Raw genomic sequence first — 144179 nt, 5'->3', positions numbered from 1 at the left:
CTATTACTATCAAGAAAATTGAAACTGTAATCAAAAGTTTCCCAAAAACAAAAGCCCAGGTCCAGATGGATTCACTAGCGAACTTTTCAAAACATTTAGAGAGGACCTATTGCCAGTTATTCTCAAGCTTTTCCAGGAAATTGAAGAAACAGGAACTCACCCAGACAGTTTCTATGAGGCACATATCACTCTCATGCCAAAAAAACCCACAGAAACCACCAAAAAAGAAAACTACAGGCCAATATTCTTATGAACACGGATGAGAAGATTCTCAACAAAATATTACCAAATAGAATCCAACAACTCATAAAAAAGATCGTACATCACGACCAAGTGGGATTTATCCCGGGGATGCAAGGATGGTTTAATATTGACAAGTCAATCAACAAAATCCATCATATCAATGAAAGATATGATCATATCAATAGATGCAGAAAAAGCATTTGACAAGATTCAGTGCCCATTTATGATGAAAACTCTCACTGAAATGGGAATTGAAGGAACTTTCCTCAATATAGTCAAAGCCATCTACCACAAGCCTATGGCAAGCATTATCCTCAATGGGGAAAAATTAAGAGCCTTCTCTCTAAGATCAGGGACAAAACAAGGATGCCTACTCTCACCACTTCTATTCAATATAGTACTGGAAGTACTTGCCATAGCAGTTAGGCAAGAAAAGATATTAAGGGCATCAGATAGGAAAGGAAGAAATCAAGCTCTCACTATTTGTAGATGATATAATATATTCAGAGAACCCTAAAACCTCTACCAAGAAAACCTAGAGACAATAGACTTGCACAGTAAGGTGGCAGGCAAGTATATAAGTATAAATAAATAAATATATTTATTTTATATTTGGTATAAAATAACCAAAAATTCCATGGTTTTCCTATATGCAAATAATGAGAAAGAGGTAAGTGACATGAAAAAGGCAACCGCGTTCACAATCATGCCTCAGAAAATCAAGTACCTAAAAATCAGCTTAACTAAAGAGGTAAAGGACCTGTACAAGGAAAACTACAAAACACTACTTCAAGAAATAAAAGAGGACACGAGGATATGGAAACATATCCTCTGCTCATGGATTAAGAGAATTAACATTGTCAAAATGGCAATACTCCCCAAAGCATTATACAGATTCAATGTGATCCCTATAAGTATACCCATGACATTCTTCAAAGAAATGGATCAAACACTCCTGAAATTAATATAGAACAACAAAACCCCAAAGATAGCTAAAGCAATTCTTGGGGAAAAAAAGATGGGAGGCATCACTTTCCCCAACTTCAAACTCTACTACAAAGCAGTAATAATAAAAAAAGCATGGTATTAGAACAAAGGCAGAGCCGCAAACCAATGGTACCTGGTTGAATATCTTTATTATTAGATGAATATATGCTCATCTAATCTTTGATAAGGGAGCAAGAAATGGGAAGTGGGGCAAGGAAAGCCTCTTTAACAAATGGTAGTGGCAAAACTGGACAGCTACATGCAAGAAAATGGACTCAGACCTTATGCCACGCACAAAAGTCAGATAAAAATGGATTAAAGACCTCAACATCAGACCAGAATTCATAGGGTCACTGTCACTGTCACTGTTATCCCATTGCTCATCTATTTGTTCGAGCGGGCATCAGTAACATCTCATTGACAGACTTATTGTTACTGTTTTTGTCATATCCAGTACGCATGGGTAGCTTGCCAGGCTCTGCCGTGAGGGCTCCATACTCTCGGTAACTTGACAGGCTCTCCGAGAGGGGTGGAGGAATCGAACGTGGGTCAGCCGCGTTCCATAGATACATTAAAGAAAAGGTCAGCAAAACCCTCCACGACATTGAAGCTAAAGGGATCTTCAAGGACGAAACGACACTGACCAAGCAAGTAGAAACAGAGATAAACAAATGGGACTATCTTAAACTAAGAAACTTCTGTACCTCAAAAGAAACAGTGAGTAGAATACAAAGACAGATTACAGAATGGGAAAGAATATTCACTCAATATCCATCTGATAAGGTATTGATATCAAGGATATATAAGGCATAGGTTGAACTCTACAATAAGAAGACATCCAATCCCATCAGAAAAATGGGGCAATGAAATGGACAGAAACTTTCTCAAAGAAATTCTAATGGCCAAAAGGCACATGAAAAAGTGCTCTTCATTGCTAATCATCAGGAAGATGCAGATCAAAACAACAATGAGATATCATCTCACACCACAGAGACTGGCCCACATCCAAAAGAACAAAGGCAACTGGTGTTGGCATAGATGTGGGAGAAGGGGACTCTCTTTCACTGCTGGTGGGAATGCCAACTGGTTCAGCCCTTTTGGAAATCAGTATAGACATTTCTCAGAAAATTAGAAATTGAGCTCCCATTTGACCCAGTAATACCGCTTCTGGGAATATAGCCTGGAGATGCAAAAAAGTATAGTAGAAATTACATCTGCACTTGTATGTTTATTACAGCATTGTTTACAATAGTCAGAATCTGGATAAAACCCAACTGCCCAAGAACAGATGACTGGTTAAAGAAATTTGGTACATTTACACAATGGAATACTATGTAGCTATTAGAAAAGATGAAGTTATGAAATTTGCATATAAGTGTATCGACATGGAGAGTATCATGCTAAGTGAAATGAGTCAAAAAGAGAGGGACAGACATAGAGGGACTGTACTCACTTGTGGAGTATAAAATAACATCACATGAGGCTAACACCCAAGGACAGTAGATACAAGGGCCGGGGGATTGCCCCATAGCTGGAAGACTGCTTCATGAGTGGAGGGGAGAAGGCAGATGGAATAGAGAAGAGATCACTAAGAAAATTATGGCAAGAGTAACCAGTTGCGATGGGAGATGCATGCCTAAAGTAGATAATAGACCAAACATGATGACCTCTCCATGTCTGTGTTGCAAGATATAATGCCCAAAAGAAGAGAGAGAATATGGGGAATATTATCTGCCATAGAGGCAGGGGGAGGGTGGGAAAAAGGGAGTATACCCAGGATATTGGTGGTGGGGAATGTGCACTGGTGGAGGGATGGGTGTTTGATCATTGTGAGATTGTAACTCAAATATGAAAGCTTGCAACTATCTCACGGTGATTCAATAAAATTTTTAAAAAATAGAAAGAAAGAAAGAAAGAAAGAAAGAAAGAAAGAAAGAAAGAAAGAAAGAAAGAAAGAAAGAAAGAAAGAAAGAAAGAAAGAAAGAAAGAAAGAAAGAAAGAAAAAAGTTTATGTCTGTAACTGTACCTCAGTGATTCATTAAAAAATAAGTAGCATTGTAGTAGCATTGTCATCCAGTTTTTTATCGACTTCCTCGAGTGGGAACCAGTAATGTGTCTATTGTGAGACTTGTTGTTACTGTTTTTAACATATCAAATATGCCACAGGTAATTTGCCAGGCTCTCCCGTGCAGGCAGGATACTCTCAGTAGCTTGCCAGGCTCTCTGAGAGGGGCGGAGGAATCAAACCTGAGTCGGCTGTATGCAAGGCAAATGCCCTACCCGCTGTGCTATTGCTCCATTTCGGTTAAAAAATAAAAATAAATAAATTTTTAAAAAATTTTAAAATAACTTGAATAAATTTGGGGGGTCACAAATTAATTTGATCACATGGAATTATAATTTATGTATCCTTGTTATTTAGAGAAAAAAGCAAAATTACAGCATATACTATGATTTGGACTGGAACAATAGCACAGTGGGTAGGGTGTTTGCCTTGCATGCAGGCGACCTGAGTTCGATTCTTCTGTCCCTCTCAGAAAGCCTGGCAAGCTACCAAGAGTATCCTGCCACATGGCAGAGCCTGGCAAGCTACCCGTGGCATATTCAATATGCCAAAAACAGTAACTATAAGACTCACAATGGAAACGTTACTGGTGCCCACTGGAGCAAATCGATGAACAACGGAACAACAGTGCTACAGTTCAGTGGTACTATGATTTGAACCTTATATGGACAATAATTAAGGATTCACAGCTATAATTATGGTTAATAGGGCCTGGTTTCTAGAAAATGTGTTGAACACATACTGGAGAATGAAAGCAACAATATAGGTGTACATACTCACCAAGCACAGCAGGATGACAGAAAAGGACACCACTGTGTGTAATAGGACAAGACGACATGGCTTCAGAGCAGACAGAACACCAGCTGGTAGGAATGAGTCACTCAATTCCTGAATGGTCAATACTGGCCTTGGAGGGATGTGGGCTATTGTTTGAGAATGATACAGAAAAGCAAAAGGAACTGAAATCCAACATGCCATTTCGTCGGTAAAGAAGCATACAGCACCCGATCCAGACTAGGTCAGACCCAAACACCTGAAGAATCTGTCACCAGTACTCGTCAATAAACTGGCTCAGCTCTTCACACACTACTTGTCTGAATGCCAGGTTCTATCCCAATGGAAAACCAGCAGAACCATCCTATTGTACAAGAAGGGAGACATCCACGACATCGGCAACTATTGCGCGATCTGCCTGTTGTCCATTTTCTACAGGTTATTCACTCAAGTCATCCTGAATAGGATTAGCAGAACACTAGATGAAGGACAACCATGCAAGCAAGCCAAGTTTTGAAAAGTGTTCAGCACAATCAACCATATCCACATGGTGACCAAGCTCATTAAGTTTTCTCAAGAGTCCAAGATGCTGCTGTCTAACGTTCATTGATTTAAAGAAGGCCTTGATTCTGTTGAAACTGAAGTGGTCATCAAAGCCCTAGCCAAACTGGACATTCAAACTCAGTACATCACGATCCTCCATGAGCTGTTTTACGGATTCACCACCAGGATCTCACCATTCTATAAGGAAGCGATCGTTGACGTAGAGAGGGGTTCAGCAGGGCAATACCATTTCACCAAAACTCTTCAGTGCCATCCTCAAAAAGTCATGCGATGACTGGAATGGGAAGGAATGAGAGTGCAGATAGACAGTCGGCAACTACACCACCTCCACTTTGCTGATGACATCGTTCTAATAACACCAAACATTTGCCAAGCAGCTCAAATGCTGGTCGACTTTGACCGTAAGTGTGAAAAGGTCAGACTGCAGCTGAATTTCGTGAAGACAATGTTGATCAGAAACAAACTAGTTCCTGACATTCCATTTGCTCTCAATGAAATGAATATCTCTGAATGCAGCAGTTAAGTGTACCTAGGTTGAGAACTCAACATGACGAATGACCTGGCACCTGAGCTGCGTGGAGGAAGAGAGTGGCATGGAACACCTTCAAGAGTGTCAAAGAAGTTGATAAGAGGATAAAAAACCTCTGGCTCCAGGTACATCTTTTCGACTCCACCATTCTTTCTGCACTAACATATGCCTCAGAGACCTCTGCCCTGCGAAAACAGGGTAAGAACGCTATTCAGGTCTCCCAAAGAGGAATCCAAAGAACTATGCTTGGAATATCATGTTTCACTCAAGTGAGAGAAGGAATCTGGAGTTTCGACCTCCGTTGACAATGGAGGTGTGGTACTCTTGGAGTATGGGTAGGGTGAGTCCTATGAAGTGTCTTGCAGCCTCACATGCAGCCATGCAGTCCAGGAATAGGTAAACTTGTGTGTGAGGCTCAGCCCAAGCATGTGGAGAGTGACCATGAGCATGGCACCAGTTGAGTTCTGGAGATTTTCGGCTGCTGAGGTTGGGTCCCTTGGAGCAGGAAGGGCTCTCACCCACTCCCCTCTGGGGTGCCCTGAATGAAACAGCCTGGCACAGGTTCTGGTGGCATGGTTATGGTGAGCATCATGTTATGCTCCCTTCCGGGAGAGAAGGACATGCAATCTCTCAAAGGTTTTTTGTTTGTTTGTTTAAAAGTGCATTTATTTTAAAGAAGTGGGACCATGACATTATAACTTATACATATGTGTACATTCCAAGCTTTCAGTTCTGTCTAATCTCATATCAAATATTCTGTTTGAAAGTGAGATTACTCAAAAAAACTCAGTGAATTTGACTGAGGTAATTGCCTTGCAAAGGATTTTGCTGCCTCATAGCTCAATGTTTCTAGATTTTTAGTCTAACTCAAGTCCAGCATGTTCCAAAGGACAAAGTACAAAAAAGTGGTCTATGGGAAAGAATAAATGCAGCAAAAATATTGCATCATTTGTGCAATATATGTTACTAAGAATCTGGGAAATATCTGTCTGTGAAATGGCTTCTTATTATGTGAAATTCAACTTCCAGTTGGAAAGTCAAGTTGAATAGAGTGCAATTTATTGATACAGATCACTAAAGAGAGATTTTAGATTCAATGTGCTATCTCAAAAGGCTGATAGTGACTTGGTTAGGTAGTTAGTCACTTGGTTAGTCACTTGAGAAATCTGACCTAAAAGGTGGTACACAGAAAAAAATAGCTGAGATGTGAAAAATTTCATTAGCATATTGTTGAAGAAGGAAAGTAATAGATGCTATAATGGACTACAGAGTTCTTTAGTGTCTTTAAAACTTATATAATCAGACAGCCTATAAAAGCCTTCATCTATATAACCTAAAAAGATTCGGGTTAACCTGTGTCATAACAGAGAATCAGGGCCACTTACTTCATTCTTCTCATGGAAAGTTTTCTGTCTCAGAAATACTCAAGTGAAGAGTAGATCAGGTTTTTTTTAAGAAAGAACCCTGATGTAAAACAAAATCATACACTTAAGACTATTTTCCTAGTTTCCAATGAAGACATCTGCAGTCATTTACAATATTGGGTTGCATTAGGGAAAGGGAAATCACCTAAATTTGAAGAAATTGCTAGACAATGACTATGAAGTGACACTAATTCCTAGATACCCAAAATACTACAACATCAATTGTAGGTATTATTGGTACCAAAAATCAAAGAAGGACTGGAGAAATAACACTGAGAATAAGATACTTGCCTTACATCTAGGTGACCCAGGTTTAATCCCTGGCACTACACGTAGACCAGATTCTCAAAACCAGGTGTTATTCTTTCATTCAAGACTCAAAATGAAAATCCTAGATTGACTATTCTAGTTCTGATAGTTGCTAAACATCTAGTTGCTAAGACTCTATTTCTAAATTGTGTCACATTCTTAGATTACAGTAAACATGAATGGAAGCATGGGAGATTTTCAATGCAATAAATTACTAAAAACCATCAGTAATTGTTTTAAGATTTCTTCTATGTTAACGAAACTTATTGGAGCTTAGTGGTATGAGGTATAAGATATATTCCTTCCAAGTTAAAAGATAATTTTCCTAATCTGGTCCTTCCTTCCATTAAGTAAGAGATATGGTTTCCAGGTAACATTTTTTGAACTTGAGGCAGTATAAACCTCATTTAGGAACTCACATTTCCAGTAGAACTCTAAAGGCCACCAATTTTAAGTGGAGTTTAAAATGGAGAAGGCTTTGCAGCAGGTCAAATTGTGAGGACCATATGACTCTGGAAACTGACAGTATTTGAAGTCTCTATAGCAGACACAAATGATAAATGGAAAATTTGGCAAGCCTATACAGTAATTGTGCCTCAGAGTTTTGGGTTAAGGATAAAAGCAACGGGTACTCTGCCATTAACTATTATCTTGTGAGGAACAGTCTTTGACTTGTCCTTGTAGATATTAGACATTTGACTATATGCCACAAACTTGTAGGTGATAATGCCCCATAAAATTTGGCATCCATAGGAGCAAGCCATTACAAATCAAAGTAGCACCTTTGGTATAAAATTTGAACATAGCCTAAGGACACAAGGAAGTCATATTGCATAGTCAATATTACAGATTAACCATGCAATAACATTGCATTGTCAATGTTACAGATGCTCACCCTGGCTCATATTTCTGGCTTTTCTTTCTGTGTGAATCTATGACCTCTAGTTCCTTTCTGAAGAATCTGAAAGGATCCTTCCTTGCCTCTTTCACATTCTGATAGCACCAGGTTGACCTTGATTTTGGTAAAATAACTCTGATCTTGACCTCCACTGTCACTTATTCTCTTCCTTCTGTGTGTATAGTTTCACAGGGGTTTCTCCTCTGTGTCTGTGGGTCCAAATTTCCCTATTCTCAGTGCCAAGTCTAATGACTCGTGTTCATTTGATGACAGCTGAGATCTTATTTCTAATCAACTCACAAAAACAGGGAAGAGGAGTTAAAGGCTTCAATATATGTTTCTGGGGGACAAAATTTTACACAAACGGAGTGATTCGCATTCTATTTGATTAAATTTATTAAAGAGATGGATTTAAACCGGCCCTGCCTCCTGCCTAGATGGGACCCCGAGCGGTCACCCATGTACAGCTCCTCCGCTCCTGAACAGCCAGGATCCCAGTTCCACAGAAATCAATTTCGGAATGCAGCGGCTGCTGGCTGAAATACCTCTGGACTTAATACCAGAATTCCAAATCTGGGCGGCCGATTTTGCGACTAGCAACATCATATACTCTTTGTTACCAACAGTGGAAAACATGCAATCTAATGATGCCATTCCAACAGGTCTGACTGTTGGGGAAAAAACTCCAAATAATGATAGTAAGTTTCCTGTTGAAAATTAAATGTAATCAAAGTAAGGAAAGAGTAAAGTGAAAATCATCTGCCACACAGGCAGAGGGGGATTGGGAGGGGGGTATGCTGGGGTTATTGGTGGTGGAACATGTGCACTGGTGAAGGGATGGGTGTTTGAGCATAGTATGACTGAGACTCGATCCTAAAAGCCCTGTAACTGTTCTCATGGTGACTCAATTAAAAAATAATAAAAAATAATAATTTTTTAAAAAAAGAGATGGATTTAAATAGCACTCAAATTACAACAGAATAACAAAAATTATTGCTAAGACTGCTAATAGCTAAGTCCCTTCAGGAATGAAGGTTTGGGTTGCTCCACAAGGGGGGAACTATAACCAATTATAACAAAATATGGACTGAAGACATCTCTAAATAAAAATGAAAGAACATAGCTACAGCAAAAATTTGAACAAATGAATAATGATACCTAGAGTAGAATTGTACCTACAGTAGAATGAGAAACTAAGTTTCTCAGAAGTTCTGAATTGGCATTGACCAAAAAACACACATTGTGTAAGATCTGGAAGGAAAGTAAAGGTTGAAGTCATATGTTCTATGCTCCTGTAGTTGGTACACGGTATGCAGTGCTGACTGAAAGTGCACATTCTGTCACTCATCTGTCTCGCCCTAAAGAGCACAGCAATTCCAACTCCTGCTAGACATCTACCTCAGCTTTTCCAATTCCTAGACCACTAATTAGAACAATCATTGTGAATTTGTTTCCCATGCCTGTCATCACTCGTCTTCAAAGGTTGTGACTTAGAGGTGATGAGAAGTTAAAGCTAACTCTAGTCCATTCTCATGGTTTACGGGTCATCTCTCCCTATTTCAGCTTATTCTTGCTTTTCTAGTCCATCTTTTCTTCCCAGCTACTTGTCTGTTCCAGCACTACACAAAGGAGCAACCAGTCACTTTCTAAAAATGTATTGTTATTTACAAAGCTGTTGGTAAAAGAGTTTCAGGAGTTCAATGTTCCAACCCAAGCCAGTGTCAGCATCCTCCACCAATGACCCAAAGTTTCTTTCCTCTCCCTTCGCTAACTCCTTAAATAAATTATTTTATTTGCTTACCATAACTTATAATTTATTGATTATTATAATTGCAGTGGTATTGATTTTTTAATTAGTTCCTACAACCATGGGATTTCAAATCCCTTTAATAAATAGCGGCTCATATGTCCTGGTAGTTCACTCATGTATTGAACATGAGTCAATACAATGCTCTCCCAGACCATGATGTGGCAACCTTAAGAGACACTTGCAGACTTGTCTTAACTATGTGTACTATTACTAGAATCTGTCAATTGTGTTAATGCCAACAAGATATCAAGGTTATTTAGTATCTGCAAATTAGAAATAGTAATAGCATATTAACTCCCAAAGCTCAATATATGAATTCTTAGCTCTGCAGATATCTTCTTCTAAATATACCATCTATCTAAAAATCAAGTTCACTAAGTACTAATTACATTGTTTCCCCACATTTCATGACTAACAGATAATCAAAGTTATTTATCAGTACAAGAAAGCCAACATTCCTCTTCTGCACTGATATCATTCCAGCCAGAGGCAAAGGAACTTGACGTGTAAGTCAGGTCTCCAAAGGAAGGAATGGTGTCACATTTTTAAATTTTCCTTGAGAAAACTGCAGGGATAGTTTTACACAGGAACCCCACGGGTTCTCCTCAGTGAGGTGATGTCACCCACACATACCCCCACAAGAACCAGGGATACAAGGAAAAGTGGAAGGAAATACAGGTTGGGAGAAGATGGAGTTGCTTCACGGGATCAGGGGATATTCTTGCACAATTCTTCTTGAATCTCATTCTGGAAAGAGCTCTTCCTTTATAAAATTACCCCAAAAAAATAACAATTGCACACAACTCAACAAAGATGGCCTGGAGCACTTCCAGCCAAAGTGATACTTGGACAGATCTTACTATTCAATTCAGTTAGTTATGCAAGAAGAGATTGAGCAATATTACAGGAAACCCAAAGGAGACCATCATAAGCCTTGTTTTTGCCAAGGTTTTATAAAGGGAAATTAATAAAATAATAATGACAAAGATGATGATAACAATAAGACTTGGGTGAGTCAGAAGACCTATGCTCATTATCTCCTCATTCATTAAGTATGTGATCCTGAGTAAAAGGCATCACCATTCTTGGCTCACTTCACTTCTGTTCTTGAATAAAGGAACCTGAACCTTAGGATCTCCTTGGCATAGAAGACAATTGTCCACCAAATTGTCTTTCATTCCTTCACCCTGCCCCAAAGCAGAATTTTTACTGAAAAGTAAAGCAGAATTTTTTTTAATGAAATAAAATAATTTATTGTTATTGGAATAAAATAAAGCACTTATATACAATAAAGCATTTTGGGTAAGCAAAGTAAATTTTAACATTAAATACAATACTTTCAAGTCCCCCAAATGCACTTGAAAGTTTTTTTTTTAATTCTTTTATTTATTCACCATGTGGAAAGTTACAAAGCTTTCAGGTTAAAGTCTCAGTTATACAATGCTCAAACTCCCATCCCTTCACCAGTGCACATATTCCACCACCAAGAATCACGATATATCTCCCCCCTTTCCCCCACCTCCCCAGCCCCCCACCCCGCATTTGTAACTGGTAAATTTCACTTTACTTTCATTACATTCAATATTTCAACAGAAAAATTCACTATTATTGATTGGAGTTTCTCCCCCCTAAAGTCGATCTGCTGAAAAGAAAGCATTTGGTAATTTGTTTTCCATTGCTGAGAATGAAGAGATATGAGGTCAGGAGGCTGCACTAGCAGCAGCATAGTTTTGGATTTCTGTATTTTAGTTACTAAAATACTAAAGCAGAATTTTTACTGAAAAAAAATTTTACTGAAAAGATGAAGCTCAGTCAGAGACTATTTCACAAACTTATTTGTGATTACTGCTCACCAGTATAAATAGAATTCATTGAATTACTTCATACTAAATGAATGGAAAGAAACAGACGTGAATTTTCCATACCCTCATCTGTAACCTTGTTGGATGTTGACAATCAAGGAAATCTTGGGAGCCAGCATTAGTCCATGTCCCCAAATGCTAGGGGACCAGACCAAATAAATAGGCTTCTATATGAAGAAGAAATAACTTTATTATGGCCAACTTGTGACATTATAAAGTTTCTCTGTGAAAGCAGATAGAATGAATTGATACAGACTGAAAGTTATAAACTTACAATCAACTAAAATTTTAGATATTTTTTTTATTTTAAGGACTGGAGCAATAGCACAGCGGGTACGGTGTTTGCCTTGCATGCGGCTGACCCAGGTTCGATTCCTCTGTCCCTCTCGAAGAGCTGGGCAAGCTACCGAGAGTATCCCACCTGCACAGCAGAGCCTGGCAAGATACCTGTGGGGTATTCGATATGCCAAAAACAGAAACAACAAGTCTCATGATGGAGATGTTACCGGTGCCTGCTCGAGCAAATTGATGAACAATGGGATTACAGTGCTACAGTGCTTACTTTATAAGGCATACTTAATTTGACCTGAAGAATGGCAATCTTGTGAAATAGGTCAGGTAGTATTTCTTCTATTTTGCATAAAAAAACCAAGATCCAGAATCTTAAAATCATTCCCCTATTACTGACAAACATTCAAACAAGAATATAGGTGCCGGGCACTATATTTGGATTTAAGATCAAGAAGTTAAGTAGTGCAGAGGGAAATATACCACCCTACCCATCGGGTAATGCTCAACACTGGCTCTGTGGTTTTAAAGGAATTTTAAGAATACATTTTTTTCAGGATTAAAGTGAGGATGATAAGTAATCTGACTTTAGCTAAGCTTTAAATATAAAATATATACATGTTCTTCATATGGATAGACTTTATATGGGCACGACCCATGGTCATTCTGTAGCAGTAGATCACACTGAGAAGTTTGAAGTTTCTATCACCTTATTCTTACTACCTGAAGACTCCTTGTATTAAGACCATTACATTATCCCTATTTTATTTTTACTTTTTAAAATTTTAGAGTAATTCAGTTTTACTTGAATTCATATACATTTTCATACATAAAAATTCAACAAATTTTTATATTTACAATTTAGAGTTATATTACTTTATACATTATTTTCACATTTTTATTTTACTTTATTTTTTTGACATTCTAAATTACAAAGTTGTTCATAATAGAGTTGTTTTAGGCATACAATGTTCTAACAAACGTCTTAAATTATATGCCACTAAATTGTCCCTATTTTAAAAATTATGGGATTTATAAATTTTAAATAACCTGTATTAGATGAACAATTTTAGCCTGTATATCTCAGAAAGCAAACAAGGAAGAAAGGAAATGAGGATAGCCAATGATCATCACAAAGTTAGTGATCACTAAATGCAAATGCTGCTTATGCCCTTGGACTATTCTGAAAGAAACTTCATAAAGTGTGATTCATAAACATTGATTTTTGTCATAAAGGTCCATATGCATGACTTCTGAGTGGGGCCCCAAGAAAGTTGCAGGGTCAAAGCTTGAGAAGCCCACTGCAAACATGAGGAGAGGCTTGTCAAATTAATACTCAATGGATGCCATATACAATAGTGTCTAGAACATGATGAAATAAATATTGGGGAATCCCATAAAGCTTTATGAGTGCTACCTGGATATAAGTACAAATATAGGAAGTCCTGGGACAAATAGGATTTCACTCATTGTATGGAGTTTTACATACTTCCCAAGTGGAAATGAGATTCCACAGAGTCATACACATGTGCTATTGTTGATAATTAAGACCTGCATATGAGGAATGGTTTCTCCAAGTCAAAGTATGAATTTCCATGAACACAACCTTCTGCTTAAGACTGCAAGTTTGTGAAAACTCCCAGTGTGGAATCAGTGTGATATTTCTCTGAGCCACTTCCAGTTGAATGACTGGTGATATTAATGGTACATACAATAGTATACAATCCTTGATCACCAAGGAAGAGGGAATTTGTCCACCCAGTCCCACCAACCCAACCCATGACCTTTGAAGGTTTTATGTTAGGCATATGCCTCCAACTTGGTAAAATAAAAATTGCTGGAGTGGGGTTGGGGAGTAGAAATATTGCCCTTAGCCCTTTGAATAAAAATATGGTAATTTTTTCCTTTAAAAATAAAAGAGAGAGAAAGATGTGAGAAAGAGACCTAAGAATACACAAGAAAAATTATAAGTTATTACAGGAAAAGAGTGTTCTTTGATTTAAAAAGTAATAATTTTCCCACGTTAGAGAAAAAATATAAAAGCAAATTATGCTGTTAGAGGTAAAAATATACTAAGAATTTTGACAATAAAATTATCATACAGTCTTTGTTCTCATTACCAAGATAATTGCTAACATTTTTGTGTACTCTTTCCTATGCTTTTCTATGTTGATAAAAAATATAAACTTTATTTTTAAACAAAAATTAATCATGCAGTAAAATTCTTTACTATCATTTTGTCTTAATATTTTATATGCTGTTGCTATTTAATACTCTTTTAAAATATCATATTTAAAGCTGAATATTTTTGGCATTTAGATTATTTGTAATTTATACTATTACAAAAGCAAATGCATAAAATCAGACAAAAGTCTTGTGTATCCTTATACTAACATCTTTCATCAAATTTATACTTGTCTTTAAGATATACTTAAAAGTGGAATAACTGGAAAAAACTACAAAAATATTTTAAGAAGTCTTATTATCAAATTGTCAAGTTATTTCCAGAAATATACCAATTTATAATCATATTAGAAATGTATCAGTATAATTGAAAACAGAGTGAAAAAATAAGATAGCACTTATTCATGTTATTCAGATTAATATGAAATGTTATCTCTCCCTATTCTGTGAGTTAAATATGTTCATGCATTTTCTTTTAGATAATTAAGATATATAAAATCAAATCATATTAGAACTAGAAAAGCTGTTAGTGTTCTTCATTTTATAGATAACAATACAATGCATTAACAGACATCAGGACTTCCCTTATATCAATGATATGAGGGTTTATCCATATACCCAAAATACAGATTCAACAGAACTGAAAACATAAGACCTAAGATGCAATCACTGACAAACACTTTGTAATGTGCCCGTCAAGTTGACGAGGTGGAGTGGGGGGTTGGGCTGGGGAGGGAGTCTGGGAACACTGGTGGAGGGGAGTTGACACTGGTGGAGGGATTGGTGTTGAATTATTTTACACCTAAAATGCAACTGCCAGTATCTTTGTAAATCATGGTTCTTTAATAAAATCTTAAAATAAAAAATAAATACTAATATTAGAAGCTAAAGTAACAAAGAAACCATAACACACAGTCAGAAGATGGTAAGGTGCAGTTTTTTTAAATTTCTTACTAAAGTATAATTGTCACACAACAAAATTAATGGATATAAGCTATTCAGTTGATAAATTTATACAACTTTACATATTGTAGCCACAATCCAAAGAAACAGAATAGTTCCACTTCAGGACCAGAGAGTTAATACAACTGTCAGGGTGCTTGCCTTGTATTGTGGCTGATTCTGATTTGTTCTGGTACCACATCTGGTCCCCAAACCCACCAGGTGTGATCCCTGAGCAAGAAGCCAGAAGTAAGCCCTGAGCACAGCTAGATATGGCCCCCGAACCAAAAAGAAACAACAATAAAACCAAACATAATAGTTCCACTATCATCCTCAACCACCATCTCTACCAGGACACTCAGTCTATTTCATTGGTCTGTGGACCTGTCTGTATTTCAATACCATGCTGTTTTAATACTACCTCTTTGTATGAAGTTGGGGGAGGTTATTATTTCCATCTTTTTTCCTAATGATTACTTTAGCTATTCATGAAGGCTTATTGTTCCACATGAATTTCAGGAGTGCTTGATTTATTTCCTTGAAAACTGTCATGGGTTATAAAAAATTACAAAGGCGGCGCTCGAGGGAGGGAGAGACGATATGTGTCGTGTTGTGTTCTGTTCGCAGGCACTCAGGGAAGTTCTCTGGCATGCACTGCTTGTGTTCGGTGCTCCTGACCTGCTGTATAAGGACCGGATTGGGATGGCTCCTCCTTGTGCTCTGCTTCTGTGTGTGCCGCTGTGCTCTCTTATGTCTGTCTCTCTAACTCTGTCTCTGTCATCTCTCCTCTGGTCTCTTCTGACCTCTCTCTGTCTGCTTCTGTGTCTTCTCTCTTGCTTTTGTGTCTTCTCTCTCTCCTGCTGCCTCTGTCTGTGGCCTGTTGCCTCTTCTTCTGTCTCTGCTGTCTCCTTCGCTTCTGTGTCTTCCCGTGTGTTCTCTCCTGTTTCTTCTTTCTCTGCCCTGCTTCTGTGTCTTCTCTGTTCTTCTCCTGTGTCCCATTGTGTGTCTTCTCTCCTGTATGTTACAGTCTTAGTTTTTATAGCAATTACATAGGGCGGAAACACAAAGGTGGGTTGAAATTAACAAATCAACAAAGAAGGGTAAAACCATTTCTCCAGGAGATTAACAAAATCTCATCTAAGGAGATTACTAGGAGATCCGTTCAAGGGTGGGGTCCAAACAAGGGTGTATTGGGATGTGTCCCTTTCTTCCTTCCTCAGCTTAAATAGTTATAGTAAATTTACTTCTAATATTTCTAGCAATGTCATTCTGTATGAGCACAGTAAGAGATATATCAGACTTAAAGTTTGATTCTTCCTGAGGACATTCACTATATATTTCAAACCACAGTCCTCAGGCCAGGTTAGTCTTCCTAACCCCAGCAGGGTTCTAGTCTCGTCTTACTTTTGGATCATGACAGCATTTCTCAACTTACAGTTGAGTATTGTGGCTCTTTGGCCTGGCCCATTTCGATGCCAGGGTAGCTCACAGCTTGCCCTGGGTCCATTCCATCCCTCATCGGGATGCTGCTTTTGGGGTACTAGGAACTAAGGGCAACTGAGTGGAGAAATCAGATGCCCAGGAGTAAATATTATTGGAGTCAATCAGCTCCCAAGTTACAAAGCATATTATTAACTGTCTTCCTGTGTCCATACAGAAAGGACATTACTTTAAGGTAAACTAAGTTCCCTGTGGCAAGGCTAAAAGGACAAACCCCATGTTTTCTTACAATGGGTATTCTTAGAGGGACTGCATTGAATAAAGCTTTTGGGAGTATTACCATTTTGACAATGTTAATTCTCCCATTTATGAGCAGAAGATGTGTTTCCATTTCCTCGTGTCCTCTTTTATTTCTTAAGGTAGCATTTTGCAGTTTTCTTTGTACAGGTCCTTTACCTCCTTAGTTAAGGTGATTCTGAGGTACTTGATTTTCTATGCTCTTAAATATATTTAAAATGTATTTAAAACAGCAAGAACAACAAAACACAGACAACCCTTTCAAAAACCAGGGAGAAAAGATGAACAGACACTTCCTCAAAGAAGACATGCAGATGGCCATAGGTGTATGAAAAGGTGATCTTTATTACTGCTAATCAGGGAAATGCAAATCAAAACAACTTCACTGCTCTTTTTGACTGGCATACACCAAAAAGATCATAAATTCACTGGTGTGAATATGAGGAAAAGGAAACCTTCAGTCACTATTGTTGGGAAGGTCATTTGTCTCTGTGGAAAAGAGTATTGGAGAACTTTCTGACAGTTAACAGCTGACCAGTGATTCCACTTCTTTTCATTTATCCCAAAAACATTAAATAGAGAGAGCATTTGTAGGATTGGAGCAATAGCATAGGGGGTTGGATACTTTCTTTGCATATAACGGACTAGGGTTCAGTCCCCAACACAACATTTGGTTCCCAGAGTCTCACCAGAAGCCCCACCAGGCATGATTCCTAAATGCAGAGTGGGGAGTAGCACTAAGCATCACCAATGTGGTCCAAATTCTTTTTAAAAGCATTTGCAATCTGGTGTTCATTGCAGTGATTTTCACAATAGCCAAGATCTGGAAACAACCCAAAAGCCCAAGAAGAGATGAGTAGATAAAGAGACTGTGCACAATGGATTACTATTTAGTAATAAGAAAAGTTGGTATCTTGCAGTTTGTTGCTATGTGGATGTAACTAGAGGAAATCAAGATGAGTGAAATGAGTCAAATGGAGAATTAAAAGTATCTAATAACCTCACTCATATGTGGAGTATCACAAAATATAACAAGGGAATGAAAAACAAAGACAATGTCCCCCATATAAAAGTGAATTTTTAGGAAGAGAGCCACAAGCTGCAAAGATTCCTCCAGACCCCATGCCAAGATGATTCTCGTCTGGGGCACCCTGGAGTGGGTGAGTCCTACCACCCACCCCAGCAGAGCCTCGGCAGCCAAAAACTTCCAGAACCCAATCACTACCATGCTCAAGGCTGATCTCCACAGGATCAGAAGGAGCCTCATTCATGAGAATGAATCTGCTGAAAAACTAAGGTAGCAGGTTTTGTGACCAAAATCTACAGGCTCTCATAGAGTTGGGAATGGGTGACCTTCTCCCATCTCCCTGTTCTTCCAGGAGCCTGGCAGCCATGCCCACTAGTGCCACAGAAGCTTATTAACAGCCATGATCCAGAGACTCACAACAAATCTCAGAAGACAGCTACAAGCTGCAGAGATGCCTCCTGACCCCAAAGTTAAAATTTAACTTCAGCTATATCACCATATTTCAAATTTTAAAATTCCTGGAGTGACATCTCTACACCACTTTTGAACCAGGAGTAGCACACACATTTACCACATTTAATGGAGTGTAAAGTAGAAGGCAATCAATATCATCCCAATTAAGTGTGTGTGTGTGTGTGTGTGTGTATATATATTAGCATATATATATATTAGCATACAAAGGCTCAACCTGCAACAACATGTTAGTAATCTATTATACAAAGATTTAATGGCTCAGGGGTGAGATACAACAACCTTCACACACTTTCCTCTAAGGAAACTTTTTTTGGGAAAATTTTAAGCAGATTATTCATAACAAGCAAAACACAATAAATTATTTAGGACCTGCTTTGGGGGCAGGTTTGGGTGTGGTGGGAAAATTCCAAATAATGATGATGGGAAGTTGTAATGGTGGTGGGATTGGTGTTGCAATATTGAATATAATAAATTATTGTGAACAACAACAGTACTAAAATAAATAAAACATTGCAAAAATATTTTAAAAAGTGAATTTTTGAAGCTACCAGGGAGAAAAAGGGAGACCTAGAGAGGGTTGTAGAAGATGTTGAAACCCTGGTAGTGGAGTGGTATAGAAACACGAAATGCTTAGAACATTTTTATTAAAAGCAGTAAATCACAGTATCACTGTATCACTGTCATCCCATTGATCATTGATTTGTTCGAGCGGGCCTAGTAACGCCTCCATTCATCCTAGCCCTGAGATTTTCACAGCCTCTCTTTACTCATCCTTCCCAATGGTGCCACATTAGAGGCTCTTCAGGGTCAGAGGAATTAGACCCATCATTGTTACTGTATTTGGCAAATGAATACACCACAGGGAGCTTGCCAGGCTCTCCTCCGTGTGAGCAGTAAACTCTTGGTAGCTTGCCAGGTTCTCCAAGAGGGAGAAGTAGGCTATCGATGTCAAACCAAGCTTCCAGGAGCTTGGTTTTACAGTCTCTGGATGTTGGCCATTGATGAGCTTACACAGCAGTTTGTGGGTGTGACTGCCTAGCTACTAGAAAATGGGGAATCTGGGTGGAAGAGGTTCAGTCCCAATCCAAGCAGCCTTGGAGATCTCAGCCTCAGGTCCCGCACACCTGGGCTCCTCTGCCAGTTCCTTCATGTGTGAGGCTCATCTGAACGTGTGGAAAGTGGCCTTGAGCATGGCTGTGGCTGGGTTCTGGAGTTCTTTAACTCTTCAGATCGTATAAAAATCACAGTACCTAAATAAAATATTTAAAATAATATCTGGAGCTGGAGCAATAGCACAGCAGGTAGGGTATTTGCCTTGCATGCGGCCGACCCGGGTTCAATTTCCAGCATCCCATATGGTCCCCTGAGCATCACCAGGAGTAATTCCTGAGTGCAGAGCCAGGAGTAACCCCTGTGCATTGCTAGGTGTGACCCAAAAAGCAAAAAAATAATAACAAATAAAATAATATCTACATGTATACATATATTATATATGTGTATTAATTGACAATGATTAAAAACCAAATTTAGGTTGGAGATCACTTCATCTGGGAACAGAATTTATGTGAGCAAATGCCTTCAGTCATTTAAAGTTGGAAATTACTGAAAGTTTTTGGGTGGCAAGAGGCTTCATCAGACATAATTTAGTGGGTGAGATTTACAAACACATGGAAGAAAATTTATTTACTCAATAGTTCTTAATTACTAGAAACTGCTTATAAGCATTTGGGATATATCAAAGACCAGACAAAAATTCATATTTTTACTTGCATTCTTGTTTCTTTCTAAATATGAACAGAAGAGTTGTTTCACAGAGGTCTGGGTGACAGGTAACGAAGAGTAGGGCTTATGGGGAGAGAGTGGAAGGAGGACTGTGTAGTGAGGAACCTTGTGGTAGGATGCACACACTGGCCACACATTCCAGGTTTAGTAGAAGGGAGAGCAGCACTACACCAATTATGAAAATGGAGTTTCACATCTGGAGACGAAGAATGAGGTGTTCCTGATAATAACTTATAATACTGAACAAGACAGAATTAAGTTCTGTATAGACCCAGTGAAGAGCAGAGCCATGTTCTGCAAATATAGATGATGTACTTCTGCAACACACCCCTGCAAGGAGCTCACAAATTAGTTGTGATGACTATTCATTCAGGAGTCTGTCCAGCAAATTTTCTGAAGAGTGTGCCAAAATTGGCACTAGGTAGCTTTTTATTCCATCAACCTAGCAGGAGGATGATTTACAGCTGTCAACAGTTGCAGTCTGTGGGGTCTAGAAGACATCCAGTCTCTGGACTGAAATCAGTGGGAGTGAACGCATTTGCCTCTCACCAACTCAAGTGCCGGCATTTCTTCCTTAAACACTGTTAATTCTCAAGATCTTGATTCCCTCTCCAGCTCAATCCTTAGAAGCAGCAGGCCATAGTCATAATTCTCCAAACTCAAAACACCCACTCAGGGGAGATAAATTTCAGGTTCTAGGAGGACTCTGGTTCTGGGAAGGGTTGAAGGATGCACATCAGGAAAGCAAGGCTAACTGCTCTATTGGGAAACCAGTCTGGAGAAGGGAAAGAGTCTACCAGTGAGCAAGAAACTTGAGTTTAAGTCTCCGCTCTGCCCCAAATGATTTGGGTGACACTGTGCAAACATTTAGTCTCTAAAACATTTAACCTCCTCACTGGTTTGAAGACATGATTAAAGTTCTTGAGATCACTCCAGCTACAGAACTCTTGTTAGCTATCCTGAACTTACTAAGAGCCACAGACTGACTTAGAACCACAGAAATCTACTGCATTCCAGTTCTGAAAGCTGATATACTAAGGCAAGAATGTTAGCAGCAGGTCAGTTCCTCTTAAGGGCTGTGAGAGAGACTCAGCTCCGGTCTTCACATTCTCTTGGGATTCTCCCTGTGTAGATGTCTATCTTTTCTTAGGTGATTCTTTCTGTCGGCCACTTTCATATCAGATTAGAAGCCACCTTGCTCCAGAGTGACCTCTTCTTTTTTTTTTTTCTTTTCAGGTCATACCTTGCGCTGTACAGGGGTTACTCCTGGTTCTGCACTCAGGAATTACTCCTTGCAGTGCTCGGGGGACCATATGGGACGCTGGGAATCGAAACCAGGTCAGCCATGTGCAAGGCAAATGCCCTACCCTCGGGTCTATTGCTCCAGCCCTGAGTGACCTAAACTAAGAATATCATCAATAATCCCACTGCTAAATAAGGTCACATTAAGTACTGAGGATTTATGAGTTCAAATTAAGCTTTCAGAGAAATATTCAATCCCTGGCAACTGTCATGAGTCTCAAAAATGACCACACATTTATTATTCCAACAGAAAAAATATTGATAATGAAACTATTAACAGCTACGACAGAAGAAAGAGGTAATTGAGACAAATCCTAGTCAACTGGCACACCTGATCCCCAAAAGGACTTGTAAGATGAGGGATCTGATAGAGTAGAAAACAGGACTGTTTGGATTCTGTTTCTTCACTTTCTAAATTATTCTGTGATCAATATGAAAACCACATCTTCTTTCAAAATGAGAAATATCAGAGCAAGAGCAGAAAAGGAAGTTATGCTAGATCATGGTAAGGGTTGGAGAGACTGATGCTGTTTGCACATTAAAATTCTTTTGAGAGAAAGTCACCCCATCTTCAAGTAGAAATGCTTTATTGAGATTCAAATACAGCTTAGACAGACCCATGCCTATCTGTAGGGTGTTTGTGAAACGATGGGTTGCATGAAACACATACTGTCCCCACCCCCACATGCCCCTCATAAGTTTTCAATATATCCCAGTGACATGGGTTCCTATTTCAATTGTGTGGTGAATACTGGGCTCCTTCAAGGAAGAGTGATAAGCAAAGTAGAGATGTCTTACCTAGGGCAATAGGCACAAAGGTCAGTTTTTGTAAAATAGTCTTTAAAAAAGATTGGGAGGAACCATTTTCCTCCAATTTTAAATTTTGTGTAAGATTTATATGACCTTTTCCTTCAATGTCATAGAATTTTCACAGGGACTAGATTATTCTGAGTGGGATGTTTTTAATTACTAATGCCATTATTTATTTAATTTAGACCTACTGAGTTTTTTTTTATTAATAGAATTATTTTCCACTGTTATATTTTTCTCTGATACTAACTCTTAGTTATACCAATTAATTTAGAGTTTGGTCTGTGATTTGTAATATGTATCTTTATCATTATCTACTGTGCCACATGTAAAAATATTATAATTTTTGGGTCTTTAAGATGATCATATATTTTTGTACATGGTCATTTTTATACATTTCACTTTTCCATATACTGTAAATTTCACAGTGCATCATATTAGTTGCTTTGGTAAATAATTTTTAAAAGACATTTAAAAGTGAAAGAAAACACCTATTGTATTTTATGATACCTTTACTGTTTCTAACACACTGTTCCTTTGTAAATATCCAAGTTTCTATCTGGTTTTATTGTTCTTTTGTCTAAAAAACTTCCTTTATCGGGGCTGGAGCAATAGCACAGCGGGCAGGGTGTTTGCCTTGCACGAGGCTGACGCGGGTTTGATCCCCAGCATCCCATATGGTCCCCTGAGCACCGCCAGGAGAAATTCCTGAGTGCAAAGCCAGGAGGTGACCCCTGTGCATTGCCAGGTGTGACCCAAAAAGCAAAAAAAAAACAAAACAAAAAAAACAAAAAACAAAAAAACTTCCTTTATCATTTCTGGAAATTCAGATTTCCTGGATTCATATTCCTTCATCTTTTGCTTATCTAAAACACCATTATTTTTCTTTCTTTTGGAAGGTATTTCCATTGTGTATAGAATTTTGAGTTGACATAGAGCCCTTCTGCATGCTCTTTGGCTGGAAAACTTCCTACCTTGTTTTTTTTTTTCACAAGAAGTAAAACTCAACTTTCCTTTCTATAGATAATGTGTCTTTTTTTCCTCTGTTGCTTTTTGAAGATTTATGGTTTTTCATATATTCTCAGCAATTTGATAATGATATGTCTTGCTGTGCTTTTCTTTGAATTCTTTCTACTTGTGATTTTCTGAGATATTTTTAGATATAAGCATATCTAGTTTTCACAAATTTAAAACATCTCAGTTATTATTTCTTCAAATATTTATCTGTCCCCTTTCTGGGATTTAAGTTGCATGGATGTTAAGTGGTATTCATTGTCTAACATGCTGCCTAGATTGCTTATATCACTTTCTTCAAGTCTACCATTTTTTTCTTCTGTATTCTAGTACAGTGACTTTTTCATTTCATGTACAATGGTCTTAGTTCCAGAACATATACTTGGTTACTTTGAATGTCTTCAATTTCCTTCATCTTCATTTGCATTTTCCTTTAAAGCTCTAAGTATATCGGGCAAATTTACAATAAACAATTTTATTTAAATAAAAAAATTTGAAGACAATTCTGTATTTATAGAAAACTCACAATAATAGTATACAAAAATTCTTACATATGTAGTCCCCAGTTTTTTCTAATATTAAAATTTTATTTAATTATGGCACATTTGTCAAAGCTAAGAGATTTACATTGTTGAACTAAACTCCAGACTTTATTGGATTTCACCAGTTTCCCACTAATGTCATTTTTATTCCAGAATCCAATCCAGAATACCACATTGCATTCAGTCATCATCTCTGTGGTCTCTGCTAGACTATGACTATTTTTCATTTTTCCTTACTTTCTTGATCCTTGAAAGCTTTGAAAACTGCTTCTCAGATATTTTTTAAAGGATACTTTTATTATTTTTTTATATCTACAGAAGTTAATGGATGTTTTAAAAGCAAAGAGGTGTAGTGCCCTGTTGTAATACATTTAGATATCAATGATGTTAACATAACACTCTTTGATAAAGGTAATGTATGCCAACTATCTCACCATAAAATTGCTATATTATCCATTGTATTCTCTATTCTTTTGAAGTGAGTTTCTAAGTTTAATCTTACATATGAGCGTAAAAGAAGAGAAAATCAAAATGATCTTTTTCTATTTCCATCATGTCTATTTTTTCTGAGTTTTTTCTTTTGAGTAAATTATTTTATTGGGTATAAGCTACAATTTCCTGCTTCTTCAAAAATTTGGCAATTTGTGAATATTATGCTTTTAAATTTTGGATTTTCTAGTATTCCTGAAAGAATGTAGAACTATACTCTGAAAGTCGAGTATTCTGTTGCAGAAAAAAGTCTTTTGGGACTTTAAAAACATATTTTCCACATAAGCCTAGAAAAGTCATTATTCTAGATTAAGTCTACTTGTAATATCTGTTCTTCCTGGTATTAAATAAGGTTTCTCTATACTCTCAGTAGAACAAAATTATTCCTAATGCTGTGTGAGCTCTGGAAATACTCTGACCCACAACTTCTCAGTAATGACATTTTCCTTAGAAGTTATGCTTGTTCCAGGCCCTTGCTATCATGTATTAAGATAAAAATTTAAGTGTACCAATATGAAATCTTCAAGGAGGTGTAAAAAGCATTATTAAAATGTATATGCAACCACAGACTCTCTGAACCACGGGATTACTCTGAAGCCAAAGTAATCCTAAATGGAAAAAAGACAAACATCATGTTCTTTGACTTTAAACTATAATACAAATCAATAGCAATAAAATGCCTATGTTACAAAATGAGAGTAATTAAAATAGTTTGATATTGAAATAAAAGTAAAAACACAACTAATGAAATGGATTTGAGAGTCCAGAAACCAGTCCTTATGGGCCAGAATGACAATGCAGGAGTTGCACATGACCATCCAGTTTGATCTTAGCTCTACATATGTTTCCCAAGAACCTTGACTACCTCCCAAAGTGATGACTGAGCACAGAGCCAGTAATAAACACTGACCATCACCAGGTGTGGCACCAATTCCTTCATGCCCTGCGCTCCAAGGAGGAAAATAAACCAATCATGACATTTATGCATAGTTCATTCATTGCAAGATCCATGAGCATAAAATGTATAAAGAAGTCTCTTCAACAACTGATTCTGGAAAAACTAGACTGTCACATGTAAAACTAATTGAATTGAAACACTATCTCATAACACCATGCATAGAAATTAACTCAAAATGAATTAAAGACTTGTATGCTAGATATGAAACAAAAAATTACATTGAAGTAACCATGGGAAAATATTCTTTGAAATTATTTTCCTTAGTATCTTTAGGACACCAAAAACAAGAAAAACAGTAAAAGTAGGAAAATTGGATTACACTAAGCTAAAAAATATCTGTACACTACTGTTAAATTGGACAAGAGAAAAAATTTCCACATCATAATATGATAAAGGGTTAATACCCAAAATGCATTGTCACTGAAAAATTCAACATCAAAACAAAACAATCCCATCAAAAATGGGAAAGAGCTGAACAGACACTTCACCAACAGACAGATGGCCAAGAGTTCTATGGTAAAAATGCTTATTATCACTTATTACCAGAAAAATATAAATAAAAATGACAATGAGATGATATCACCCATGATAATGGCATTTATCATAAAGACTAGAAGCAACAAGTGCTCATGAGGATATGGAGAAAAGGGAACTCACACATGCTGCTGATAGAAAAGTAAATTCCAACTCCAATGGAAAGCATAAGAAATATTTCTGAAAAAGTAAAAATTCGAAATAGAACTACCATATGACCCAGTAATTCCATGACAAGGTATCTAACTGAAGAAAATGAATTTAAGTGCAATAAGTCTAAAAAGAAAGACAAATAACAGATGATCTCAATCACAGGTGATCTATATCATATAAAGAAGCAAAATAAGGGACTAGACAATGCTCGGTACCAGTAACTTCTTAGTTTCTGATTATAGAGATAAATTTCCTGCAGGTGAAGTAAGTGAGTACAAGAGGCCTGATGGACAGTGGTGGAGGAATACCAACGCTTCAGTGGAACATAGTATGATTCCAATATAGGCCTAAAACGTACAAACATTGAACTCTGATTAAACCAACATCTTTTCTAATTAATTTTAGCATGGAGGAGGAGGGTCAGTGAACATGCTTTTTTAAAAATTTATTTATTTATTTATTTATTTATTTACACATTTATGTATTTTAGCTTTTCAGGTCACACTCAGTGATGGATGATCAGGGGTTACTCCCGGCTCTGCACTCAGGAATTACTCCTGACAGTGCTCAGGGGACCATATGGGATGCTGGGGATTGAACCAGGGTTGGCCACATGAAAGGCAAGGGCCGCCGCCAAGATGTGATCCCGGGGACTGCACGTGTGTGCGGCCTCTCTGCAGCTGCACAAGCGTGACTCCAGATGCCAGCTAAAGTTTTCGGCATGGGCAGCTCCTTGCAGAATGTCTCCATACTGAGAACTAAGCCGCGGTCCCATGCCTGCCCAGGAGGGGAAAGGTATTTCTCTCTCTTGCCTCTTCCTTGCCGGGGGTGAAGGGCATGGTGACCGCCATATTATGACGACCACAGATGGAGGTTACAAGCTTGCAATGATCCAATGCCTGGAAGAAATCTCCCTGGACTTAGTTGCTAAAGTACAGAAATCCAAAACCGCGTGGCCGCTACCGCCGACACGCGACCTCATATCTCTTCACAACAGGTCTGACTCTAATGGGGTGCTCCTAACAATAATAGTGAGGTTTGTGCTGAAATATTGAATGTAACCAAAGTAAATAGAAAGTAAAGTGAAATTTATCAGTTACTAGGTGGGGGGGTGCGAGGGGCGGGATGGGAGGTGTACTGTGGTACTTTTTTATTTTGGTGGCGGGATATGGGCACTGGTGAAGGGATGGTTGTTTCAGCATTGTATAACTGAGACTTACGCCTGAAATCATTGTAATTTTCCACATGGTGATTCAATAAAAAAATAAAAATTAAAAAATAAAAAGAAAGGCAAGGGCCCTCCCTGCTGTACTATTACTCTGGTGCCAAGCATGCATTTCTTGGAAGAGAATTCGTGACTTTATAAGTAAACATAGCATTGGGGCCTTAGAGATATTACAGTGGGGGAGAGCATAACCAGGTGTGGCCCATAAAACAAAAACACAAAACAAAACAAAAAATTAACACACTGAAGCAAAGAGAACATAATAGGAGAAATAATCCACACAACTGAGTTGGGAGGGGTTGATAGGGAGGATCTGGGTGTCCACTGGGCAGGATGGTAAGTACAATATGATGGATGTGGTGTTGGAATTGTGTGCACAAGAAACCATTAATAGTATTGAAAACCACTGAATCTCAATTTTTAAAAAGTAATTTTAGCAAGCCACAGCAGTAGTATAGCAGGTAAGGCATTTACCTTGTGCATGGCTGACCCAAGTTTGAGCCACAACACCCCATAAGGTTCCCCAAGCACTACCATCAGTGACCTCTAAGCACAGAACCAGGGTTTAGCCCTGCTGAGCACTTACTGGGTGTGGCAATAAAATTCAAAATAAAAAAACTTAATAAATAAAAGAAAAGTCATTGTAGCTTTTCCATTCCTCTCTTCACCTCAAATAAAGTGGGTCTATAGCACAGCAGAGGTCAGTAAGGTAGAGAAGTTCCTACCTGAGCACCAAAAACTTCCCCTGGATTTGGAAGGTCCCAGGTCAGAGTCTGACTTTCAGCAGGAGACCTCTGAGGAGAGCCCACGGGTTGCTGACTGGAGAAGCAGCATGAGGAGAAGACTGTACTCAGAGTAGCCTGCAGGGACAGAGAGGGTCACATGCACCAGAAGCAGAAGTGGGGTCTAAGCTAATGGGACCAGCAGACTGAAAGACAACTCTAGGTTCTACCTCCAGGAGCTGGATGAGGGAAGTTGCTGCTAGAGAATGAGCACTGTGTGGAGGGGAATAGAGTTCCCAGTAACTCATGAAGGTTCACTTGGGAGAAAGATCCTAGCTTTGGACACCAGCCACATTAGAGGAAATCTCCTCTGAACTAGTTGGTCAAAGATGAGGAGTCGCCCAGTTTGGATACACTACCTCCACCATGAATTTCCTGCCAGCCAGAAGAGCCAGCAGAGGTGAGGCAGGACCAAGAAGGGGGTGAGGGGGATGTCACAGTCCTTTCCCCACTATAGATGTGAGGTTGAAGAGAGAGTAGGAATAATTTCACTTGAATAGAAACTTAAAATGTTTAGATTAATCTGGACTATGACATACATGACAGAGTCCCTGAGTCCCTGCTCCGGAGTCCCAGGATGGAACTAGTAAGTCATAGAACCTTGGTGAGCTTCTGGGATGGGGAGTCAGTGGTGTGCATAAGAGAGGAGATAGGAAGAGAATACAATTTTATTACTTTAGACCAGTCTGGTTCATCTATTTAACAAGTTTCAGATATTAAATGCATGAAAATAACTGACAGTAAAGGATACAGAAGTCCAGAGGGTTGTGGATAAGATCAGGCCTCTTCTGGCCCTGCCTCAGAGACCAGGCATGACACACCCTCAGCAGGACTCAGGTCCAATTCCACATCATGACCCAGGGGCGACTAGGGAAGTGAGCAGGCAAAACATCAGCCAGCCTTTACTCTCAGACATCTAACACCTGCATCTGATCTCACTCAGAGGAGTCCGGCAGCCATGCAGGCTGTTGTGCTATCTGTGCATTGAGAAAGAGAAAACAGACAAGAGTCCAGTGAGATGCCTCAGCATCGGGAAGCTTGAGGACATCTCACCAAGGGAAAATGAATCCTGTTTGGAGAAGAATTGAAGGGTTAGCAGGGTTGTTGCTACTCTAACTGTCAGAAAAGACTTCCCTTGCTCTTGTGCCTTCGTTCTAGTCTCTCCTGCTTCCTTGAAGCAAATACTAATTAGATCTACCTCTGAATCCTCGAATGTCATGTGCCCCTTGGCCCTGCTCCATGTTGTAATTCTCACTATGTCCATAATATTCCTGCTGCTGGGATGTCATCTTCCTTCCTTGCCATTCTACCCATTCTCTTAGGCCCAACTTTAGTGTCGACTGATTCTCTTTGCTACTCTGAAGTCTCTGAAAATATACCTCTCCCCACAAGTTTCACTTTCTAACCTGCACTGTGACTGTTTTTGCCCATGCCTTGCCTTCCCTGTGGAACTGTAAGATAGTTGGGGAAAGATGATTTCTGCTTCATCTTTGCAGCATTCCTAATAGCTACCACAGAAATTATTCAGTATGGTTAGCTCTTATCAATGGTTGAAAACAACAGAAACTCTCCGTCAGTTGGATAAAGTGGGCTGGGCAGAAATAAAGAGCCATTTGTCCATTCTTCCTGCCCCAAGTGCCAAGAAGGTCCAGTCACTGATGGACCCCAGCCATGAAATCCCAAAAGTATGAGGAAAGATGGTTGGTTGCTAAGTGGACCCTTTTGAAGGGCTTGGTGCCTCTCTAAGCTCTTTGGAAAATGAGGACACCAGCTGTCCACTGTTTCTGTAAAGCAGGATGCTTTCTTTTATCTCTCTCAGTTCTCTTGCTGCCCAGCAGGGAGTCAAAGCCCAGTGCCAGTTGTCCCAAAATGGGGAAGCAGATTTGACAGATGGAAGATAGGTTAGTGCTGTGTGAAGGGAAATCACTTTTGTTTAGACCCCCAGGTGCGTGGCAGGCACAAGGCTTGATTACAGGGTGATGAGCTGTGGAAGGAATGTATGGCCCTGCTGGAAAATAACCATGAGTTGTTTTTGTTCCTGTGTCTAAGGATGCACCAGGATGAATGGCAGCATTCAGGCACAACGTGCCACATTTCATACCTCCAGGAACCAAAGCAAAGTTTCTCCTGGCCCTCAAAGAGGTAGAATTCCTGCAATTCCACTGTGATGTCTCTGCCATAAATCAGGTATGGCCCCCAGTTCACAGGCAGTCTGAGCAAGATGACTAAGAAAAATGAAGAGAGGAGACTTCTCTGGCTTTGTCCCTGTATCTTCTCCAACAAGGGCCAGACTGGAAGAGGATCCCTTAAAGGTCCTAAGGAATCACATCTTAAATCAAGAGTCCCTGTGTAAAAATTTCAGGTGGCTATGAAAAAGAGTTGAGAAAGAGCAGGGGAAGGATAAGAAAAAAAGATAGCGATGTGGGGTGGGTAAAGATAGGGCTAGGGAGAGAAAATTGAAGATTTTCTTGCTTTAAATAATTTTTTTCTTTTTTTAAAATTTTTTTTTATTGAGTCACCATGAAAAAAGTTACAAAGCTTTCAGGTTTAAGTCTCAGTCATACAATGATCAAACCCCCATACCTTCACCAGTGCACATGTTCCACCACCAAGAACCCCAGTATACTTCCCATCCTACCCCCTCCACCTGTGTGGCTAATGATATTCACTTTATTCTCTCTAATACTTTGAATACATTCAATATTTCAACAGAAAACTCACTATTATTATTTGGAATTTTCCCCCAACAATCAAACCTGCTGAAAAGGCATCATTTGATAATTTGCTTTCCATTGATGAGAATGAAGAATATATGAGCTCGGGTGGCCATGACAGCATCCACGTGATTTTGGATTTCTGATATTTCTGATATTCTGATATTTTAGTAATTAAGTCTAGAGAGATTTCTGCCAGAAGTCACGTCACTGCAAGCTTGTACCTCTGGTTAGTGGTCTCTATAAGATGGCGGTCTCCATATGGCCACCACCACCACTGCCACAGAAAGAAAAGGCCAAGAGAGAAAAACCTTTCCCCTCCCAGGGTGGCATGGGGTTGTAGCTCAGTTCACAGTCTAGATGCATTTCTGTAAGAAGCCTCTGGGTGCCAAAAGTGGTTAGTAAGCCTCCGGGATCATAGTCTTCTAGGAGCAGATGAGTCGTTTCATGTGTGGCCGCTCCGGATCTTGTCTAGGCGGACTTGCTTTAAATCTTTTAAATAATACATTTGGGGGAAGAGAGATAGCACAGTAGGTAGGGTACTTGCCTTACATATGGTCAACCTAGGTTTGATCTCCAGCACCCCATCTGGTCCCCCAAGCTCACAGTTATTCCTAAGCAGAGAGTCAAGAGGAAGTACTAAGAACTGCTAGGTGTGGCCCAAAAAAACAAATATTTTGTATATGTCTGTATAATATATACAAATATATTACATATATATTTGACTTTTCCAATTCCACGTGAAAGTAAGCGTATGCAGTACTTTTATGTGAGTTATTTCACTAGCTAACATACTCAAGGTCATTATTCATGCTGGGTTGTTGGAGGACTGATAGGACTTGCAAGGAGCAATAAGTCTATTAATTTCAGAAGTCAAGGAAAAAGAAAAAAAATATTTGTCTATCATCTTAACCATTTCTAAGTGTTTTGCAACCAGTCTCAGAACTCTTCGGCTTACAAGTGAAACTCTGTACCATTGAACAATCCTCTATTCCCCTGCCTATGGCCCCTAGAAATCATTCTTCATTCTGTCTCTGTGCACTTAACTACTACAGTGCCTCATATGAGTAGAATGGTATGGTATTTGTCTTTTTGTGTGACTGGATTATTTCAATTCACATTGCCAATCATTAGGACAATGCAAATAAAAAAAAATACAAGGACACACCGTAACCTCGATTCCTCAAGATTAATCTATGTGATTGCCTATGTCAAAATGCCCTTCTTTTTTAAAGTTAAATACCATGCCATTGTTTATATTCTATTTTGTTTAGCCCTTCACTTACTTTCAGGTTATTGTGAAAATGCCACTATGAATCTGGGTATACAAATCTCTCTTGTATGTAAGGCAAATAAATTATTTAACCCCTGTATTTTTTCACTTTCCCCACTCTTATAAGATTTGCCTTAAAATTCTTTTCACCATATTCCCAGAAGATAAATAGCTAGATTATATGATCCCTTTATTTTCAATCTTTACCTATTCTTTCCCACAACAGCAATATGTTGCACATTCCCAAAAGAAATTCATGAAGATACTAATTTTTCAACTTTATCATCAATACTCTTTACTGTCTATATTTTTATGACCATTATCATGGAGATAAGATACTATCTCCTTGTGCTTTGGCTTGGATTTCTCTAAGGGTTAGTTATATTGAGTGTCTTTTCATGTGCTTATTAAGCATTTCTATAACTTCTTTAAAAATTATCTATTCAAGTTATTTGTATATTTTAAAATCAGCTTGTCTGGTTTTAGTTGCTCAGATCCTTCCTGTATTATGGATACTAATCTTTTATCATACACATGATTTTTATATTTTCCCATTCCATATGCCACCTTTTCGCTCATTCATTATATTCTTTGATCACAGAAGTGTTAACTTATTTTGACGTAGTACAATTTATTTATTTTTATTCTACAGTCTATAAGGATTAGTTATGTTAACATCAAATTACCACTCTTTCTCTGCATGAAATTTAGTGAGAAAAAAAAAGATAAATTTCTACTCTGATGAATGTGATGTGTATGCCCCGGAGGGAGTGGGTGTTTATTAGGTTAGTAGCTAACTCTTCTTTCTGTTACTTTCTGTGTCATATTTGGAACATGAGGTTAGGGAAATTCTTTTCTTATGGGCCTGTGTTAAATTTAGGGCTTTAGTTTTTTACTTGTTTTATTGTTTCTGGTTGGGTTTAGTTTTGATGCTGGCAGTGGGATTTTTCCTGCCTTCTGAGAGTATGACCTATCAAACACTACAGAAAGGAATCTTGAAAAAATAACTTCACATCAAGAATTCAAAATGAACCACATATTTAGAAGAGAATGTCCCAGGCTTTCTGGTCATTTCAGATCTCCAGTTCTTGCACCAGGAGATATTATCGTGAAAAATTAATAAATGGGAAAGTGGGCCAATTCAGGCATTTAAGTATTCTGAAGGATAAAAAGATAAAAATCTTTTATAAGAAAGTACTGTGTTCAGGGTTCTCACTTTATGCTTCACAAGCCTTGATTTTGATTGTCAGTTGCTGGCTTTTCTGCCAAAGAAATATCAGAAAACCAGATTTTTCTAAATTTTGTTGGTATGCCAGCATCTGATGGACACCATCTGTGAAGCCACACCAACCTTTAACACATTAAAATATACCGCCATGGGGGCTGGTGAGATAGTACAGAGGTTAAGGCACATACCTTGCATGCAGCCAACCCCGGGTTTTTTTTTGTTTTTTTTTGTTTTTTGTTTTTTGTTTTTCACTTTTTGGGTCACATCCGTCGATGTACAGGGGTTACTTTTGGCTTTGCACTCAGGAATTACTGCTGGTGGTTCTCGGGGGACCATATGGGATGCTGAGAATTGAACCTGGTTCGGTTGGCCGCATGCAAGGCAAATGCCCTGCCCACTGTACTATCACCCTAGACCCCAGTCATCTGCAGGTTGATCTCAGGTTCTAAATGGCCCCTGGTTCGGCCCTGGAAGCACCTGAGCACTGACAAAATTGATGGAGAAGCCCCAGAAGGTGGTCCTAGGTATCCTGAACAAACAGGAGACTTCAACTAAACCAAGTACATTCTGGTTGAAATGAACTTGGGCATCCTTGCAAAGCAAGCACTCCAGCCCTTTGAGCCATCTCCTTAGCCCTATATCTTTATTTTTTAACCACCCAATCAATACAAGATACTTAAATACAAGTCATGTTCTAAGTATAGTACTTAGGATAAGAGAAGTGCGAAAAGGTTAACATAGACCTAGTATTATATGTGTATAATATATCTTATGTATAAATATAATAGGCATGTATTATATTTGTATTTATAATATAATTAGTATATAATACAATTGTGCAGTGAGTGGTTTGGTGTTTTTGTTTTGGTTTGGGTGCTACATCCAGAAATTCTCAGTGATTACTTCTGACCCTGTACCCGAGAAGCACTCCCCTCTCGACAGTGCTCTGGGAACCATAAGCAGTGCTGTAGATAAAATCAGGACTCGGCTGCATGCAATGTATATGCCTTAACCCCTGTACAATTTCTCCAACCCCTAAAGTATGTTTTATGGTAGTATTATGGTACTCCAAAACTAGCTGAATGATGAAACGACATTATGGAAAGAACAATCAATATGAAACAGATGAGGACCACATAATGTAACACTACATTATGAGTATGAGGTCAAAAGGGATGAGTGAAGAGAGGAAATCCCAGTGACTTGGTAATGGAGCCATGTTACACTCAAATAAACATTCTCCCACTTCCAACGCCTATGCGCTCGGACACAGATAAACACATACATCTTACACATACACATTCTGGAAGCAGATGTGCTTCTCACACACAGATTAAGGAACAAACTTTTTTACAGTGCCTAAATGGAAAGAAATGAGAAATAGACAAAATTCCAAGGCTTCCTAAAGAAGTTAGTGGTCCAATAAGTCACTTACAGGAGCTGCAGAGATAGTACAGTGGGGAGTGCATATGTCTTGCATGCAGCTGCCCTAGATTAGATCCCCAGCATCCCCTGGCCCTGTGAGCATTGTCATCAGTGATCCCTGAGTAATTTCTGAGTAATTTCTGAGTCAGGAGTAATTTCTGAGCATCTCCATGTAAAACCAAACAAACAAACAAAAGAAGGCACATCATCTGAAAATGATGAATTTAAAATGTCATCATTTGGGGACAGAGAGTACAACAGGTAAGGTGCCTGCCTTGCACACAGCTCCTTGGGTTTAGTTACCAGCACTTTGAGTACTTCCAAGAGTGATATCTAAACACAGCCAGAAGTAAGCTCTGAGCACCATGGTGTGTAACCCAAAAACAAGAAGCAAAGAAATAAAATGTCCTCATGGCCCACTGCAAACAGTTTTTACACACACACACACACACACACACACACACACACATTTAGCTCCCATTGGGTTTTTAAAGGAGGACATTAGTGTCTGTAGGGAGTTCGTCACTGCAATTCCAGGTGAAGAGAAGAAGAAAGTATGTACTCTCCTTAGACTTGCATTTCCGCCTGTAAAAGAATGTTGTTCTTTCTTTCAATGTACTCTGGCTGGTTTTCAGCACAGGTCAAGTTCAAGTGCTTTATGCTGCCAGGACAGGGACTGAGTCTTGAGGAAATCCAGGTGGTTCTGATTAGATACACAAACAGGGGGCTTCTCCAATAGAGCACTCAATCGATCCTGAGGTCTACGTTCTTGTTCTCTCAGTCCAAGTTTCATTCCTGATAGAATGTAACTTCCCAGTTCAAAGACAAAAATCTTTCTTCTTCCGACCTACTCTCCCCACAAAAACTTGAGATAAAAAAAGAGGGGGCTGCCTCGGAGTAGGGATTCCAGAGGTTTGTTTGGATATCACCTATTCTTTGTAATTCAACATTTTCATGAGTTAAGTGCACATGAGTAAGAACCCTAGTAGGGTCTCATTTCCTCTGGAATACTTGGGAGCAAGTGGGACTGACAGGAGGGGGCATAAAAGGCATTCGGAACTTCTCCTAATCTTAAATCAGGAGGTAATCCAGGCCCTCCTCAAATAGCCTTTGTCCCAAATCCTGGCCCAGCTGCCAGGAACTCCTGCTACTTATATCCTAGCTGAGACTCCTGGCCCCAAATTTGGGGGTGCCAGTTCATGCCACCTAATTGGCCTGATTGATGACCTGTGGGCGGGGAGACCCATACCCAAGTATCTGATGCCTATGATACAAAAGCAGGTTGGATCTCCCTGGGAAGGGAAAATAAGAAGCAAAAGATTAGAACAGTGAAAGGATCTCACATGGAAATTTCAGTAGGAAACAAGCAATTACAAGTGAACAAACATTCCAATGCCACTCACAATCATCCCAACACATAACAGAGATCACAAAAAATGATAGCAACAAATTTAGATCAGGGCAGCTTGCCCTTTGTGAAAAGAGGCCCCTGGGGCTGGGCTGCGACTCCCCAAGGACACGCTTGGGACTCTGCGTGCACACGCATCTGTGTGTGCTCTTGAAACACATGCGTTTCATTTGACTTGATTTAGGAGTTGGATCTCTTCCCCTGCAGTTGAAACCACTTTCCTGAACAAACACATTTCCACCCACCAGGCCTGGAGGAAATTGTGAGTCAGAAGCAAGGAGAGACTTTTCTCTGGACCTGCTATAGGTTCCATCTGAGAATCACTGGAAAACATTCAGATTGGGAGAGAATGGGGTCTGCGTGGCTCTATGCTCTCCAGTGCAGGGCTGAGTGGGGGGTACACAGTGAAGCAGGCCTGGGATGGAAATAGTTTGCCAGATACCACATTGGCCCAGACTCACCTGCTACTCTTTTCCTTCACCCAGATCCACACACAGCTAGTCCCTAAGGATTCAGGGAGCTCCCGCCTTCCACCATGTTGAGTGGGAATGTATATATATATATATATATATATATATAGTCTCAGAATCCTGGAATATCTACTCTGGCCCAGCTTCATCTCCATAGTGCAATGCCTTCATCACCCATCTCCTGCCTCAGCATCAAAAATAACCACCAGTCCTGGCATTGCAGTAAGGAGGAATCAGAAAGCAAAGAGACAGCTTGAAATAATTATAGGAGAATAGTTTACTTGTGGTGGTTGATAAATCAGGGGCAGCAAGAAGAAGACTTACTGCTCTATTGGTTGCAGCTTATACACTGGTCCTTATTTTTTTTCTCTAGCCAACAATGAGCTACCACTGCCTCCTCTCCATCCTTTGTAGGGGCCTTGGGGCCTGGCAAGCTCTGATTTGCCAGGCAGGAGGGATGTACACTTCTGGAAGTCACTGAGAAACCTGCCTCATTAACAGCTAAAGTTCAATTTCCAGTGGCCTCAGCTGCCAGAGGGTGTTCTGAGCCCAGAGAAATCCATTTAATTCTGTACAATCCACTCTGGTCATTTCTGGGACACATTGTGAAATGGGAAATGGGTTTGGGCAGGCAATCCTTTTATTCCCTCAGGATATATTCTAGGCAAAAGGTAAAGTGACTCAGATTGGCATATGGTCTTTTGAGAATTAGATAACAAAGAAGGAAACTGAGGTTCTTAAGCCACCTATCAGCCCTCCCCACCCACCCCCAGGAACAAATACTAGTGGACATAAGTGGATTATTGAAAAGTTTAGCATAATTGGGATTGTGTGCAAAGTATTTTAGCAAGGTGCCTTTTCCTAATATTCTATTTTAAAAGGAACTCAAATGTGTAGTTCTGGGCTTGCTTGCTTTATTTAAGTCTCCAAGCTCAAGATTCTGCAGATAAGTCCTGGCCCCAGATGACACCTAGCTCTTTAACCCTAACACAATTTTAGGGCCAGGAATCAGCCAGTCCACTGGAAAGGTAACTGACGTTTTCCTGGCATTCACTTTGGCTGACTGCCCCCCAGGAGAGCTCATCACAAATCCCAGGACCATGAGAATTCCAACTCCTTCCCCCGAACCCCCAGCCCCCAATGCTGGTGCTCAGGTGATGGGAAGGTCATCCTAATTAAAACCACGTTGGGGGGGAGGGTTCAACTGTGGAAAATTGCTGGATCCTTTATCCTTCCTCCCACCTCCTCTTTTTCTCCTTAAACACACACATGCAACTTTCACTCCCTTTATTTAAGCAAACAACTCTCTGTATGATTAAGTACAGCCCCTTCTTATCTAAATAGTCCACAGATGTAGAAAGACACAGTGCTTTCTGCCCCTCTGTGGGCTTGTTCTGGTACCCATCTTTTCCAAACTTAAAAAAGGCATCTTCCTTGGCCTTTGTTGACAGAAATTCCTCGTGCCTATTGCTCTAGTAAATCAGTTCTGCTTGGCAGACTGTCCTCAATTTATCAAGGTAGGATTCCCAAAAAATATTGCAATGCCCCTGTTTTCCTGGCGTCTCACATAACCTGAGTTTGAAACTGCCCACATGTGAGCAAATTAAACATGAAAGATGCAAATTCTGTGTCAAATTCTGATCGCACTTTAGCTATCCAGGTGAATGCCACCAGTTTGTTAATTTTAATGATCCGACTAGTTCCAGGCCTGGATGTGTTGGGGGAATTAGATAAAGGGCGATGGTTTGTATTGCTCAGTCTGTTGCTGCAGGAAACAGCTCTCTGGGTTTCCTGGAGTTAGTGGAGTCTGAAGCAAAGAGGAATCAACCCTAAGGTCTAACACAAAATGAAACTGAGTAAGTGGATTGAGAGTCCCAGCTTTGGGCTTATGACTATAACTTTCCCTTGGTTTCCACTACAAAGTGGCTGATATTTTGAGTGCTTAAGAGAGGGGCTCTATCCAGGGCTACCAAAGATGGCAGAGTTAAAATACGAATTCCTTGAGCTCTAGCAGCCCTACTCACATGCCCTTTGTAGCCAAGACCCATCAGGGAGCCCATCGGAAAGGAAACCTCAGCCCCACACAGCCCCAGGACAGAAGCCACGCCTCCATCTCTGTAGCCCACCTCTCTTCAGGGATTCTGTGCTTGGTTTCTCTCACCCAGTGTAGAGCACATGAAGGGACCAGTCTAGCTAAGTTTCCCCACCATTTCCTCAAAATGGATCCAGAAAGGTCGGAAATTTACTTTGACTTCTGACAAAAAGAAATCTGTACCTTCAATTCAAAGTTTCCTAAATTCATTCAACCTATCACTCCCTTTTCTGGGAAAAAAAATTCCCCAAGAAATTGAGATTCTTTAAGCAAAGAACTAGAAAACACCCCTTAGTTATATGTAAGTTTCTAGAGCTTCCCATTAGGTCATTCAAGTACTGCCCACAGGAAGTACTAGTCCAGCACTAGTCCTGCGCTGTCCACTTCAGTTAACATTGATACAATCCAACTCTAAGGATAGGTGATAAAATCTTAACTTTTTAGCCTGTCAGTATCCTGAAGGGCAGCTGACTAGTTCACAGTTGAGGGGAGATGGCTAACCCATGGTTTCTGTCTTCCTACACCTAGAGATTCAAATCCAGCTCTACTCTAGAACCCGAGAAACTAAACGTTGACTACTTGTTCTTGCAAAAGTCAGCAATTTAAGGGGTTTTCACTTTGCACAGCTTTCTAGTGAGACACTGACCAGGGGGATGAGAGGCAGGGTTACTCTCATCTCCCTTTCTCCTACCCACACATTTACTATTGTCGCAGCCCTTCTGGGAGGTGTGAGCTATTCTTATTTGGTATTAGTTAACAGGGACCAGTTGAAGACATGATAGGATGAGGCTTTACACTTTTTGCTTTACAGCTGAAACTCTCCTCTCCAAGGAACAAATTTTAATTTGTAAAATTGTCTGTGCATTATTATACCAGCATTGCTTAGATAAAAGGGTCAAGCAGTCCTGATTTTAGGGCCCCCAAGACTCCAGCAGTTAAAGCTGAGATGCATCTGTGTACTATTATCTTTTTTTGTTGTTGATTCTTGGATTATTTTTAAAAGAATTAAAATAAATAGGAAATTCTGGAATATGATGGTGGGACTTCAGTGGGAAAACAGTGAATTCTACACCAAACTTAAAAGAGGTTTACCTTCATTTTAACCACCACAGGGAAAAAAAGGAAACGCCAATACTTTCTTTAGCTGAGTAGAAAATTGCTGTTCACCCATCAAGTGTTGAGGGGGAAATGTATAAAACACAATTTTATAATGCAGTGTTCACAAGTACTCAGACTATGCCTTTGAAATGACGTTTCTGTGCTCAGAATGTGGATTTGGGGTATTTGTTCATTTTGGGATAAAGTTTCCATTTGTCTGTGGCGTCTCATGCTGCCCCAGCAGCACAGGGGGCCATCAGGGCTATACCCAGTGGTGCTTAGGCGGCCATATGGTATCAGAGATCAAATCTCAGGTCCCACACATGCCAAACATGAGCTTTAGTTCTTATGGTATCTCTTCAGCCTTGCTTGAGGTTTGATAATCAGGGAAAAACTATAGGCCTGAGCAATTAGTACAGAGGGTAGCACTTGACCCCCTGAGAGTGCATAGTCAGGAGTAAGCCATAAGCACTGCTGGGTGTAGCCCCAAACCAACAACAAAAAAGTCACCATAATTTCTAAGTTAACTAACAGTCATACTGAAAATTTCTACTCAAGAAGCATACAGCTAATATCAAACATGGAATTCAGCAAGTACTGTACTCTGAGTGGGCTGTTCTCACAGGTCACACACAACTGGGTCTAAATAGTCCTAGATTGTAGTTTCAGCAACACCGGTGACCTGGAAGCCCCGATTCACTGGAATAGCCTCGCCTCTCTACATCTTAGCTTCTTCATTTTTAAATTAAAGAGCTGGACATGGTCTTCTTGTGTGGGTCTAAGGCTCCAGATGCCAAAGAATTTTCAAATTTAGCTGGTAATTTTATTGAATTGACCAGAGGGGAAAGAGCATCTGAAACCAAAATCATGGAAAAGAAACTCAGGCAGAGACGAGAGCTACATTCTTGTAGAGCAAGTATGTAACCTTCTCTCTGATCTGAAGTGCACACAGCCAGGAGAAACCCTTCTGGAAGCATTCATGGAACAGATGGCAATGTGGGATGAAGCAAAGGGAGCCTGAGGTGCCTCCCAGGCACTTCCAGTCCACTGGAGCTGGTACCAGGAAACATCACTGTATAAACTCAAGGCAGGGCAGGGAGGGCATGGGTCATACATGTATAGTGTAAGGGGGTGAGTGATGTATCATTGGGAGAAAAAAGTCACAACTCACATTATCATTGATTAATTGAGTCATTTTAGTCAAGTGAATATTGATACATGGCAGGAAAAGCATGAAATAAAATGAACACATACAGGAATTACTATTAACATAAGTGATAACATCAAAACATCTGGTAAAATGCAGTTAAAAAAACAACACAAATGAAATGGAATGTAAAACATTTTCACAGTATTCAAAGCTTTTGTAAAAGATTTAGACTCTAAAAGAGGAGCTACATGAAGGAGCTAGAGGAAAGGGGACTTTCATTCAGATCCTGTGTATCTGCTGGTGATAGGTCAAAAGGGTCAATATGTTAGTCCATGGTAGTAGCCTAAGGAGCACTTCTAAAACAGATCATCTGAGTCCACCATATCAATGCAGTTACAAGCAACTAGACTATGTGCAGTCTGATGAGAAAAAAAAGATTTGAGATTTGGGCAATGGGGTTTCCATAATTACAGATCAAAATAAAAACTGGTACTCAGACTGGATTCTGCTTTAGGAGGTCCTGACTTCTAAATTAACAGAAACCACAAGTCAAGTATTACACTAGAAGACTCTAAAAATAAATGTTCTTGAACTCCTCACCTTACTTTCTATCTTCTAAGATAACTACTAATACACTTCAAATATTTAGCTGAGTTCTATCTCATAGGATTCTACCCAGGAGAATTATTTAAAAATCTTTGCATTAGCCATAATTGTCCAATCACAAAAAAAGAGTTTTTTTTTATAAACCAGTCACCAATGAGTGCTCATTGTTTTTTTTAAACATCATTTGCTGAGGAAAACAAAGATTTGTAATAATGTACCTGTGGGCTGCTGCTCCCTTGTGCCATGAAATCGCTAATGTGTAGAGACTAGATGGTGTGTGTCTCATCAATATACTTATCTCATCATTGTGTGATAGTCCAAATCCAAGGAGTTTGTACTTGGGATAAAGCCTGTAGCTGCAATTCACATTTGCAATTTCTTTTTAACTCTTTCTGAAAATGTCACTTCCCAAGAATTCCCATTTAGAGTTGCATAGCATGGTCACTATTTTTCCACATTCTTGCTACATTAACTGCCAATACTGAACAAATCCCCCTCCCTTGAGGTCTCTATTTAAACAGGGGGCCTTCTTGCATGACACACTGCCAAAACAAGCAGACACATACAGCACTGCACTCCAGTTAATCAACCAAAACTAAGACCAAATCCATGAACTCAGGAAATTGCCCTGAATTTCAACTGACAATAGGAAAGTAGAATCTTTCTAATTAACAATATACATACATAGTTTTAAAAAATCATTCACAATTATAAGCAAATCACTTAAGTTCCCCAATACTTTATGACTGAAGATCAGAGAGAAAATTAGTGTTAAAATGATGGAATTACTAATTGTAAGAGATGAATTGTACAGGACAAGCCCTCTGCAGGGAATGAAGGTGGCAGCTGATTTTATGACTGGAACCTTCAGATGTTAACAGATGCTTTGATTTTTGTGCATTAAGCCAGAGTTACGAAACAGGTGACATATCCAGCCTCACCTCAGCTTCCAGAGAACTAAGAATCAGCCTGAAGGGGATGCGATTAACATTGATTATTTTATATTTCCATACACTGAACAAAAAGAGTAAAGTTACTTTAGTGTATGGGTTAGTAAACAACATTTATTAAACATCAGGTCTTAGACAAACAGCACTTTAGGAAAAACTTTGGAGATGATTTTGCCTTTAAAACTCTCCCTTGGATAGGAAAACTTGTTTTTCACCTTCCAAATTTCTTTGATCTATTGATAGTCAAGTTTAAGGAATTTATTTCTCTACAGGAAAGACAAGAATGGAAGCACTGTGAGTTTCCGATGGTGATGCTTTGGGTTCAGAGCAACCCAGAACCCCTCAGGAAGTGGGACTGTGTGTCTATACTACCAGGCTATACCACACCCCGGCAAATGCCACTCAAGGGTGTGCACTGTTCAGAATCAACAACTGTAACCAAGAGAACCCTTCAGAAGATCAATGCAGACATTTGTTTTTTGGCTTTTTAAGGAAAGTAGGTTTCTTGTACTTTTTCAAAACATGTACATGAAAAGAGCAGATGAAATTAGAACAATCTCTTTAGCCAATTACTACTTAACCTGACAAGCAACTTGCTATCCTGTTCTTATTTTCCTTTTTTAACAATTTTTTATGGAAGCCACTGAACACTGTCTTTTTGTTCTGAAAACCATTATCTCTTGCATGCCCTGGGGTTTTCTTTTCCTCACAGGGCAACAGGAATGTGCCACCATACACATGTCAAGGTGAAATCATGCACGGAAGCAGACACCAGTTGTGCTCCTGTGCCCTCAAGGCCTGGCTGAATCACACTGAGGACACCTGCATGCAAGTGATGAGCAGGCCTGAGCTTTCTCAGCTTCCACCATGATGCTTGTGCTCCTGCCCTGACCTACCACTTTCAGAAACGATGCTGTGTTCTAAGTGTGGTGGGCATCTGTTTCCATCTAAAGATGAGTGGATGAGTGGAAGTTACATACTCTGGCACTGAAGTGACATGTCCTACTAATAGTTTGAGTTTTCTATTTCAAAGGCATAGAGCCACAATTTGTAATGACAAAGAAAGTTGCAGAATTGACTCTGCTGCTGTCCCTCACTTTTGGATCAACCTCGGTTTTTACTGGCAAAAAAGATGGACATAGTGCCTGTGTCTCATACTAAAATGGTGTTTGCTCTCAGCATTGTGCTGATCCACATTATCTTAATGGGTTCCTAATCTAACTGCTTTCCTTACCTGGGCATGCGGCTTTAAATATCAGCTACACTGGTATATGGAGCATGGCTGTGGAGGGAACGGAGAGGGATGCTGCAGGAATAAAGCCAATGGACCACTGTGCTACACCAGAGGGAGGACAGTGAGTGGGACCCTCCCTGGTTCTGGGTGGTCTGCTCAGCCCCACCCTTCACCCGGTCCATGGCTCCCTCCCCACCCTACCCCTGAGAATCACTTAAAGACTGACTGAAAAGTGGGGCATTCATGATTTTTCATCTTCTTCATGAAGTTTTTGAATTCCTTGTTTTTTTTATCCCACTTGTGGATTGCTGTCAGCAAGTACTGATTCTTCACCTTTCGGCCCATGATGAGGAAGTGATGGCTGAGGTTGTCCAGCTGGTGGCAGGGGCAGTCTGCCCCATTCTTTAAGTACAGGACAAGCTTCTTCAGCTCCTTCTTCTTTATGGGTCCCAGCTTCAGGGGCTTCTTCTTCTTCGGGACAATCTTTTTGTCACCGTTTTCTTTTTTCACTTCTTTGATTTTCATTCTCAGTGCTAGAGTGGGTAAGGGCAGAATGGGAGAAGGAGAGAAGGGGGAGAGAAAGCATTTTAGAACATATCTTTAATCTAAAACAATAACCCAAATGGATGGCTTCAGAGATGGTTAAAATGAAAGACAAATAGCAGGTTGAAGAGGGAGACTGCAGATAAGAACCAAGGTCTAGGTTGATCTTTATGCACTGATAGCACCCCCCTAATTTGTGGTATTCAGTGATAGTTCAAGAGTTGTCATAGGAAACCATGAGATCCTTAAATTAACTTTCAAAATCTAATTGTATATATATTTCTTTTTACAATTCACTGACACAATATACAGTGAGTTAAGAGAAGGGGCTCCAATATGCTCCATGTACTCCAGTATTATAGCACATTTAAAAAGAGGGAGGGAGGGAGGAAGGAAGGAAGAAAGGAAGGAAGAAAGGAAGGAAGGAAGGAAGGAAGGAAGGAAGGAAGGAAGGAAGGAAGGAAGGGAGGGAGGGAGGGAGGGAGGGAGGGAGGGAGGGAGGGAGGAAGGGAGGGAGGGAGGGAGGGAGGGAGGGAGGGAGGGAGGAAGGGAGGGAGGGAGGGAGGAAGGGAGGGAAGGAAGGAAGGAAGAGAGTAAGAAAAGAAAGAAAGAAAGAAAGAAAGAAAGAAAGAAAGAAAGAAAGAAAGAAAGAAAGAAAGAAAGAGAGAGAGAGAAAAAGAGAAAGAAAGAGAGAAAGAAAGAGAAAGAGAGAGAGAAAGAGAGAAAGAGAAAGAAAAAGAAAGAGAAAGAAAGAAAGAAAGAAAGAAAGAAAGAAAGAAAGAAAGAAAGAAAGAAAGAAAGAAAGAAAGAAAGAAAGAAAGAAAGAAAGAAAGAAAGAAAGAGGAAGGGAAGGAGGGAGGAAGGGAGGGGGGAGAGAAGAAGGGAAGGTGAAGGAAAGAAAGGAAGAGAAAAATATACTTATGTTTTTTTTCTTTTTTGGGTCACACCTGGTGATGCTCATGGGTTACTCCTGGCTCTGCACTCAGAAATTACTCCTGGGGTACTCAGGGGACCATATGGGATGCTGGGAATCGAACCCAGGTCGGCCTATGTGCAAGGCAAATGCCCTACCCGCTGTGTATTGCTCCAGTCCCAAGTGTTATTGATTTATCTTTTAACATTAAAAGGACCCCATATTCCTTATTTATAGTGATAGCACAGCAGGTAGGGCATTTGCCTTGCATGAGACCGACATGGGTTCAATTCCTCTATCCCTCTCGGAAAGTGCTGTAAGCTACAAAGAGTATCCTGCCCGCACGGCAGAGCCTGGCAAGCTCCCCATGGCATATTTGATATGCCAAAAACAGTAACAAGTCTCACAGTGGAGATGTTACTGGTGCCCGCTTAAGCAAATCAATGAACAACAGGACGACAGTGCTATAGTGCAACATATTCCTTAAAAGTTAAGTCCTGTAAACAAGGCAGACAGTATCCATGTTTGGGCGTTAAACAAGGGAAATTTAGGGTTCTTCAAAATGTCCTGGTCAGGTTGGAGCAATTGGACAGCAGGTAGAGTGCTTGTCTTGCCCATAGCCAACCTGAGTTCAATATCTAGCACTCCATAAGGTTCCCCAAGTGGAATCCTGGAGTGATTCCTGATCCCAGAGCAAGGAATAAACTCTGAACACTACCGGGTGTGATCTAAAAACCAAAGTGTCACATTCAAGGACACTGAATATCACTATTCCACTTTAACACCAGGGAAATTAGAGTCTTATCCAGTGTGCCTCTGAGAAGTCTTGACAGCACAAATTGCTGATGTTCTGTCAACCTCTCCTCGAGTACTAATGCTGTCACTTATATTACTTATATTTTATCTACTGAGTAGGCCCTCTCAGAATAGACCTCTGCCTGAGTCCTGTCAAAGGAGAGGAATCCTGGTAAAATCCTGAGTGGGGGATGTAGGTGATGGTCTTTCCTCAAGTCTTACAAGGTCCCTGGGCTGTTTCGATTTTTAGTTCAATTCTGTAGAAGAACCCAGCGTGACCACCAACCCTGCCTTCTCCTTTCTTTGTCTCTACAGACCCTGGATTAATATTACTGTTTTAACAATGCAGTCTAGATAGTTTGCTACTGGGAACATGGGGCCTTTTGAAGAGAAATTGACACAGAAACAGCCGATAAGCTCTAAGCGCACTGATCACATGGAGGTCCTATGAGCAAGTCTCTAAATAGCCACCCCAGGAAGTTACAAGAGAGCTGAAAATTACTTTCTAGAGGCCAGGATCCAGGCCATGTGTACATCCTATAAATAACTCATTCAAAATTATCGAGCACACCTAAAAAAGCCCCTTAAAACTACCAACAATTCATGAGAAAAGTAAAAGCAGCTCTGAATCTAAGAAAAATGAGTAGCTAACAATTGTGAAAGTCTATTGTAAGCAGGGAAGTGTTCTATGCAATTTCAATGCATGTTTTCCATTAAACTTAACAAGACCATGAGGAAGGTACAACAACCCAGATATAAGGGGTTAAGTTTATTTACCATAAATCACTGATCTCTGTGTCTGCAAGCGCACTTTGGATCACCATGCTCTTCATACTGATTCCATGGCAGCAAAGCTCTTTGCAACCATGGAATGAACCCTAAACAAGTGACTGAGTCAACAGACCAAGAAAGTAAGGAGAAGAGTTCAGAACACTTTCTCAGTTTCACTGAAATTTCTAAGTGATTTGACTTAGAAAAATGGTAAAAGGTAAAATCCTGTTGGATGGGGCTATTTTAGAGAAAGAAAAGCTGCGTTTGTGAAGGTTTTATTAGTTAATGATTAGCTGCTAGAAAACACACCCTCAGTGACCCCAAATATAAAAAGGAGGGGAAAATATTCTATAAAAAAATTAAATGAATGTGTCAAAGTCAGTAAATTAACTTTCAGTACATTATGTTTTCTTTTCTTTACAAAAAGAGTTCAGCACACATCAAAAAGGACTAAAACAAGCAGAATTGGAGGGGATGTGGGGGGAAAGGAACCTTTATCTACTGCTGGTAGGGTTAGTTCAACATTTTTGGAAAACAGTAAAGACAATCCTCAATAACTAATAATTCAGCTTCCATATGATGCAGCAATTCTACCTCTCAGCATCAATTTCATGGGCCCAAAAATTCTTCTCTGAAAGACATTTGTGCTATGATCATTGCAGTACTCACAATAGTCAAAATCTGGAAAGAACTCAAGTGTCAAAGAATAGATGACTGGCTAAAGAAACTCTGGTGTATATACATAATGGAATACTACTCAGTTATGAGAATAAAATTAAGCAATTCACAGCTCTATAGATGGAAGTGGAGGGTATCACACTAAGTCATCTAGAAGGAAAAGGACAGATACAGAATGATGGCTCCCATGTATGGTATATAAAGAAGCATAGTAAGGCCACAGTAAGAAGCATAGTCACTGTCACTGTCATTCCGTTGCTCATCGATTTGCTCAAGTGGGCACCAGTAACATCTCCCTCCATTGTGAGACTCATTGTTACTGTTTTTTGGTATATTGGATACGCCATGGGTAGCTTGCCAGGCTCTGCCGTGCAGGCAGGATACTCTCAGTAGCTTGCCGGATTCTCCAAGAGGGGCGGAGGAATTGAACCTGGGTCGGCGTGCAAGGTGAATTCCCTACCAGCTGTGCTATCACTCCAGCTTACAAGAAGTTACTTACAAGAAGCATAGTAAGTAACAAATACAGTAAGTAATATAGTAAATATAGCATAGTAAGTACCAAACACAGTAAGAAGCATAGTAAGTAACAAATGGCCAAAGATGAAAGAACTTGAGACCTGATCTACATAAGGGCAAAGGAGCTGGCTAAGGGAGGAGGGTACATGAGATTGGGGCGGGGGTGGAGGTTGGGGTGGGGGTGAGCACTGGTGGAGGGGGTGGGGTTAGAATGCTGAATGTATGAAACCCTACCGTTAATAGTATTTTTAATTAGTTACAAAAAATTTTTTTAATAATTCCAGATGCTGAAGCATATTAATTCCATATCAATATGGAATTAACATAATATGATACCCTAGGCCTGGTACCCCTTAAGCAGTGCTTTACTCCCAAAGGTGAGTTCAAAAACTGGGCACAAAGAAGCAGACTGCTCTAGGTTAGAGGTCACACTGACCCCTTAGTGGTCCAGCCCAAGGGAGGAAGTTTGAGCGCAGCTTCAAAATGAGTTTCTTTAACATCCCGTCACCAGGATCCAGCTTTTTTCAACACTTCTGATTGTTTTGATTTTGATTTTTTTTTTGGAGGGTCATACCCAGCATCCAGGGGTGCTCAGGGGTTACTCCTGGCTCTTCACTCAGGAATTACTCCTGCTGGTGCTTCGGAGACCATACGGGATGCCAGGGATGGAACTCAGTTGGCCATGTGCAAGGTGAACGCCCTACCTGCTGTACTATAGCTCCGGCCCCAATACTTCTAATTGTTTGACTCTTACCACCAATGTAGACAGGGAATAGTAAGATAAGCAAGTTGGTAGGGAAAGACTTGCAGAAAAGAGAGAGTAGGACCAGAGAGACAGAACAGCGGGTAGGGTGCTCGCCTTGCATGCAGCCGGGTTTGATTAGTAGCATTACCTATGTATGATCTCCAAACCCCTCCAGGACTGACCCCTGGGCAAAAAAGTCAGGAATAAGTCCTGAGCATAATCTGGGAAGGGAGGGGCCAGGCTGGGCCACACTGGGCTGTGCCTGGGTGGATCATCTGAGACAAAACTTCACTGGTTCCAGTCTGTATCTCACCAAGTGAGAAAAGTTCTATGGGTATGTGATGGAACAGCAAGAGAAGACTCACTGCCCAGGCCAAAGCCAAGTGAAGTCTCTGTCACTGCCTCCCTCTGCAAAACAGAGTAAAAATGGCTAGGAAAAATCACTTGTCAAAGACAGGCAGAAAAGAGTATTGCATGGAGGTAAGCCGGGAAAAACAACTCTTCTCCTTTACCAAGACCATCCAAGAAGAATCCCTGAGGTGAGGATAAATGTCAAACTACTTCCCAAAGTCTGAGGTGGAAAAGCAAGTATTATTACTAGGAGAGCAATCAATTTATCACCAGAAGACAGCGTGGACCAGGGCCATTGTGGACGACCTCTTTTTCCTCGGAGAATCAAGCCAGTACCCTTGAGAACCCTCTCTCGTGGGCTTTGTATAAGAATGCTGCATCTGTGCTCTGCGCATGGCTCCAAGAATGCTCACAGCAACCATGTCAAGAAAACATCGCTATTATTTACTCCAAATCAGGTTAAGTAATGATAACATAAGACCATAGTTTGTAAGTTAAGATAAAGATTAGAACCCAAACCCAACCTCAAAGACCTCACTCTTTCCTTCGATATCATGGATCTGTTTAAAGTGATATTGTTTCAGTGGAAACTATTTTACTCTTTGATGGTATTGCATTTAATCACAACTCAAATCAAAAATTAATGTTCCTTTGCCATGACCGTGTAAAGGAATTTAGTTTACATAGGTGAAGGGGGCGGGGGGCGGGGAGACAGTGAGGGGTGAGGGACCTCAAATGATGGAAATGTGTTATGCATTAGATTCCTTACTTCTTGCCATTTGGCTCACTTTCTTTTTTGAGGTGGAGAGAGTAGGGAAGGAGGAGGCACATATGGCCAGAAATTACTAACATCTTTCCATCTTTCAGGGGTTTATTTTAGGGATGCAGATTACCAACAATGTTTGGATAGGCGATTAGCCCTTTGAGGTTGATCTCCCTGTGCCTTGTAGATCTGGGAGCAACCCCCCACCATGCTACATCTAGGGGCTGCAGGAATCAGGGTGGGGTTTGTCCCAGGAGCAACTTGGAAGAATCACCACAGCCTCCCCCAGCATCCAGCTGACAGCAGATAGGCCCCAGGGACTTTGCCCATGGGCCAGATTCCCAGTCTGTGATGCAAATGAAGGGAGTGGACAGGGAGGAGAAGGCCTTGAAGGCAGCAGCTAAACCTAGTACCTGGTGTCCTGAGCACTAAGCATGTGAGCACGGTCAGGTCTGAAGCCCCTGTGAAGCAGAGAACAGCCTGGCTGCTCTGCAACACTCCACTGCAGGCCCCTGCGGAGTATCCACCAAAGCTCCTCTGGGTACTGGCACACATCTTGACTTCTGCCTCAACATCCCTCGTCAGTTGCCTGTCTCCCTTCCTCGCAATGCTACAGCCGCTGTAGGACCTTGATCTCAGTGACCTACAACTGAGACCTGTTTTGACTATGAACCAAAAACAAAGCAATAAACAAGACAACTGATTTTCCTACTTTTGTTTTTAACAACAATTCAACATCCCTCAAGTCCAGAGTATTATTTCTACCTCTCACTGTGATGGTCACTGCCAGCAAGAATACAGACTCAGAGCCTTTATTCAAGCAGGTCCATAAAGTTTCATTATAATCTCGGTCAAACTATAACAAACCATGGTATTTACTCAAAAATTAATTATACTCACTGTCAAACCATAACACACCATGTTATTGCAATTCTCACAAATTAAATAAACTCCCTTGGTAGCTGCCTGCAATCTGACCATACTTCTGTAGCTGAAACGGATACTTGAAACTCTACAGCCACCATAAGCCTATATTCCCCTCAAAATCATCTTTTCCTTGTGATCCCCATATATTAATTTGCTTCCATTAGGCAGTGTGTGCTGGCCAAAGCAACCATTGATCAACAGCCAGTAGGACTGTAAGATAGATCTGCTACGAATAAGGGGAACAGAATTAAAACAGTGACTCTTCTGATTATAGATAATAATTAAAATGCAGAGCAAAGCACAAAAAAAAAAAAGAAAAGTGATCACAAGGAAAATTTTCACTGGTTAGAAGAAAAGATCATTATGAAATCTATCAAAGGTCCAAATGAAAAATTAAACTGTCCCGTGTCTCAAAAAGCACAGAAAAAGCTATTTGAAATGGAGTAAAAGCTTCTCTGTCTCAGATTCTGAAGAATTCAAGAACCATAAATGTTAATATATTGTAACGTGGTTATCTAAACTATAATAATAGTGTGGAGTATAGAAAAAAAAATTTTAAATGAATATGAGACTAAATTACTTGACAGGTAACAAGAGGCCACTGATGACTTGGAACAATTCATCCTCCAAAGGAGCAAAAGTGAATTTCAGATAATTAAAAGCCAACAGAATAGTAAGGGAGAGAAATCAGATGACACTGCCAACCACCAACTTTCCAGAATGTTCCACTGGCCATTTCTAACCAGATATATCGCTTCCACTTTTCCCTGAAGTCAGTTAAAAAAAATATGCTTTTTTTAAAAAAAAAAAACAACAACATTATAGACATATACAAGGAAATGGTAAGGGAAATAAGAAACTAGGTTGTATACTAGAAAGCAAATGGATGTGGAGCCTGGTTGACCAGGAGAAGAAAAGTTGGAACCTCCTTGACTAAAGATAGGAATGTCAATCAGACGCAAGCAGGTGGGAACAGCAGAATCCAAACTCTCAGGCCTTTGGACCACTGGGTTCTTCTGAGTGCCATTACTCATATTTTAACCAATATGAGTATTGGTTTAAAAAAAAAGTCTGTATAAGGATGTTTAATGCAACAGTAGGGACCATAAATACTGATGACTGTTCTTTACAGCAGCTGGGGACTTGGAGACACAACATCCTTAGAGGATAAGGCTGTGAGAGGCTGCACTAGCTCCCTAAGAATAAGGTGAAAGTTTGCCTGGAAAACTATGAGAATGCTAATTTATATCCTCAACCCAGAGGGTTGAAGGGATTTTTGTTGTTGCTGCTATTGTTGTTTTAATTGGGGGAGCCACACCCAGAAGTCCTCAGGGCTTACTCTTGGCTCTGAACTCCTGGTTCACTTCTGATGGGGCTCAGGAAACCATATAAGATGCTGGCTGTAAGGAACAGAACCCAGGTTGTCAGGTTGACTGCATGCAAGGTGATCACTCTACTATCATTGTAGCTCCCCTAGGGACTCACTAACTCACACACTCTCTCTCTCCCTCTCTCTCCCTCTCTCTCTCCCTCCCTCTCTCTCTCCCTCTCCCTTTCTCCCTCTCTCTCCCTCTCCCTTTCTCTCTTTTTCTCTCTTTCCCTCTCTCTCTCTCTCTCTCTCTCTCTCTCTCTCTCTCTCTCTCTGTCTTTCTCTCTCCAAAATCCAGCAAATCACAGGTCAGATATATGCACAAACATTTCTGACTTAGTGCTTTTTACTTAAATTTAAATGGATAGCCAATAATCAGCAGATATTTAAGCCCTCTGAATGTGAAAAACAATGATGACTAAAGTATGCAAATAACAGCCCCCTAAAATGGAGTTAACAGAGACAATGGGAGAGAACACAAAGATTTTTCTAAAAGATAAAATTAGATAATATAATGATTTCTAAAACAAGAACAGCAGAGAAAATCCAGAGAACAGAAAATTTGAAAAGCATTTAAATACAAGCACGCAAATAAAAGCACAAAGTAAGAACTTTAAGAAAAGTTCTTAAAGAACTTTTTTTTATAAGAAAAGATTGAAGAAATATCTAGGAAAATGAACAAAATATCAGAGATGAAAAAAAATAGGTAGGGAATCAACTCTGGAGTTTTAACATCTGAGTAAAAGGCATGATAATGAATCGAGAAAATCAAGAAAGCTTTATCATGAAAGACATGGAAGAAAACATCAAAGACATTATACAAGGAAAAAAATCCATAAATGAGAAACTTTGATGGCCTAACTCAATGAATCATAAAATTTAGAAGTAACGGGGATTAAAAAGAACATTCTTCTCCTCCAGGAGCACTGCTTTTCAACCATTTCACATCTGCAGACCAGCGAATGTGTGCATGTCCCCTATTAGACAGGCAGATGCAATCACCACTACAAATTGCTGGTTTTGAACTCTTCCACACCTGTGAACCAGCACCAGTCCACAACTGGGGCAAGGGGCTTGGGACCACTGCAGGGAAAGAAACAGGGAGCGTGAATTTAATACAAAGAATTAGGCATCAGAACACATCAAATTTATCAGCAGCAACACAGAAGCTGGCGGATAATTATGTTTTAAATGCTTTTAAAATTCACACATTCTGGTGCCAAAGCAACAGTACAGTGGAGAGGACCCTTGCCTTGCATGTGACTGACATGGGTTTGATTCCTGGCATCCCATATGGTTTCCCAAGCACTGCCAAGACTGATTCCTGAATGCAGAGTCAGGAGGAACCCCCTAAGTATTGCCCAAAGTGGCCCACATCCCTCCAAAAAAGAAAATTTCCATTTTCAATACTGAGCCAAGACAAACAATCAGTGTGTGAAAAGAAAATAAAGATAACCTCAGACATTAAAGGGTTAAAGAAAGAACTAAAAAGATCTCCCAAGGTATCTCTTGTTAGAAACCTCCATGTGTGCCCTAAAAAAAATGAAGAACAACAGTACAAAAAAGATTATAAGGCGGGGCTGGAGCGATAGCACAGCAGGTAGGGCGTTTGCCTTGCACGTGGCCGACCTGGGTTCTAATCCCAGCATCCCATATGGTCCCCTGAGCACCGCCAGGGGTAATTCCTGAGTGAAGAGCCAGGAGTAACCCCTGTGCATTGCCGGGTGTGACCCAAAAACAAACAAACAAAAAAGATTATAAGGCAATGAACATCTTTGAGTGGCTAGATTTCCAGAGTGAAATAAGAGTATTCTACTTGATTAAAATCTGCAGGAAGGTTCCTTATTTTGTAATATGGAAATAAGAAACTGGAAAAATAAAATGACACAATCATAATATCAAAGAAAACAAATAAGTGTATTAATGATTAGAATAAATACTGAATACTCAATCTTTGTTTTTTGAGCCATGAGTCACACTTAATGGTGCTCAAGGGACTACTCCCAGCTCGGTGCTCAGGGAACCATGCCATATCCAATATGGAATATGGCCTCCTGCATATAAAACATGCACTCAAGCTCACTTTGCTATCTCTCTAACCCTAAGTATTCATGTAACCCAAAGTGTAATATAACTGTGTTGCAAAGAATACAAAGTTTGAAAATGGTGTAAAATAGATAAGTACTTATCTTTAGTAATAGAAATTTAATGCCCAAATTTGTCAAAAAATCAAACTATAAGTATGTTATTTATTTACTTTGTTTTTCTAGCATAAGAAATAGATAAAATAGCTGAAAGTTTTACCCCTGAGTTGTAGGAATTAGCAGTGAAATGGCATGGTGCAGAGGACTATGGTCATTTATTACTATCTGACTTTTAAAAGTGATTTTAAATCTTAAAGCAAGAACCTCAAGCTTTTAAGCACATAGTACAGATTCGGGATGTCACTCAGTGGTAGACTGCCAGTCTTGCATGTGTAAGCTCCTGGGTTTGATCCCAGTCACTAAATAAATGTACATAAAATATAAATTAATCCCAAAATGTGAAATACATTTCAAGTCCTTCACTTTCCTATATACTAGAGCTTCTTAGCTTTAGTTAGGACATTTTAAGGGTCTTGTTTGAATAAGAATTTGCTTTTATCATTGCTTTTGATGAGAAGGCTGTGATCTACAGATCTAGTCAATCCCCATTATTTTTAGAATAAAAAGTTAATTATGGGTCAAGGAGATGGCTTAAAGGGCCAGACTGTGTGTTTTACAAGGAGGATCTCAGGTTCAAAATCTGGTCCCCTAAGCACTGGTTGAAGTAACGCCTCCCCTTAGAAGCCACCAATAATCTTCATCTCAATGAATGTAGCCCAAAAGGAAAGAAAAAAGTTAACTGTCTAAGATATAACTGACACAATGTATTAGTTTTAGGTATAAAACATAATTATCAAATAGTTGTGTTACTGATAAGCCAATAAGCCTGGTTAATATCACCATACATAGGATTTGGGTTAGTTACATGGAACATTGGCAACATAAACCTAGTCAATGGAAGCGTAGAAGGAAAGTAACTTGATGAGATCACAGAGTTGGAGGGGCTCTTCTCTACTCAATCTTTTCCCTTTGATCACTGTCTAAAACTCTGCTTTGTTCCATAGTCCTCAGACTAATGAGAATGAGGATGAACAGCTGATTTGGGGGATAGATGGGAAATCCTTGGACACATATTCTCCATTAGGTGTAGCAAGTGTTTATCTTGCTCCAGACACCAGCCACAGCACTGATCCTTAGTTACTAGCTTTTTCCCTAAATTATTCTGCCTTGCAAAGAACAGCGCAGATCCCAAATGGATGATCTGAGGAGCTGGAATGTCTGTTTCTCAGAAGAGATAGGCAGATTTCTCACAAAGTGACCTTACCCATCCATGGACCCTTCCTGATCCAAAAGCTCCTCGGAACGGGATGGGCATTGTGCAAAAGCTGTCTGCCCGCACAGAGCCTTTAGAACTCTAAAGCCTTTAGAAAACATCTCGTCACATAGCAGGCCATGAAAAAGCAATTATGAAAAAGGGAAATTTTCTGCTTTGGGGACCCATTTTTACACATCCCCCAGGTGGAGAGGCGCCCTAAGCAGAAAGCAGCATCTCAAGCTCTACTGGGCAATGAGAATTAATAAAAAGTCCCAGGGTAAGAAGAGCTAGGCTACTCACGGGGACCCACTACAAAAAAATAAATAAAATAAATTTTAAAAAAGAAGAGCTAGGCTAGAAAAGGCTGCAGCCTCCTTCCAAGCCACTTCCAGCACAGGGGTCTGGGCACCCTGGAGAACTGGCATTGAGGCATTAAAGTTCAATTGAGTCCTAAAGACAAAAGGCCCTGCAGTGGCAGCTTAACAGACCTCTCTGTTCCCAGAATGAGCCCATGTTTGGCATCATTAACTCCTTTAGCAAAGAAAGGAGCTAGCACTTGATCACAATAACTCAGACTCTCTCCCCTGACCACAAACCACATGCTGCATACTTACATGCATTTACTGACTATAAGACATACATTACAAAAAAAAAATACAATTGAAAGCAGCTTGCTTTTTCTCTTTGACAACAATCAGCAGATGTATAAAATATTCCTGAGTGACTTGTTTGGAGCAAATTATTTAATTAAGTTGTCCCGTTTTACTGGACCCCAGACATCTTGAGGAGGTGGGGGAAGGGTGGGGTTTAGGCAGGAGTGGAGTTTGCAACTTTCCAGGGCGCCCTCCCCAACACTAACACAGGCGGCACAGCAGCATCGTCATCGATGTCAGCCACCCGGAATCCCACCGCCTAATTGCTTGATTTCATGGACTGTGTTCAGTCCCCACTGGTTTAAGCTAATGGTGCAAAATGAAAACCCCACTCTAAAGCCAAGCACTGCCCGGAATGGTTTTATTTGTGAAGACATGCGCCTGGCAGCAGGGACATGGGCCTCTGCACTGGACAAAGATCCTTGGTCTTTCCTCCCTGTAAGCACCACCACTCTCCTCCCCCACCCCTAGCAGGAGGCAAGGAATGGGAGAATCTGGAAACCAAGTCAATCATTAGGATTGATTGAATCTTGGCTCCAAGTCTGCACTGACTTGCCAAAGCAAATAGTTTGTCCTGCTGTGGGGTCACTGGTTTTCCATTCCATCCCCCAGTGTTTGCCTAAATGGTAATTTAGAGTGTGGGATGATCTTTTCTGAGGAAAACAGGGAGTGGGCTTTAGAAACAGATAGCCTGGCTATTGAGAAACTGAATAGGGGTCCTCAAACTTTAGCAGCACCTGAATCACCTGGGCTATTTATGATAATGCATGCTACTTAACACACACATATATACATACATGCACAAATATATGCATACATATGTATGTATAATATACATATTTGTATGTATATCAATAGAGACATTACTGGTGCCTGCTCAAGCAAATTGATGAACAACAGGATGACAGTGCCACAGTGTTACTATGTATGTAAATGTGTATGTGTGTGTGTCTGTGTGTTTGTAATTCCTAGCCTATGTGAAAACTAAAGTAGCTACTAGACGAAATGGGGATGGTGCCAGGATTAAAGGAGGTAAAGAGTTGTTTGCTGGTGGAATAGCACTGAACATTGATGGGGAGGCATAGTAAGTTTCACACAATTTAAAATGTGTTAACTTAAACCCCTAAAGTTTCATAATATTATAAATCAATGAAAAAGTAAAAGTTTAGGGGCATAAATGCTATGTTCCACCCCTAAAATTCGGTAGCAGTGGATGGACTCCACTCAGTAGCAATGGATATAGTTAGGCTTCTCCATCTTTAACCTGGTTATACAAATTATACAAAATAACTTGGTTATCTTGAATAAATCACTTTGCTTCTCCAGGTCTCGGTGTAGCCACTGAGCTAGTTAATTTTCATTTCCATTATAGCACTGAAACACTTTCTAAATATTCCTATTTCCTTTACACAATCTTTGAACTTCAATGGAGAAGCTCATTTGAAGGAAAGTTCCCCAGTTCCCGATGGGAGCTGCTGCCTCTCCTGCTCACAGCTCTCAGCAACCCTGTTTAGATTCACCAATGTCCACATTTATGGTGAACACTGGACTTCACTCCTGGCTGAGAAGTTGACCAACCTGAACAATGGCCCCCCACGCATGGTGTCCAGCTGATCCTTGAGCTGTCCCATTGAACTACTGGAAGTAAGGTCTAAAGAGTTCCCTGCCCCTGAACTGGTCTTAGGTGTTTGACTGGGACAGTCCTGAATAAATTATGAATTGTGCAGCCTCCGAGAACCAGCAGCAGGCACAGCCCAGCTCTTAGTTGATCCCTCTAGGGGCAAAAGCTACACTCCCTGAAAAATGTATGTTTTCCCACCATGCTTCCTGCTGCGGAGAGGCCATCTTCCTGCAACCTCTGAAGCCCCACTCAAACTTGGCCTTTATAGCTCCCCCGTCTGAATCATGGCTCAGCATAACATAGCAATACTCCTGAGTGTCCCTTACACGTATGGTTCCTACCATGAGCTCCTGTCAGGCATAGCATAAGGCCTAACACAACAGAATACTCAGTGGGACATATGCTGGACATGGAAATAAATAAGAGATGTAAATAGCAATGCCATAGTCCTGAAGCTCAGAGCCTTACCTAGGATACTGGAAATCCTTGCACAAACCTCTGCATTCACACAGACAGGAGTGACTAATAATCACTGATCTTGGTGATTATTATAATAATAACTGCCTCACCAGGCAAAGACTAAGAAATTCATACATGAATCCTTGAAATCCTCTATTACCAGCTTGCAGATGAGGAAACTGAGGCGAAAAGATTCAAGTAATTCTCCTCTAGTCAATGTAGAGTGGGAGTTTAATCCCAGACAATATAAATCACAGAATACAAATAATATCAGAGGGAAAACAAATGCTAGCAGGAGAGTAAAGGTTAGCCTCACATGGTCCCTGACCCTACACAGGAGAGGCCAGTGAGCAGTAGAGGCCCATGTGAGCAACACTGTCCAGCGGGGTCTGCTCAGGTAACCCCCATGACCCAAGTTCACTTGCTCTCTTCAACATACAGAAAGTGTTCTCCATTAAAACCTCCCAAACAGTCTTTCTAGAAAGCACTGAGTGTACTACGCACACCTTGGTTGGTGCCTTAGCTAGGTGACAAGTAGTCTCATCAATGCTGAAAGACCAAAAGCCAAAAACTCTGCTCTTAAAGAAATCTGGATTCAACAGAGAAGAATCCGGGCGTTCCGATAAGCGGCAGCACAGGCCGGAGACTGCTCTGGACCCCAGACCGGGCCAGCAACACCAGGGAGCCAGACGGAGGAGGTACAGCTGGTACGCCTTCTCCAGATGGAGCCCTGGCGACACTGAGCAGCTACTAACATGGCTCCGGAATGCGGAACTGGGACATCTCCAAACTGTGTGGCCGCTAACGAGGCTTTCTGAAAAATGAAAACATACAATCTATTGATGCCATCCAACATGTCTGACTGTTGGAGGAAAACCTCCAAATAATGATAGTGAGATTCCTGTTGAAAATTGAATGTAATCAAAGTAAGGAAAGATAAAGTGAAAAATGTCTGCCACACGGGCAGAGGGGGAGTGGGAGGGGGGGTATGAGGGGGTTTGGTGGTAGATCAAATATGAAAACTTTGTAACTGTATCTCACAGTGATTCAATAAAAAATAAAATTAAAAAATAAAAATAATAAATAAATAAATAAATCTGGAGGTGGAAATAATAGTTCTATTGATGAAAGAAATATACACTCTAAATTCCACTGGAGGGGCTGGAGCGATAGCACAGCGGGTAGGGCGTTTGCCTTGCACGCGGCCGACCCGGGTTCGAATCCCAGCATCCCATATGGTCCCCTGAGCACGGCCAGGGGTGATTCCTGAGTGCAGAGCCAGGAGTAACCCCTGTGCATCGCCAGGTGTGACCCCAAAAAAAAAAAAAAAAAAAAAAAAAGTAAATTCCACTGGAAAAAAATAGCAGAAAAAAATGTGTTAATGATGCAGAGGAAATAAGCCAAAATATGCAAAGACTTTTAACAGTCACTGTCTCTGGACTAGATCTGATCTACGTACTACGCTATTCACCATTTTCTGTTTTGTGCAACAAATACATATTTTATAATCAGTAAAGGAAGTTCTCAAAAGAGTAAACCATTTTAGGATAAGATTTGAGCAGAGATATTCAAAACCTACACTGTTCATCTCCCCATACTTAGGAACGGGTTGCTGCTCTGGAAGGTTCGACTGCCCAAGGAGAAAGGGCTTCTGAAAAACACTGTAGCACTGTAGTCCCACTGTTCATCAATTTGCTCAAGTGGGCACCAGTAATGTCTCCATTGTGAGACTTGTTGTTACTGTTTTTAGCATATAGAATACGCCATGGGTAGCTTGCCAGGCTCTGCCATGCGGTCGGTATACTCTCGGTAGCTTGCTGGGCCCCCTTAGAGGGTCAGAGGAATCAAACCCGGGTCAGCTGCGTGCAAGGCAAATGCCCTACCCACTGTGTCATCACTCCAGTCCCATAAAAACACTAGGGAAAATAGACACCAGGAGGTATAAACATCAATTAATCTTGTGTAAGATCACCTATCCAAAAAAGGAACATTCCTTGCTACCACCTGAAGTTTCAGGAAGCAGCTTTTCACCCTAGAGAAGCATGGTCAATCCTCCGCATACTCACGTTCCACATCTGCAAACTCAATCAACCTCACATGGAAAATGCCAGCCAGGCATCTAGGTCCTGCATGGAGGCACTGTCTGCAACGGAACACGAACTCCCCTTTTTCCTTTGTCATTATTCCCTAAGCAAATCTATATAACAATTTGCTTGCAGGACACTTACCTGGTTACCTAGAGATGACTGAAGCACAAGGGAGAATGTGGTAGGTCCTGTCTACACCCAAGATAATGCCATTTGCCATAAGAAACTTGATTATCCATGGATTTTTGTCCTTGGGGACCTAAGTAAATTCCCCATGGATACTGAGGGATGACTATAAAAGAACTGCCAAACTCTTCGAGAAAGAGTGGTTTGTCATTACACCAGGAGAACAGGAATATGCACCAGGACATTTAGCCATCCTGACAAGAAACTAGCCTGATGCAAACACTGGTCCCATGTCTTCCAGACACAGCCGGTGGAGGTGACAGTGAGACAGCACTGAAGGAGCCAAGTCCTCCTCCTCTCTTCATTCACAAAGCTCCCAGCCTGTGCCCAGGTCAGAGACTACAGCAGACTGCCTAACCCATGAGGCCAAGCCTTCCATGGCAGGAAACACAATATTTCTGGATGGGGGAAACAGAGTACTGGGCACAGAGCCAGGGAGCTGGAAGGAACCATAAGGGCGCTGCTATGAGCTTATCCCAATTGATGGGAGGAAACCTAAGACCAGAGAGGGTCAGTGAGGAGGGACACAGAGTGAGGTGGGGAGGGGCACAAAGGGGGGAGGGGAGGGGCACACAGGGAGGAGGGCACACAGGGAGGTGGGGAGCACACAGGGAGGAGGGCACATATGAGGTGGGGGGCTGACAGGGGGTGGGGAGGGGCACACAGGGTGGGGCACACAGTGAGGTGGGGAGGGGCACACAGTAATGGGGGCACAGTGAGGAGGGCTATTTGGAACATAAGTAGAACTCGGGTCCTGCCATGTCTCCCTCCCACCTTTGGCAAGCTTCCTGTCAGATCTCGGATGGTTAAGGAAGGGTTCCTCTTGGGACTCACTGCCCCCCTCTTCACCTCACAAGACATCCTGAGGATTCGGGGCACCAGCAGGCCAAGGAATCAGGAAACAAACAATGCCATCTTTACCCCTTTGCCTAAACTCTCGGAGGATTCCCTCTGAAGCTAGCTCAAGCTGCCCCTACCCACCAGTGTACTATGTGTACATTTAAGATTACCTGATGTGTGTATACAACTTTCTGCACCAGAATTGCCTCTTTTTTTTTTAAATAAACCACTTTCTCTAGATCATATAAACAGCAGGACAGCCACCTTGGCAGGGACATAGGGCCAGCCTGAGACCTGCTCACCATAGCCAGCTTCCCACCCCTTTCATAACTTCACTACAAAGTCGCAGTCAGTACACAGAACACGTATATTCCTCCCTCTTTTACCAGGAAGCCCCACCGGAAACAGACCTGGATCCAGCTGTATAGCACGTATATCACACAGAGAGGAATTCTGGTCTCCCAAAGGTGACGTGGGTCTTGGCCTGAAACAGGCTTGGCTGCAGCCAAGAATCTAAAGCACTCATGCAAGTCGCAGTCATCCCGAGCTCAGAGCTGGCCCCCTCTCTCCTCCACAGGCTTTCCTCTCTATGAACAAATCATTCAGCACAAGTCTGGGGCGGCAGGGCTGTTGGTCTCCAGTTGCATGTGCTACTCCTGCAAGGATTCTCTGCTCTTTAATTAAACCCATCAGGGGCTGCACATACAAGAAACAGGACAGAAGTCCCAGAGGAAAGCACGGTGCAAGGGAGTTTAGGGGGGATATAGCCCCGCCCCCTGACTCTTCTCTTGCTTCAGGAAAAATACTAAAAAGAAACAAATACATGCACACATGCATGCACACACATATGTTTTCATGCATCATGTCCCCCTTGCTGCCAGTTGGTCCCAGACCCAGAGGAGATTCACGTGAAGTCTGGGAGGGTGGCAAAGATGCAAAGTACAGCAGAGACCAGCTTAACAGGAAACAGGTATACACACTGCATTCTGGGGTTTCTCCCCCAACGCCCGAGTACACATCTCTCATTCAATATGAACACTGGCTAGTTACCAAGTTTCTAGCTGCAGAGCGTGTAGGAATTTTGCCCTGTGCCCAGCACTGTCCATGTATAATGTTTCTCTTCCTGCTGAAGACAGTCTTTAAAAACACCAGGACTCAGGAGAACGGCTCTGACTCTGAGTGCGTGGGTCAACGCACTGCTGAGGCACCAGTTCCCTCAGGAACTGTGTCCCTTATTAATACAGGTCAGTAGAGCTGGCCCTCAGGCTGACATGCTTGTTTCTCCGAGTCCCCATTCCCAGAGCGAGTTCTTCCTCCCATGCTCCTCTCTTCAGTCCCCAGAGGTCAGATAGCACACCCACCACACGCCTTCCCACACGTTTCCTCGGTCATAACCAAGGGGCTGGAACACCACCCTGGATGTGCTAGAGAAATGGGGTCTGCAGCCCTCACTGCCGCTGCAGAGGGGAAGCGGCATGATAGACAGGGGAAGACGAAGATGAACAGCACCACACATGCCATCACATCACAGCACCCAGAACCACTCACAGCCAAGCTCGGGAAAGCTTTGGATACACTGGTAGGTGAAACGGCATCTTCTTAATTGTCAGGTGTGGGGCAAAATACCATACCATTTTGTGTCTTCCGTGGATAGACAGACATTCTATAAAACCCACAACAGTGCTACTTTGTCACAAATTGAAAGTGAAGGTGTGTTGTGGAATCATTAAAGCCTGCACATCTGGCTCACTGCCATTGGAGGCTGGAGGGGCTGTGCACTGCTGCCGTGGTCAGAGGATATGCCCACTCACTCCATATGCCCAGATGAAAACACTCTAATGTGGCCAGTCAGGAAGACTAAATCTCAAGGTCTACAACCTTGAAAAACCATGGTGTTTTAATCACCCTGAGCAGGATTCTTCATAAGAACCATCCTCTGGTGAATGCACACACTGTATCTTAAGTTCAGCAAATAGTTTATGTAGAATTCTAAATTTTTTTCAAGTTTAACATGAGCTTCTTTAGGTGATTCACTGCAGCATTAGAGACCTTTGGAAAACTCAGCCTCTACCCCTGCCCTCCAGGTCCTAGTTTCTAAGTGCTGATTGTCCCCTACATTGGTATCTACCTTTCCCAGATTTGGCTTTACAATTAAAATCCTGTTCAGGTGTTCTAGACATTTAATTTCATTGTAGCTTTTGGTTCTCTGTCATTCCATTCACAAAGCATGCCCGCAATAGAAATTAAATCAATATTATCCCCCACCCAACAGGTGCTAATTAGCAGAACTACAGGCATATTTTGAGCTGCTGTCAGAGTTCCAGCTGCTTCCAGAAGCCAGGCCCATGCCAGCTACCCACAGAGTGCCACACATGTCTAGAATTTCCTATGCCAGACAAGCCACCGGGACTAATCCAAAATCTCTCCCAAGATACACATATCAATACTCACTGCATCAAGTTTGTTTTTCTTTGTGTGGTTATGAGTTCACAACTCCACCCTCTACTGTCACCTACCAAGTCTGCCGTAGAGATTCCTGTACAGACTGTCACGTGCTCTGCTAGGGGCTTTGAGTTCATCTTCAAAGCAACCTAGTGAAGTAGGTACTGCAGCCACCATCAAGTAAACTTAGACACATAAGTGGACTTAGACACATAATTTTCCAAAAGACACCAGCTAGAAAGTGGCCTCTAGTGGCTCTAGCCAAGATTCTATCCAAATTAGATCCTTAGACCCTACAGTAGATTAAATGGTATTCTCCCAACATTCATGTCTACCTGGAACCTCAGAATGTAAACTTATTTGGAACAAGTATTTTGCAGAGATAATCAGTTAAGATGGGGACATACTGGATTAGGGGGCCCCCAAATCAACTGACTCATGTCCTTTTCAGAAGAGAAGAGATACAGAGATACACAGCATACATGGAATAAGGTCATGTGAAAACAGAAACAAAGATTAGTATTTCAAGCCAAGGAACATCAGTGATTCCAGTAGCCACCAGCTAAGGATAGAGCAACATTCTTGCTCAGAGCCTCCTGAAGGAACCATCCCTGATGGAATCTTGGTTTGGGACTTTTGCTTCCTGAACTGAGACAGTGCCTCTCTTCTCTAGCCACCCTGCTCCTGCTCATTTGTGAGAGCATCCCTCGAAACTAAGTCAAACCCCCTGCGGCACTGGCTCAGCAAGGTCACAACTTAGGTCTGAGAAGTCAGGACAGTTTGCTGCAGTGTCTTAGCTTGCTCCCTGCCCAGGATGTTCTGTATGTGACTCCCGTGTCTGCTGTATAACTTAGAGCAGGACAATGAGCTTCATTATCCTCAGTCTAAAGGGAGATGATAATACTCTCCACACCACCCAAGCCTGCCGGCAGGTACAACAAAAAAATCAGTTCAAAACAGTTTGAAAATAGCTAACTGTTCTCTCACCTTTAACTATCTTTTGCACACTTAAAATTTTTACACCAGGAATAATTGCTTTTCAAAGTAAACTGCATGTTTAAAAATAGAAATATAAAAACATGTGTATATTTAAAAAGATATTGTATATAAGTATAGATTTTATTTTGGTCTTTGGGCCACATCTGGCAGTGCTCAGGGCTTACTCCTGGCTCTGTGCTCAGGAATCACTCTCAGCAGTGTTTGGGGGAGCCATACAGGGTGCTGGGGAATCTAACCTGGATCGGTCATATGCAAGGCAAGCAGGCAAGCATCCAACTGCTGTACTTTCTCTCCATCCCTGTATTGATTTATTTTTATTTATGCCTTATTTATTTTACTCCCTTAAACTACTACCCAAAATTTAAGTACTTCTCTGCCTTTAGGAGCAGTGTAAGTAAAATTTTCAACTGTGTTTAGGTCAAAATAACTCTAGCTTTAGACTTCAGATTCACGTCTCTCAGGGCTTTTATGAAGCTCTGTTGTAGCTTGTCTGGAAGTGAGCAGGGAAGCCCAGCAGCCTTAGACCCCTCCATTCTCAACCCTAGAGACCCATGTTGACCAGTTTTCACTGGTGGAATCCAGGCTGAGAAAGGCTGTGTGAGTGTGTGTGTGTGTGTGTGTGTGTGTGTGAGTGTGTGTGTGTGTGTGTGTGTGTGTGTGTGTGTGTATGTCACAGCAGCCCCAGAACCCAAGCTCTTAGAGCAGAATGGGATGGAAGAGGCCATCTGGCCAGGTGTAATTTTAGAGGTCAGAAAACAGGGCAGATGGAGGTTGAGATTAGTAGACCTTGACTTCCTATGGCCACCAACACGTCTGTTTCCTACCCCTCAACCACTTGTCTTTCCGCTCTGTCATTCAGTTTCTGCAAGAGGCTCTGCGTTCCTTTGGTCTGTGTTACAGTCCTCCAATCTCCTTCTCCAAATGCAAGCAACTTTCTCCTACTTTAACCGCAGAATAAATTGCCAAGAACCAGAGCTGTATTCTCCACCCCAGACTGAAGAAGTATGATCCTGGCTCATTGTTAGCTGTACCACTTCCTGTAGGAAAGTGGTGGAGAAACGTGCCAGAACAGAAACCCCTCTCCAACCCCCGTGTCTCCAGGAAGAACCTGGGCAGTACAGTAGGTCCCCTCTAGGCCAAGAAACTCCCACCCACCCACCCAATCAAATCACATAGCTGCAGCCCAAGACTCCAACCCCCCCTCAATTAAGAAAACTTCTATACTATACTAGGGTGCACCTTCTTCTGATCAGTGTCTTGGGGTGAGGTCAGACTAGGACAGTGTGTGCCCCCATTAGCCCCAAAGGCACACAAGGCACACAGCAATAAGAAAACAAGCACCCAGACCTCATGGCACAAGATCAGACCTGGGGATGCCAGAGATTTAGGAGCAGCCATCTGTGGTCTGTCAGAGCCTTAAGTCAGAGCTACTTGGGGTGTAATCCCCAGAATTTCATGCTGAAGACACCACGGGAGATGCAGGCAGCTTCTCCACTGGGGCTGGTGCTTGCAGACTGCATCATCTGGAGGGTCAGACAGAGGCACAAGTGTGCCTCTGGGTGCAAACAGCTTCGTCCCACCCAGCAACGCCCTCGGGCCATCAGGAAGGTGGGGGACAGGCTGGGGATGGGAGCAGAGAGTGTGGGTGCCTGGCTAGGTCTGCCTGCTCTCCAGTCTGTGTAATCACACAAAACAAGGAAATCTGCCAGAAGACACATTAAGTCTGAAAGAAAAGAAGGCTCCAGGCAAAGAGCTGTCAGTCAAAGAGAAAAATCTACAGCACCTATTGGTTCCACTCCCTTTCCAGTGAAGGGCGGCTGCAGGCTCACCTTCTCCTCCCCCATCACACACAGTTACACAACTGTGAAGGAAAAAAAAAAAAAGGACTTTTTTTAAATCTCCGGGAAAACTGATACCCACGAATGGGGGTAGGACCAGATGGTCGGGCACAGAGGAAGGAAAAGGCAGGAGAGGGAGGCCCAGCAGGGTTTGCCCTCACCCCAGGTATGCTGGGCCTCCTTTCTGGCAGCCAGAGGACCAGGTCCCCAAGAGCAAGAACCACCGCGATGCACCAGGCCATCTGGTCTGTGTCTCAAGGAAACACAATTCATGGTTTTGCTTTGTACACTGGGGAGTTGACCCATCCTGCACAGAAGACGGGGTGTCTACCTGGGAGGCTGGGATTGAACAGAAACACATGTCTAAGTAGGATCCATATTACTGGGGCATCTAATGAGCTGGGTTCCCACTTAATCCCTCCAATTTCCTCAAGAAAATCATGTATCATTCTCGTTTAGAAGGCAGGTGCCCCCACTGACACAGGCAATTCCCAGGGGAGCAGCAGCAGGAAAGCAAAGAACTTTTCTAGAAAGTTCTATGAACCACTGAGTCATGAACTCTGCAGTTGTAAAGAGATCTTCATGCTTTGTAGGCCTCCCAGGTACAGCAGGCACCAGGCTCTCCTGCGGTAGGAAGCCCACTACCTTGTGAACAGGGTTTTATGTCAAACCCTGCTAGGTTCTGCCAGAGCACCACAGACAACGTCGTTCATTTACCAGTGAGATGGCTTCATTTCTCTTTGGCATCTTTGTCCCTAAGAGGCCAACTGCAAAGAAGATTGTGCATTTGAAGGAGACCAAGGAATGGGAAGTGCAATTCTGCTGGAAAGAGAGAGGTGGCCATGATAAGCCCTGGATTCTGAGGGGTGATGACTCGGCAGTTCCCTCTCTGACCCTGGAGAGCTCCTTTAACACAGTGTATCAGCCACAGGCACTGAGCCCTCATCTTTCTTCTACATGGCCTTCACACAGAGAAGAACAGATACAACTCGCTTCCTCACCACTGTGGGGGAGCCAGCATCCTTCAGTCCATGCCTAAAGGCCATTCTCTGAAGCGCTAGAGGAAGAGGCTAGTATTAGGCCAGCAGAAACTACGCATGGCGGCAAGAGAAGGCTATGTAGCAACTACGGCACAGACATGCTCTGGACAAAGACCATTGTACCACACTACAGCTCCAACCAGCCTGACACAGATACACATGCACAAACCTCCACGTACCCACCAAACAAGCCATCTTCCATGGTCCTCCTCTAATTGCAACTGCTTCCCCTTTGCCCTTGGCCCCAACACCTGACCTGAACTAGTCCCTTGGGCCTGACTTTCCAACTTTTCTAGGCTGGCTCCTGACTTCATTTGCTGCCCGCCTGGGCTCGCAAGGTCTAAGAAGAAGTCAGGGCAGTTTATAACAGCTCCTAATAACAATTACTCTTGGTAATAACCAGCTCTACAGTGAATGGATTACAGGCTCTGGCTCCTGCTCTACTCTTGGGAACAAAGGTTTCCTGGGAGGAGGCAGGCGCTGACTACAGCAAATGGCCCCTTTCTTGGCTGCCACAGTGGCATGCGGGCCTTGTCAGGCAGGCTGCTCCAGGGTGCCTTCAGGTGGCCCAGTGCTGGCCCAGGCATGCCAGCACTGCCCTGAGCCCTCTCTGAAGGGACATGATTTAAGAACTACCTTAAATCATGTCCTCGCCTTTCCACACTCACCCTCAACCACAAACTGTTCTTTCAGAACCATCGCACTCTGATGCCTCAAGTTCTATTCTTAGTCTGTATCTACTATGAATTCAAAAGTACCTTTTCTTTGAAGTCCTCTCCTTGTCTCTTTCTCCACCCTCCCTATCCAGGCCTTTTGTAAGACATTAATATCATTTAAAAACAGGCTCTTGATTACATTGTTTAGCATGGAATTTAAGAACTATTTTTTAATTTCATTTCTGGATATTCACCACCATTCATACACACATTATAACCTAACCAATGCTCCCCACGTTATAGATAACCAATGCCCTGCATTCCGTTTTGATCTCTGATTACAGTACTCTTCCCTTGCATACTTTTTCAGCCTAAAAACCTGCCAATTTCAGCACAAGATATATTCTCCCTGATTCCTCCCAGGAAGAAATAGGCTCTCCCCTATGATCTGATGATCCCCAGTTCTCCCAAATTACGCACATTTTGGCATTTAGTGATATGGCATTTATCTGCTCTCTCCGCTTTATCTCTCTAGAGAGTGAGTGCTCTGAGAACAGGACCATATCCCCATCTCCCCTCATGGCCATTCTAGTATACACAATCAGGGCTGAGCCTTACATTATATATATTCAATTTATACCACGCGGAATATACTCTCAATCAAGATCATCAATACACTCCTCACTGCAGAAACTATGACACAGTCACACAACGGTGCTCGATGTCAGGCCTAAGAGTTGAAATAGAAGCAACTTTGGAAGCCCAGGGAAGACTTGGGTTTGTGGCCCACTAGCCCGGGGAAGGGTGAGGTGTCTGGCTGTGGGACCTATGGCCAAGCCTCTACTACTCTCCAGAGCTTCCAGCCAGGCCTAATTTCTGGCTGGGTATGATCAATGCTCACATAACCGCCTGTTAAGCATGGTACAGGACGCATCAGGCACACACATAAGCACAGGGTGCAGGGGATAAACACATTTCCAGGTAAGGCATACATTCATAAGCACGGGATGCAGGCACACACGCCTAGGGTATGTGCCTTACAGGATGAAAGACATACGTGCATAAGTACAGAATGTATGGCACTCATGCATAGGCACAGGACACAGGGGACAAAACATAGCTCGTGCTCTGCTTGTTCACTCCTCTATATAATGTCAGCCTAACCTGAGCAAGCAAAGCTGAGGTAAAGGCTTGTCAGACTGGCCTGCGACTTCTCGCTTCCTCAAACTGCCCAACCCCTTGGGGCCTGGCAGTGTTGGCACCCCACACTGTCCTCCTATGATACCATCCTCAGAAATATCATCCCCCCACCTCCAAAACTCACATTCCTATTGAAAACATGATAAAGCAGACAGTCTCACCTCATGACAGTGCTCTGTTTAGGGCTTCTCACTCAGCATGCCACTGTACATAGAAGAATCCAATAGAGCCTACTGAAAATCTCCTGTTTGTAACTAAGTGCACAAGGTAAGAGATCTTCTAGCTCATGAGATTTTACCTTCCGTGCCAGGAACTCAAATTGGGACTTAGGACACCTGCAGAAGGTTTTGTCTAAAATTAAGCCCTCTGCCAAGAGGAAAAAGATGCACTGTGTCATTCTGTAGAACTGTAGCACTGTCATCCAGTTGTTCATTGATTTGCACTGTTTTGGGCATATTGAATACACCATGGGTAGCTTTGTTTCACTCTACATAACTAAATTTTAGATACAGATTTCAAAGTTTACATTTGCAGGGCCGCAAATTCAGTAGTAATCAAAGTATGTTCTGCTGGATTCAACCTACGCCGAGACTGTATACCTTCTGCTGAAAGATTCTCCACACATGCACACACTCACATAAAACACTGTGAGTGAGTGTGAGTTCCTAAATGAATACATGTTCTGAGCAAAGCAGCTGTAACCTGAGAGGCTGGGTGATGGGAGGCACTGGGCACCTCTCGGGCACCCCTTTGTGCCTCCACATCTCAGAGGCCACAGCCCCTCCATTAGCCTGCACCCTCTGCAGAAAAGTCTTCGGGGGAACAGATGCTGAGACGGCCTCACAGAGCAGCTGGCTGTCCCCTTCTCAGCACCTGTCCTCTGTGCCCAAACTGGGTGGTGACCTTGTCAAAAGGTGGCCAGGGGCCACACAAAAGAGGTAACCTGGAACACATCTGCTCACTCCAATGGCTCCATATGGCACAGGCTCCTGCTACAGGGACCTCAGCTCTCCAAGGGGGGCTTACAGATCTTCTTCATATGTCAGTTAAGTCTTTGAGTATCTGCAAGTTTGGAGCCAGAGTGGCCCTAATACCTCATTTGTAATGAGGTAATCATTACAAAGAGCCAAGCTATGTTTACAAATGGCTACAGGTAGCCATTTATTTGTCTGAATTAAGTTACATTACTATTTGCTTTGTCTTCTTTGCTTTCTCTTGGCAGAAATCTCATCTTCTTGAGGAATCTTCCCAGAAACTCCCAGACCTCTCCAGACCTGAGGTACAGAACTATGCTCTGAGGCACCTGCATTGCTGTTGGCTGCAGACAGAGAACACCACAAGGCTCATCTCCACACCACAGGGACAGTTAGATGACAGAGCAGGGCCCAAGCATGTCACTATAGAAGGAGCACAAGATTTTCAGTCACAAACACAGAACCTGAGGCAAAGGCTGTGGGGCCAGGCAGCACGACACCCACCTGGCCACCTGCACGGCTACTCCCCAGGGGCATCATCCCAGGGGCTTTAAAGAGTTTGTCCAGGACCCTGTTTCCAGGTCTGTTGCCACAGACAGACACTGAGTCAGGTATTTGCCTCCTCAATAAAGCCAAAAACTGAACGGAAAGCACCTGTGGGGACGACAGCTGTGTGAACTAATTTTCAAAGAGTTTACAAAGAAAAAGCATCCGAGGGGCCCAGGAGGAAGTCTCCTGCAGAGAGCCCTGGGTGCAAGCAACAGTTAGAAACCAGAAGCCAGAAAACCCTCCTCCTAATCCTATCTGCAGGAAGAAAAACCAGATTTCTCCCAATAGCCAATGTATTATATTATCTCTTTGCTACTCACAGCCGTCCTTTTAGGATTTGCAAATGATTTCTCTTCATTACTGTCCGAAAGAAAATTTTCCTTTAGTCCCCTAAATATCTTTAAGCCAGTAAGCATCTCACCCCTGCATGGCAATCCCTTGAGGCTGTCACTTACTCAGGCCACACATTCTGGAAGACCAGCACAACTTACTCTTTAAGAAACAACCACGAAGTTCCTGAGGGACAGTACAGGGCTTACAGCACCTGCTCTACACACAGCTGACCCTGCTTAAACCTCGACTGCCACTACTCCCAACGAACTGGAGCTACCCCGGAATAAAGCTCCCGAATGACTGGGCCAGGAGCATGGCTCGGCAGGAAAGTCCATGCCTTACGTTTGTGAGAACTGGGTTCTACCCCCTGAACCATCCAATAAAGGTATAATGGTTTATTCTGAGATAGTCTAGGATAAGGTGCTTGCCCGGCACTAGCTGGCCAGGATTCAAGCCTCAGTGAACAATACAGTGCCCTGATCGCCACTAGGAAAAGACCCTGAGCACAGCCAACACTTCCCCAGTAACACTCCCATGAGTAGGGATGCCAGTCCACAACCAAAGTCTTCAGGTCAGTTCCCCAGGATCCCCCTGAGCAGCAGCAGGATCAGGATGCTGGAAGCCCAGAGGCACCTAATTTCAGTAGCAAAGAGAGCAGAACAAGCCGAACGGCCCCAGAGGCCACGTCTGAAAAGTCACTAAGCATCTGCACGACACTGTTCTTGGAATGCTCTCAGAGACAACTCCATCTCGTTCCCTTCTGCATGCTTCTTTCAGCTGCTCCTTTGCTCACTTCAGCATGCCCTGCACACCCCTCCCTGAAACACTCACAGAGCTGCTTTTGTTTCAAACGGCTCGTTCTTCGCCACCAGTGAGCAGTGCTCTCTGCCGGGGCAGCATCCGCAGTACCTGATATCACTCAAGCTGAGCCGAACTCACAGGGAGGTTCTACCCGCCACCACAAGGCCTGGTTCCAGCACCCAGTCATTCAACACACCCGATCCCCTGCCAAATTGGTCCAGCAAATGTCTATTTTCCAAGAAACCTAAGCTGATTGCTTCTGGTTGACTTCCCTCGTAAGTCATCACCGGCTGTTTGTGTGATGCCCAGGGATGCTGTCCTGAGGCTTGCCCCCTCTGAACCAGGAAGCCTGAGGTGCCAGCACTAAGTGGCACTCAAGCCAGGGCTTCTGCACACAGATCCCGAGAGTCCTCACTGCTAGGAGGAGTGCCAGGTCCCTCTGGGCATGATAGGAGTGACAGTGCTAATGCCCAGCTGGGCCATTTCCACAGCAAAGCTGTAGCTCAAATAAATATTTATTGTATGTGTCTGGCTTTCACACGGAATTTGCAACCTGCCAGTTACCACTGTTTACCTTGGTAGAAACTCACGGGAAACCTTCGTCTGAACAGGCCCAGAGTTTATTTCACTGCCAGATAAACAACTTTCTTTGATAAATCATCCATGTGACAGTGTTCCTGAAGACTAAACAAAGATTTCAAGCGCAATCTATAGGCTTTTGAGAACCATTCCAAAGCTAATGCATGTTTAATTGGCTGCTCTAAGCAGGCTGGGGCAGGGCAAGGGTCTGACATCTCTTTGGCCATTTGTTCTCTTAAAAAAATGTACAGGTTAGAGCCCCTATCTCATTTCTGCAAAACCAGATGAAACTTACCAATATTTAAATGCTCATTTGCTTCTGAATGTAGCCTATTTGGTTAAAGGGAATGCATGTCACAAGTATCACAAGGCCAATGTTGGGGGAAGAAAGGAAAATGGAAATTGCCCATGGATACAATGTAAGAGTATAACATAGAGTCTCAAATCTCTCTTAGACGGAACCTGATAATTATGAAAAGAAAAACTCCTATTAGGAATAAGATCTCTAAAAATCACAAAATACACAAAAGAAAAATTTCAGTGGCACATCCTAATATGGAAATTTAATCACACATCTAAGATATGTGTGTTCTGGAATCATAATTGCCTTTCGCCTTCAAATGTTACATACTATTATTTTTTTAATGTGTTGAACCACCATGAATAACCAAGTTACAAGTTATTCATGACTGAGTTTGAGGCCTGTAATATTCCAACTCCAATCCCTTCACCAGTGTCCCCTTCCCTTAACCAGTGTCCCCAGTTTCCCTCCTACACCCAAAGATTCCTCAGAATTTAAGATGAAATTGTCACTTACCTAAAGCTTGGCGCTCCTAACTAACTCTTAAAATATAGAGGCTTGGCTTGGATTTGGTTTAGTCTGGTCTGGCTCCGTTTTCACTTCAGTTTGATTTGTTGTTTTTTTAAAAAATGCAATGTCTTGAGTCTTCATAAAGCCTTAAATTTTTTTCTAATGGGCTTATAAAAAATTAATTCATCAATTTAATCTTTCACTAACTAGACAATTAGCCAGGGTATTCCACTCTTTCCTATTTTTTTTTTTGCTCAAATACTTTGCCCAAATTTTTGCTTGTGTTATCAGGGCCATAATTCTCTTACCTAGGCTAATTTCTATTCAGAAACAATTCTTCACAATAAAAGGGATTAGAATTACAATAAATTGAATAGCCACCATTTTCTAGGAACTGTACACATTTCACTAATTCAAGTCACATAGTAACAAGGAATCAAACCCACATTTTGCAAATGAGGAAATAAGCTTTGAGAGGTGAAGAGATCTCCTCATGGTCACTCAACTTAAGACTACTGGGATTTGATCCAAGTCTGCCTGGTCTGAAGCCAATGTTCTTTCTATTCTACCACACCTCCTGTCTCTCCACAAAGAATCCAGTGATTGCCAAGAGACTTCCCCGTGCTCAGCAGAGACATCTGCCATTTTCTCTCCCACAGACTGAACCCAGAGAGAACGTGCTGTGCCATTCCCATGGAGCCTCCTCGACCATTCCTGGCAAGATGAGAAGTGATGGGCATGAGAGAACATGAAGGAGGAAGGGTATGGAATCCGGACTGGCTACCCAGGTAAGAGTTGGTGGGAACAAACACTGTTAAGAGGTGCCAGGTGGAGTGGCCTTGGGCAATCAAATGACTAACTCCTTTACCCGCATCTTATTTTTCTGTGTGTAAAATGAGAGTCTTAGGCTGGCTAAATTTTGAGGTCCCATCCAGCTCACTAAATCATTTGAGTGACAGAGGTAAAGAGGTAAGTAATACCGCTTACAAAGAAATGGGCTGCTCAAAAGTAAAGAGAGTAAGAGGGAAGTTGTCTGCCATAGAGGCAGGAGGGGGAGGTGGGATGTGGGGGGAGGGATACTGGGGACACTGGTGGTAGAAAATGTACACTGATGGAGTGATGAGTGTTGGATCATTGTATGACTGAAACTCAAACATGAAAGCTTTGTAACTAAAAAAACAAAAACAAAGAAATGGGCTGCTGATGTGGGCTGTAAATAGTTCTCTTATCCAACTCGTCCCCTACCCTATTTTTCCTGCAGCCACCCTCTGAACAGCTTTGAAGAACAAAGGTGAATATGTCAGTGAATCCATCTCCTTGCTTCACTTCACCATAGTATCTTATATTTATGTTATGTGATAAGGCCCTCATGCTAAGTAAAACAAGACAGACACATTAAATGGGATTCTGCCATTATACTCAGGAGCCAGAATAGTCAGATTCATAGAGACAGAAAACAGAATGATTGTTTTGAGGGGCAGAAGGAAGGAATAATGAAAGGCTATCTTTATCATCTAGGCTTTAGAATTTCAGTTTGAGATGATGACAAATAATGATGGGTGACAGTGATGGTGGCACAACAATGTGAATATACTTAATGTTAGTAACCACACATTTCAAAACGGTAAGAACAGTAAACTCTGTTACATCTATTTTAAAAAAATAATTTAAAAAAAAGGCGAAGAAAGTTAGACCATGGGGCAGGGTGATTCAGAAACAGAGAATCACAGAACTCCCAGCTGGAGAAAAATCAAAGTTACCCAACCCACATGGATGAGTGATTGACCATTGAAGGCTGAATCTCCTCAGAGCTACATTTAACTACAGAGAGGAAAAAAGTAGGTATGAGCCACTCCTGTCCCACCTATATCTGTCTTTAAGAAAGGCAAGAGAAATTGTTCAAAGAGCTGGAGCACATGCCTTGCCTGTTTAAGACCCTGGTTCAATCCCCTAGCATTGCATGGGCCCCTGATCACTACCAGGTAGGAAGTTTTGAAGAGAAGAAGTGAGGGATAATAAAAGGTCATGTAGGTTTTAGAAATTCAGTTTGAGATGATGAGAAATTACTACTATGGATGCGGCCAACCTTGGTTCCATTCCTCCACCCCTCTCAGAGAACCCAGCAAGCTACCGAGAGTATCTCGCCTGCACGGCAGGGCCTGTGGCATATTTGATATGCCAAAAACAGTAACAAGAAGTCTCATGATGGAGATGTTACTGGTGCCTGCTCAAGAAAATTGATGAACAACAGGACTACAGTGTATCTTCTGAAAGATTTATTACTGAGTCTCTCATTTGATATTATTTTTAATGCAAAAATTATTTTTACAATTTTAAATGGAGTAGTCTTCATCATCTCTTTCCTTTCAAGTTCATTATATTTCCTGTGGACTGGAGTGATAGCACAGCAGGTAGGGCATTTGCCTTGCATGTGGCTGACCAAGGTTCGATTCCTCCATCCCTCTCGGAGATCCCAGCAATCTACTGAGAGTATCCCACCCCAGAGCCTGGCAAGCTACCCGTGGCATATTCGATATGCCAAAAACAGTAACAAGTCTCACAATGGAGACCTTACTGGTGCCCGCTCGAGCAAATTGATGAGCAATAGGATGACAGTGACAGTGACAATGACAGTGATAGAGAGCACCAGGTAGGAAGTAGTTTCCCAAGCAAACAAGTGTACAATCCAAAAACCAAAAAGAAGAAAAGCAACCAATCCCACAAGGTACAAAGACAAAAACGAATAAAATATGGTCATGTATATTTTACACATATTTGAATGACAGCCAAAATCAGGGAGGATCTGAAATGCACATACTTCTTTGAAGTAAGGTCTTGTCTGCCATGGATTCCGGTGCTACTTCAATCCCTGAAAAGTGCACCTAAATGCATGTTCAGTGTCCAGGACTATGTTCATGACACCTGTCTTATCATATCTTCACTGAAGCCTACTCTGGGGCATTAGTTGCCATTTCATAGAGAAAAATGAGGCCTGGGGAAGTTCATAATTTGCCTTGTGTTGCAGCCCATGTGCATGGAAGTGGAGGGAGGCCTGCCCTCAGCACCAGGGGATACCATGCTCTATGCATCTATGCCCGGGAGACTGGGCACTTGTGTCCTGTCCCCTCCTTCACTACACGTTCATAGTTCAAGGTGCTAGAGCAGTGTTTCTCCCAAAGAGAAATGTCCCTTGTCTCCATTACCTCCTACCACACTTACGACCATGAAAAGACCAGAGGTACCGCTAGGGTGCACCGTGCTCACCAGAGGGAAAAATTGGCTTTCTTCCCAGCTTCTCCTTGACCTGACCTCAGAGTGCGGTGTGCCCCGCAGAACCTCAGCCCACACTGCCCCAGGCCTGCGTCCTCAGGGCAGGCCCCCAGGTCAGGACCTACTCAGGACTCTCCAGTCAGAGACATGGGTGAGCAAGTAACTGACACCACATCTCACCCAGCCAACTTCAAGGTTTCAAATGCTGGTGCTCGTTGGGCCATGGCCTTGACTGTATACTTCCTGCCAGCCCCTTGCCTGGGAAGACTGGGAATGTATGGAGGGGGAGGGAGCTGCAAACTATAACTACACTTCCAACACACACATTTGTGGCACTGACCCTACTTTACTACACATGAGCTGCCATAACAACTCCTTCCAAGTATTTACAGATCTGTGGATGATATGTATTTTAGAGATCTTCAGTGACAATAAAAAACAGTTGTTTTCTGCCTGCCAACTTCACCCCAGGGTACCAGCTCCTTCTCCCATGTCTATTTAATTTTACTGACTAAAGTAGATTTCTGGATGTTAGGGTTTGGGGGATTTATTTGTTTATTTTTGCTTTGTTTGACATATACATATATAGTCAGTCACCCAAAGCAGTACATGGGTCCTCCTTGAGCTGGAAAAACAAGTTACACATATTCAACCGAAAGGCATTTTCTACTCCTTTTATTAAAAAAGGAAGTCCAATTTCCCTGTCTCTGCCATTCCTCATCATTCATAGACCCATAAAGCAAACTTTTCTCTTATGCTTACCACCATACTAGGGACTACTGAAGTATAAACAGGCCTGAATCTGTCCATTTTAAGACACAGGTTACTTTTCAATTTTACCTGAAAGCAAGTTCATTGTCAGTAGTACAAAATAGAGTGTGTATATCATAATAAAGAGCCATTTTACACCTGGTGAGTGTGGGATAAGACAGAGCCTGCTTCCAAGCCACTGCTGGATGTGGTGGAAGGAACATCAGCTGGTTCAGTTTCTATAGAAAGTACTATGGATTCTTCTCAAAACACTGAGAACTGAGTTTCCATATAATTTAGCAATCCCACTTCTTGACATCTACCCCAAGGGCCCAAAGAAGAAAAAAGAAGAACTATTTCAAAATTTACATCTATGCTCCTATGTTCCTTGCATATATTATTCACAATTGCCAAGATAAGAAAACAACCAAAACATCCACTAATAGATAACTGGATAAAGAAGTTGTGGTATATGGATCAGAGATACAGTGTAGTGGGTAGGCTGCTCGCCATATATGCAGTCAGGCTAGTTTTAGCCCCAACACTATATATGGTTCGTCAAGTCCTACCAGAAATGATCCCTGAGCACAGAGCCAAAAGTAAGTCCTAAGCACAGCGGAATGTGACCCAAACCCTTCCACTCAAAAGAATATTGTGGTGGGGTTGGAGCAATAGCACAACAGGTAGGGTGTTTGCCTTGCACACGGCTGATCCGCGTTCAATTCCCAGCATCCTGTATGGTTCCCCCAAGCACTGTCCGGAGTAATTCCTGTGTGCATGAGCCAGGAGTAACCCCTGTGCCTCACTGGGTGTTACCCCCCAAAAAAATAATTGTGGTATATATACACACAATGGAAAATTAGTCAAATGTAAGAAAAGATACATCAAACAAATTGTCACTACATGGAAGGAGTATAACTCGTGCTGAGTTCAGTCAGAAAAATAGGGACACATACAAAGTAATTACTCTCATATGTTAAATATTGAAAGAAAAGAAACAAGAAGGGAATAACAAATGGCCAGAGTGGAAAGAATTGAGAGGTGGTCTATAGAACTGAGCTTCCCAAGGGGAGGGGGACTGGAATGAATCAGAGGGGACTTTGGGACAGTGGTGAAAGGAAGCAGACACTCTGATGGTGTGTGCACCATTAGAACATTGTATGCCTGAAACTCTATCATTAGCAACATTTTAAATCAATAAAAGTGAAAAGCTGGAGAAGTTATCCCAAAAGGAAAGGCTAAAGTATCTCTGCAGAAGTATATAATCATGCACACTCTACCAGAAAAGCTGAAGGATTCACAGATGTTAGGAAAGGAAGCCAGGGGGCGTGAGCAGGGGGAGGTCTGAGCAGTGGTTGTGGTTCAGATCCTCACATTTCTGGGATAAATGAGTGGGGGTTAGGATGCCAGTGGGCGCTAGGTTGATGGCAGCAAGATTATTAGTGTGACTGCCTGCAAATGTTACATCGGTCTGTTTCAGAGAAAACAGTATCAGCCTGTTGAAGGGCAGTAAAGCAGGCCAGGGGTTTCAGACTGAAGTTTAGCAGCACAGGCCAGTGGCCATGTTGAATTCAGAGACTTTGCATGCTCTAACTACTTGACTTCCTGAGTCCTAAAGCTTGCCTGAGGCTTGTTCTCCTGTGTTCCTGACCATCAGTACACAGGTATCTCCACTGGTGAGGCTCAAGGTACTGAGAAGAGGTCAGGGGCCAAGCTGATCTACCAATTAAAATGCACCCATGGGAAGGTGCCACTGGGGAGAGCAAGTCCAGTGCCTTGAAGCAGTAGAGTCCAGCAGTGTCCAGGCAGGAAGGGGAGCTCGCAGGCTGACACAGAATAAATGCACCCCTGCTCATGGCTCTCACAGAGAAGCTGATCACAGCCTGAGGCCTCCCCAGTCAGTGGTATTAGGGCCACGATGCAGTTTGATCCCTGGAGTGAAGAGTGAAATATTGGTTTTCCCCTCTCTTTCACATAAGCTTGCATTGTGGATTTCTTTGTTTCCTAACTGAATCCCATCAGTGTGGCTGACTGCCTCTCTTACTAGAAATGAACTTAAATCGGAAACAATCTTCTCAACGGGGTTGTTTCTCCCGGGGAGCTGAGCACAGAGCTAAGCTCAAGCCTGCATAGAAAGAGGGGGGAAATCCTATTTATTGTCTTAGATGAATATTACAAGCAAAATAACAAAAAGCCACTCTCTGGAGGTGACCTAAGGACAGTAGTGGAGGGTCATAGACACTTTGGGGAGCACGGGGAGGAATGGAGTAACTCTGTATACCAGTACTATAAACTTAAAAATTATTGTAATCACATTATCCAAACTATAACAAAAATAATTTTTCGGTTTTTGGGTCACACCCAGAGGTACTTAGGCTTTCCTGCTGGATTTGCACTCAGGGATCTCTCCAGGTGGACTCAGGGATGATAGGTGCTGGGAATCAAACCCTGGTCAGTCATGTGCAAGGCTAGTTCCCCTCCTATTATACTATCACTCTGATCCAATACAATAAAATATTTTTTAAGTCTGGCAATACCTGTGCCAAGGACAGAACACTTTTATAGCAAAGCCTAGTGACTCTTCGTCTGCTAATGAGAAAGGCAGCACACTAGAACAACAGAACTCCAAGTGGGAAAGTCAGAGGCCTTATTTATGATGTGCACTTGACAAGATACACTCCAGAGTTTGGAACTCAAAAATTCTAGGGGTAAAAAAAACCTCTCAGGACTAAAAGAGCACAGTCTTAAATATCTGATCGCTCAAATTTGTCAAGGCCTGACTAGTTATTAAAATAAGATCTAATACACCTTCTGTAAGCAGTAAGCATGTGGCGTGCTAACTCAGGAGGTTCCTAGACACTGGGAAAGGACACACATGTCCTAGAGAGTTATCTGGCCCTATATCATGAGGTTAATCTTTTGCATTCAAGTTCTTTCCCCAGACATATCTCTTCAATCTGTGTTTTTAAAAATGCTATTAATTAGCTGCCACAAAGCCCCTAGCTACCAGAATCTTGGTAGCACTGTAGCACTGTTGTCCCGTTGTTCATCGATTTGCTCGAGCGGGCATCAGTAACGTCTCCATTGTGAGATTTGTTGTTACTGTTTTTGGCATATCAAATATGCCATGTGTAGCTTACTAAGCTCTGTCATGCGGGTGGGATACTCTCGGTAGCTTGCCGGGCTCTCCAAGAGGGACATTTACAAGGCAAACGCCCTACCTGCTGTGCTATCGCTCCAGTCCACCTGAATCTTGGTGTGTATCCAAAATTAAGAAGTATTAGGAATTAAGATTGATGAGTTTCAGACAGAACTTGGAGCACAGGACATGAATTTTCTTCTCAGATCTCCTTAACACTAACTTTGGCCCTGAGTTCCCATAGTCCCTTCTGCTGCTAGTGATAGAAACAACTCCAAAATTCTCTACAGTCACTAAGTACTGCTTGGTCGGGATTTTAAGGACTGAAGTATTAAACTTTATTTCCAATAAGTATTTTTATATAGTGCCTAACAGTTCTCCATACCCAGTTAATATTGGATGAATATTATTGGATGAATATATACAAAACTCAAAGCTTGATTGGTTACATTGACCTTGAATTCCATACTAGGAGGGTTCCACCTACTACTTACCTCCACAAACTTTGTTCAAGGTTTTCTATCACATTTCCTAGGGTGCTGAACCTGGCAGAAGTCATTTAAACAGAGAATATCAGCTGATATACTGCCTTTCAGAGCTTAACAAATACCTGGGGATTCCTAAAATGTCAGGGGAACAATTTCTACATTATAAGTGAGCAGGATTATTTATGATATCTGAAATGGATCAACAGAATCTAAAGGTGATCTTTTAGTTTTCCCTCATGAGGGATCCTTCATGAATATAGCTACCTCTGGGCAGGTTCTTCCTGTCTCAGTCACATGATGAAAGTCTACTCAGGCAGGTACACTGGTAAATGGCATGGTATTGGGATCAGTTCACAAGAAACCATTATTAATAGTATTGTGAACCACAGAATTTCAATTTAAAAATTGTTTCAAAGAAGGCTTCTCATTCATGATATTATTTCTCTGCCTTTTTTCTTTATGTTCAACTGCACCTTCAGGAAGAAAGTTCATCAAGAAAAGCTTGTAGCTACGGCAGCCTGAGGTGGGCTATGCACCACAGCCTTCCAGTTGGAGGTGCAGCCTGGGGTTTTCCATTGTATAAAACAAGAATATTAACCTCAAGAGACAAAATACCCTGCCATTAAAAGGAAAGGTTGCCAGAGTTCACATGCATTAGGCAGGAACCCCCAAATTACTTTAAGTTCATTTAAATGGCAGCAAGAAACAAAAAGGTGTGACAAATACCAGCAGCAAAAGGCACAGCAGATACAATTTTCCTAGAATACCCATGATTCTCCAGTGAGCACAACAAAACCTGACAGAGAAATAGTGCATGGAGAAAACATCAAGAAGCTCTCTGGCAAAGGGTTTGATTTGACCAAATCTTGTCTTTGGTCACAATTGCAAATACCTTGAGACCATATCTGTCAAGTGCACAATTTTCTTCAACCTTTGGGTGCATGTACATATGTGTGGGGCTCCTTCAGACACAGTACCTACCAGGACAAGGCAGTTCCAAGCATTTTCTTCTCATTTGTTAATAAACACAAGATGTACATAGTCTGAAAAATAATTGACCCATATCACCTACAATTGCTTTTCCTGGTTTCGGGACACTGCGGAATCATGAGCATCAGACTGTCCCCTGCTGGGCTGGACCTACAGAGTAGGGACTTGCCTGGCCACTTCTCAACTGTCACAGAAATTTAAGGCAGACATGAGGGAGTAGGTCCTTCCAAAGGTTGTGCTTCAAGTTTTCTCTTAGATTCCTCCTCCCTGGAAGGTACACCATAGGCAACCCCCTCAGGTGCTGCAGGGACAGGAGAAGGCCAGCATGCAGAGAAGGCAAGCCTGGGAAGTTTCGCCTGGCCCCCAGCCCCACTCCTCCCCTTGAGACCCCACATATAGTAAGGCAGAAGCCAAGTTAACTTTCATCAAGACTGGCCAGTTTCCCATGCTCTCTATGCTTTCGCTGCCTGAGAACAGCAGCCATTTCAGGAGGGGAGAGAGAGAAGAGCAAGCTCAAAACATGACGCTTCAACATGTTTGTTAACCAGAAACACAGACCAGGAGGAGACAGATCCCAGGCATTCTCTTACCAAACTCGCTCGCACAGAGGTGCTCGATTATGGCTTCAGATTTCAATTCGTTGTCACAGGGAGGACACACAGTTGTGCCTAGACAGGGAGAAACAGAAATGGGAGCCGTGAGTCATGGAGAGCAGAGGACAAGAAGCAACTGCCCCTGGTGGAAGATTTAGTCCAGGGATCAGTCTGAAGAGTTTTCTATTGAGAGTTTTCAATTTTTGAATTGGGGAGAACCCAAAATGAACCTAGGTCCACAAACAGAACAGAATGACTTGAAAAACTGGGAGCAAACTAAATTTTTAGGGTACATTACCTCAACCAGTACTATCTGGGGCTGGGTTAGGTGGATTCTTTTAGTTAGGGGGTCCCTGAGAAAGCACGTCTATCTCAGTGCGGCTTTTCTGTTCTTAAGTTCCTCTCCTTTAAATACCCCCTCTGATTCTTGCTCCCTTCCCATTCTCAAGTTCACAGTAAGACAATCCATCAGTATGTTCAGTTTTCCAGGAGCCAAGAAAGAAACTCAGCCAAACTCACAAGCTCCAGCCACGGGGCCCAGAACAGCCGTCACTAAAGGCTGCAACCAGAGTACCTGCATGCATAGGGCCTGGAAGAGGCACTCACAGGAGCTGCCACATGCCAGGATCGTGCAGGACAGAGGGAGGAAGGCATGCATGCATGCGTGTGTGCATGTGGTGGGAGAGGGGGGGTGTGCAAGCCACTGGGACGTAGCTAAGTCCAAAGGGAGAGGAGACTTTTGAAAACAAGGCCACAGGATCCTCTTCTAAATAAATGACTGCTATTGTAGAGAGATCTCTGAAAGGCAAGGCACTTCTGTGAAGGGCAGAAGGAGGATGTACTGGAACCCCAGGCAGGATGAAGGGTTTAATCCTATTCATCACATGTACCACCATCACCACCACCACCATCTGCGAGCAAACAACTTGGAGTTTCATCCAAGCTCCAGCTGGAGAAACATACGGTCTAGAAACAGGACCTTAGCCCTAAGGGAATTCCATGCCTGGATGCTGGACACAGCACTGTAGGCCACGTCAGTCAGGAGCAGGGGTACACAGGACACACATGCTGGGGAGCAGTGGTGTGCTGGGTGACCTCTGCTCAGGTGTGTCTGTATCTTCACGTCCCCCCACCCCAGGCCTTGGCAGCGGCATCTCCTTCCCCAGTGGGTTCAGCTGTGCTGAGTGAAATGGGCAAAGTCTCCCACTCTGAGTGATAAGGCAGAAGCTGCACTCCCTCCCAGCCTACGCTGCCCCTCAGAAAACTGACACAAAACTACCGAGGGGGCTAGAAATAGTGACACAGCAATGCCCAGCTGTGGCTCTCTTCTCCCAGATGCAGCCTGGCAGAGACCACACACCTTCATCTTTACGTACAGTTTCATCTCTTACTAGTACTCTGGCCCCAACACCAAACACCATCCAGATTTTCAGTGTAGCAAAAACCATAGCCACATCCCAAGCAAAAGGCTGTGTGTCTGTTTCTTGGTATAGGAGTTGCAATTTTTCTTTAAACATAGTCTTAAGAGTTTGTGTTCTGCAAGTGTGTTACTAACAAAAAGTAAAACATGCCCAGAATTTTACACTGTAGTTTTTGTTTCCGGGGGCGGTGCCGGGAGGTAGGGGGCATGGGGGTGTAGAAACCCAAGGAAAGGAAATATGGGAATGTATATACAACAGGAAATTACCTATACTTGAAAAGTGACCTGTGTTTAAGGGTTTTCTTGGTTTAGGTTTTGGGGAAAAAAGTAATGAAAGCAGAAATTATGTTGCTGCAAGGTTCTACAAATACAACCAACCTTAACCAAATAAATGACAGAGTCATCAGCTCAGAAATCAGTGTCCTGGGGTCTCCAGTTACCCCAGTCCAACTGGCACCAAAGCCCTGGAACCCACAAGGTATTTTCCTAGCTCCATCAGTTACATTTGCCTTCGTGTCTTGCAGGCACTCACTAGGGTGAGTTCTGTCCTCCCAGTGAGCTTTTCCCCATGTCAGGTTTCTCGTAGCCAACTCTGGAGCAGTTGATCCAGAGAAGGGAGGAATGTGTAATGCAATATTAATCTGGGCCCCTCTGGGGGCATCCTTGGGGCCCTGAGGCTGCCTCAAGCAGGAAAAATTCAACCGTCATCCATCTGAGACTAAAAGTAAATAGCTATTTTCAGAAGTACTTAAAATAAAGTTTAAAGCAAAAGGAACCAAAACCTAAGTTTTTGTGTTTCATTAAGATTTAAGCACAGTATGAAGACAAAGTCCAAGAATAAAATCAGGATGAAGCAGACCTTTAGAAAGGAATGCGCTGGGGCTAGAGATGGTACAAAGAAGGGGTAAGGCACCTGCCTTGCATTGCTTCTGATCCCTTTTAATCCCTGGCACCACATATGGGTCCTTGAATGAGGAGCAACTTCTGAGCACAGAGCCCGGAGTAATTCCTGAGCATGGTTAAGGATAGCCCAAAAGCTCTCTTCCAAAAAATTTAATGCACACATACAAACACATGTGCTTTCATGCGCAAGCACACACATTCACACATACAGTCAAGAATACTCTCTCACACACACAAGCACATATACACGAACACAAAAGCATGTGCCCACATACATACAGCCTCACATAGACACACACATTATGCACAAACACAAAAACATGATAAATGCAAGCAATCATACAAGCACACACAGAGTCCTGACCAGTTCCCATACTGGAAGAAGGGGCCCAGGAGAGGCAAAAGGAAGGTGCCTGCCTCTGAAATATGCCACTACAAAAAAGGACCAAATGACAGCATAGACCACATCCTGAACAAGAAAACAGACTCAGAGTATATGGAGGTTCATCACCCATATCAGTAAGATGTGGCAAGGAGAAGCACCCGTTTCTCAGCCTGAGTGTGCGGTCTAACATAATTGGAGTACATGGAAAGAACTTCAAAAAAAGAACAACTGCTGCTCCCTAACAGACACCAATGCCTGAGGAGGAGATTAGTTCAGACTAATTCCTCCTGGTAAAGTTTGCGTTCAATAACATGTGACCTACCCAACACTCTTAAATCATGCATTCCCATGTATGCAAACAGAAATCAACGCACAGCATGCAGAGATATATTACTCTGGAAATTTGGTTTTCACTTGAGGAATAATTAGTCCATGCACTGTTTTCATCTAACAGTAAACAGTAGCAGATCTTATTCAAGAGCCAGAAGCCATAAAGTTATGAGAAACAGTAGTTTTATCTATCTCATAAGCCCCTACATATATATATATACAAAGTGTGCATACACACACACACACACACACACAGCCCTCTCACGTCATGTTTATGGCAATCAGCCAGACAACTTCAGAGGGTATGAGGGGCTCACAGACATCAAGGGACAAACCAGCATAGCCTCTTACTAGAGACAAAGATGGAGCACCAGTTCTTAGGTCCTACACCTCACACCTGACTGGCCCCTTCCAGCTTTGTTCTGTTCAGCAATGGTCTCGGGAGATGACCATATGAGCTCTCTTGGAAGAGAGGAAAGGACTGAGAGGGAAATATAAAGGATTGGGCTGAGGCAAAAACAGATAAGTAAGCATCAGTCAAGGAGTCAAAGAGTTTGAAAAGATAGTTCCTCACATAGTGTTCCCCCAAAGGTCCTCCTCCACTGCACGTCCACGGACTGTCCCAGAGAAACATCACTGGGAACTCCCAGGCAGAGGTGGCCCCAGCCTCGAGGGCAGGGCTCACTAATCTCCCACAGTCAGCTGAGGAAGGGGAAAAGGAATATCCTACGGGCTGCAGGCGATGATCCTTCATAGAACACAACCTGCTTTGTCTGCTCTAGGTAATTGCTTCGCTCTGGCTCTCAAAGAACTGCTTTTCCCAAAGGTTAACCCTGTACAGACACATGCCCAGGAAACAGCAGAGGCGCCAGTCCTCCACCACCTAGTCAGGGCCCTTGCCACCCAACATTGGTCTCTAGGAACTGATCTCCACCCAATCTAAAATAACCAAGAGCCTTTCAGATGCAATGCCTCTTTACTCACAGGTATCCCAACCTAGCTGCAGTGCAGCACCCCTGAGTCAAACATTTCTCTTTCGGGAATCACTTTCAGAAAAGCTAAGTCCTAGGGACAATGATGATGAGCAACGGGCATTTACTGTTGGATGCAATAACTTTGTACATCAACACCATAATCCGTAACAGTTATAACCATATTACCTAAACTATAATTTTAAAGATTTTGTTGCTGTTGTTTTGAGCCACACCTGGTGGTACTTAAGGGTTACTCCTGGCAGTGTTCTGGCAACCACATGTGGTGCCAGGAATTGAACTGGAGTTGGCTACAAGGAAGGCAAATGACTTAACCCCTATACTGCATGTCTCAGTCCATTAAAAGAGAAATCTTAAGATAAGAAAAGCTAATTCGGTAAGCACTTGGAACCCTCACCCCACCCCCAAATGCCTTCCTCAAAGAGGTCTAAGGTCAGGTCTTAAAGTGCTAGGTACTAAACTTCCCGGAGTATGGCTGTCCAGCCAGATTATCTCCACATCTTTGAGCCACAACTCTGCTATCAAAAATTCAGAGCTGAAGAAGATATTTAAAAAGCCAGTTACTCTGTTGGGTCTTTTCCGTGGGGGTGGGGGGAGGGTCGAGAGAGGAGGGAGAGGAGGGAGCTAATCTTCTTCGTTTGTTTTGATTGTTTTACTTAGACTTTTTCCCCTCCATTTCCTTAGGGGAGAAAGAAGGGTTCTGAAGGAAATCTTAAACTGGTTAGGAAAGTCTCCAAATTGGAGAGCCTCACTCCCTAAGGAGAGATGAACAATGCACTAATTACACTCTTATCTTTCTAATTACCTGAGGATTTGTGCAAATGAGAAGCGCAGAGGGGATGCAAGAATGGGAGATAAGACTTTCCATCCCCCATCTCTAAGACCGCCAGCGCGGCGACCCGAACGCGTAGACAAACCGAAACCCCGTTTCTAAACTTCTCGGCCAGGTCTGCAATAGTCGTGGAGCTGCTTGGTTGGAAGGGGTTTTGTTTGTTTTTCATCACCGAACCGATGGAAATAAACAAAGATACTCCTTAGCCTTTCCTCGGCCTTTCTCCAAGCTTTGGGGTTTGGTCCCGTGCGTGCCTCCGTGCACCCCTATGCCACGACTCGGGACATCCTGTCTCAGGTGCTAAGGGAAAATCCAGAGGAGGCAACAGCTCTCTCCCCTTTCCTCAGCGCTTAACACTTTGTTTCAGGTGCGGGAAATAGACTGAACCGACCCCAGGAAGAACATCCATGCCCCTAAGTCGGGTCGGGAGCGGCAGGAGGGGACGGGGAGAGGGCACCTGGGGGCCAGAGAATCGAGGCCAGCAGCTGGGGGACTGCAGGGAATGGGGAGCGGGCACCTGGGCGGGAGTGGATGGGGAGTGGGCACCTGGGGGGCGGCAGGGGATGGGGAGCCGGATACCTGGGTGGGAGGGGATGAGTACCTGGGGGGGGGATTGGGCACTTGTGGGCGAGGAAGTGTGAGCGGGCACCTGGGTGGGAGGGGGTGGGGGGCGGGCATGGGGAGGGGGACGAGTGGATAAGGAGCGGGCACGGGGCGAGTGCATGGGAGCGGGCACCGGGGGTGTGGCGGCAGTGGATGCGAGCGGGCACGGGGCGAGTGCGTGGGCGCGGCGCTGGCTACCCCATGGACCCAGCCGAAGACGCGCATGGGGTCCGCGCGCCCAGGGCCGGGCGGCTCACCTTGGGGCCTGGAGACCTCGGTGGCGTTGGGCGGGGTCATGGCGATGCAGACGTCGCCCTCGGGAAACTTGTCGCACTTGAGCATCTCGGGCCAGTAGAAGCCGAAGAACTGCATGACGGGCTCGCAGGAGTCGCGCACGGCCTCGCAGAGCCAGCGGCACGGATAGATGGGCCGGTCCAGGCAGACTGGCGCGAAGAGCGCGCACAGGAAGACCTGCGTGCCCATGTGGCAGTTCTTGTTGAGCAGGGGCACCCAGCTGCTGGCCTGCTGCTTCACCTCGGCCATGGTCTCGTGCTCCAGCAGGTTAGGCAGCACCATCCTCCGGTAGCCCACGGTGTGGCACAGCCGCAGGTCGGCCGGGATGTCCACGCACTGCGGCGGCTTGCTGTAGAAGCGCCCGCTCGGGTACGAGCCCACGTCCGACTGGAAGCTCACATAGTCGTACTCGCTGGCCGAACCCGCGGCCAGCAGCCCGGCGGCCAGCGCCAGCAGCACGCTGCCCATGCTGCGGCCACGCACGGCCCGCGCTCCGCGGCCAACTTCGAGGAACGTCCCGGGACAAAAGGCGCCGGCGCGGCGCTGCCCCGCGCTGCCCGGCGCTGCCCGGCCCGGCCCGGCCCTGCTGCCCGCCCGCGTGCGGCCGCGCTCGCGCCTGCCCCTGGGGCCCTGGGCAGCGGCGGCCGGAGGGCGCGAGGAGCGCGGGGTTGCAGGCTGCGGCGCGCGGCGGGCACCGACTCCGGGGCGGGACCCGAGTGCCCGGCGCTCCCGGGCAAAGCCTCTCCCCGCGCAGCCAATGGGCGCCCGGCGCCCGCGGGCCGCTCTCCCGCAGCCAATCGCCGCGCTCGCCACGGGGCCCGCTCCTGGGGCTGAGCACAGGTCACACCCCTTCCAAAACAAAACCCGGTAAACAAATACAGAAGGGGGCCACGAAGGAGAGGCGAGGGAAGAGGGGCGCGGGCCGAGCGCAGGGGGGCGAGAGGGAAGGCTGGACTTTGTCATTAACTCGGACACACAGCCGCAGAGAACCCGGGGTGGTACTTGCAGACCCCTGACATCCTGAAGATTCTTTTTTCCCTTCTGTACTTTTTCTTAATTTCAAGGAACGACCCAGTGGAAGAGCCGCTCACCTCCTCCGTCTTGTTCTCTGGACCTGCACTCCCAAGACGAAGGCCCATGTCTCAGCACCAAGGAGTTCAAGAGGGCGAGAGAGACCAAAGTCTGCCTTTAAATGCCCGGCGGGTGGGCTTGCCTCAGCAAAGGCAAGGAAAGTGCAGTTAGGACCGCGCTGCTTTAAAAAGCAGCACCTTTCCGGCTAGATGGTGCCGCTCCACCAAGAGCAGGCAGTAGGCAACGTGGCACAGTATGGCAGAAAACATAGTTTACAAAGAAAGGTGTTAGCCTTGGTCTGATGGGAAGAATATCCCTAGTCAACCCCCAGCCTCACTGCACGTCTGTGTGTGCAGGCATATACACACTGACATGTTTGTGGTGTAGAAAGCCAAAACATTAAAAACACATGTGCACTTATCAGTGTGGCTTGTGTAAATATCAAGCCCATCACTCAGGCACACATGCTACATTCAGAGCTGGCTCCGAAACTCCAAGTCAAAACCAAGGGCTCCCATTGTGCAGAAAGCAAGAGGAACCCTTCCCAGAAACAGCTTTGTCTTCTTGTTGAACCACCCCCCTTCCCAGGAAAGAAGTCTCCCTGCCATCCTCCACCTCAGAGTTTCCAGAAATTCTTTGTTTCAAACATCTTCCTGTGAATGAGGGTCAAGCTCCAGAGAGCGGAGAGTGTGACCATGATGGATGCCAGGGACGGGAGACTACAGCAGCACTTCATAAAATTTGCTGACTCTCCAAGTTTCATGTGTCCTGGACTGGGGGTGGAGGGGGAGGAGGGGGCCGAAAACCCCTGTCCCAGCAATGTGTGGCTCACCGTGTGGCAAACAGGCCACAGGACTTGGAGCACAAGGTCAACAGAGATGACACTGCCTCATGGGGCCAACTTATTTGTGAAGTGCTGGGGATGCTTGCTTTGGCCTCTGCAGGCCTTGTTTCTGAATGGACAGTGTCCAAGTAAAACTACTAGTTTGTGAAGAAGCAAAACTATTTTTCCTTAAAGCACTCATGCCCATGCAAAAAAAAAAAAAAAGCGAGTCTGCAGTGTGCGCAGTAAGCATCTGCAGATGGTCACCTTCTCTGTCATTTCTAGGCTAATGACAAATGCACCCAAGCAAGAGGCACAGAATGGGGAGAAAGAGCTCCAAAGATAAAGGAAGGCTTTGGATGACAAAGGGTTAATCCCCAAACAATGGGGAATGCAAGGCCCTAGAAGCTGGGAGGACATTCCTCCCAGAGAACAGACTGCAGGAGACCAGCAACTGTGTCTCAATTCAAGCAACAGTGACAGGAAAACACTGTTTGGTGAGGGTCCTTTTCTCTCTTACGGCTAGGCTCTCAGTTCCAAACCAAATGTCTCTGTTTACTCAGTCACTGGAAAAAGTTGTGTTTGTAGATAACGTCCTCTCACCTCCCAGATCCAGCTGGGGCTACTCACACTTGCACCGTTCCCCAGGGTCTTGGGTTTGTCTTCCCTTGAAAATCTGGAAAATTTTCCAGGTGACTCAGCGTCCACCTACCTGGGCGGCCCCTTGTGAGGAAGGAGCACGTCAGACTCATTCTTGGAAAGACACAGCCTGTGTCTGGTTATTCCCTGTAGATGTTTGATCATCTAAGACTCCAGCTCCCCCAATGGTATTATTGCTTTGGAGAGAGGGCTCTAAATCATGCAAAGGACAAAATGGTCTCAAGAACAGCTGAAACGTGTTGAGACTCCAGAATGCTGACTCGCAAGTTCCAGCTAGAAAGGAAGAACCCTAGTTTCCATCCCTGTGACATACTTGAACCCACACCTCAGGAGTTGGGCAAATAACTTCCCACTGTTGGTTATGAAAGAGTAGATTGAAGATCTGTTTTAGAAGCACATGTAACTTTTCTGTTCTTTCCCATAATATGAAACTTTTTTCAGTTTCCCTTCCCTAAGGGGCAAGAAGGTGTGAAGGAGAAAGTTCTAGAATAAAGTTTCTTTAAACCTACTATTACTATGACATAGGTTTCAGACACCAGGGTTCTTGAGAGCCTTGAGCCAGAAACACAGATCGCCTCCTCAAAAAAATTAGATTAAACAGGACTAAATGCATATTTAAACTTGGGTTCATTTTTCCTTTTGAAAAGTTCTGCTTTTCCCACACTGCCAGGTGCCCGTACATGAAAGTTGGAAGAGCTTTCCCTATTGCTTCATAACCCCAGCCAAGGGAGGCGTTCTTCATCTTTCCTCTTGCCCAGAGCCAACGGTGGAGCCAAACAAGGTTACAGAGGGCCTCCAGGGTGCCTACCTGGTGGCCTTTTCCCACACACAGCGCGTCTGCTATCTGCTCCTAGAGAAATTGGTGGGAGGAGCTTTTTCAGCTGCTTCATTATCTGTCCCATTATCGTTTTAGCCGTAATTTTTATGACACTCTGTAAAGACACACTGAGAATCCTCTCACTCAGCCAGGAGCGCCGACAGGGCAGGGCAGGGCGGTTCTGTACAGGTAGGACAATGTGTTGTGGAGAGAAAAATAAGTCAGGAACTACCAACTGTGGCCATGGCTCTGCTCTGGGCTCTGCTGCTTGAGGGCCAGGCAAGTCTCGCACAACCCCTCTGGATTCTCATCTATAGAATGGAGGCTTCACATCTGCCCTGCTGCCTCCGAAAGTGAGAAGATTGGCAGCGGTGCTCTAGGGAAGCAGGCCTTCAGAAACAGCACACTCACGCGCTCCCAGGAGCAAGTCCCTTCTCTGGTCTCCTTGGGTGGGGTTGCAAGTGTGGTGCTCAGCCTGTCACTGATTTGATCTTTGGTCTCAGGGATTTGCAGGAGTCTGGGAAGATTCATCAAAATTCAGAGTAGAAGCCAAATTCGACTCCCACCCACTCCCAGTGTGAGTAGACCCTCTGCACCTCTCAGGGGGGTGCAAGTGAGGGGGCGGAGGGAGATTGATGCAGTTAGCAAATATATGAGCACACAATAGTGTCGTGGAACATCTGCAGCATTCTGGATGGAGAGAGGCTGGCCTTCCCAGATGCCATCAATGAGCCTTTCAGCGTGTGGGGACAGAACCACCCACCAGGTGCAAGTAACTCTTGAAGGGAAATTCTACTCCCTACTACACCCCCACCCTCTATCAGCACCACTTCTCAGCACGCCCTCTGAGCTCTCACTTTCCAGATGGCAGTGAGCAAACTGAGTTTGCAACCTTTATTCATCTATAAATACATAGCTGAGGGATTCATATACTACCTCCCATAAAGGAGGTGACTGAAAACATATTTTAGCATGGCTTTTAAGATAAAAACAGAAAAATGTAACTAATTATTTCTCTGAGTAAAACTCTCCCAGACTTTGTGATTGGGCCCTGGAAAAGTCCAGCCTGCAGCAGGTCATCAAGGCCCTCTGAAATCTCTCCAACTTCGGCTCCAACCCCTTTCTCTGGTACCATCCCTGTCTCCTGGCTCAAAGAGGTACTTGTACTTTCCAGCCCATCACCTTTCACTTTAACCCAACACATAGAGTTTTCAGATTTAGAAAATGAAAATATAGAGTGCCTGCTAAAGTTTGAATTTCAGATGAATAATATATAAAAACTTAGTGTATGCCCAAATATTGCATCAACATACTTAAATTGCAATTTTTCTACAATACATGAACTTTACATTGAACTGAATGCTCTGTATTCCATTCAGAGAATCAGCCTGGTAGCACCTACTCATCCGCCTAGTGTTATCTCGGATCTGCAGGCCTAAATGGTCTCCTCTCTGCCCATCACCTCCTGCATCACCTCCCCAAGTCTGATTGACCATCTTTCCTCCCCTCCTTGCACCCAGAGAATCTGTAGACAAGCAATTGCTGCACTTCTGTAGATGTTTATAAATGCTGGCTCTGGGGTCTCAACAACACCAAATCACCGGGATTGCTTGGAGGACCAGAGTCTTGTATTATTTTGTCTCTGCTTCCCCGAAATCTCAGCGTGTGCCAGAAAAAAAAGTGAGCAATTGAAAAAGATCTCCCTGCAAAAAGAGACAGAGGGCTGGAGCAATAGCACAGTAGGCAGGGCGTTTGCCTTGCATGCGGCCGACCTGGGTTCGATTCCCCGCATCCCATATGGTCCCCTGAGCACCGCCAGGGGTAATTCCAGAGTGCAGAGCCAGGAGTAACCCCTGTGCATGGCCAGGTGTGACCCAGAAAGCAAAAAAAAAAAAAAAAAAAAAGACAGAAATATGCAATGATTGGCAAATACAGGAAGCACCCAGGCTGAGAGAGATTCTGTACTTAGCATTGATCTTACACTGCATTTCCTGGGAACCAGGCATTAAGGAAGTATGAATGGCTCTCATGGTTCTTTTTATCTAGATCTGAGTCCCTACAACATGTCCTACAAGATTGTGAGCAGAGAGAAGGGTTTTGAGTCTTTTCTCCATCTGTCCCAGAGTCATTCCTGTGGGTAGATAATTCAACTCTTCAGCTGACTTACGATCAATTTTTCTCTCCAGGAACTGGGAACTGTATGGAGTAGCGTAGCTGGATCAAAGATTAGGGGGCAGGGAAGGGGGAAAATGGAGAATGGAGTGACCAGTTCAGATAGTAAAACTGAACTTTCTACAATTTCTGCCAGGGTAATCCTTCATCAAAACAAAGGCGGGGGGCTGGAGCAATAGTACAGCGGGTAGGGCATTTGCCTTGCACACGACCAACCCAGGTCCGATTCTCAGCATCCAATGTGGTCCTGAGCACCGCCAGGGGTGATTCCTGAGTGCAGAGCCAGGAGTAACCCCGCTGCATTGCCAGGTGTGACCCATAAAGCAAAAAGAAAAAAAAGGAGGGTGCCTCAAAAAAACAGGAACTTATGGAGGGTTTGACAGGGGAAGCTAGACGGGGCTTAAGGTGACAATGTGGGTGCACAGCCCTGGTTTCTAAGCTCCAGGTCCCACTGAACAGAAGAAAGGATCTGTCAGGAGTTGCTTCCCTCAGGAGATCCTGGGAGTGCGTGAAGCGGCACATGCTGGGAGATGAGAGCAGGAGCTCGGGAATTGCTGCTTCCCCCAGGGAGTCCAGACTGGGGCCAGACTCCACAGCCTTTCTCAAGGGCTGCAGCTTCCAAAAGAAATGAGATGCGTGGGGAGAAGAGGAGAGCGCCCATTTTCCTACTCCTGTTCTGAGAGCCTCCCCCAAAGCTTAGTGTTCTCTCCCTGGTGGTGAAAGTCTCCCCTGAAGCTATGCGCATAAGGCCCCCTCCCCAGAGCACTGTTCATCTGGGACAAGAGTGGGAACTCTGATCTTTGAGCCTTGGGGCCTTATTTCCACCACATGGAAGTGCCAGAGGTTCCAGCAGACCACAGGACAGGACAGACTTAGGTCAAAACAGGCCTTTGCAGGCGGCTCAGCTGCCTGTATTCTGGGCTTTTGCAGGGATAGAGCCAGAGAGCAGTTAGCAGCTCTGGACTCTTCCTGGTAATTTGTCTAGCTGACTCTCCCAAAGACTGGAAGGCAACCGGGTTTGGAAAATGGGAGAGGGTGGAGAAAGAGACGTGGGCCAGTGTCTGGTGTTGTCTGCCTCTGAGGTTCTGGGATGAAAGAAGGGTCGGGTAGAGAAGCTCCTGCCTATGGGGGTCAGAGCTGGGGCTTAGGACCTCAGTAAAACTGTACAGGTTGCACAGGTGATCACAGTACTCTGCACAGAACCTGCCCTCATGTGGATACCCAGAAGAAACACCGCTGGGGAGGAAAGGCACGCAGAGAGAAGGTCCACTCTATACCCGTGAGAGAGAGGGAGGCAGCTTTGAGGTGCTGGGGCTGAAGCCAGTGCTGCCCTCTAGAACCCAACCATTTTGAGAGGCCCATGATTTTCCCAATATCACACTTTTTTTTTAATTGAATCACCGTGAGAACAGTTACAAAGCTTTCAGATTTAAGTCTCAGTCATACAATGATCAAACACCCATCCCTTCACCAGTGCACATGTCCCACCACCAGGAAGCCCAGTATACTCCCGTCCCACTCCTCCCCCTACCTGTGCAGCAGATGATTTTCACTTTACTCTCTCTCTACTTTTATTACATTCCATTTTTCAACAGAATACCCACCATTATTATTTGGAATTTTCCCCCAACAGCCAGACCTGTCGAAAAGGCATCATTGGATAATTTGTTTTCTATTGCTGAGAATGAAGAACATATGATGTTGCATGGCTGCTATAGTGGACATGCAATTTTAGATTTCTGGTATTTAATAATTAAGTCCGGAAGGATTTCTGCCCAAAGCTGCTGGGTTCCGAGATTGGTTTGTGTGCCTCTGGGATCATGGCTGTTCAGGAGTCGGAGGGGCCGTTTGTATGCCTGACCCACCTGTACAGCCTACAGGCATGCACCAGCCGGAGCTCCGTCTGGGCCAGTTCCCACACAGGGGAGTGGAGGGGCAGCTCCCCATGGCAGCATGCTGCCTCACACCTCTGCCTTAGCCCGGGTACTCTCACAGTCCACATACGAGACCCTTCTGGCCACTCCCTACAGTGTCCAAGTAGAAGTGGGAGGGCCAGTCTTCTGTGTGCCCCTGCCCACCAAGGTCATTCGAGAACCTCACCCCACTAGCTTGCAGCCTGGGGATCCTCTAGAAGCTTCTTGAGGACAGAAACTTTATTTTTTGATTTTGGTATCACCAGTACTGGGGCTGGAGCGATAGCACAGTGGTTGGGCTTTCGCCTTTCATGTGGCTGACCCAAGTTCGATTCCTCCACCCCTCTCGGAGAGCCCGGCAAGCTACCAAGTATCGAGCCCGCGAGGCAGAGCCTGGCAAGCTACTCGTGAGTATTGGATATGCCAAAAGCAGTAACAATAAGTCTCTCAATGAGAGACATTACTGGTGCCCTCTCAAACAAATCACCAGTACTGAATCCAGCCTGCCACACAACTAGGAGGTACACTTGGAAATAAAAACCCTGGATGAGACTAATAAGTATTCTGTGACCTAACTCTTAAGAGAGGGAAGAAAGTAGAGGCTGGTAAATGTGACACCTAGAAAGCATTTGTAAACAGATGGCTTTGGGTTCTGGAGAGATAGTACAGGGCTTCACAGATGTGCCTTACATTCTGCCAGTCCTGGTTCAACGTCCACCACCACATTGACCCTGAAGCATTGCCTCTCCTGGGGCAGTCCAGGAGGCCCTGAGCACTGCTCGGTGTGGCCCTGGCAGCTTCCAGTGTGGGCGGCTCAGATAATCTCTGACTCTGTAGGGCTCAAACAGCAGCATATTCTGAGCCTCTCGCTGAACTCCAAGCTAGGTTGGTCAAGAATCACTGAGACCCCTTTTCCCAAAATAAGAGTGAGAGACCATAACCTGGACTCTTTCCTTTTATTTGTGCCTGGAATTCAGGTGTGATATAAGGAGTTTCAGCAACTGTCTTATAACCATAAGACCAAAGGAGTGAGAATAGGCACATACAGAGGAAGAAGTTAAGGATATAAAGCGAAAAATGGAAGAATCTTGGTTCAGAAGGAATTACCACACAAGCATGAACTATGCTCCTTGAGATTTCAGACCGATATTCTCTCCCTTATGTTATTAAATGAAAGACATTTGGAGGTTCTTTTAGATCAAAGCAAACCCACCAAATTGTATAGCTTAGGATTCTAACAGCAGACAGGAAGCGCACAGACTGAGAGTTCACCTATTTCTTCTTTCCTAGTACATGTCTAATGAGAGTGAGGCCCTTAGTAACCAACTCATCTGGAATGTGCATTTTAACAGAACAACTAGGTGAATCCTCTGCACGCTGAGGGCAGCTTGAACACATCATCCTAAGAAACTATTCCATGTTCCTGAAACATTTTTATTACTATATCCCTCTATGATTCTCAGAATTTCAAAATACCTAGTTTATTTTCCTGCTTTTGTTTAGGGGCCCATGAGGGCTACTCCTTACAGTATTTAGCCAACACTCAGGCTGAGGATGTGGTAGCACTTGGACCCTGTGGTACCAGACTTGAGTTCTGGGAGGTCATGTGAACTGGACCCTGCCCTAACCTCTAACTCTATCCCTGGTCCGCACACAGTTACCCCAGTTTCTCTGCACCCCTCACCTTAGCATCCCATTGACAGGATCTATCAGCCATGGGTAGAGCTCTCAGACAACCCTTTAACAATGAAAGCGAGCAGAAGACTGGACCAGAAACTCTCTTTTCCTAGAGAAATAGAGTGCAGGGTGTTGTGAACTAAAGGGAAGCAGCCTCCCAACACTGCTCTCAGCCCCTCATGAGCACACCACACTTCCTCTCAGCCTGGCTGTCACAGAAGCAACTGTCTATCTGCGGCTTTCTGGAACCTCCCACAGGCCCACACTGGAGCATATTTCGTACCTATCACCATAAAAACTTTGCTTTTGATCAAATTCTCAAACACTCAGAGTGTGACAAGCCTCTCCAAGCTCCAGAAAAGCACCATTTGTCTATCAAACTCCTTTGTTTTTTCTTTCTAACCAGAGTCATACTTCTACCTTGCTTAAAACAGAGTAGAAAGCACCATAAATAACAGCTTCCCAAGTAGACCCGCGCAGCCTGGGAGTGCCTTCCAAGCTCTGCACTAGCCTCCAGACGCGAGGGTTTTCCATCCATAAATACAGAATTGGCTGCTTCCTAAATAGCCATCTAGTCCTTACCTCCCTCACTTCAAGTTCCTTTCCTTGCCTTTATCACTGGAGCTTTGACAGAGGAATAAGATTCCTCTGAAGAGAACAATGCTCTGCATCCTCCTTAATTTTAACTCACCTAAATTCTCTAATTTGAAGTTTTATTTCTCTCCCCACTCTCAAGAAATTGCCTCGTTGAAATTAGTGGGATTTCAAACTTGGCATTTAATTCCATTTTTTCTTTTCTTTTGACATAAACTTCACCTGGACTGGTCAGTGGGGAGAAAGGAAAAGCTAAGGTATATTCCTAAATCCTTAAAACAGTGACAGTAGGAAAGAAAGTTACACATCAGGGATGACTGAGAGGTGTGTATAATGTATATTGGATCAGGGGTGTCATGTGTGTGAAGCAACAAGTTGGAGAGACAATGGAAGGCCTTGCATTGCCAGTCAGGAGAGCATGCTTCCTCTCACATATTCATCTGCTTATTCTCCTTCAGGATCTCACAGAAACCAGTGCACATGTTGTGGATATAGCCTCTGAATAAGTCCATGTGACCCCACACCCCGTCCACTGTCTACTGTAGCTTTAGCACACAGACAACCCACATTCCCATTTGGTCAGATTGGGGGCATTCTCTCTCCCATCTCCCTTGCCCATTCCTCCTGCTCCAATTGAAGCAAACAACAGGTTCTTAGGTTTCTGCTAGGACTCCCAAAGTGAGAGTAGTTGTCGATGAGAATAAATCCCTGCCTGGAGCCAAAGAGTCTCCCTTCTAAACTTCTCAGGCAAAGCTGCCACAACCTGGCTTCCCGCCTTTCTTCCTGCATAAGGTCCCCTTCACTTCTTCCGGGTGAGGGAACTTCTGCATGGGCCTGGCTTGTGAATAACTGCAAGAAGCAAAAGTAGTAAACCAAGGTCACACAAACACTCCTTTGAACTCACAAGGGCTATGGTAAACATAGAAACACAGGCTCCCCATCTTCAAGTCCCTCCAACCTTATTTTCTTTCATACATCATATTTCTCTTGCTTCCGACAGAAACAACCCCAGAATCACCCACGCACTGGATCTGCAAAACCGATCCTGTGAGTCCTCTTGTGCACCTGCAGAGGGGTGTTCCTGTGGAACATGACTGCAGCCCCACGTGGCAGGCGGGGCAGGAGCCTTAAACAGCCGGCTGTCAGGGAGGCTAGCCTGGTTATAGAGGAGTTACAACCACCTGCTGCGTCTCTCACAGCTGATGTGCCATCCCTGACTCTCTTCCTGGACTCTCAGCTACTCTCCTCACGCTCCTTCCTGCCCCAAGCCTGTAGGCCAGGTGCCATCACCACCACTACCAATGAGAGCTGAGACAGTCCCCTCTGTCCTAGCTGACAGGCTAGAGTGATCTGCTTGGGGAGGGAACATGTGTGGAATGCAGCCCTGTCCCCAACCCTCAGAGGCCAGCCTTGGGGAATAATAGAATACATTAGCCCCACAGCCCATTCAGCGCTGCCTCTTTAAGAACAATGGCAGCAACTGAGCTGATTTTTGCCAAATGACTGGCTTCAGTCCATTGGAAGCAGGGTGCAACCCACTAGACAAAGTCCATATTCAGGGCTTCAGAAGAGGTTGGCAGGTGGGCAGTTGGGTACCGGCACTAGGCTGAGACCCTCCTGTAAGGTATCCCACTGCTTAGCAAAGGACCTTGAGTGTAATACCGGACCAACTGGATTAGCCCATCCAGTCCTGAGAAGGGTAAAGAGGTTCTACGCTGAAAACAGGCAGCATATATTTTTCCATCTCATACTGCATCAGGATCTCCCAAAACACCAACGTTTTGACAATGGAAAAGCCCACAAGAAATGTTAACAATGATGACCTTTGGCAGAGATCAGTGTCAGCAAGACAAAGTCAACACCAAAAGTACAGTCATGCTAATACGATTGCTTTCTATCCTTGTAACATTTGTGTCAAATAGCAGGGAGGAAGAGGCCCTAAGTTTGTAAAAGAAATTGCCTTCTCCTCTCATTCATTTTTCTATTGCTCTAATCAATTTGAAGGAAAAATTTAGTTCTCTGTTTTTCTTTGAATTCTCCCTTAGCTGCTGCAATTAGCAAGTTGGCTGATAAAAGAAATTTGCATAAATTTGATCACCTGAGACAGCCATTCCTAGCACTCAGAGATTGCTGGATGGCACATACTGTGGGGGTCTTTTCATTTAAAATGATACTAACCCCTTATACCCTCTGATTCTTTTTCCCGCTTTATCTTCATTCTTACTTATGATCTGCCATACTATGTATTTTATGACTTACTTTATTCTCTACACTCACCTCCCCCCTCCCTACCCCCGCCACTACTAAATGTAAACTTCTCAAGGGCAGAGATTTCTCTCATTTTTGTTCACAATGGAATTCAATGGGGCAGTGACCTGGAACCTGGCAAGCACTTACTAAATAAAGACTTCCTGACTAAATGTATGAATGACTGATGGAAAATAGAGGATACAAGCATATAGTGTGGCTCAAAATTTGTGGGAGACATGGAAGGGAGGATGGAGAAAAGGAAAAAAGGAAAAGGAAAAACCACCTGGAAATAGTTACAGTAAAGTGTGTCTTTGGTTGTTAGAATCACAAGCAATTTAAGCTGTCATCTTTTTACATCTCTTCATTTCCTAAAATTCCTGCTGTGATTAAATATGTTGCAAACATATGCAAAAAAAGATAAGATAAAAGTATCTATAAATATTACAGAGAAGATGGGTTAATAGGACAGTATAAATCTTTTAGGAAACAACAATATGAGTCTCTAATGTAGGCCTCAATTACATAGGTCCTTAAAAATCCTGTTTCATTTGAAATGTCAGGTAATTATTGCAAAAGACAGTGTAGGAGGGGGTGAGCGATGGCTCACATCTTCTGGATAATTGCCCCCATTGTCCAGGTCATGATGCATATGGAGTCAGACTCTCGCAGACCACACCAAATTCTTCCAGACCACACAGAAGTGAAATAAAGTGTGAGAACTCTTAGGCCAGCAATCAATCAGCAAATACTTAATGAGCTCCTACTACGTGCAAGGTTATCTACTGATGTCTCCCTCCCACACACCACTCTGCCTTCTTCTCCCCCCACCCCCCACAAGTTATGTCCATATCTTCTGCTACTTCTCACCACCTTGGGTGGCTTCTCTTGGAACCCCTGATCTGCACAGGTCCTTGCTGGAATCTATGCATTGTACCACACATCCCCCAAGAGACTCTCAACTTCTTCTGTCACTGTCACTGTCAGTCATCCTGTTGCTCATCAATTTGCTCGAGCGGGCACCAGTAATGTCTCCATTGTGAGACTTGTTGTTACTATTTTTGGCATATCAAATAAGCCACGGGTAGCTTGCCAGGCTCTGCCGTGCAGCTTTTTCTAGCTGTTCTAATTCTTACCATAAAGACTGGGGGGGCGGGGAGGGGCTGGGGAAGGCCTAGAGAGATCAGATAATCACTCAAGATAAAGGAACCAGTTGGGAGCCAGGCCTAGGAAGCACCCCCCAACCCCCAGCCCCACACCCTGGCCTTGGGCCCTTCCCCTCCTCTGGCCAAGATGGGTGTGGACCTATGGTTGCTCAAAGGAGTCCCAGAAAAGTGGCCCTGCCAAAAGGGGAGACTGAGAGGTCATATACCTGTCATGCAAGAGAGTGCTTGGCAGGTGCTCTTTCCGGCTGCAGGAATTCATCCTGTAATAACAAGCCACAGAAAACACACCTTTCCCGTTGGGCTGGACCCTGTCCCAGGACTAGAGGAACTCTTAATGTTCCCCAGCAGGCCACAGAAAACCTCAGTTTCCCATGTAGGCCTGGGAACATGTCTTCTGAAGAAGGACAAGTATCACGTGGTGAATGAGGGGAGGTGGAGAACTTGGTGGCTCAGACTTAGGGGGCATACCTGGACACACAGCCACATGCAGTTTGAGTTCTAGAGACTTCAGCCACGTTAATGAGGATCCTGGCAGGAATTCTTGCTGTAATTGGGATCGAGTCCCAGCCCCTCCAGAGGCAAGGCAAGGAGCAGCATGTGGGTGCTGAGCCTTGCTCTCTGGGGAATGCCCGCCCTGACTCCACGTCTGGAGTGCACTGGCCACTTCCCTCCTCTCCCCAGCCTTAAGTGATTTCAATGTTCTCATGGCATGAACCCAGGAACCCTCCAGCTCAGCAGAGGTAGTCAAAAATGAAAAGAAAAGAAACTACCAGCTCCTTCCTTTTCTGCTCCCCCACTACATGTTCTCTGTCTCCATCTCTATGCAGCCAGAGTTTTAAGGTTCTAATGAGCATATCTGGACCAAGTTTGCTATTTCCCTTTGTCCCTATCCCAAATGTCTCGTGCAAGTGGAGAACTTCAGGTACCAGTGAGATGGCTGTGCCAGTGCTCCCAGCTGGACCTCTCAGCTGTGAGGCAAAATGATAAGCCCAGGACTTGTAGAGCTCCCTCTGTTTTCAGGAACACCCTCCAAGGAGTGTTTCCCACCCAGGGTCTGACCAATCTTGATCAGATTTTCTGATAGAATTGTTCTTGGTCTAGCCTTTAAACCTCTCACTCTGCCTCTGTGCTGGCCCTGTACCAGAGTGAAGCTGACACAAATGTCCTCTAAAGATGTTGCCAGTCTCATGGAGGAGGCTTCACTTTACTAAGCATAAAGAAAAAGTCAAATCCATTCTCTAAATCAATGAAGATGCTTTGAATGCCTTCTTTGCACCAGACACTTTGATCATCACTTAGACACACATCAGTGCAATATAATTTTTTTCTACAAGACTAGAGCTCAAAATCATTCTGAATAAATTAAGGTGAGATGTTAAGAGACTTGCCCAAAGTCACAGCTAGGTAACAAGTATAACTGAGGTCCTGGGCTCAGAAGGTCTTTGGCATAGCATGACAGCAGGAGTAGGTGGGGAGAGTTGGAAAAAGAAAGAGAAAGGAGCTACTAATTCAAAAGTTTATAAATCTGTTTGGGCCCCCATTTAACTAGGTCCTGTGTTAGTAGGCTGAAGCTTTTTACATTGGTGCTGGGCTATACTGTATCCCCAAATCAAAAGGTTCTGCTCCAAGGGTGCACTCTCCCTGTATATCTCAAACCAGCCTGGCCACAGAGCAGAGTGACACCTACCAGGGGCACAGAGGAAGACATTTGAAACTGCTTTCCAATCTGCATGCCTTTTCCTTTCGGTCCATCTCTCTTTCTTTCCTCCTTTGTAAAAAGAAAGCAAGGTCTCTATTGTACACTATTGTGCGCTGGCTGCCTGGCCGCTGGTTTTTTCCGCCCTGTCTCATTAAGATGGATGGGGTTGCTGCCTTATTAATAATTGGGAAGGTCTCTCTTTGTTCCCCTTTCCTCTCTTCACTAACGATGCTTGCTCCATTGGCTCCCTGAAGAGCCTGGCAGCCCTCAGGCACACCGGGCCACCTCCCTGCATCCAGGGCATTGGCTGCCAAGGCAGGTCTATTAGCCAGCAAATCTCACAAGTTTTCACTTGGAATTCTAGAATGATGGGAGTATACTCAGCCACAGGAAAATTCAGGGGGTGTCCTGAGTCACCTACAGAGTAAAGCAGAGAATCTCAAACTTGGTCCCACACTGCTCCTTCTTTCAATGCCCTTAGCTTTATCCCGTGAGTTACTTATTCAATCCACTAGTAGCATGCACTGATTATCATGTGGGAGGGCCGTGGCAGGGGGTGAGAGGTGGGGAGGAAGGAGATTGATTTAGTCATCGGTTTATTCATCATTAGCTTTTTGGAGGTTATTTAATGTACTCCAATGGGGTGAATAAAGCAAGCAAATTTTCTTTTTGCCTTTCTCTGTAGTGGAAAGATACAAGGGGGAGTAAAACTGTCATGAAAATCAACAAAATGTTAATAAAATAACCACTGAGTTGTGTGGAATTAACACTTAATTAGACATGGCTTGAGTTTTATGGAAGGAAGTTACACACGGGTCTATGAGCTGAGAAACAGGTGTCTGTGCCTTCCGAGTCAGGGGTGTTGGAGCCAGGGTGAAAGCTTGCTCAGGAGATGATAGAGGTGCCAGCACAGAGCAGCCCTGAGTGAGGTACAGTGCTCAGAGGCATATGTAACAGTGACGGGGGAGAAAGAGGCCGGTGATTCCCACACTGCCTGCATTCTCCCACCTTCCTCAGCTCAGGTAAGTGGGCCTGCCTGGCCTCAGACTTCCTCCCTTGATGAGCACCAGGCTGTCAGGCCCAATTAGCTGGGAGTCGGGAGTCGATTAGATAAGAACATTCAGGTAAAGGAAGGACGCCATGGAGAAGGGGTGACCCACCAGCTTGGCAGCATTAAGACCATTGGCTCTATAAATTCTGTGCTGCTCACAAGTTTAGACTGCCCTGGGCCTGCCCTCTCTGCTGCCACAGCTCCCCCTTGCCCGGCCCACTCTACCGCCTCCTACTGAGATGGGGAAGTCTGTTCTCAGACATTTCAAATTCCACCATGAGCAGGGAACCTCCACCTTTGCCCCCCAAAGTAGTAAGAATCAAAATGAGAGGCGGCGTTTGTTTTTAGAACGCCACTTGATTTTCTTCATCCCCCTGACTGTATATGCCCTGGGTTCACAAACTAAAGCTTGGTCGCACAGCCAAAGGTCAAGGATCTTTTTACTCACAGGGACATCTCAGTTTGAGGGATGCCCCTAACCCCAACCCCCACACCACTGCCATGTCAGAAAGATTAATGTCCTTTCTTCAAACTGTGAGTGCGAGACGGGACTGTCACCAAGCTTCCAAGAAAAGGAAAACTCCCCCCCCCCCCATACACACACCATGTTTGCACAAAGCTGAGAAAGCCTGGGTAAGGCCGCAGAGCCACACCCTTGTGCTTCCACCACCGCCCTGCCTGTTCATCTACAGGTCCTGCTCCAGAGATTCAGAATTAAATCTCAAAAGACATCAACCAGCCACAAAATTTCTTGGATACCCAGTCCGGGGTTGAGACCTACGGGGTGGCCTTGGGAGGGGGCAGACCAAGTTCCCTCTACCAAAGCCTGGCAGCCTCACTCACACCCCAACAGCTGCCATCCCCCCTCTGACCCTCTACCCAGTCAAATATTCTGGATATTCTAGAGCATGCAGCTGCATTTATGGTTGCAAGATATCTCCAGCCTCTACAATACCAAAATCTCAGTAGGAGAACACCAGATTGGGTGGGAATGTAACATAGAAGCCAACTAATATTAACTAACAAGAGCACTAACACAGAGGGCTTAACAAGCAACAACAGCTTAGTAAGACTTCAGACAGGGACTTAATGTTCCCATGGTAAGACACAACAATTTTCACAAACTTTTCTTTACTGAAGTTTTTTTTTTTAATCATTCCATTAGCCACTTTGTGGTAACAAACAATATAAAAAATTATTATTGCCTGCTATGGGAGTAGTTGGGAAAGTGGAGATAATGGTGGAAGGAAAGTGACAAGGTAATGGAATTGGTTTGGGAATATTTAATGCCCGCAACAAATGTCATGAATAACTTTGTAAACATGGTTAAATAAAGTGGGAGCGGGTAGAGTGCATGCACAAACATACTTCTATTTGCACAAACATGCACACACAATGGAGGGATTGGTGTTATAATATTGAATGCCTGTAATAAATCATCATGAACAGTTTCATAAACCATGGTGTTTAAATAAAGAAGGGGGGAAAGAACTCATTCACAAACATACTTATATTTGCACAAACATATACACACATATGCATGCATCTCATGCTCATGCACCTGGATGCATGAATCTTCCCGGTACTTGCCAGGGGAGGAAAACCTTAAGAATTATAAATCAAGATTTGTCATTGCATCCAGGTAGCCAGGTTGCTTCTCTAGGGATTTGTAGTTTCCCGTCTGGCATGCTGGGCTGTCTTATTTAGTTAGCCCACATATTTAGAAGATCTCCTTGCTTCTTCAGTTCAATTTATTGGTGACTAAAAAAATACCAAATTCATCAAATACCACTATTGTGGTTGTATTTGGGAATGGCCTTTCCACTTCAGAAGCCAGAATAGGAACATGAAAGAATGGCCAAATAGTAATATGGAGCCTAGCTAAGTCTGTCCTTGGCTCCTCACCGACCCCCTATACATTTGATTCTTAACAATTTTTACATGTTTCTGTACAAGTTTTACTTGAATGAGACAATACTTTTCTCAGGCAAAATGAAGCCTGTCAAATTATGCCCATCATCGCCCTCAGGAAGTTGGGAACACTTCTTTACTGGATTCTCGGGCATTCGGAGTATCAAACACACAGGAAGGGGGGTGTTTTCATCCTTACTCTCCCAGTACCAACTCCACACAGAATTCTGCATAAAATAAGTGTTCAAAATGTTTTTTAAATACCTCCAATTGATTCAGTTCTAAATTCCAATCTCTTGGAGCTAGTAGATCAGGATTTTCTAACCTAAGGAATCTGAGACATTAGGGACTCAGTAGAACTCAGTGTGCTACTGTAAGTACAACATTGATTTGCCTGACCTACACCTGGTATTTCTTAACTAAAAGAATGCTTCATAGTACTCACTTAGAGTGTGCATGTCTGTGTGTGTGTGTATGTGTGTTGGGGGGGAGGAATGAGTATTATTGAGGTCGAGATTCCGTTAGCACTCATCAAAGTAACATAAAAGGTAAGAAAATCCTTCATTTAAAACGGCATTTATGGCTAGGACATTTATGTACATGAATCAGTGTCACTGGCACAGTTTAATTGCCTCAAATTCTGACTCCCAGAGTTGAGGTACTTTCCAGCCAATGTTTTTATCCCATAAAGGCTATCCATCACTTAGTCATCCTGAAGAGCCTGGGGCACTTTCCTCTCTCATTGGATTTCTACCTTAAGGTGGGTGGCACAGACTAGAAACTGCCAAATGTTCTGTGACAGGAAAGGGAGGATGCCGGTTGGGAAGAGGAGTGGCTGGTTGGCACAGTCTTGCCAGCAAAAAGTTCAACTTCCCAGGGCAGAGAAGGGGGCGGGTCTGTGTGAACTCACCCACCTGTACTGAGCAAAGCAGAGAAGAATCCTCCTGATTCTGTTGTCCCTGCAGCTCAGCCATCCCAAAGTGTACACTCAGCTCTGGGTATGTGGGGCTGATCCTTAAGACTTATATGGATCAGAATCGCCATCACCGTGAGCATCAAATCTTCTGCAGTTGGACTCAAAGAAATCCTTCAGCTTTACAACCCATTTGCACCATGACTAAATCCTACAAGCTCACCTGTCTCTAAACATCTGCACTCTTGCTATTTCTGTTTCTTGAACAGCCAATCCTGTCACCTTGGTCTTCTGAAATCCTCTCACCCTTTACTTAAAATTCAAAATTCCTCACTTAATAAGTAATATCATAACTCTGAACATTCATGAGAAGTTGTGCTGTACTCGAAGGCTATGCAATTGCCCTTTATTGCTTTATATGTGCATTTGCCATACTTGTCATCTAAACTAGACACCAAGAGCAAGGACCTCGTCTTGTACACTTTCCCTCACAATTCTTTCACAGTGCTATGAGTGGTTGTGTGAATGAGTGAAAGGGAAGATGAATGGAAAGAAAGAGAAAAGTACAGTAAAAGAATGAATGAATGAATGAATGAATGAATGAATGAATGAAGAACTGAAAAACCCTTTGCCCTGGGTCCACCAGTGTGTTGGTGGGCAGAGGTAGAATGTCTATAACACAGGCTCTCCCACCCCTCCTTTCTTCCTCAACTATGTTTACGCACAGGCCTATGTTTGTGCATAGGTTCATTGAAGGAAACATAGGCAAAAACAGAGTAGGGAAGACAAGCCTCCTGAAATCTCCTTCATGGGCCACTCCCTCACAGGAAATCATCAAGGAGCAGACTCACCTGCCGAGCCCCTTTATATCTAGGCCCTGACACCCTGAAAGACAACTGCAACCACACACAATAGCCTCAGCCAGGGACGCACTGGTTGTCACTGGCAGTGAAAAATTCTTCATGTTGCACAGACACAAAAGTCAACTCTAGTGAAATTAAAGAAAAACCACATGAATAAATGCACTCCAGTCAACCAGAACCCTATTTGCTGCAGTTTTCATTTCATCAAGGTTTGGAGTTATTTTAATTGTGTTTCAAAATTTGAGTTTGTTTGACTTTTAAGAGTTTCTGTACCCTTCCCGCAGAAGAAAAAAATAGAAAGAACCCAATGAAACAAAAGGACACTAGAATTAGTGTCAAAAAGTGTTCCAGAGGTATAAAGCAGGGTGCTCAAGTGCCTGGAGGTTCAGTGGCAATTTTAATGAAGGCAGGGGCAATAAGTCAGCCCCAAATCAGCAAGCAAAGCAATTCTCCAGGCTGCCTAAACCTGTGTTTGCAAGTCAGTGGTTGCCCATATTTGTAAATTCATTGACCCGGTTCACAAAGCACCACCCCAAGAATCCCAGGTAACCCAAATCTTCTGCAATGACTTTCCTCTTCGTGGCAATACAAAGAGAATGCTGTGACTAAAACACCCACAGGCATTGCCTGTCCACACCTTCCAGGCAAGGGCACCTTCTGCTGTACCAAGGAGCGCAGGCTTTGCTGCCTTGCCAGGTGTTGGCCCCAGCTCTCTCCCACACATACTCCCCATGTGACCTTGACAAGTTGGTCTCCAGTCTGTAAAGAGACCCTGATAAAAAAAAAATGCCGTCAGCAGCTGGCTGTGAGGCTGAACAGAGACAATGCATATCTGAGTGTTCCTGGCACACAGGACTGGCTAAATATTGTTTCATTTCTTCCCTTCCACATTCCCAGGCCGTCTTAGTATCCAGTCCCCTTGTACTCACTCCTGGAGAGTTTTCTTTGCTGCCTTCCAGGTCCTGGGAATAACTGTGGCTCCAGAAGTGAGTGTTTGGACCTTTCCTACCTCACCACCTGACCCTGGAGCCAGAAACGGGGACAGGCACCTGCCTCACTGATTAACTCAGGTCCCACACGTGGCATGCTCCTCTGTGCTAGACCAATGACAAAGCTCCAAACTGACAGGGCTTGGAAAGAGCTTTGGGGGAAGAGATAAGACACTGGCCCACGAAGTCCTCACCCTGCATGTCAGTGCCTGTCCTTCCCTTTCACACTCTCACCCTGGCATGGTGCCAGTTCTTTCACATACATGAAATACCTCATTTAATCCCTGTGTCATAGAGACTCTGGCTGTTATCAGCAGAACACCAGCACTCAGAAAAGTCACTTTCTCCAAGTTACACATTGAAATGATGAAGCCAGCCCTGGAACTAGGTCTGCAGCCCAGGTCCTAGGGTGCTCTGTACCCTCATATCCCAAAGTTACAGACAAGAGGAACCCCCAGACCAGTGGAGCCTTGGGATATAGGCAACTGGGTAAAGGCTATTTAGGTATTTTAATTCTCACCATGAGCCTGCACACAGATTTAATGTTCCCATTTTTGCAGATGAGACATACTAAGATCCAGAGACACTCTATATGACAGTTCATCCACAGAGCTCAGAAGAGGTCAAGTCAGATTCATGGAGCCTCCAAAACCTTGATTTCCCACTTCACCATGTCAGTATGTACCCATAAGTACACTCAGAGGAAGACACACTTGTCAGACTCTCAGAGGAAGACCAAATTTTGCTGGTGGCTGGGAAGGTGACAAAACCCTGTCTATCCATGCCACCTTATAATCCTTAGATATAAACCAAACCACTTCCCAAAGGCCGGCTTCTATGGGCTTCTTGCCCACAGTCTGTGGTGCCAGGTTATCTTATCTGACAGGGAAACATAGTTTTCCAGAATTGCCTCTATCAGGATAGGCTGTCTATTGGTATGGAACAGGCCTCAGGGATTAGGACAGGAGTGAAACTTTCTGACTTGGAGGAAGGAACATTAGGGTTTGGAGTCACTCAGGAGAGTATGTGAAGGCAGGAAATGGGAGAACTGAGAGAGGGAGAGAGATTTACAGAGGTCATAGATTGAACATTCACCTGACGTGTCCTGAGGCAAGGCTGGGTTTGTGCAGACTATCTCTGAACTACTGCACACGTCATCACCTCCATTACAGATGTGATCATCTTCTATTACTGCATTACCATAATCATCATCAGTATCATGGAATTATGTATATTCTTTGCAGTTCCACAGTGCTCAGCATTGCATTGAGCTCTCCCTTGCCCTACAATTCTTTCTTTCACAAGTCGAGGGTCACAGAGCCACAAAATGCTCCACTACAGGTTCACTGACCTTCTAGAGCTATTCCCTGTGTCAAACAAAGCAGACTCTTTAGCCTCATGCCCTAAAACCACAGAGTCAAAGCTCAATTCTCAACAACTTTGAAATAAGTAATAAATTAATTAATTTACAAGAAGAAAAAGAAAACAGACCCTACCCACACTTGTCAGTAAAGACTGAATGGGAGTGTTTCTCCTTAGTGGAAGCTACAGCCTTTACCCCTTGAAAGTCATAAGATCCTCCGGGGACTGGGCCACCACGGGGGACACTGAGCCAGCCATAATGGACTCTAGAATGGAATGGACTCTAGTTTGTAGAGCTACAATAGATCTTCCACACTCCCTGTGAGACTTCATGACATACTCACTTCCCCCTCCAGGGATCCATTCTCGTGAGGCCTGGCAATCCAGTCATGCCGGCCCATACCTCATATCTTGTCTTATCTGTCACTGGGAATCAATAAGTATTGATTGCTGATTTCATGCCCAGATGTTGTAAAAGAACAAATGGTTTTCAAGGAAAAGTTGGGGGAAAACCTATAACAGGACCCTAAAGAATTATTGAGGGGTTGTAAGTATGGTCCATCTCAGTACAAATATAAATATTTGCTTAGGAAGTCATGAGGTTCTTACTCAGCTTCTTTAAATATGAAACAGAGGATTACTGTTTCAGTTAGTGATTTCCACACCACAGACAACTCAGTAATTTGATTGGTTTACTCACATATCTGGGTGTTTGTAAGCTATTGGTCAGACTGACAGAAACCACTGGTACATGTGTCTCTGGGCACAAGGAACTAGCCCAAATTCTGCACATGGTGGCAGTCACAGGTCCTAAAAGCAGCAAGAGGAAACAAGTACCAGTGCAAAGTGCTTTCCAATGCCTGCTTTGCTTCTCAGCAGTCTGAGTCAACCACATGACAAAGCCCTGTGTCCAAGGCCCAGGGGGTGGGCAGTAACTTAGAGTAAGTGAATTCAAGGTAGAGATAAATTGGGGCAACCTGCCACAAGCTTAGGCTATCTTTTTAGCCCATTCCTCTTATAAGATGATTAGAAATGTCTTTTCTGTACTATATTGGCTAGTCACTAGAATAAATATTTTAATAAATAATAAATATTTCTAATGAATAATACAGAATGAAAAAAAAGAGCAGAAAAATAAGGAGGAAGAAATTTGTGTTCTAACACTAAAAAAATGCCTAAAAAATATTGAGGTGTCATGTCTGAGAGACACTATGGAGTTTTGAGAAGTCACCTGGAGGAAAGACCTACACTCATTAAGGTACAGGATCATCAGTGAGTATGATGTCTGAAGAGAAAAGATGCATTACTGCAGTAAGAAGAAAGTGACCTGAGGATTAAAAATCTTCTTCACCTTTCTGACGTTGCTGTTGTAATGAAGGGCTCCCTCCCACATATTCCTGACTGTGGTGTTTGCACTTTTAGTCAAGGTGGCCTCGCACGATGTTAGTGGTGGTGCTAGCAAGGGGAACCATATGCTGCAGTGTTGCACTTCCTGGTTGTGGTGATTGCACACATTTAAGTTGAGGTGTTCATCAGAAGGCAAATTCCTCTCCCTGAGGTCTCACACACACACACACACACACACACACACACACACACTGAGATATTATGCAATCAGAAATAGTGCAGTCAGTCTCAGACAACAAAACTTCCAGGATTAAACTATTTTGCTGCTGCTTGCTCATTTGTTTGGGGAAGTGAACACCCCCAGTGGTGCTTAGTGCACACTCCTAGCTCCATACTCATGGATCACTCCTGGTGGGACTTGGGGAGACCATATGGAGTTCCAGAGATCATACCAGGGTCAGTTATGTGCCAGGCAAGCACCCTGCCCACTCTAGTCCTTCCCTTCTCTGGACCTAATCATTTGCAGTGTAGGCACTTTAAGTCACTGAGCTATCCCCTGAGACCCATGATTTGATTGTATTTCTTCTTTTTTCATAATTTTCTTCTTATTTATTTAAAAAAATATTTACTGAGTTTCTATTAAATGTCAGAAACTGCCCCGAAAATAATGATGGTGCTAGCAGTTTCTTTAAGTGAGTTGTTCCAGACCTCTTTAGAGGCAGACTGCTCTGAAACCTAGCATTGCCATCTGCACACTATGTGACCTCCCTCTCAAAACCTGAAGAGCTTCTTAGGCTAAGAACAGCTGGGAAAGGAGGCCCAAAGCTGGTTTTCTAGGTTGAAAGTGGGGCACCTCGGGTTGATATGACCATAAATCTTCCTTTTTTGCTCTAATGCTTTAAGATAAGAAAGAGAACCATTTTTAGCACCCAAATAATGTCATCTATTACAACCAAGAAACCTGCGCCATTAGGTTACCCAAGGGGTCCAATTTAAGAAATAAGCCAATAAGAAAACACAAAAGTGGACCAAAGAGATAGTCTAGGGATTAAAGTTCTTTTTCTTACTAACAGCCAACCTGAGTTCGATCCCCAGCACCACTATGGTCCCAAGAGCACCTCCATAAATACAGACTAAGAAGTAATCCAGGAAGAGGAGGAGGAGGAGGAGAAGGAGGAGAAGTCTAGAGGAGGAGGAAGAGGTCATTGATGACAACAGCGTTACAGGATATCTCCTAGGCTTGCACAAACATATGTTCCTAAATACAATACTCTGCCATCTCCCTAACTCAAAGTTTATCCTCCCTTACCAAGACAAACAACTGTCTAATTCAGAGCCCCATTCTCCAGGGACAATCCATAGTTGAGGCTTTTCAGTCCTAGATACAACAGAATAAAAGCTAAGACAGAATGTCATGAACCTAATCCCTGACTCCTTGCCATAGGTAGCACCTCCCAATATCTCAAAGATGGCCTTTCTGTCCACTGGCTTTATCAGCATGAGAAGGGGAAATTTTAAAATTCCTTTATCTTTATCCATATCTTTCTGGGCATCCACTCATCCTAACAATTCTTGTTTTTTCCAAAAACTAAATAGCCCTCTTTTCATTATAACTCAATTATATCTTCAGTCTCTCTCTCTCTTTCTCTCTCTCTCTCTCCATTGTCTTCTGCCCTGCTTTTTGCCCTATTTGTCAGCAGCATAAAATAGTTGATTATCCTTTATAATACTCTCCCCAGAGCAAGTATCCCATTCTAACTTTTCTACTTTTTTTCAAAGTCATGTAAACTTAAACATTGACTTTCTTTGATTTTGGGGTTTGGGGTTTGGGGCCACAACCTGATTTGTTCCGGGTTTACGTATGGCTCTTTATTCAGAGATCACTCCTAGCAGGGTGGGGGATGGTGGAAGTCACACCATATGTAGTGCCAGAGACTGAACCTGGGTCGCTGTATATAAAGAAAGTGCTTTACCCGCTGCTATCTCTCCAGCTTAAACATTGAGGATGCTTAGGATAGGGAATTATCTTAAGATTGCTGAGGACTTCTTCCTTCCCATCCCCTACAACTCATATAAACAGTTGTCAACTTCTATATATCATTGATATATAGAATATAGTGCCATAATGGCAGGAGTAATCCCATTCTTTTCATTCTTATTAAGCACCATCCTCTTCACATCTTATCAGGATGATTTATTAGGACTGTCAGAGTCTTTTGTTCCTTATTTTTCTACCTTCCCTCTGCCTTTTAAAAAATTAATAGCCTGTTTGAGATCAAGCCTTATACAGAACTACCTTTGACCTCCTTATATTATCTCTTTCCTGAAAGGATATGTCTTTTTTTCCTTCTTACCACCTAAGCTTCATGAGCTGGAATCATCTGATTCTGTTCTGAATTCCTTTAGTTCTGTGCCTGTACTGAGATATTTATCACTTTTTACACTCTTGTTTAGATGGTCTTATATTTAAATGTAACTAAGTCCTTTCTAAATTTTTATATTCCCAACAGAATTAGGATAAGACTCTAGATTTCTTGAATGAATTAATGAACAAATGAATGAATGAATAAATGAATGAAAGCCCTAGCTTTCACAGAGGCAGTCATATTGCATCCATAGCCCTTTGGGCAGGGATTTTGTTCAGAAACAATTTCATGTTAATCGTGAAAGTTTCACTTGAATTATTTACCTATATCTCTTAAAAACTACATACACCCACTTCTGGAGAGAAACAATGAAATTAAAATCTTTGTACTGAATTTCTTGAGAGCCCTATCTTTGTCTTCTTTTTACTCCAAGTATGAAAGACCAAAAGCTGCAGCTTCTTTGTTGCTCCTTCCCCTGGAAACATGAACAATTTCCCAGTAATGTTGACTGCCCACATCTAACCCCAGTCTCTGCCACTGAGCTCATGACTTCTAACCTAATTCGTTTTCTAGATAGATGGAGCAAATACCTAGCAAATATTATTTATGACTTTGTGATAAATAAGCCTTTTACAGAAGTTACTCAAGGAGTTCTGGGGAATTTCAAGAATAACTTTCAGAAAGTTTCAAAGGTCGGGTCAGCCTGGGATACTGAACCCATAGTATTTACCATTCTGTTCATCTGTTTTGAATTATTGGTCTTACCCAGCTCTCAATGGACTGGCTGTGCTTTAGCTCTCTGGCTATATTTTATTTTGATAGTGAGCAAGGCACTTCAATAATTATTATTTGTGCTAGACTGACGGTGGTGAAGGGAAAAAAAAGATTTTAATGAAATTCAACTTCTAATAGATATGCTGGCAAAGATGGGTTAAACCTATTCAGTAACTCCCACCCACATATGGTCACAACCATACACCTAGAGGAAAAGTCTTCCCCTCCTTACAAAGGCAAGAAGGTACAACACTGAGCTGATAAGTGCAGAGTTATGGGCCATAAAATCAGGACTTTCTCAAGGTTAGGAAGCTAAGGGTTAGCCTGAAACTTTATAATGTATAAATATACAAATGAGCCTCTGGAGATGCTAGTGACATCCTTCTTGGAATCAGAAATCATGTCTCACTCAATTCTGAATCTTTAGACTCTAATTCTATGTCGACCCAAAATAGGTGCTCTCTGATTGCTTAGGTTGAGTTGAATCAGAGAATTGTACTGAAATATATTGTACTGGGCTTGGATGAAGTGGTTTGAATGAAATGGAATCAAATTGTACTTCCATCCTCTTCACACTAGCTGTAGTGTCCTTGCACAAAGCCCTTTATTTTTTTTTCTTTGGGCTTGTGGAGATAGTACAGTTGGTAGGGTACTTGCCTTACACACAACCAAGCAGGGTTCAATCCCCAGCACCCCATATGGCCCCCCCAAGACCTTAGGGTCTGGCCTCAAAAAAGCAAAGAAAAAAATTTTTTTCTTCAGTTTGTTTTTATTGTTGGTGAGGTTATTTTCTCTCTCTCTCTGGTTAGTTTATTTATCTTGGTTATTTGAGTTGATCTTGATTTATCTTGAGAATGAATTTGCCTGAGGCAGGCACTTAACTTAGAATGCAAAGCTCTTTCCAGACCTAGATCATATGGCAAAATTCATTTTCCATTCCTGAGATCTATTGGCCTATTATTCCAGAAGTCATGTATAAGAAAGAGTTAAAGAATATTGTCTCATCTTATTTCCTTTTAAAATATTAAAATTTGCATCACCTCATTATGGCCTTAAAGATAGTTTTTCCTACCTTACTCTACTAATTTGAAATTTTATTTGGCATATTCTACTAGATGCACATGAATTCTTTAAAGAGAAAAAAAATACTTGGTGAAATGAATTGACTGCAGAAAGCCTGGATTTGTTCCCCTCTTTGAATGTTTGTTTTTAACTTCAGAAGGTAGAAAAATGCCTCCCCCTCTGAGAAATCAATCAAGGGCTCCCTTTGTCTTTAAACTGAGGCACATTCTACCAGATTCTGTTCTTATAAACATCTGTCCCTCTCACTTTACAAGGTAAATATGGCCTGAAGAAATGCTACCTCAGTTATTTTTTAAAATCAAATTATATTTAAATGCACTAGTGGACATTTAAAGGAACACCACCCCACCCCCTGAAATATAAACAGCTCTCTAATTTACTTACCTATCAAATCTAAAATTTTCACATTGCATTTGCTCAAGGGAAATATGTCAGTTTTGTTCTTCTTACAGAAAAGACAATTAGCAACGGATGGACTATAGGCAATCTACTTCCTCAGACACAGACATCAGGGCTGAGGCTGCAGGAGGTGTGCCTCTTATCCAGAGCTGCTTGTGGGTCCAAGTGGGAACGCAACTCCAACAGGGAAGTTTAATGAAAGAGAAAGAACTGATATCATCAATCCTTCAAGTGGTGTTTAAATAATGAATAAGGGCTAATGTCAAAGGTTGCAGTGGAATGTAGTAGCAAGGAAAACAGGGAATATGTCCACTGAGCAAGGAAGATTGAAGCCCATGAAAAGAATTTTTAATGTTGCTGCCTTGTATTTGCTCCTGCACCTAATACCTAACATCATGTTGGACCAGGTGCACTGAAAACAAAGTCACTGTCACTGTCACTGTCATCCCATTGCTCATTGATTTGCTCGAGTGGGCACCAGTAACATCTCCATCGTGAGACTTTTTGTTACTGTTTTTGGCATATCAAATATGATGGGTAGCTTGCCAGGCTCTGCTATGTGGGTAAGATACTCTCGGTAGCTTGCCGGGCTCTCCAAGAGGGGCGGAGGAATCGAACCCAGGTCAGCCGCTTGCAAGGCAAATGCCCTAGCCATGTTGGACCAGGTACACTGAAAACAAAGTCAGGGATAGAATTGATAGAATCCTAAATGGGATTATTTAGGATAATAATTATCCCTGTCTTCTTGGATTGTTGCAAGCCAGCCCAATTTTAGGATGTAAATCTTCTCTTTTAACCTCTATAACTATAACAGCATTCTGTTTCTACTTCTCCACCCTGAATACTTCATAAGTTTATCCTCTCTTTCCCTCAAGCACAATAACTGAATTCTGCAAGTAATGTAAATGAGAGACCATGGTCTTCTACCATGGTGAAACCTTCAGATAGATTTCATGTAGAAATGTATTATTTTAGTAAGATAGAGAAAATTGAATATCCTAGAAGACTTCAGAGCATTCGGGTGCTACTGACATGCTCCTGGGAATTTGTTAGGGTATGTGTCTCTTAAGTCTTTGCTTTCTGTTAGTAGATAATTCTTTACTTCTCCCTGTCTTCTAAAGAGCTCCTATCTCTATTTAGCACCTTATTATTTATCCTTGTTAACTTTATACTTAAAAGACAACTCAAACTGAGTCAGTTGGACACTTTAGAAATGTTCATGGGATGATAATAAGTTAGTTAGGGACAAGAACTTGATTATTCACAGACTTGATGAGAGCAGACATTGGCAATGGTTCACACATATAGCTATCAGTTGATTCTGCTAATAAAAGGTCAAGTGTGGCTGTCCACCAGAGTGCCTTATGTGGCTTCTCCATATGGTTTCTTAGAGAACAGTGACTACAACCCATAAAGGGAGTGCCCCTGGAAACTAGTATTACGGGAGATCCAGACATATTTATTTTAGGACACAACTATTGAAGTCCCTGAAAGTCATTTCTGTTATAGCCTCTTATATAGGCAAGGCATTAAAGTCAGTCAAGACCCAAGAGAAAGGGAATTCTCTTACAACTCTTGTTAGGCTGAGAAGTACGCAGGTCATAGAGAGTGAGAACATTGATGATTGCCACGTTGATAAATGGTGTTGTACTGTATTCTTTCCTCATCCCAATATCCTAAAATTATTTTATTTATTTCTGACCCAGACTACTTCTATATGTCCCTCTCTATAATGAATTTCTCCTAATAGGAAACATACCTTCTGTCAATAAATAAAGGAACCTAACAACTATTTTTGAAAAGCTAATCTGAAATGAGCACAACAGCTTTTGACTCTGAAAATAACCACCTTAAAATGGCTGGTGAGAACTTTTTACCACTGGATGTTATCCAAACTTCTCCTACCCTCCCCCAATATAAAATTACAAAAGAGGTAAAAATATCATAAAATTTTTAGATTTGAAAGCAAAGCAAATCCATGTGCTTCAACTATGTCAAACATACTGCAAAAATGTTGAGGTATTCCCATCATAGTGTTTTTTAGAAAGAGAAAATATCTCATGGCTTTTTTGTTCTTAATAAAAAAATGTGCCATAAAGGAATTAGGTACAGTTTAAAAGAGTATAAGAAGAAAACTTTTGAGAGCTTGACAGTATGCATAATTCTTTTTTATAAAACCTTTCTTTCTGTTGTAAAGAAAAGAGAATCTTCCAAAGCATCAAAGTTCAGTTGAAAATAGCAAGATCTATGAGTACCACTGTGATTCCCCTCTCCGGTGTCTGCTTCTTGCAGAGTTCCCCTAATTCACTTTCCCTGTAGGAGGGCCCTTTTCTTATCTTTATTTGATTATATTTGAGACAAAACATTATGAAAATTTAAGGTATACAGCATGCAACTTTGATACATTTATGTTCTATGTTATATAATTATAGTGTAATATTATTGTCAATAATCATTACATTGTACTTTAGGTCAGATAGCAGATTTACTAGTTGAAAGTCTGCACCACTTATTTATTTAGGACCAGGCTAGTAGTAGCTCAGTACAAGGTTTCAAGAGTACAATGTCAGGCCCTGCTGTCAGGCCCTGCAGAGCCAGGACCATGAGGTGCTGGAAGGACCATGTGATGCCAGAGATTGAATTCAGGTCAGACTCACACATGCCCTAAATGCTGTATGCTCTCCAGACCCCAAAAGTTGATACCTTTAAATAGCAGTTTTATCTCATCTCCCTTCTCCTGGCTACCATCACTTTATAATTGAGTTTAATTTCTTTATAAAATGAATTTAATTTCTTTATAATTCCACATTTGTGATATTCAGCAGTTATCTTTCTGACTTATCTCACTTTTATGTATTTATTTGTCTTTAGTTTCTGAGTAAGACTTGATGGTGCTCAGAACTTACTCTGGCTCTGTGCTCTTAGCAGGGCTCAGGGGATCATATGGAGTGGCTGGGACTGTACCCAGGCCAGCAGTGTACAAAGCAAGCACCCTACCTACTATACTATCTCTCAGATCAATTATCTCACCTTTATAGTGTGTTCAAGGTCCATGTGTACTATGGGAAATTGAAGTATGTTTTTTCTCATTGCTGAAAATATTCCATGGTGTATAAACCACAGTTTTTCATTCACTTACCTTTTGATGAGCATTTGGATTGTTTCCATATCATACAAAGAGACTTCAAAATGGACACAGCACATGAAAAGACGCTCAGAATCATTAATGGCCAGGGAAATACAAATCAAAGCCAAGAGAGATTTCGCCCTACACTCATTAAGATGGATATTATCAGGAGCACAAGAGGTGACCTGTAGACGCAAGGCTGGCTGGGGCGGGAGAGCTGTGTGCTGTTGCTAGGAAAGTCAGTTAGGGTAGACACTGGACAACAGGGTGGAGATTTCTAAAACACTTCTTCAGTAGAACTACAAATAAGATCCAGCAGTGTTTCTACTGGGAATATGCCTGAAAGAAATAAAAACTGGATTTATAAGCAGATGGCTTCTTTCCCAATCTAACCATCTAGACACATATCTGTTCTGAAGGTCTCACTCCCAACATCAAAGCATGACTGGAAAAGGGCAAAAGGAGACATATTAAGGCCATGTGACACAGAAAGCCCCCAGCCAACCCTATGCCTCTATGAGCACTGTAGCACTGTCATCCCATTGTTCATTGATTTACTTGAGCGGGCACCAGTAATGTCTTCATGGTGAGATTTGTTATTACTGTTTTTGGCATATCGAAGATGCCATGGGTAGTTTGCCAGGCTCTGCTGTGCGGGCGGGATACTCTCAGTATCTTGTCAGGCTCTCCTAGAGGGACAGAGGAATTGAACCCAGGTCTGCCGCATGGAGGGCAAATGCCCTACCCGTTGTGCTATCGCTCCAGCCCACATCTATGAGCAGAAATAACATTTGTGCGGCATGACTTCCAGTTTTTGATGTACTAATGTATTTATCAGAGGAGGTAGGATAGTAGAGAAAGACACTGTATTTGTATTTTACAGTATTTAAAATGATTGCCTTTATCTCTCCCAGGAGGTTCCATGGTTTGGGGGAAAGAGCACTAAATAGGCAATATTTATTTTCTTTGTGTTATTTTCTTACAATGCCTTCCCACACAGAAGCCAAGCTGGTAGCCGTCCGGGGTGGGAAAACCAGACTCGGCATCCCTTGACTGGGTTGGGGATTTGAAACCAGCCCAGGGTGGCAACATGGGTCTCCCCCTATATTTCCCACCTCCCTCATTATACTATTTATTAAGATATTGTATTCTTAAATTAGAATGTGACACACATATTGTATAGGTAGCTTCCATTATACCAATTTGAAAGAAATTATGAAACAGACCAATGACTTTAGGTATACCTTATTTCTCCACTAGTAAACTCTGCCTCAAGGTTCATCTGAAAAATGAGAGATTTCTATTACTTAATAACTTCTAGGTTGCTTTCCCAAATTTTTCCTCAAGGAAAACTAAGGTTGTAAAGAACTTCAAGAACCTGCATGAGAGAGCAATTTTGTGTGTGTGCTCCCTCTGCTGCCAAAATGCACCCCCAGCCCCACAACCCGACTGGAGTGACTGACTCATTTTTCTCAAGCCACCTTCCCTCCAGGAGAAGCCACAGACAGCAGCTGATAGAGCAAATAGTTTGCAAACTTGGTGCTGCGGATAAAATCCACAAGCTAGTTTTCCTAAGTACTAAGGCACTGGGAGTCTTAATAGGAATTTGTGATGGAGTCCCCTCCCTCTGCTCTGGGCTTCTGTATACTCTTTAGCACTTAATCATTACATCTAAAAGGGGGGAGTGCCGGGCAGAGGCTGAAGGGGAGGATATAAAAGAGAAGAAAAAAGAACTCAACACCACAAAGAGAGAGGGGGCAGAGAAAGAGAGGGAAAGAGAGGAAAAGAGAGAGAGTGAGGGGGAGAGAGAGGGAGATAGAGAAGGAGAGAGAGGAGAGAGAGTGAGGAGGAGGGAGAAGGAGAAGAAGGAGGAGAGGGAGAGAGAGGAGAGGGAAATGGAGAAGAGAGAGGGGAGGAAGGAGAGGAGAGGGAGAGGAGGTGGAAAGGGAGGAGAGAAAGAGAGGAGAGAAAGAGGGAGAGGAAGAGAGAGGGAAAGAGGAAAGGGAGAGGGAGAGTGGGAGAGGAAGAGGGGGAGTGGGAGAGAAGGAGAGAGAAAGGACAGAGGAGAGGGAGAGGAGAGGAAAAGGGAGAGGGAGAGGAAGAGAGGGAGAAAGTGTGAAGGGGGACAGAGAAAGAGGGCCTCAGGTCCTCAAGTACCAAGGACTCCATTCAGATTTTTCAGAAAATAGGGTCAGGCATGTCTTGTGACCTGAGACCCCAGAGCTCCTCTGTCCCCCATAATTATCTAATACAGCACTCTCCCTGCCAAGTACAATGAAACAATTTGTCACTTCAATTATCTGTCAGTCAACACTGAGTCCTTTTCAACAGGCCTGCACATGTGTTTGGAGAGCTTGTCAGCGAGCGCTGTCTAGCCAGACCCATAACCATGGAAAATGGAACCTTTGTTAATTCGAGTTCTTAGAAAAGTAAATCCATTCAAGTTCTCTCCTCTAGCTCCCTCTTCTTTTCTAAATGCCTTCAGTTTGGAATTTGCACAAGAAGCTGAATTGGTCTTGCTCTGAACCTTAAATGACTGGCCAAAGGATTTGCATGAGGAAGCAGAAATTAATTATTTCTTTTGGATCTTCCCCCCCTCCCTGATTTTCTGTAATTCTGTGTTTAGAGGAAGATTACACCGTGCGTTGGCAGCAGGCTTCGGGGGGGGGGGGGGGGGGGGAGGCGGCGGGGCGGGGTGAGCAGTGGATGGGGATGGAGGCTGGTGGCCGGAGGTGGGGACAGGATGGGGAATTTGCGTTCCACTGGTGCTTCCAGGTCTTCAAGCAGCCCCTGTCCTGCCTCCCGCTGCCTTCCTGGGCCTCCTTGTGCCATTGCAGAGGGAGCAACTCCACAGCCAGATGCCAAGGCAAGTCCCAGGTGACTGTCTCAGATCCCTCAGGTCCTACACAGGGGAACGGAAAGTTAAGCAAGCCTAGGGGATGAGACCCATCCTCAAAGCAAACCCTAACTCCCCAGACCCTGTGGTCAGGGTGATAGCCCAGGAGGCACAGGACCTCAGCCCTTTGTGAGCTGAAGGAGCAGCACAGAGGGACTCACAGGTCAGGGCAGGTGGAGTCACACAGGGTGCTGCTGGGGTGGCACTTCTAATTGGAGTGGCTTTACAGTGACTTTCATTGTCATGTTGTAAAACTACAATGTGTTTTAAATTCTGTGGTGCTAGGGAATTTCATCTACACTGGGCAGGTGTTTTTTCACTTTAGACACTGAATTCTCCTCCATCCTCCCACCTGTCAGACCCCAGGGCCTGGTTTTTGTCCCTGAACCAGCCTGAAGTTGGACTCCATGCGATTCACTTTCCCCAGGGTACCCTTCCCTTCCTTCATGTTCCCAGACTAGCAACACAGCTCATGCTTTGCTGTACTCAGGCGTTGAACTCCTGTCCCAGGACATGGAAAAAAACAGATCTCTGGAGGCCAGTGGTTCAGTGGGTAGGGTGTTTGTCACGTTCACAGCCAACCCCGATTGATCCCTGGGACCAATATGGCTCCCAAGCCCCGCATGGAGCGATTCCTGAGAGCAGAGTCAGGAGAAAGCCCTGGGCACTGCCAGGTGTATACCCCCAAAGCAAACAAACAAAAGACCCAAAAATGAATCTAAGATTTTTCAAGTCAAATCACTATTTCTTTTCCTTCTCTCCTATATCCATCCCTCCGTACCACTCTCTTCCTCTTATTTTTTCTCTTTTCCTACCTGTTTCTTTTTCTAGGAACCTAGAAAAAGGAACCATTTTCTAATGGCAAAAGCTTCATTACTGCTCTCTCCTCTTAGCCATCCTAATGATTTTTTTGCTTAAAAATACATTATATATATATATATATATATATATATATATATATATATATATATTTGAATCTAAAGAAACTCACAGCGATCACTATGGCACCAAGGCTTGTAGAAAGAGAAATCAGTTTCTTGTTTTTACTAATTTATGGGTAACAAAATATAAGCCAAGTTGAGGAGGTCTTTAGTCCATCCCGAAAATCAGAAAAGCTAGAAAGTAAATGCATCAGTAAGCAACCACCAGGCCTGCTCGGCTCAGCCAGGCCTCCTGACAGGGACTCTCCCTCCTTGGCCCCTGAACTCTCCAGAACAGAGAGTACTTTTCTTCTCTTGACGTGGGTGGCAGATTCCTCTTAAGATGATTCCTGGCTACATGCCCAATGTGGCCCAAGAGGTAACTGGGCTTTTTTTCTCCTAAACTGTAAGGGGAGACTCTCTTCAGCATATGGAATATGCAAATTCTCAGGACGTTAACTTGGCCTTGTGAAATGATTACCCTCTTGGAGCAGTTCCGCACTTGCCTCAAACATAGTAACAATTAACAAAATTATTTTTGAAGTTTTGAAAAATATAGTAAGAACAGTCCCTAAGTATCTTTATGGGTTACTCTCTAGCTAATCCTAGTTTAAAAGGCATTTATCCAAAGAGTCCCTGTCATTCTCTAAATGTTTTATATTGTATTTTTGATTACTTGGTTTTTTTCCCAAAAAATTCATTTTGTTACAATTAATATAGTGAAATTAGCAACCACCAGATGAAAAGGAAAAACCCTCCTCCAATACTGAAACCAATTCCAAAAGCAGAGTCTTTTGAAGAAACCAAGTTTAGGGGGCTAAGGAAAACTTCACCAGTCTTCTTTGAGCATCCTGTGCATAATACCTTAGTACTGGGCCAGTGCCTAACTGCAAGGCTGAAAAAGGAAGTGAGAAATGAAGTCAATCACCAAAGCACAAATGTGAGGAGTAAAGTTGTGGGGGAGGGAGAGGTGGTCAGCCCATTTTCACTCAGCACTGGGACCCCAGAGCCCTTCCAAGGCTCTCACCACCCCCACCTTTCTCCAACCTTCCTGCTGACCCAGCCCCTCCCCCTAGCTCCCCTTTACTTTATTGACACCAGTGTTTAACCTTTCACCTCTGCTGACCTCCACTGTTTGCTGCTTGGGAAACCCTGTGACAGGACTGCCCTCTTTTCTGGTCACTTCTCAATGAAGAGAGGGCAGAATAAGCCCTAAGCTGAATGAGCATTCTGTGTGGCACTGGCCAGGGGCTGCCCCAGCCCCTCCCTGACCCCGCACTCCTCCGCGCATTTCTCAGGGGCTCTCTCTTACTCACCAACATTATTTATCTGTCAGAGTTTTTCTTTATTTTCGCATCTTGCCTGTTGATAGGACCAATTTTTCTCCTACAGACAACTTTCCCTTAAGCCAGTGTCCTAGAAAAGAAAACAATGTATTCTGAGGGAGCAGTAACAGAGGTAAAAGAGAAAGAGGTGAATTCAGAGATTAGCGATATAACCAGCCTGCACAGAAAACCCCTCCATCCCATCCCGAAGGAAAAAGAAAGGGGCACACAGAGGAAACAGGAAACAGGCGAAGCTTTCAATAGTGCACTGCAGTCCCTCTGGTCATCTCCGTGTCCAGAGGTGCCAGGGACCGGGGACCTCCAGCTTGAATGCCACATTTGTTTGGGTGTTCAAGGCTTGAACACTTTTCCTTAGACTCTACTCCTTTTAGCTTTCACTGGCTACACTCACAAAAATGTCCAAAAATGGCAATGTGTACTATTTCTCTTGAGTGACTCCATAGAGTAAATATTTTATATACAATTTGCCCAGAAACCCAAAGTCTATTTGCTGAAAGCAACCCAGATGCAAATCTTCTGAGAAAGAGTGAATAAAATTTCTTGGCTTCTGGAGCAGTCATTTAAAAAGCAACAATGCAAACTTTTAAAATAAACACAACTTCACTTAACTCAGTGTGTTCATTTTAAAATATTTTTACATCAAAATAAGATTTACCTGTGTTAACTGATTCTTATAATATACTTTGCATTTTCTATTATTAAATTTTATGTAATAAAATTTGTATAAAATGGAAAGAGGCTGTCACCAGTTTGGCTGAGCAAAGCATCATAGTGTAAAATCCAAAACCAAACACTGGTGGAGGGAAGTGGACACCAGTAGGGGATTGGTGTTGAGATATTATATGCCTAAAATTCAACTACAAATTTTCTTGTAAATCATGATTCTTTGATGATTTAATAAATAAATAAATAAACAAACCAGAAAACACAAAGCCTTTACTCTTGTTCTGGCCTGATTCCAAGAAATTGAATGTTTTAGGCAATTTAGTTTTAATGATAAAAATTATGATGCAGGGCCAGAGACATAGATAGTTCAAAAGGTTAGTAACATGTTTTTGTTTGTGAGAGACACAGGTTCAATCACTGTAACCACATGGTGCCCTAAGCACTGCCAAAAGTGATCCCCAAACTCAAAACTGGGAGTAACCATCAAGCACTGCAAAGTCTAATCCAACCCAATTATTATCCGGGAGGTAATAATTCATTTCTTTAGTTTGGTAGGAATATTAAATCAACATATGTAACAGCACAGATTTGTAGAAGAGCTTATCCTTATATAGACCTTAAGTTTTGATATGAAAGATCTGAAAAAAATTATATTTTAGTCTTAAATTAATATAAGCAATCATGAATATGCAAATGTTCAAAAACAGATCCAGACAAATATTTATAATACAGATATATGGGTAATGTACATATAGACATATATATTACATACACTCAACCACACAAATTATAACAAATATATACTCAGTCTTTCCCTGCTCTTTTGTAATTGGACTTGTCAAAATGTGGAATAAACATTTGCAGTAGATTTTAATTCATATTTTTAATGTTGATCCTCTATGGTGCTTTATAATTTGGTCTAAAATCTTGGTTCCACAATACCATCAATGTATTCACCTTATACTTTTTTTTTAATACTTTTTTTGAATGAAATGGAAAGGAGCTTGAGGGAAGATCCAAAGGTGTCACATAAAACTTTTGGGTCACTTCTAAATGACTTTCGCAAGAGAAAAAGAAATGACATTTCCCACAAATAGCAGTCTCAGCAAGTTGAGAAAGAAAAAAAATCCTACAAGCCTGAGGCAAAGGCTTTAGGGCTTCATGAAAACCAACAGGTGTTCCCAGCACATGAAGCAGCAAGGGGAGAAGGAAACTAAGGTTCTGATCTGAGGTGGTTCTGCAGAACAATGCTGCTATTGGAAAGCACTTGTTGGGGCCACTGGGCTGTGAAAGACCCTTGATAGACATGCAAATGTGAAAGGGCCTGAATAGACTCAGCAAAGCTGGGTTTCTACCTCCTGGGTGGGGAGGGGGGAGGGGATGCTTGGGGAGATAGTTGGAAAGCATATACTCTGAGCCAAAAATAACATTTGTGCTGTAAGAACATTTAGGTGGAGTTGAAATGAGCCATTGAAGGTTCTTTGAAAAGTGCCATAAGATTCTAAAAAAAAAAAAAATCAATAATGCAAATGTGAAATTTGCCTTGGTTAATTGGCTAGAGGATTTATCATCATCTAATCACAGAGATGCCCAAACCAATGATTTGGTTACTACTTTTTAAAATAAAGACTTACTGATAAAAGGTTTAATAAAACACTTTAACCAAGCATCTGAATCAATCTGAAAAAAGAGTAAAAAAAAGGCCTTTACTTCACGTCTCAAATTCACCTGAGCTGAGATTAGCAGTCTAGCAGTTGCAAACACGAGACTGGAGAGAGTTCTCCAGTGCCTGCAAGGGCCTTTTCTTGGGCTGTACAGAAAAAAGGACAGCAAAAAGTAAGGCTGCTCACACAGTTTCATTAAAGGCTCAGTGCTGAGAAACAACACGAGGGAGGTTTGCTAGAAGTCCCAGTCCCAGTTCAGAGGGACAGCAGCAACCACAAGTCCAAGGGGCTAGAGAGAGGTAAGCTTCCCTCTCAGGCCAGCAACCAGGACCCAGGATTCTGATTATCCAGAATTTTCACTTCCAGAACAACAAAATGAAAATTTATAAACTGTAAATATTTCATTATTAATAGCATTTTTATTGATTTGGCAAATGTATCTCTCATGTTTCTTCATGACTCTCATATTGACATTTGTTGATACTATTTTAGTGTTGTATATTAGGTTCTGTCTCAAACAAAAGTGTGTAAGATTTTCAAAAAAATAGTAAGCTGTTGATGAAGGGAAAGGACATAATTTGGATCTGTGAAATATAAACCGTTCAATTTTTCGACACTATTACCCTGTGGTTCAATGAAGCAATTCAATGAAGCAATTCTATATAACAATCAAATAATGAGTTGAAATATTTACATACATTTGTATTCAATATAAATAGATAATGGTAATAGACACTGATGAATGTTTTTTACTCTTGTTTTTATTTTATTTTATTAAATTTTATTTTATTAAAGCACTGTGATTAACAAATAAAGTTACTCACTGTTGGGTTTTAGACATAGAATGCTCCAGCGCTGATCCCATCACCAGTGGAATCGGTGCTGGAACAATGTTTGTCTAAAACAACTTCTTTCCACCCACGTTTCCTCTCCTCCAATCCCAAACCTGCCATCTTGACAGTCATCATTTCAAGTTTGGTTGTTAAAGTCTGGGTCTCATGATTTCACAAAAATCAGTCACATTTTTATATACAAATCATGAATCACAGGAGAAAGAGATCAGAGAGTCTATCCCCTTCAAAATAATTTTCAGTAACATCAAACTTCCAAGGAGGAATCAAAAGAGCTATGCTAGGAGTATCACGTTTCACTCAAGTGAGAGAAGGAATCCGGAGTTCCAGCCTCTCTCCATGGACAAGATTCAGGGATGCTGTCTCATTTACCAAGTCGTCAAAAATCAGACAGACCAGTCACGTAATTCGATTCAGAGATGACCACTGGTCTAGAGCTGTTACCGGCTGGATTCCAGGGGACATCAAAAGACCACGTGGCCGCCTACCAACAAGATAGTCAGACTTCTTCATCAAAACCCTGAATGAAAAATTTGAGGCTCTTCCTGTTCCTGGAGCGAGCAGATATCGTTGGGCTACACTAGCATATGACAGGGATAAATGGAGACATTACTGGCGCCCGCTCGAGCAAATCAAGGATCAACAGAATGACAAGTGATACAAGTGGGGCTGGAGTGATAGCACAGCAGGGAGGGCGTTTGCCTTGCACGCGACCAACCTGGGTTGTATTCCCAGCATCCCATATGGTCCCCGGAGCACTGCCAGGAGTAATTCTTGAGTGCAGAGCCAGGAGTAACTCCTGTGCATCGCCAGGTGTGACCCAAAAAGCAAATAAATAAATAAAAATTAAAAAAAATAGTTCAGGACATAATATCCAAGGGGAAATCCCATATAGATGGTCCCCTAATTTTTGACAAAGAAGCTGAGTGCATGAAATGGAGTAAAGATAGCATCCTCAATAAATGGTGTTGGGAAAACTGGATAACCACATGTTAAAAATTAAAGCTAGTTTCGCACCTTATACAAAGCTCAACACAAAGTAGATCAAAGACCTCAAGATAAGACAGAACCTATCAAGTACACTAAGGAAACTAAAAGCAGAATACTCCAACAACTGGACACCTGAAAGAATCTTCAATGATACAGGACCGTTGGCAAAGGCTAGAGAAGCAAAAATTTTAAAAAATGGAATTACATCAAATTAAAGTGTTTCTACATAAAGAAATATAGGCAAAAATTAAATTAACTAAATGGAAGAAGATATTTACATTCAACACAGAAGATAAAGAGTTGGTATGTTGGTGTTCAGAATATACGAAGATCAACAAAACATATATATGTTAATATATGTGTGTGTGTGAGAGAGAGAGACATAAGGCAGAAGAAGGATAAGCACAGGATAATCTCATTTAGAATAATTGGATGAGAAAATGTAATGGTTTAAAAGGGGGATACCCTTGGTCCAGAGTATAGGAATGAGAAGGGAAAAAAATTCAATGTGTGTGTGTGTGTGTGTGTGTGTGTGTGTGTATGTGTATGTGTGTGTACGTTGGGGGGTCAAACAGAGAAGAGACAAATGAGAAACAACAGGGGACAAGAGTCAAAGAGATTTAGGTACATTGGTGTTAATGAATGACAGAGCTAAATAGCCAAACCACAAAGTCAACAACATTGAAAACATGAGATCATACTTTTGTTTAATTTTTGCAAAGAACTCCTGACAAGTTTCCTAGGTTAAAGACCTGGAAAAAAGTTATAAAATCTCCTCTCAATCTTAATTATCTTCCATTTTACTCAGCTTCATCCAAGAAATTAGAGAGATATTCCTCTTCTAAATGCAGTTTATTATTATTATTTATTGCAAAGTTACTAAGTTATTCATGATTGGGTTTCAGTGTTCCAATGGCAATCCCTTCACCAGATTCACTAGTTTCATTCTCATCCCTGAGCTTGTGTCTGATGGCAGACAAGTTTTTCTCTCCTTCCTTCCTTCCTTCCTTCCTTCCTTCCTTCCTTCCTTCCTTCCTTCCTTCCTTCCTTCCTTCCTTCCTTCCTTCCTTCCTTCCTTCCTTCCTCCCTTCCTTCCTCCCTCCCAAAGTCCCTCTCTCCTTCTCTCCCTCCCTCCTTCCCTCCATTTTTTTCTTTCCTTCCATTTTTTTTCTGAAAGACTGGGGATTGAAAAGAACACACCCGAAAGTACTGAGGGCTTAATCTTGGCTCTGTTCCCTTGGGTCCTTCCTGGCAAGCTTGGGGAATCATGAAATGCTGGAAATTGAACCCAGGTAGCCTGCATGCAAGGCAAGTGCCCTACCAGTTACACTATTTATCTGGTCCTCACCCTTTATTTTTTTCATTTTCCTTTTAGGCACTGTGGTTTACAATATTATTGTTGAAAGATTATCATGTATATCACTTCATCTCTTTTTAGCACCACATCAACCAACCTCATCCAGTGTCTTCAAATTGATTAGCTTGGGAAAGGATCCCACTTTCCCCAACCTTTCTATATTTATTCAGGAGTCAATTGGCCCTGAAACCGGGAATTGGTTCTATTATACCTTGCCAGATATGGTCTTTGTAAGAAATTTGTTGTGGTTCTGGGCAAAATAGAAAAGGATTCTCTGGAAGATCTTACAGTCAGATTTTTATTTATTTATTTATTTATTTATTTATTCATTTATTTATTTATTTATTTTGCAACTTTTCTATTGCTCTAGTCTACCCAAATACTTGATAGTGAAATAAGAAAAAAAAATTACAATTTAACAGAATAAAATCACCTCATGGGAAAATATGTTAAACTTGGGGTCCAGTTATTTAGCAACTTAAGTCATTGCTATAGTGAGGTTGATTTTTAAAAAAATCTTTTTCTGTGGGGCTGGAGCAATAGCACAGCAGGTATGGAATTTGCCTTGCACATGGCTGACCCAGGTTTGATCACTGGCATTCCATATGGTTCCCCAAGCACTGCCAGGAGAAAGTCCTGAGTGCAAAGCCAAAGAGTAACCCCTGAGCTTCGCTGGGTGTGACCCAAAAGCCAAAAATATGATCCCTTTTCTATCTTCAGAAAAGTAAAAAAGAATGCTATTTGTAGGGTGCAACTGTATCACTGTCACCCCGTTGTTCGTCGATTCACTAGAGCAGGCACCAGTAACGTCTCTATTACACTCAGCCCTGTGATTTTAGCAGCCTCTCCTTACTCGTCTTTCCCAACGATTGGAGGCTCTTTCAGGGTCAGGGGAATGAGACCTATTGTTACTATTTTTGGTATATCGAATATGCCACGGGTAGCTTGCCAGGCTCTACCGTGTGGGCGGGATACTCTCGGTAGCTTTCCAGGCTCTCTGAGAGGTGTGTATATATCTTTTACTATATTTGAGATATGAATACACCATGGGGCGCTTGCAAGGCTCTCCTGTGCAGGCAATAGACTCTTGGTAGCTTGTCGGGTTCTCCAAGAGGGAGACCAAGGCTATTAGATGTCTCCATCCAGACCCCCCATTTTCCAGTAGTTTGGCAACCACACACACAAACTGCCCCTGGCGCTGTGTTATCCCACCAACGACCAACATCCAGAGACTATCTATCAGACGAAGCTCCTGGAAGATAGCGATGCAGAGTCTCTTGCCCCTCCTCCTGGCTGTCTTCATAGGGGCCCCTCAGAGGAGACAGGTTGCCTTTCCCTCCCTGCCCCAAGCAGAGCCTTGACAGTGGAAGGCCTCCGGAACCCAGCCAAAGCCACTCTCCACACGTTCAGACAAGCCTCACGCATGAAGGGACCAGCAGAGGGACAACACAATAGAGTACAACACAATTCCAAAAAAGGAAAAAGAAATTTCTTTGCATAATTGTATGAGATATGAGTATGATATAATACTAACAAAATAGAATCTAGGAACATAAAAATGTCCCATCTTACTTTACAAAAAATATGCATTTATTTGCTTTAAAAACAGTCTTTGAGGGGCTAGAGAGATAGTGCTCTGTGTAGAACACTTGCTATGCACAGGGATGACCTGGGTTCTATTTTTGGCATTCCATATGTTCCCCTGAGCCTTGTAGGAGTGATCCCTGAGCACAAAACCAGGAGTCAGCTCTGAACACTGACAGATGTAGGCCAAAACCACTCCAAAAAAGAAAAAGAGTCCAAAAAACCTGTTTTTGGAATTTCTGAAATATTTTACACAATTATAAATTAACCTTAATTTATAATCTATTCACAAAAAAACACTACTTGTCTTACAGAGCGCTTGGTCCTTCTAAATCAGTTATTGTGGCAATAGTAAATCTTACTTAAAAATTCTGCATTCTCTTCATTGTGCTTAGGGCTATATATATGTATCATGTCTTTTCCTAGGAGTTACATCCCAGAGAAACACACACACACAGACACACAGACACACACAAGTTATATGTGTGGATGTGTATAGGTGAGTGTTATTCATCCACAATAAAAATAAATAAGTCCTATCATTTTAGACAACATAGATGGATTGTAAAGGCTGAAGAGAAATGTCAAATAGACAGTATTCAGACTGTTCTGGCATAATGGCCTCAGAGCTCAAAGCTTTACTGTACATTTTCCACAAAATGACAGATCATCCAAACCCATAGCCCCTGGAAAAAAAGGAAAACCAAGAGCAGTAGACAGCTACAGGAGCATTGTCTGCACAAGGCAAGATTAAAATAGACCATTAGAGGAGGTAGCAAAAGTGTGAACAATTCTGCACAGTGCCCTGTTTAGGGACTGAAGTACTCATGTCCATTTCAAATCCTGGCCTCCCAGGACTGTACTGGCAATGGGACAGCTAGAGCCAGGCATAGGAGTTGAGAAGACTGTATTCTGGAATACTGTAGAACACTGAGGAGCATGGCTGAATGCTGGTGTGTGTGTGGTGGGGGGGTTTAGTTGGGGGACAGAAATCAGCCATAAAGGGTGTTGTGTTACTAGCAAAGTCAAGAATCCTGGACTAAAGGATAAAATATGCTTTGGACCTGTTGTTGGTAGTGCCTGAGGTCACTAGACAGCTCCGTGACTGTGGGTATGGTACTTGTTGAAAATAGTTGCAGAGAACTTGGTTTATCACCCTTGGATCCAGGCAAGTGGAGTTGAAATCTTTGGGTAGGTCTGTGGTGTCCTCCTAGCAGAAGTTCTTCTCTACTACTGACTTTAAGTTATGATACTCACCTGTTCTACCCAGTCCTGAACCATTGCTGGTTTCAGTACCCATAGCTATAACAATACATAGGCTTTGGCATGGTAAGTATGTGCTTTCAGGGAGAACTTTACAATTAGAATTTTCTGGAAACCTGTTGAAGCATCTTCCTCCTGATATCTTTTAGTACTACAGCTTCAGAAAGAGAGTTGAGATCGAACTACAAAAGAGGCAATCTTTTGTGGCTAACACCTATGAATACCGAGAAACGACTGCCCCTCATCCATCTGTGGCCATTATTGGAACTGCAGTCTGACCACAGCTGTACACACAGGTCCCAGATTGCTCTTCTGTCTGCATCTCTGCAGAAAACTTGGGCTGCAGAAGCTACTGATCAGAGCTGGATCACAGCTAAGAAAAACAGAGAACCTGACACTACTGAAGAAGCTATGATGAGAAATTGGCCTGAAGATTTCATCCCTGAGTTCAGACATCAGCAATCCCCGTGGAGGCTTGGATTTACAATGCTCTCTAGCAGCAACCTTTTTGCTATACACTCTTGGATCTAGACCTTGTCACTATTACAACTACAGTCATGCAAACAGTTTCAAAGCCTTTACGATATCACTGTGAGTGGTCTAGTATTATAACCTGAAACATGTAATCATAACAAAAGGCTTACACATCAAACTAAGGAAAGACAGCTGCTAGTCCAACTCATAGAAATTGATATTCCACTTTCAAGAAATGAAAAAAAAAGAATATTTCACAAACGATGGAACAATACAAAGCCTAGGGAAAATGGAAATACAACAGAATGAGGTATTATACTTTAAAATCAACAGTGTTTACAATGCTTACCCAACTAGAAACAACTGATGAACAAAATGAGAACTGCAAAAGGACTGAGAAAACAAAAAAAAATGTTTCAAATAGAAATAATAGAGCTGAAGAGCTAGGCAGATATCTCAGGTAGGGGAGCAGATGTCTGATCAGTGAAACCCTGAGTTTGATTTCTAGCCTCTCAGAGTCACCCAGGAACAACAGGGAATAGGCCTGATTCTCCTTCCCACAAATACTACCAGGTGTGACCTGGTAGCCCCTGAGCACTACTGGACTGTCACAAACTCAAACAGAGAATTATCAGTCCCATACAACTAAACCAAGCATTGTCAGGAGGCCTCAGGACCCCTGAATACCACTGAGGTTGGAAGCTTAAAAAAAGAAGACATGAATACAATCTCTGTCTCTCTGTTATCTTGTTGCTCATCAATTTGTTCGAGTGGGCACCAGTAATATCTCTCATTGAGAGACTTTTTGTTACTGTTTTTGGCATATCCAATACGCTACGGGTAGCTTGCCAGGTTCTGCCATGTGGGCGTGATAGCTTGTTGGGCTCTCCGAGAGGGGCAGAGGAATCCAACATGAGTCGGCTGCGTGAAAGGCAAACACCCTACCACTGTGCTATCACTCCAGCCCATGAATACAATAGTCAAAGTAAAAAATGTTAACACTGAGACCCAATAATAAATAAAAAGTGGCTGATAGGAGCAGAAAACTGGAAAATTGGCAATGGAAGACACTCAAATAGATCAGCAACTCTTTCTTTCTCTCTTTCTTCCTCTCTTTATTTCTGTGTTTCTTTCTTTCTTTCTCTCTCTTCTTCCTTCCTCCTTCCCTCCCTTCTTTCTTTCTTTCTTTCTTTCTTTCTTTCTTTCTTTCTTTCTTTCTTTCTTTCTTTCTTTCTTTCTTTCTTTCTTTCTTTCTTTTTCTCTCTCTCTTTCTTTATTTCTTTCTTTCTCTCTCTCTCTCTTCCTTCCTCCCTCCCTCCCTTCTTTCTTTCTTTCTTTCTTTCTTTCTTTCTTTCTTTCTTTCTTTCTTTCTTTCTTTCTTTCTTTCTTTCTTTCTTTCTTTCTTTCTTTCTTTCTTTTTCTCTTTCTTTCTTTCTTTCTTTCTTTCTTTCTTTCTTTCTTTCTTTCTTTCTTTCTTTCTTTCTCTCTTTCTCCCTCCCTCCCTCCCTCCCTCCCTCCCTTCCTTCCTTCCTTCCTTCCTTCCTTCCTTCCTTCCTTCCTTCCTTCCTTCCTTCCTTCCTCCCTCCCTTCCCTTTTTTCTTCCTTCCCCAACCCCACGTGCTTATCCAGTATTCCCTGCACCATTTTTTGAATAGGCCTTCCTTGCTCCACTTCATGCATCCTGCTTCTTTATTATTGATTAGCTGTCTGTAAATCAAAGGGCTTATCTCTGAGTTTTGATTCTAATCCATTTATTATACACGTTAATCAGATCCCTTTACCATGCTGTTTTGATAATTATAGCTTTACAGTATGGCTCAAAGTTGGGAAATGCAGTACCTCCCAAGTATTTTTTCCAAAATACTTTTGGCAGTTCAGGGTGTTTGTCAGTCCCTGTATATGTATTAAATACATATTTAATTAGAGTTTGATTTAAATCCTTGATGGATATCATGGAAATTTTGATGACTATTACACTGAATCTAAATAATGCTTTAGATAGGATGACTGTTTTGACAAACTGATTATTTTTTTATTTTTTTTATTTTTATTTTCTTTTCTTTTTGGGTCACACCCGGCAATGCACAGGGGTCATTCCTGGCTCAGCACTCAGGAATCACCCCTGGCAGTGCACAGGGGACCATATGGGATGCTGGGATTCGAACCCGGGTAAGCCGCGTGCAAGGCAAATGCCCTACCTGCTGTGCTATCATTCCAGCCCCAAACTGATTGTTTTTTAATCCATGAACTTTCTCGTTTTCTAATTTTCTCCCCTACTTCTTTCATGAGTGATTTAGAGTTTTCAGGGGCCATAATGAACTTCTATGTCATTTGCTAAATTGACTTTGAGTCATTTGATATTCTTTTATTTTTTAAATAACTTATTATATTTTTATAAAGTTGTTCACAATATTTGATTATATTTAATATTCGAACACAAATCCCACCATTACACCTTACCACCACCATATTTCCATCCTGAACCCAAACCCTGTCCCCAAAGCAGACCCAAAATAATTTCTGTTGTATTGCTTGTTATGAATAATCTGCTAAAAAGATACAAGAAAGGTTTCTTAGAAGAAAGTGTGTGAAGATTGTTGTATTTCTTTTTTTAAAAAAAATTATTGAATTACTTTGAGATAGACCATTACAAAGCTGTTCATGATTGGATTTCAGTCATACAGTATTCCAACACCCATCCCTCCACCAGTATATATTTACCAGCACACCAGTGTACCTAGGTTCCCTCCCATCACCCCCCACCCACTGTCTGCATTTATGGCAGGTGCTCTTCTTCTGACTGTCTGTCTGTCCATCTCCCTCCCTCCCCCACCCTTCTCTCTCCCACATACACACCTTTTGGGAATTGTAGTTTACAGAATGTTGCATTTCACCCATGAGACCTTAAGCCCTTCTATAAGAGATTAGTAACCTATTGTTAAAGGTTGAGCCTTGAGTGCTTTTATACAAATACATACATATATATACATATATATATATATTACACACACTTGTCATCCCGTTGATCTTCAATTTGCTCGAGCAGGTGCCAGTAACATCTCCATTCGTCCGTGTCGCATGCTAGTGTAGCCCAATGATATCTGCTCACTCCAGGAACAGGAAGAGCCTCAAACTGTTCATTCAGGGATCTATATCTATACCTCTATATCTCTCTATATAGATATTTCCCCTGAGACTGGTTGCTTTCTACTTTAAATCCAATCAAATGTGGTGTGTTACTCTTGATGTAAAGTATGAGATGTGCAGGAATTCATTCAGTCATTGGTGAGGTTTGTTCGAGCATGTGGAGTGTCCGTGAGCATGGTGACGGTTGAGTTCTGGAGGTTTTCGGCTGTGGGTCTGGCTACATTGGTGCAGGGAGGGGACCTCACCTGCCCCTTCTGGGTTTCCCCAAGTGAAACAGCCTGGTGCAGGGTCTAACAATATGTCTATGGCGTATTGTATCTTCTGAAAGATTTATTATTGAGTCTCTCATTTGATATTATTTTTCATGCAAAAATTCTTTTTACAATTTTAAATGGAGTAGTCTTCATCATCTCTTTCTTTTCTAGTTCATTATATTTTCTGTGGACTGGAGCAATAGCACAGCAGGTAGGGCATTTGCCTTGCACGCGGCTGACACAGGTTTGATTTCTCCATCACTTTCGGAGAGCCTGACAAGCTACCGAGAGTATCTCACCTGCATGGCAGAGCCTGGTAAGCTACCCATAGAGTATTCAATATGCCAAAAACAGTAACAACAAGTCTCACAATGGAGACCTTACTGGTGCCTGTTTGAACAAATCAATGAACAATGGGATGACAGTGCTACAGTGCTACTATTTTCCTGTAGGAAAGCAACAGATTTTATATATTGATTTTATGGCTTGTTACTATGTTGTAGCATTGTAGCACTGTGTAGCTTGCCCGGCTCTCTGAGAGGGATGGAGGAATCGAACCTGGGTCTGCTGCATACAAGGCAAATGCCCTACCCACTGTGCTATTGCTCCAGTCCTACTGATTTATTGTTTCTAGGAGTTTTTTAGTTGACTCTACAATCTTCTATGCATATTATCATGTTACCTGAAAATAGTGATAGTTTAACTTCTTTTCCAATTTAGATTCCTTTGATTTCTTTTTCTTGCCTAATTGTCATGGCTAGGGCATCTTATACATTGTTGCATAATGGTAAATACCATCGAAATCTTTGCCTTGTGCCTAACTCAAGAGAAAGGACTTCCATTTTCCACTGTTTAGTATGATATTGGTTGTGGATTTGTTGTAGATGGCCACTAATATCTTCTAAAATCTTGAGAAAGGTAACTTCTTTTCTATTTTGTTGAGGGTTTTTATTATGGATAGATGTCAGATTTTCTTTTTCTTTTTTAAACATTCTTTTGTTGTTGTTGTTGTTGTTTTTTGCTTTTTAGGGCACAACCAGCGATGCTCTGAGGTTACTCCTGAATCTGCACTCAGGAATTACTACTGGTGGTGGTTGGGGGCCCATGTGCAATTCCAGGGATTGAACTTGGGTTGTCTATACGCAAGGCAAATGCTGGTACTATCGCTCCAGCCCTAGATGTTGGATTTTCTTAAAAGCTTTTTATGCATTGATATTATGATTTTTTAAAAATATTTTTCTTTTTAATGATATATTACCTTTTCTTATCTTCATCTATAGAACCATCCTTGCATCTCTGGAAAGAATTTCACTGACTCTGGTATACAATTCTTTTTATATGTTGGATGATTTGTTTTGTTAATGTTCTGTTGAGAATTTTTACATTTGTGTCATTTTTACATTTTTTTTAAATTCACAATCTCTCCCAAGGAAAGATCATATGCTTGGATAAAGAACAACTATTCATAAATTTAGGAAGATTCTAGTTACACGAAGTATTTTTTTTTCAATAGCAAAGCTGTAAAATTGGCAAAGCTGTAAAATTGGAAGTCACACACACACACACACACACACACACACACACACACACACACACACACCCCTGGAAAAATATCTCAAACACATGGAAAGTAAGCAGCATGTTTCTAAATAACCATTCAGTCAAAGGGGTAATCAAATAAGAAATAACTACCTGCAAAGAAATGAAAATTAAGACATAAGTTTGTAGAATCTGTGGGATGCAAGAAAAATAGTAAGAGGGAAGTTAATAGCAATATAGGACTTCAACAGGACATAAGAAAATTCTCAAAGGGTTCACATAGGTATTATAGTGGGGAAGGTATTTGTCTTACACGGAGCTGATTCGTTTGATCCCCTCAACCACACACTCCAAATCCCACCAGGAGTGATTCCTGAATACAACACCAGAACTAAGTCCCGAATACTGCAAGGTGTAGACCCAAAACAAAAACAAATTCTCAAACAATGTTAAATCATCACTGTCACTGTCATCCCGTTGCTCATTGATTTGTTCCAGCGGGCACCAGTAACATCTCTCAATGAGAAACTTATTGTTACTGTTTTTGGCATATCCAATACACACGGGTAGCTTGCCAGGCTCTGCCGCGAGGGCTCCATACTCTCGGTAGCTTGCCAGGCTCTCTGAGAGGGGCGGAGGAATCGAACTCGGGTCGGCCGCATGAAAGGTGAATGCCCAACTGCTGTGCTATCACTCTAGCCCATGTTAAATCATACATAAAGAAATTGAAATAAAGAGCAATAAATAAAAAACAAGTGTTAGTAAAGAAAAGAAATAATTGAAAATTAGAATGGAAAACAAATTAGGTAAAAACACAAAGGATAAATAAAATTAGTGTGTTCAGACCGATAAAATTGAAAAGCATTAACTATGCTCACAAAGTAAATAAAAACCTTAATAAATATATTCAAAAATAAAAGATAAATAATTAAAATAGATATAATAAATTAACATCAATGAGAAGGAGATGAAAAGAAATAAATCAAAGGAAGGGGCCAATGGGAGGTAACGAAAAGAGGCTGGAGCCCAGGAACATTGGTGTTATAGAGTTGAGCTGTATGTATATATGTAAACCACAGAGACAATAACATTATAAGCATGAAATCCAAGTCCAATAACTAAACTTAAAATTATTCCTATCAAAAAGATAGGCTGACAGGTGGGAGGGAACCTGGGCCATTATGAAAAGTAAGGGGACACTGGTGATGGGATTGGAATTGGAACATTGCATGCCTAGAACTATTACAAACAACTTTGTAAATTACAGTGTCTTAGCTTAAACAAGTTAATATTCTTTAAAAAAAAACTAAGTCAGATAGTGACCTGTATATTACAAAAGATGATTTTTAGTACAAGAATGATTTTTCTCAGGGCCGGAGCAATAGCACAGTGGGTAGGGCGTTTACCTTGCACCCGGCCGACCCGGGTTCGATCTCCGGCATCCCATATGGTCCCCCAAGCACTGCCAGGAGCAATTCCTGAATGCAAAGCCAGGAGTAACCCCTGAGCATCGCTGGGTGTGACCCAAAACAGAAAAAAAAGAAAGAATGATCTTTCTCAGTCTTATGCATGTATGTTGCATAAGTTTTGTTTTGACTCTTTTCAGTTATCAACAATGTGATTTCTACGTATCTCTTCTTTGGCGTTTACCTGTATAATAATTTCTTTGAAAGGCTGTGCTGTATGAGTTAAATAACATATTAATGTATGCGTAAGATAATTAAAGTAAACAAATAAGACAAAAAATAAACCTAAAGTATATTAGCAAATTAAAACAGAGTATAGAAGAAAAAATATCTAGTAGAATGAGAGAAACTCAAGTTATGTTCTTGTACCTATGAGAACATTTGCAGAGTTCTCAAATGCCTTGATAGAAATAATCTATCCTAATCATAATTTTTCATTAAAAAATAAAAAGTAGAACTAAAGCAACAATTTTACACATATGTAAAAATACATAAAAATAAAATATATTAGAAAGCAAAAAAAAAACAATTTTATAGGCAAATATGAGTAAGCAATGACCCAAGTCAAAGCATAGTCTTAAATTTTTAAATCATCAGATAAAGATTTTTTAAAATCTCCATATTCCAGGAATAGTATGTTTTTTAAATACATTATCTTCAAAAGAATAAAAACTAAACTTCTTTAGAATCCCATGCTGCTTTACTTAAATGTCAGAAGAAACTTCTACATGGTTATGAGAAATGGTTTGGCCCAAGAATTATTCCCTCCAAAATTGTTTCACACATGAAGGAAAGATATAATCTTATGAGCAAGGGAACTGAATATGTATCATTTTCTTAAAGTGGCTATTATCATCTAACTAAATGAAAACTTAAGACAGGTAATGGAATAAAGTTATGAGGATGAACAATTATACAGTTAAGTATGAATATTATTTTAAAATTTATTAAATAACTAATCATAAACATAAAAAATACTTTTGAAACCAAAGATACATAATATAAAAATTACAATTTAGAAACAATAAGCTGATGGTTTAACAGATGAATTCTTTCAAACTTTCAGGAACAGATCATTCCCATGCTATTTAAACTTTCTCAGAGCATACAAAAATATGGAACACTTCCCAGTTAATTTTATAAAGTCTGCATAACTCTCAAATCAAAACCCAAGAATAAAAAAGGAAAACTACAAACTAATTTCACTTGTTATTTTAATCTAAAAGTCTAACTAAATTATTAGCAATGGAATCCATCAGTATATTAAAAGAATAACAGACCCTGACAAAATAAAATTTATTCCATGAACAAAAGATAATTTGATCTTTTAAAATCAATATATATTAATGCAATAATAAGTCAAAACCACAAAAATATCTTGAGGAAAACTTAAAGATATTTTATTTTTTTAGTTTTATTTTAAATTTTTTATAATAAATTTTTTTAATTTTAATTTTTTTATTAATGAATCACCATGGGGGTATAGATACAGGTTTACATATTCTCGTGCTTGTGTTTCAGCCATATACAGCTTGAGTATCTATCCCTCCACCAGTGCCTGTTCTCCGCTAATGACCCCATCATCCCTCCCACCCCCTCCCACCCTATTCCCCTCCCCACCCCGCCTTATTGGCAGAGCAATCCCCTCTGTTCCCTCTCTCCCTTTGGGCATTGTGGTAGTAATGGAGGTCTTGGGTGGCCAATGTGTTCGGTCTATAGTCTGCTCCATGCATGCCTCTCCCATCCCGAACGGGTCCTCCCACCACATTTTTGCTTGGTATTCCCTTCTCTATCTGAGCTACCCTTTCCCCCAGCATGTGAGGCTGGTCTCCAAGCCATGTTGCAAATCTGGTACTTATTTCTGTTATTCTTGGGTGTTAGGCCTCCATTCTGTTGTTTTATATTCTGCAGATGAGTGCAATTCTTATATGTCTGTCTCTCTTTTTCTGACTCATTTCACTTAACATAATACCTTCCATGTTGATCCACTTGTATGCAAAGTTCATGATTTCATCGTTTCTGACAGCTGCATAGTATTCCATTGTGTAGATGTACCAAAGTTTCTTTAGCCAGTCATCTGTTCTTGGGCATTCAGATTTTTTCCAGATTTTGGCTATTGTAAACAGTGCTATGATGAACATACATGTGCAGATGTCATTTTGACTATATCTTTTGGCCTCTCCAGGGTATATTTCCAGAAGTGGTATTGCTGGGTCAAATGGGAGCTCGATTTCTAATTTTTTGAGGAGCGACCATATTGTTTTCCAGAAGGGTTGAACCAGTCGGCATTCCCATCAGCAGTGTAGGAGGGTCCCTTTCTCCCCACATCCATGCCAACAGCGGTTGCTTCTGTTCTCTTGGATGTGTGCCAGTCTTTGTGGTGTTAGGTGGTATCTCATAGTTGTTTTGATCTGCATCTCCCTGATGATTAGTGATAATGAGCATTTTTTTCATGTGCATTTTGGCCATTCGTATTTCTTCCTTGAGAAAGTTTCTGTTCATTTCTTTGCCCCATTTTCTGATTAAATCACTGTGGGAACAGTTACAAAGCTTTCAGGTTTAAGTCTCAGCCATACAGTGATCAAACACTCATCCCTTCACTAGTGCACATGTCCCACCACCAAGAACCCCAGTATACCCTCATCTCATACCCCATCCTGCCTGTGTGGCAGATGATTTTCACTTTACTCTCTCTTTACTTTGATTACATTAAATTTTCAGCAGAAATTTGGAATTTTCCCCCAACAATCAGATCTGCCGAAAGGCATCATTAGATCTTTTGTTTTCTATTGCTGATAATGAAGAGCATGTGATGTCGCATGGTCTAGAAAGCGGCCGCATGGTTTTGGAATTCTGGTATTTTAGTAATTAAGTCCAGAAGTATTTCTGCCAGCAGCTGCTGCATTGCAAGATTGGTTTGTGTGTCTCTGGGATCATGGCTGTTCAGGAGCGGAGTTGTTTGTGGGTGGCTGCTCGGGGTCTTGTCTGGGCAGGGAGCAGGGCCGGTTCTGCCCCCCCCCCCCCCCATCGCGAGATTTCCCACATGCCCCATCACTGCAAGCTCCTACCTCTCTGTCCAATTGGCTCTAAAAGGTGGCGGTAGCCATGCTGCCGGGCAGGGCAAAAGGCCAAGGGACAAAAACCCATCCCCTCCGGGGTGGCACAGGGCCATAGCTTAGTTCACAGTCCAGGAGCATTTCTGCCAGCAGCCACTGTGTGTTTCAAGATTGGTTTGTGTGCCTCTAGGATCATGGCCGTTCAGGGGTGGAGAAGCCGTTCCTGAGCATTCTTTTCCTATCAGGAAAGGTCTTACGTGGCCTTGAAGTTTGGAGAAATAGTCCTGGTCCCCACATACTGGAGTCATGTTTGTAGAATCTCATGGTCGCTGGGATTCCATCTGGAGGTGGGGAGACTGCACCTGCTCCATCTGGGGTGTCCAGGTGTTATTGGCTGGATTTTGGGGTCCAGAGCATTCTCTGGTGTTGTGGTGCCCATCAGCCAGGATCTATATTTAAAATATTTTAAAAGGATGCTAGTCATTCCTGATTTGTTTTGAAGACAGTAAACTTGAAATAAAAGGAAACTCCATAAGCCTAATAGATAATATTTATTTTGGATCAAGTTCTACTATCATACTTGATAAGACATTAGATACATCTTTAAAGTCAGAAATAAACATTGATATAAGCTATCATTATATATGACATATCATGTTATATGTTAGTATATAATGTAAAATTTCTAACCCATGCAGTAAGAAATAGAAATTCTATTAAATTGTGTTTAAACAGAGAAAAATAAATTATTTCACCTACAAAATCCACTGGGAAAAAATAAGCAGAACTAATTAGAAAATGAGGTATATAATTATGAATATATGTATAAAGATCAATACCTTTATAATATATTATGAAGAAAACACAACTAAAAATGTAATAAAATACTTAACTTTTATTTTAACTGTGTTGTTATTTCTGGAAATGAGTTCATCCTTCTTTGACACTCTCATGTCAATGTTAATATAAATTAAAATATTAGAAAGCTATCACTAATTCAATAAGTCTGTGATATATCACTGTAGGTCAGAAATTCAAATGAAATAAAGAGAAATAAGTAAAGTTGAAGCTTTTAGCCAACTAGACTTTCTTTAAAGAACAAAAAATTATCTGTTCAAAATGAAAGAAAAGAACCAGAACTGTATAAAGACAGAAGACAGTGGAGTACTATCTTTAAAACCCTAAGAGAAAATGATGTCAGAGAGGACAGAAGCACTAGCCCATTGTTCAAGAACAAGGCAATAGTTTAAAACCCAGAGACAAATCCTCAGGTATGTGGATAGTTAATCTTTGATAAAGGGGGGAAGATATGAAGTGGAGCAAGTAAACACTTTTCAACAAGAGGTGTTGAGAAAACTGGTTGGCCTCTTGAAAAATAAATAAATAAATAAATAAATAAATAAATAAACTCAGACCCCTTGTAAATGCCATGTGAAAAAATCAAATCAAAATGGAATAAAGGCCTCAATTTCAGATCTGAATCCATAAGTTTCACTGAG

General features: G+C 42.4%; 1 protein-coding gene across 1 annotated transcript; it reads right to left on the bottom strand.

Moving 5' to 3' along the window:
- Positions 1-40599: 40599 nt before the first annotated feature.
- On the bottom strand, positions 40600-89322 carry SFRP1 (secreted frizzled related protein 1). Its single transcript, XM_055128337.1, has 4 exons — positions 89275-89322; positions 88147-89032; positions 82422-82499; positions 40600-43889 (listed from the first exon to the last, which is right to left on the bottom strand). Exons 1-4 carry the CDS (start codon positions 89320-89322, stop codon positions 43567-43569), a joined length of 1335 nt encoding a protein of 444 aa, XP_054984312.1. The 3' UTR covers positions 40600-43566.
- Between the last annotated feature and the right edge of the window lie 54857 nt (positions 89323-144179).

The sequence above is a fragment of the Sorex araneus genome, chromosome 1 (assembly GCF_027595985.1).
Source record: "Sorex araneus isolate mSorAra2 chromosome 1, mSorAra2.pri, whole genome shotgun sequence".
NCBI classification, from domain to species: domain Eukaryota; kingdom Metazoa; phylum Chordata; class Mammalia; order Eulipotyphla; family Soricidae; genus Sorex; species Sorex araneus.
This window is presented reverse-complemented; position numbering and strand designations above follow the sequence as displayed.

What these genes read in the sequence shown, in the direction of transcription:
- SFRP1 (XM_055128337.1), bottom strand. Translation starts at nt 89,322, where the DNA reads ATGGGCCTTCGTCTTGGGAGTGCAGGTCCAGAGAACAAGACGGAGGAG. An exon ending in CAGAGAACAAGACGGAGGAG is followed by an intron (nt 89,033 to 89,274) that starts GTGAGCGGCTCT and finishes TTGTTTTGGAAG; the next exon opens with GGGTGTGACCTGTGCTCAGC. An exon ending in CCTCTGTGCGAGCGAGTTTG is followed by an intron (nt 43,890 to 82,421) that starts GTAAGAGAATGC and finishes TACCCACTCTAG; the next exon opens with CACTGAGAATGAAAATCAAA.